The sequence below is a fragment of the Leptosomus discolor genome, chromosome 1, assembly GCF_034619465.1.
Source record: "Leptosomus discolor isolate bLepDis1 chromosome 1, bLepDis1.hap2, whole genome shotgun sequence".
In the NCBI taxonomy this organism is placed as follows: domain Eukaryota; kingdom Metazoa; phylum Chordata; class Aves; order Leptosomiformes; family Leptosomidae; genus Leptosomus; species Leptosomus discolor.
This window is the reverse complement of record NC_141391.1, coordinates 72,121,150-72,243,045: the sequence shown is the minus strand read 5'-3', so window position 1 is coordinate 72,243,045 and position 121,896 is coordinate 72,121,150. Positions and strand designations below refer to the sequence as shown.

General features: G+C 43.4%; 5 protein-coding genes across 5 annotated transcripts; 2 read left to right on the top strand and 3 right to left on the bottom strand.

The window, feature by feature from the left end:
* Positions 1-384: 384 nt before the first annotated feature.
* Positions 385-17,337, bottom strand: CHST10 (carbohydrate sulfotransferase 10). The gene is made up of 6 exons (XM_086482181.1): positions 17,321-17,337; positions 11,901-12,035; positions 8,974-9,071; positions 6,094-6,328; positions 3,366-3,471; positions 385-1,472 (listed from the first exon to the last, which is right to left on the bottom strand). Exons 2-6 carry the CDS (start codon positions 11,998-12,000, stop codon positions 935-937), a joined length of 1,077 nt encoding a protein of 358 aa, XP_086338307.1. The 5' UTR covers positions 12,001-12,035; positions 17,321-17,337; the 3' UTR covers positions 385-934.
* A 17,703-nt stretch (positions 17,338-35,040) lies between these two features.
* On the top strand, positions 35,041-50,749 carry NMS (neuromedin S). Its single transcript, XM_086481811.1, has 8 exons — positions 35,041-35,107; positions 35,271-35,326; positions 35,718-35,768; positions 36,876-36,935; positions 39,693-39,728; positions 40,171-40,212; positions 41,187-41,217; positions 50,607-50,749. Exons 1-8 carry the CDS (start codon positions 35,041-35,043, stop codon positions 50,747-50,749), a joined length of 486 nt encoding a protein of 161 aa, XP_086337937.1.
* A 5,878-nt stretch (positions 50,750-56,627) lies between these two features.
* On the bottom strand, positions 56,628-57,038 carry LOC104343984 (histone H2A type 2-B). The gene has a single exon (XM_009948013.1). The coding sequence runs from the start codon at positions 57,036-57,038 to the stop codon at positions 56,628-56,630; it is 411 nt and encodes a 136-aa protein (XP_009946315.1).
* Positions 57,039-60,839: 3,801 nt separating this feature from the next.
* On the bottom strand, positions 60,840-61,259 carry LOC104343985 (late histone H2A.1). The gene has a single exon (XM_009948014.2). It carries the CDS (start codon positions 61,257-61,259, stop codon positions 60,840-60,842), a length of 420 nt encoding a protein of 139 aa, XP_009946316.1.
* A 4,811-nt stretch (positions 61,260-66,070) lies between these two features.
* Positions 66,071-73,445, top strand: PDCL3 (phosducin like 3). Its single transcript, XM_086482180.1, has 6 exons — positions 66,071-66,091; positions 67,848-67,977; positions 68,649-68,739; positions 69,273-69,416; positions 70,255-70,463; positions 73,184-73,445. The coding sequence occupies exons 1-6, from the start codon at positions 66,086-66,088 to the stop codon at positions 73,324-73,326; spliced, it is 723 nt and encodes a 240-aa protein (XP_086338306.1). The 5' UTR covers positions 66,071-66,085; the 3' UTR covers positions 73,327-73,445.
* The last annotated feature ends 48,451 nt before the right edge of the window (positions 73,446-121,896 follow it).

Sequence of the window (121,896 nt, the reverse complement as noted above, 5' to 3'; positions counted from 1 at the left end):
TTTTGTGGCTTCTTTATTAACCTTAACTGTTAGAAGACAAAACAAGTTAAATTTTGTGATACTTAGAGAGCACCTCATGACTTCTGTATGTGCTCCTGCAAATACAATTAATACTTTGTTTTAAATTAATTTTCCTTAAAGTTTCCCTAGCTGTTTTGTATTTCTTCTATGCTCCACTTGCATCTGGTGTTCTTAGATAACCTACACAGCCAGGAGTTAAATAATATTTTGAAAATCAAAAGAATTATGAGGCTCAATAGACCAATAGTAAGTACAGTAAACACTTGACAAAAATACAAAGACAACTGGACTCTGAAACCAGTCCCTTTTTCAACACCTCTAAAGCTTCTGTCTAATTAGGTTCATTTTGTGACAAACAAAAATGGGATTAGATCAGCATTACTGTTATTATAGCAGCCTAGATGATTTTACTCGTCAAGCGTTTAATCAATTTTTAGTCCCGTACTGGCCTCTCATTTTCAAAGCTCATGGGAGACTACATGCCTTTCTCACGAGCATGAATCATGAAGTTCACCCACACGTCAGAGTTAACCTACAGTGAAATTGCCAGCTTTATAAATACTTCACAACATTTTAAAAATGGCATTCTGTCTGGGAGAGGGAGGGGAAGATCATAGCTCATTCGTTCTCCCTCTTTTTTCCTGGAGGGAAGAGGGGAGAAGCGGAATTCTGCCTTTCAGATAACAGAGGCTTCATTCCTAACAGATTGCAATGCTGCGTATTGAAAACATGGTCAGTAAACAACAACTATAAGCCCCTACTTGTTCATATGACAAATATTTCACTGAAAAATGGTGCAACATCAAAAAGCTAGAAAACAAATGGTCATTCTCAGCTCTGCCAGTGCTGCAGCTGGTATTCACACAGGTTTAGATTAATCCACAAGATACTTCTTCAGAGCTTACCCTAGGCGTCAGTTAAGCAGGAAATCTGGCTCCCGATAACCAAAGAGTTTAAAATCGCCTTCAAACCGCGCGTAGAGGCGTCTTATGTCTCTCTTGCTAATTCCCGAAAAATACCGCTCTACTTTTGTTTTGTTGTACACTGTTATGCCTGGTGGAATCGTTGGGTATGATACCAGATGGTCTATGCCAGCTGCTTTCAAGATATATGGAGCATCGTTCTCCAGGGTTTCATGGTGTCCGATCACACTATACGTGATTTCACAGGGGGCGCAGAGTTCCACGTACGTTACCCAATGAATGATGTGGTCACCAAACTGAACATCCAGCCATCGGTGATTAGGGTCACCCAGATAGCGCACAAAGTCCTCAAACTGCAGCCCTTTGGTCTCTGTGCGATTCTTTCTATATTTACGAATGATGCCAGGAGCAATTTCATGCCGGTACCAAGGTTCAAACCGAGGATTGTGCACAAACTTGTCTTTAAATGCAGAAATAAGTCTTTCAAATGGATCTCTAACAATAAAAAACTTGAAGTATAAATTCAGTCTAAACAGAGGAAGGAAAAAACAAGAAATTAAATAATTAAGGGAAGTGTTTAGCAAAGTGTTTAAAGCGTGTTTAGCAAAGACTTACAAAATGTACATAAACTGACCACAGACACAGCAATATGAATTTTACATCACTTGCACAGTCTGTCAATATTATAATCAATAGGACTAGAAATAGGATTTCTGTCTTTTCACTAACAGATTTTGTGTATAGTACAAAGCAGAAATAGTTCATTCTAGCTTTCACATTTTATTCAAACTGGAAGAGCTTAGTCTATCTCAATCCATATAAACAGGAGACAAAAGATGCTGAAAAGATGCTGAAAGCTCCGAGTCAAAGATATTTTTAATGCCATGTGATTAAGCTCAGGAAGCAAAATACACAAAGACACAGAAAAAGAGGCTTGGTGCAGCTAAAAGTACAGAAGGCTGCATTTTTCCCTGGCAGGTAGTTAGATAAATCACTGCTTAAGTGAAAAAAAAAAAAAAAAAAAAAAGAAAAAAATCTGCTATTTTATTTGATGTTTTGTCATGGTTTCAATAATGGCTGAGAACATGATTTTCATGAGACCACAGTTTTCAAAAGAGTTTCACATTTTTGTTGTGATACCACTGAGCCATAATATTCTGTAGTCAGAGATTATCTGTAGCAAATTGAAAACAAGTTTATTTCAGTAAATAGCTGAGAAAAGAGATTTAGAGCCCAATCCTCACTGAAATAAGTGGATGGACTCTCTCCAGCCTCAACAGGTACTTGTATCGGTCTTCAGGTTCTCCTGACTTACTCCTAACCAGACAGGGCTAGAAGTCAGCAAACTAGATCAACAGATCCACACCATCCTTCTCTCCACACCTAAACTCTCTGATATTTTATTTCAGAATTCCCAACCAAACCCATGCCATGCATCTCCAGCACAACTTCTGTGGTGGGCTGACTGCAACAACCCAAATCATAACGGCATTCAACTTCACATACGCTAGCTACGGCTCATCCCCCAGGTGAACAGTAACTTTCTATGCAGGACTGTTCACAGGGAGGGAGAACGGATCCACGTTCTCAAGAACATGGCGACAGTATCTTCTCTTGTATATTATCAACACAATCAAGTGACCCCATTTCCACAGGAACAGCTGTGATAAATGTATTTGTACTGCTGAATGCAACAAACCTTGGAGCTCTACTCATAGCTGACACCAAACGTATAAGGGGCTGACTCTTCAGCATGGCTTAGTATACACAAAACGCACGCAAGCACAAGCTTACAGGTGTCCACTATCACCTTATGTCCTGCTCTCTCCATGCTGCCACCCCTTACAGGGATTATATATGGCATGGGGTCTAGTAGACAGGAAAGCAGACACAGCCAAAAATCTAGCCTAAGTAATTTAGAAGGCTCTACTTTTTTCTGCTCTGAGAAGAACCAGAAGCATCCAAACAGGAAGATGGAAGTGGTTCAGCTGAACGGGCAATACTCTCAGGCTAAGGAGCACTAACGTTTTAAACCTATCCAGTTTAATCCCAGTAAGTAACTCTGCCTGCAATGACAATCTTAAGTGTAGGCAGTAAGATTTACTGTACCATACATCAGGGTGGACCTTCTCACTAAACCTTCTCTTCTGAAGGTCAACTATGCAACAACGAGGTATGCACTGAACTACAGATACCCTGTATCCAGAGGGAGTTGGTTGGCTCACCTAACTATATCGCCAATTACACTGGTGTTCTCCTTCAAAGACAGCAGGGAGGTAGTCACAGCAACATCTGTGAGGATAACAGAATAGTGCCATAAAACAAGTGGTGGAGCAGAAACTCCGCTGTCCTCAATTCCAGATGTAGACTTCAACTGTACTCTTGATTGTCCGTAACACCCTGACTCCAAACCCCTCTTACCGTTTTTTAATTTCAGAGTCACTGAAGGAGGACAAGCGTGGAAGGCCATTCTTCTCGTGATCATGTACGACATTTTCTGGGATCTCTTCTATGGAAGAAAATGCTCCTAGACAAATCAAAAAGAGAGAGCAAGTGAATCTTTCAAGGGGGGGGAAAAGCGAGCACAAGCAAGCATGTGTGCCTTTGGCTGACAGCTTTTTCTTTTATCTTTTTTTCCCTGTATTTTTAGCATTTAAGGTTACTATGTTTAAAACTGTTAAATTATGTGAGATTCTGACTGCAAAGCTGAAAGCTGTTAAAACTCTTTAGGGTATGTGACATCAGGATCCAAGACCAAACCGCCTCAAAACTCTCAGAAAAGCACATTAGGCGAATTTCATCAGCAATTATGTCCAAGTCTGTAACTCCTCACCTCAGTGTCTCCATTCTCTTTCCCTCTGCCTACACATACAAATGCAGGAAGATGTTCAGGATTAACTCCAAAGAAGGAACCAGCTTTTTGGCTGAGTTTCTACCACTAACAAAAAATAAATGCCGTGGGCTGCTTTTGGAACTGCTTCAACACAAAAGCACTTTGCTGTCAGGATCCATGAAGTTCCTTTAACGACTATGCTGTGCTGAAACAAAAATTCCAACCATACAGTACTACACCGATTAAAAAGCACTAAAATTAACAAGAGGAAGCCTCCAGATATTAATTTCTGCAAGCACATAAGCTGACAAGAAAAATAATGTCACTAAATTCTGTTGCATTTATTTTAAGATACTGAACCTGGAAGTTTTTATGACCTTAAGAAATATCTCATGTGGGCCCCGTGGCCTTTAGGCATAAGCCTTCACACAACAGCATCATTTCAGAGTACGAACCTGCAACAAGAACAGAGGGGTACAAAACAAACTCTTCAGACGAAAGCCTCTACAGCCTTCTCTGTTCCAGACCTGCAGTGGATAATCCACACCACTCAGCTTCATTTTTTCTGGGGTTGGTTTTTTTTTTTTTTTTTGGTGGTGTATTTTATTAATGTCAGTTTTCTAATTATATATTTTGGTAGTCTTTGTGGACAACAGATGTCAGACTAGATAGCCTCAGAAACTGAAACCTTCCATTCATCCAGAGCAGAGATTCAGTACAAGCAGTAGCAGAGTCAGCCCCTGCAGTGCCACAGCTGTTTCTCCATCCTGAACCTTCAAATACCACTTAGGTATTTGGACGTGAAGTATTCCCCCTTAAATATCAGTCCTGCCAGCTGAAACTATCCAAAGAGGAGAAAGTTAGGTCAACTGCAGCAATAGTCTTCAGCAGCAGACACTAGTACACTGGCAGCCCAAGGCAGAAGAGACCAGTGTTTATGTGGAAACAATTTTCTATCATTATCTAACACGCCAGAACTAGGAAGCTCAAGGTGAAAGGTTCCCTGCTGGTAAGACATGAGTTATCCTCCACTGAACACAGCCAATGCATCCTTACTTGTCCAGAGCTATTCTTTGCATGTTATCTCTGTTAAATTCTGATACGAGCAGGTACTTCTATATAGTTTCATACTCAGTACTTGGAGCGCGGCTTTCACAGGTAAGACACAGGCCCATACCTATATGCATACATATCTTTGCTGGATTTTCAGCTCCCATCTGTATATCAAAGTTGAAACTAATACGCAAGTTTTTAAGAGGCATTCTCTTTGCTACAAATGTTTTGCTGAGGGACACAGTTCCTTTGCCAATTTGGGGCTGTTTCCTTCTGGGTGTGCAAACTAGGTCAAACCAGGTAAAGAAAACATAAAACCACAAGTGCAGACCTGGCTGTTCGCAGGATGCTTTTAACAAGAAAGCTGGGTTTACAACGCTGAGGTTTTGCCCACATCTTGGTGAGCTGTGCCGCCAGCAAAACCACGGAAGGACCTCAACTGACCTGACTATATGTAGCAAATTCACAGTCCTGGTGCACAGAGAGGAAAGAGGGTCTCACGTCAAACAAGGTGTGTTATGTTAAATACCATTATGTTCAGTTTATGTGTGCAGGTAACGGTACAGTAGAAAACCTTGAGGAAATCAGTTATTTTTATTGGCATACCAGGCTACTAGAAGAGCATGGTAGGCTACATATAGACAGGCAGTGTTCACCTTGTAGATCATTTTTCAAACACATTAGCTCCTTTACTCCTTCTTTTACAGCCTTTTATAACATACCTTTGTTGACCATACTATTGCCTTAAGCACCTCAGAATCTTCCTAACTCCTATGATGGTTCACTGATAACACATACACAAGATTTCAGCAGCGCAGACCAACAGCTGCAAAGCTTTAACTAGCTTTCTTCATGGCTAAAAAACCCTAGTTAAGAGTCAGTGGCCTCAAGTCAGAAATTTTATGTTATTATTTCTCAGGGAATCGTGACACCTTATAATTTTCTTGTTTCAAATTCCATAAATTAGTGACACCTCTTCAAAGACAACAAATGTACCTACCACATGCATATGGGTACTCCATGACTCAAACAACTTTTGAGCCAAGTAATAACACTATTTATTTTCACAGAAAGAACAGATGTATTTTCTTTTAAAGAGATGTTTTGAAAGGACTAGGAGCAACTGTGAAGAACGAAAAGCTGAAATTAAGTTTCAGTGCACAGAAAAGCAGAAAGAATCCTTTTTTCTGTTGTCCCAGTTGGACCAATTCTGTTCCTTCCCCCTCCTCAAAGAAACCCACACACCCACAGCAGAGTAGATACCATTTAAAACGATCAAGACTTTTTTCCACTGAGTGTTGCCCACTTTTGGCGTCTGACAAAACAGGATCTTGTGCTTGTCACACACAAATATTCGGTCCAAGACGAATTTGGAAACTGCAGTGTGAGAGAGATTTCTCAACGCAGCGTCTCTGCAGACATTCCTGAGAAGCTCAAGTCTTTCCATATGAACCAGGGCCTGGCGGATCAGACTTCCAGAAAAGGCTTTTCCAGTTGGCTTTATGAAATGGAGAGGGCAAAGAAAAAACAGAAGTGCAAGAATTTAGTTTTCAGACCAAATTCTAAGAAAAATCCCCAAACTGTGCATCCTAGTGACTCCCAGACTTATGATTACAATATTGCTATGTATTAACTAAAGGAGCAGCACACAGTTTCCTTCCTGTGCTGCTGCTGTACACGTTGGATTGACTCTTAAGTGATTATGTAGTAGTAGACAGCAGTAAGAGCTTTTCCATAAAACAATTTAAGTCCACTGCAAAGCAGCAGGGTCTTCTCTGTGTAGATAAAACATGCCTTGACCAAATATTGGAACTCTCACAAAACTTCAACAGCCAGTAAGAAAGCTTCTGAGGCGTTGGGACAGGAATTTCAACAGAAATTAAGATTTAATCTCTGAGAAGATCGGGTTTAGGAATGCTGACCAATCTGTCTGGGAAAGAAGAATTTAGGATAAAAGTTCTGTGCTGTTTTCTAGTACCTGTAGGCATTCGGTGTTTCCATTTATCCAAGCTGCAACAAAATTAGGTGGACAAAAATTCACACAATGAGCATCAGTGCTTACTGCGGCAAACAAGAGAAGTAGGCAGGATTTCGCTCCCCAAAAATGGATGAACTGTTTGATATGTCTCATTTTTCTGAGACTAAAACAGGAACCATGATCACCTCTGCCTCACCTCACTCTGATTAGTGGGGAGAGAGGAAAAAGCAGCTTGTCTGATTAACAGGTGATGGAAAATTTTAAATTTCTACTGACAAATCTTCCCCCTTACACTAATTGACTTACACAGTTGGTAATTCCCAGTATCAATACAGACTAGGGGATGTACTGATTGAGAGCAGCCTGCAGAGAAGGACTCGGGGATATTGATGAATGAAAAATTGGATATGAGCCGGCAGTGTGTGCTCGCAGCCCAGAAAGCCAATTGTATCCTGGGCTGCATAAAAAAGCAGCGTGGCCAGCAGGTCAAGGGAGGTGACTCTGCCCCTCTACTCTGCTCTGGTGAGACCCCACCTGGAGTGCTGCATCCAGCTCTCAGGTCCCCAGTATGACACAGACATGGACCTACTGGAGCCAGTCCAGAGGGGGGCCACGAAAACGGTGAGAGGGCTGGAGCACCTCTCCTATGAAGAAAGGCTGAGAGTTGTTCAGCCTGGAGAAGAGAAGGCTCCGGAGAGACCTTACAGCGGCCTTCCAGTGCTTAAAGGGGGCCTACAAGGAAGGTGGGGAGGGACTCTTGATCAGGGAGGGTAGTGACAGTAATGGTTTTCAACTGAAAGAGGGTAGGTTTAGATTAAATATAAGGAAGAAATTCTTCACTGTGAGGGTGGTGAGACACTGGCACAGGTTGCCCAGAGCAGCTGTGGCTGCCCCCTCCCTGGCAGTGTTCAAGGCCAGGTTGGATGGGGCTTTGAGCAACCTGGTCTGGTGGAACGTGTCCCTGCCCATGGCAGGAAGGTTGGAACTAGATGATTATCAAAGGGTCCCTTACAAACCCAAACCACTCTGTGATTCTATAATTTTAGGTACAGTGTCCAAGATACATGAAAAAGGAATGATTTTACTTTTTGTCCCAATCCTCCATAAGGAAAAAAAGCTCTCTTCTACTTACCCTGTTTGTTACTCTTCTCCCGTATGCCCTGGTCAGAATGTAATCTGAACAGCCTAACAGACTGTTTATCTCTCAAAACAATTCCTTTTGCATGCAAACAGGATTAATACTCTTGTTCTGCATTTCATGCTGTCAGGAAGTCAAGTTTTAGATCCAGAAACCTTATTATCCTCTTCCACACAAGTAAAGACAGATACTAAAACTCACTACACAGGTCTGCCAGCTTTTCACTGAACAAAGTGCTTCTCCCAAGTATTTTGAGGATAACTTAAGTTTCAGGACCAGAAAGTGTCATGTTTATATAGAAACCTACCTTCCATGCTGCATCACAAAAACACTCTAAATATAAGATGGCCCATGTAACCAACGGAAAAAAAAATTGCCTTAGCCCACTGTGCAACTAGTCTCAAATTTACAATCGCATAAGGGATTTTCAGAGTTTTCTTGTAAATTAGCAAGTACCACCTTTGTTCTGCTTTATTGCTGAAAGCACAGAACTACGCATCTAAAGGATCAACTGGTATTGAATACTGTTGTGTTCATTTTCTACTTTGGAGAAACGCTGAGATGTGAAGCACAAAGAGCACAAAACATGAAAAAGAAATGGAGACTGATAAAAGAGTCAGAGAGATTGGGCAGAGAACTAAGAGAATAGACAAGACACAGGCCTGCCCTCAAGAACCATAATCCTGATGGCTATGGCAAGGCAGAATACAAATAATCCAAAATTGGGCCATTATATTAAAAAGGCTAGCAAAAATGACTGTCCTGACTTGATAAAGGAGTACTGTAATGATTTTCTCCTAGAAATGGAAACACATTAAGTTGAATCATTCAGATGAAACAAGACAGCAGGTTACTGTAACAAACTAGCTTTGTGAAGCTAAAATGAATTCTGTTGGCTCTATCTATATAGAACAGTCTGAATAAATAATTCCTGTCTAGCAATTCCTTTTACCAATAGGAAGCCCTTAATCTCTTATTTTTTCCACACTCTTTTAATACATGTAACCCTTATCTCAACAGTATGCACCTGGAATTCTTCAGGCCAGTGTTTTTCCGCTGGCACATGTACCTCCTCCACTTTTGTCACAGCTGTCAGTATCAATGGTTCTTGCTTGGCACCGTAGCCTAAAGAGGGGAGAGAGATAAGAGCATTACAGAAGGTGGGGGGGAAGGCAACTATTTCTGCTTTACAACTAACACAACTGAACATCACTTTCTGTATTAAGCTTACAAAACATGAGGATTTTTTACAAATAGGAGGGTAACAGACAAGACATGAGACAGACCATGAATATTGTAAGGGATGTACTCTGTGGGAATTTTGGATGCAACTTCAGTTGAGTTTTATCCAAGAAACATACCCATGACCTTTTATTTTGGTCTTTTTTAACAAACTGTGTGAAGAGAGATAGAAAACATAAAACCAAATATCACGATTGGTAGACAATTGAGTACAACTATATAGACTTGAAAGCAGGAGATTTTTATTTTTCAATAAATTTTCCCAAAGCATGTCCAAATAAAAAACTTAATCTACCAGGTTTCTCCCGCCCCTTACACTAGAGTAGATAGGTTTCTTCTGTTGTAAACTCTTAGACATTACCAGAAGGAAAGTGTCATTAAGGACCACCTTTTACTTCTTTGGTGCTCTAAGTAAACACCTCTAACCAGCAATAAATAGAAGAACCCCTCTTCCTTTATTACTGGACTGACAGCTTTCCTTAGAGACTTCCACAATGAAAGAACAAATTCAGCTGATACTCTTGTTCTTTTTTAATGATTTTATGGCAGCTAATAGTTTGAGACCAAACTGAAGTATGTAAGGGAAGAATCCTTTGTATCTTTTGCAATTGGTATGCCACAAGAAAACTGAAAAATAACACAAGGCTGTAGCTTTACTTTGCATGGTACGGAAAGATAAAAAATAATTTGAAGCAGCTTTGCCTAACCACAAAGGAAAAAGAACCTGATTTCTGCCTGAAAATTTATTTCCAACCATATTGGACTACTTTTCCCTTTGTATAGTTTCTTCTATGAATAACCTTTCTTCATCTGCATCCACAGTGACTTACTGTTTTATGGTCAAGAAAATGTGTTACTGCCTATGTCCATTTCTTAAGGGAGTACTCTACTCTGCCTACGCTGGATTTTAACAAAAGGCATGCATGGAAAAGCAAGTTAAAACTGAAAACAATGTAACCATCCAAGCAATCAGATACAGTACATATCGTTGTGCACAGGCTTACTTCACAGTATCCTTTTGTAATATCAAAGTAATCTGATTCAGTGAAAAAGCAGTTAAAGTATCTTTCATTATCACTGGATCAAAGCATGCCTGCAGATGCTACTAAAGATGATGGACAGAAACTTGCTCCTTCTCATTAAGAAGTTCCTATTGCTCATGAACCCAAGACATCAGTAAAAGGCTTAAACGAAGAATATTGACTCATTGAGCATCTGCTGGTTTTGCTCTAGATGCTAAATAGACACATCCAAATAAGGAAAATTTCTGACAAGCCATATTTTATTAAGTCTAGAAGGGTTCCTCCAGGATTGGCCATCCTGTTTGGACTTTCTCCAAAATTCTGTTGGTATATTCAAATTACTTCCCTTCATTAGTACCAGTACGAACACTGGTACCTCCAATACGCACATACACTTAACCACAGTCATGCCTTTGCAGGACTGCAGCTTAAGAAATTATACAATCTTGTGCTCAGAGAACTATTCAAACAGGAAGGAAGATTCAGCACAGACAAAAACAAAGAAACAAAAAAACCCCAGAAAAACTGGCAAGCCAAGATAATCAAAAGCAAGTAAATGCAAAGGGTGTACTCTAGGCATTTTTTTATACTACATTTTAATCTTCCAGACAAATTCTGATGGAAAGAACGACTCAAAGAATACCTAAGCTGAGAAACAAGAGTTGGCATGGAAGGAAACACTGGAAGATTTAACTACCTAACATAAGACCAGCTTATTTGCAGATGTACTAGAGCTCAAAACCAGCTGGGACCAAGGAAAGCTAAGTTAGCTTACAGTTCTCATCTATAAGACTTGCTGAATACATCTCCACACAGTGGTATGCTATTTAAAAAAGGTACACATAAGATATTCATCCACTGTCAAGTCACTGAAACAAATGGCACTAGTGATGTCAGTGTTTCAAAAGTTAAGAGATTTTTTGCATACCTTAGGAAGATGCAGAAATATAGAACTCTTAGGACTGTAAGTCACGTCATCATCACCTGCACCCTAAACTCTCTGTAGGATAGCCTTGTAACAATAGCTCCTCAGCAGACAGAAAACTGTAACATGCTGTGTGGTGTCATCAAATGGCTTAAATTCCTCATCGGCTTAATACCATCTGGGCTACTTAAGCTAAGCAAAAGCCTATAAGCTGTTTGTCAGTCAAACAGCAGAGGATAAAACTGAATGCAAGAAGCAGGGCAGAGGTGGCTAGGCTAAGTGCATTGCAAATGAAATAAAACTTTCCACAAGTTTTACATAATACTGCAGTCACAGGGCAAGCAGTCACAAGAGGACAGAAACTAGTATCATGTGAAACAAACTCTTTAATTCCTTGTGAATCTCTTTTGTCTTTAAAGAGGTAGTTGTGCTCTGTTGTTTTGTACGTGACTTCTACTCCTAGTAGATCGAGATACCGAAACTGAGTGTATTTGAAAAAGTGGACTTCACAAGACAGTTCTGCAAAATATGATCCCCTCTGTTCTTAACCACGACAAAAAAGACACGATGTTAGTTTTGCAGACTTCTACCAGGAAAAGCAGAAACTGAATATCAGCACTGTCACTTCTGAAATTTAGTTATTCTGTTCTCAATCCTACGGAAGAAGTGGTAACATACTGATAACGTTCTTTGCACAGAAAAGAGCATTTGTGTGAAGCACTGTTCAATTTTCTGTTTCACATCAAACATTAAAGTTGAACTCACCATCTGGGTCTTTAAAAGTCAACGTGATAAACTTGCTAGCAACCATGAACATGAATATCACCCAAAAGCATGCAGCTAGCAGCAGCCACTGGTGGTGCATGTTGTCAGACGTGAGCCATATAAAGGTGTTGCTTCCTGTTTGAAAGAGGAAAGATTGACACATTATTTTTGTTCCAGTTTAGAAAAACACTTTCCATAACCAAAATGATAAAAGCCCGATACGTAGGTGTCACAAAACATAGCAGTAGATTTCACTTCTGGCTTTTTGTCCTTTTTTTCCTGAGTTTTTAACCAATGTTAAGGCTGAGGCAATGTAACCACTGGCAGTGTTATCAAAGGGAAGCTTCACTCCTTCACCCGTACATACGCATTCCCTGCCCCTCCTTGTGCTGGCAATAGCACTGTCTGTCTGACTGCTCAGGGAGACAGACCAGCAAAGCCCCTGATTTTTTGAAGTGTAGTTTATTTTTCGATTTAGCTTTGCAAGGCAACTTACTGTAGGAAAGGAAGGGAGAATGAAGAAAGCTCCCCTCTCGGTGGTAGCTAGTCAGCAGATGAATCAAGCTGTAACATTAACAGTATTCTTAGTTATCCCAAATCAACTCATGACATGTAACATGGACTCCTCCCCCACCCAGCCTACATGAAGATACCAAGCCAGAACACTAAGCTTAACCTGATACAATACTTAAATATATTAATGTCTCTTTTTGTCTTGTCACTTTTACTGCCAGCAAAGTATCAACCACAGGTCCTGGAAGACACTTTTATTTCCATCATGCTAAGCACTATCCACATAAATACTAAAAAGGGTTTCCTTGCAGCAGTGCCCGCTACCTGTAGCTGCAGCCCTGCAAGTGAGCCTTAAAGACAGGACTTCCCCAGGAGTGCAGGAAGGGTTACCCAAACAATTGAGAGCTCAGATTTAACACACAAAGAAACCACAAGTACCGACCTATCCAAGCAGAGTGAAGATGAGGATACTGCACAATATTACAAACACATGGTGTCTGCCCTACCTCGCAGTTTGCTGGAACATTCTGAGCACTTCTTAGCTTGATTTTGGAAACTGTAATCCTAATAAATGATTTTTTATGATCAAAAGTTAAGAGGCAATCTAAGGAAAACAATTACAAAAAAATATTGAAGTCCCCAGCCATTAAGATAAATGTAAAATTTTAAGCTACGTCTTTTGCTGAATTTCCAACTTCTGATGGGCAATGCACTCAAGGAAGCACCGGGGCTGACATCGAGTATCTGTGAAAGCTCCACTGCAAAATTTAAGCTTCTGTAACTTTAAACACAAAGAAACCAAAAACCCAAGAGCAAACATCACTGCCTACTACCAAAACCTGAGACTCCTCAGGCTTGAATACTTCTCCCGCAAAAATAAAGCGCCATTGTCTCAGTTGCTGCTGGAGAGATGAGACCTGAGGGCCTGAACTCGGGTGCTAGAAAGTTCAAACGTAAGCGAATGCTTCCTTTTGAGGATACATACAACACAACTTCAGAACACTTAACCAAAGAGGATCTAACACAAAACTCTCATACAATGAGATCCTCTCAACAATCCTGTGAGGTTTGTGCATGTAGCCTTGGGAAGAATAAAACCACCCACGTAACTAGCAACAGGATCAAACTCAGTCCTAAAATAGCCAGGTGTGACTTTAATGAGAGTCACATCTGCATGGTTGTGCTCATACTTTCTACACAGCCACTTGAGTGAGTTCCCAGGGAGTTAAAGGGATGCCCTCATTCCCAACTAAGATTGTAAAACCATGCTAGTTAATACTTCTAAGCAAACTTTGTATTAAGTGTTTTGGTCACATACCACTATTCCGCCTTCTTCATTCCCACAAAGCTTAAATAACAGAAGTGAGCCTGGTTTTGTTTTCAGTGTTTCAGTATGTCTTCCTGCAACACCAGTACTACTGCTACAGGTGATGATGGCTTTTCCAACTAGCTTTTGCCTTCCAGTAACACAAATGTTTCCAGGAAGAGTTCTCACTGTAGCTGACAGAAGTGAAACACCTTCAGGGTATGTCGAAAGCCTATGCAGGCAGACAAGCAATTCAAAACAGATTTGGGACCCTAAGGATGCACATGAGACAGGTGAGAGGAGGAAAAGAATAGAGTATCTCCAAAAAAAAAAAAAAAAAATTTTTTTCTAGGATGGCAGCATTAGGACTAGTTTTATTTTCTCAGTGCAATATTTTCCAGTTTGGCTTCCGAGAGGTCCTTTTTTCCCTTCTTTTATGATTTCACCTTCTTCTCCTAAAACCACTACATGTAGGTAAAAAGATGCATCAACTATCTTTTGGACAACTACAGGTGCTGTGACCTCCATGAAGATGATGATTGTCATCTCCAATTTTCTGCTGTGATTCCCTAGCTGCTAACTGAGCACGCAATGTCCAAGACACGCTATTCTTCAACATTGAAGACTGTTGGCCAGGAACGGCAAATAACACTGCGTGAGTTCCAGAGCGCTGACCTCATTCCAGCTATGTAGTTCAAAAATTACCCTCATCCTACCATTGCATTAGTGCAAAACTTGCCCTAAGATTCATGCTGAACACCACCAGATCTCAAAGGTCCTCATTTTTCAGTCTGCCACAACATCCACCATCTCTCATTTAGAGCAATGAAATCTACCACCTTTGCTTTCAGACACCACAATAATTTGGAAAATTTTTCAACTCTCACAAATGAGAGAAAAGCAAAATAAAAGTCAGGACACAAAACACAGCAATGACATGTTTACTTTTTGGATAGCTCTGCTAAAACCACGAGAGCCATTCAACACAAACTACAATTTAAGCTGTCTTCAAGACAGCAGACTGGCAGAAGCCTGCAGAGAACATTCTGCAGGAGGAAAATCTCCTTCTAACCATCAGCTGCAGGCTTTTCAGAGACATGACAAATGGCCTAGACCAGACCCTTCTGTCTAACCCAGTACATTTGGTCTACATAAAGAATGGTAGAAATGGCTTCCAACCTTCGCAGCATCCCTGCTACTCTGCCCGCTTTTATACTGGTGATGAATGCACACCACTCAGTAAGGATTATTGATCTATATCCCCTTATGTAATTTATGTATTGGATTTTGAAGAAGTTGTGTTAAATGACGTGGGAAAAGCAGTTTCCATGTGCTCTGACCTGAAAAGCAGTTAGCACACACAGGACCCTGCTGCCAGATACTGTGCTCTAGGGATAGGAGAACAGCATTTCAGCTAAACACCTACGAGCAGTACACTACTTACCTCAAGGACTGGACTCGGAGACCAGAAAGGGGACAGAACTCCAGTCACATCCATAACAACCACCACTATCACCCTCCAATACATCAAAGCGGAGAGGAAAATATTAAGCAGCTTGTATACTCCTTTTTTTATGCACACAGTAAATCTGCAACTACACTCATCGATATAAGAGACTTGTCAGAGGATCTGTCATAACGTAACTACAATGGCTGGCACTGTTACTCACTTCTAGCATCCTAAACAAAACTACATCTATATCAGCAGCTCATTACTTATCTCAGGAAGCAGGACTGTTCAAAATTATACACAGGAGAAACTCAACCATTATGCTCACTTACATGCAATAACCAGCAAGGTTTTTAAAATAACATGTTTATAAAGCTTTCCTTTGTATAGCTTCTTCTTTAATATTTTTACCATTTTCATCCAGGGTAATTGCACTTCTTGTTATATCTCCAATCTTACTGCATTTCTGTTGCCTCTCATTTTCTAGTGAACACATGTACTATATTCTGTTTTTTCTCTTTAATAGTTTCCTTCAGCTTCCAAATGTGTCTTTTACTTCTTGCCTAAAACATCTTTTCTTTACAAGCAAAAAACCCAAGAAAGATGTTGAAGGTTTAGTCTATTTTCTTACAATGAAATATGCGGGGATTTTTCAGGTTACTCCTTCTACCTCTTATTGCAATTCTACACACTTTAGGAGCACAAGACCCCCCCAAACCCTTCTCTTCATCCATTCCTCTGTCCTTCCCTCCCTGGGCTACTTACCCCAAAGACAAACAGTCATATAACCCTTGGATCAGCCAGATGCCAGTTTTGCGTGAGAAAAAACGGAATTGCAAACACACACGCACAAACACGAAACAAAGATCACAACACAACACATGGCAGGCTTGACCCCTGGCCTACAAGTAACCTGTTACCCAGAAAAAACACTCGTCCTTTCTGGAAGACTGCTGTCTTCATGTGAATGACGGGACAAAGCTCAGAAGATTTAAACATTAAACCTCAGCGCACAGCCTCTGCTCTGTAGCTTACGCCACCTGGATAGGGGTTCCTTGGCAGGACAGACCCTGCACGCATCGTGAAGGACAGTAGCACATCAGTAGTCTCAAATAACCAACTGCTCGCCCATCAGCACACGACTAATGATGTAATTTGAAATGGAACTGGTAACGAAGGCCAAACAACAGCTAGTTGGCATACCTAATCCATTTTCATCAAGTCGTCCTTTGTGTTAACTTAAAGAGATCTGGAAAATTTATTGCACTTTGTAAAAACAACCTTTGGACTAAAATCTATCACACACTCCTTTGGTAAGTGGTGTGGTGCTACTAAATGTTGTAACATATCACAACAGGCATTTCTGAAAGCTGGTTCTTCCCTAAGGCTTTCCTCCACCCCAATGGCGCGCACGGGCCTACCGCCTCTGCTCCTCCCGATGCCGCTGCACAGCGCGACCCTCCCCGAGCACGGTGCCCCCCCCCCCGAGCACGGTCGTCCGCCCCCCGAGCACGCCCAATTCACCTGCCAGCGGGAAGAAAACCCAACTCCCGCAGCAGCAACGCCTGCCATAGCTGACCCCCCCGCCGCAGACCAGGGCAGGCCCTGCGTGCGCCCCCGCTGCCCACGGCCCCCGGGCTAGGAACGGGATCTGCGCCCCCCCCAGCACACCCCTGCCCTGCCTGACAGGCACCAGGTGCAGCTCCACCCCCGGGCACGCCATGCCCTCCACAGCTGGGAACGGCAGCGGCTCCTCCTTTCCCCGGCACCGGGGCTCCCTGGGGGCTACACTCGCTGTCCAAGGAGGGGGATAAAAACAGAGGGGTCCCCACCAGGACGACAGGACACGGCCGTCGTCCGACCGGCAGAGGATGAGCTGAGGAAAAGCCGAGCCCCAGCCCCACAAGCCGGGCTCCGGGCGCACGGACCTGGGCTGAACCGGTGTAAACTTTTCCCGTTACGGAGAAGGACGCAGGGCGCGCTTCCCCTCACCCCCGGCCGGTAGAGACAACAGGCGCCCGGAGGACCCTCTTCTCGGGGCTGCCGGCCGCCAGGCCTCCCCCCGCGGCCCTCCCCGGCTACGGACCCGGCCCGGCCCGGCCCCGCCCCGGGGTACCGGGCCTCCCTCGCAGTACCCCCTCCCCGGCTTACCGCCCCTCCAGCGCCGCTCCCCGCAGCCTTTGCCCCCAGCGGCGGGGCGCTGCTCCCTCCGGGGGCCCGCCTCACTCGGCGGCGCAGCCGGCCCGCTCAGGCGGCCCCGGCTGCTGCTGCATCCCCCCCCCCCCCCCGCCCGGCCGCGGGCGGCGGCGGCGGTGCCTCCCTGCCCCTGCTCAGCCCCTGCTGCTGCCGCCGCCGCCGCCCGGCCCTGCCGCCGCCGCCTCCATTTCCTCCCGCCGCGGGCAGGCCTCGGCCTCGGCCTCGGCCGCGCCCCCAGCCCCGCCGCCGGCAAGGAGAGGAAGGTGAAGGCCGCCGCGGGGACGGCGCGGCTCCGAGGAGACGCAGCGCCGCGCCCGGCCGCCCGGAGGCGGGAGGAAAGGAGGGAGGGAGGGAGGGAGGGAGGGAGGGATGGAGGGCGGGCTGCTCTCCCCCGCCTCGCCCCGGCGGGAGCGGGGAGTCTCAGCCCGCGGGCCGGGAGCGACCCCCGGCGAGGAGAGCGGCGCTGCCCTCAGCCGCCACCTCGTCGCCCGGTCCCGGCCCCCCCTCCCGCCCTTTCACCCCGGTGGCTTCCAGTTTTCGCAGTGTGGCTGGTGCTTCTAGGCGGGGCCCACAGCCAGCACTCAGCTGGTCTCATGCATGTACACGTGTATACGCGTGTTTGGGTTTTTTTTTTTTTACTGTTAAAAATATCTTTAGTAGGTCCTTAACGGTCGTGTTTCAAAAAAAAAGAAGGCTGAAAATGCGACTTTTGTGGACCTGCAGGACTCCAATACCCACAAATCCCATCAAAACCAAGCGCTGGTGATGGGTCTGTTTTTAACAGCTATTTAAAACTCCTTTTGGCGGCGTATCGCAGTCCGTGGCTGTGGGGATGTGTTACAGTGCTGAGGTGGCGTTTCCTGAACTCTGCAGAGGTAAAGCTCAAACAGTGGAGCAGGGCCCTTTGGACAATGCCTGGAGGAGGGGGTGACACTAGAATGAAGCCACCCCATTTTAAAGCTCATTGAACACTGAGATGCTAGGGACACATCTTCCAGTATGAAATCTGGTAACGCAACGCATAGGATGGGCTTTGTCACCTGCTCCTGTTACCTGACCCAGCACAAAACCATCATGTAGTATGTCCTCTTGTGTCTGGTCACCAAAATTGATTTGCCCACTGGGAACTGGTAAATTGAGTGGGGGGCACAGGGAAATCTCATCTTTTAGGTGAAGAACGAGAATAAACAGCATCCTACAGACTTGTTGATCAGCCCAAACTAGTCATACAGGCATGGTGCATGAGAAGCCCTTGCTTCCAGCCTTCATTTGTTCTTCCATCTCTCCCAAGTATGTTCTGTCCTTGGAAAGACACACACAAACAGGATAATTTTGAGCTCAGTGATGAGAGAGGTGGGAGTCCCAAAATCCACACAAGGAAGGCAACACTGAGAAATCTAAATGGATTTTTAGGCTTTAGGGAACGATCCCTGAATCCCAGGCCAGGTGGTCTGATGTCCATGCTATGCAGGGTTGGCCCCCTCTGCAGTAGACTACTGCAGTTCATGCTACACAGCACTTCACCCTAGTTTTCCTATGAGATCTTGTGTGAAGAATATAAAACAAAAGTGCCAGTTATGGGATTGCATGAATAACCAAGTACCTAAACAACGTCCAGTCCCTTGAAGCCGATTTGCCACAGAAGACTTGAACCCTAATAAAGTCTGTGAGGAGCACAGGGAAGCTTGCTGCAGGATCAGGGCCAACAGTTCAAGACAGGACAAATTCAGAAGAGACAGAATTGTAGCAGCAGTTTCTGTTTGCCTCTGTGTGTCCGGTTACCAGTTAATGAAAATAATCCAATGGAAGTAGAGTTTAAAATGCTTTCACAGGTAAAAAATGTATTGTAAATTTATTAGAGTCCAAATCAAAACCAATACAAGCAAGTTTAAACTAGTGCCTCTTCTAGAACAAGGGAGGAGAAACATAGGTTAGAACAGGCAACCTTAAATACTCAACCTCACGTACTTCCCAACCTCTCATTTTATAGTCTGCATCGCTGTGTGGAGCCTGAGTCCAAGACTCAGACACACACACGCACGTGTAACTTGCATGGTTTCCAATCCTAAACGGCAGGTAGTAGGATCCTGTGTGCTGCGTTAGATGCCTCACTGTGTGACCAAGAGGCATCACTCCTCCCTGCTAGAGGAGGATTTAGTCCCTCTGACCCATCCCTTTCCAGACTTGACTAGCATAGCGTGCTGTGCTGGAGCCTGACCAAGGAAGCCCAAGGACACGGTCATTGGTACGGATACAGTGGCCAGCCTATGGAGCAGAACAGTCTAATGCAGATGCATTAACAACCACCTATTCAGTGCTGGGCTAACGGCTGCTAGCTGCCAGTGAAGCAGCAGAGACTTAGGTCTCCCTAGGAACCAGTGGCCGAAAAACAGTAATCAGAAACCCAAGCTCTCTGCCTGATTCTATGTTTGTATGTACCAGCACCTTGGGACACTGCATCCTTGCGCCTCCCTTCCTCTACCTGTGAAGTAGAAATGGTGATCATGGTAGTTACCTTGTCAGCAAAGCACATTGGAAAGCTGTGGCTGTCACCAGTTTAAGTCTTGCACAGGCTAGAAAGTTGCTTCTTTCTTTGGGCTTCAGAGTGATGACTACAGTTGCAGCCACACACGATTTATTAATAAACGGTCTCCAGCTGTGGAACCAATTCCTGCCAGATTATCAGACTCAGCCTGAGTATTTTAACCTTTCAAGTGTGTTGTTACTGACATGTATAATAATTAATCCAGTATAAAAGGAACCAATTTTCCAAACTAAGCACAGTTAATAAGCTTTGTTGTCAGTAATTGGGCCTGAAAGTGTCTGATGAAGTTGAAAAATGTGTTGCATGGGCAACTGTACAGTTGGATTATACAGTTCCTAGTTCAGGCCAACAGGATTCTTGCTACTAATAATCAAAACTAACTAAAACTGTAGTGGGGTTTAGTGCTTTAAATAGGCAGCAAAATCAATGTTTAAGTCTGGGTTCTTTTTCATATGAGAGAATTTTTTCACTGCCAGAGCAATATAAAGGGCAATTGTGCTGATAAAAAGTCACCCTCCTCTCTCTGGGACATTCTAGAGTGACTGAGGCTTCCTCAGAGATGTGCTGCTGAAACCAATGGAAGTGATGCACTCATTTTTCTCTAAGGATGTGGGCCTAAACTGGAAAATTTCATCTTAATAACACGTTCAATGTTCCTGCCATTAAAAATGTTTTTATGTCCTAATATCTCTTGTATGTATCTTTATTCCAGGTTTGATGTTTCTCATAAAAAGTCTTTCTTGCAAAAGATCAACATTTGCAGCTTGGCCAGTCAGTAGGACCAGGTGTGGCACTGGACACCCAACTTGCAAAAGCACGTTCAAGCATATTAAGAAATTATCTGACAGCGGCAGGCTGTCTTGACTGCCCTCGGTATGAGTTAATTCTAAATAGCATTTAAGCATACCAAAATGTTTAAATGAGCCCCTGTCTTGGACAAGATAAGTAATCATCCATACCGCAGTTTACATTTGAACACGTCCAGCCTAGTCACACTGAAGGCACCTCGTTTTCCTTGATCTCCCAAGCTCATCCTGTTCAGCAGAAGCATAGGCTTGCCCATATTGCTAAACTTATGCTATGTTTATTTTTTACTCTTTCCTGTTATTTCAGGTTTTAATCCAATGTCAATTAGTAGGATTAGTCTCGATAGCTCTTTTAGTTGTGCTTTGCCTCCATAAGAGCTGACCTTAAGACCAGTCACCTGTTCAGCATCAAGTACTCGGGAAGAACAAATCTTATTTAAATCAGCAGGAGCACATGCTTTCCCTAGTGTAGTGCTGTTGTTAGTGAAAGCACCAATCTGCTTCATGGCTGCATTTCTGAGGCATGCTGATCACTGAAGGAGATCTCTTGTGTACAAGTACCTTGCTTTGCAGCTGGTCAGACCTGGCACTTCTGGCATGTAATACATTTATTAAGGTTTGATCTTCATGACCAGATTCTGTCTCTTTCTGGAACTTGAGGAAGCTGGTTTAAATGTGGATCTTGTTGATACAAGATAGAACATATAGAATTCCTTGTGGCCTCTACAGTCATTAAGAGACTCCAGCAATCAAAAAAGTCAGGCTGAGGAATACAAATCCTCGTACAGATGCAGGATTTACTAGTATGGTCTAAACATACATGAAGTATTGTCTATTTCCTGGATTATTTTTTTATATAAAATAACTTTAGCAAGGAGAGACCTAAAAAGTGTGTGTCTAAAATAGCTGGCGTATAGGAAAGACTGATGTGTGTGGAGGGACTCAGGGGGCTTAAGGCTGATATCTGCAGCAAAATCAGACTGCCTGTAGTAGGGGTAGATCAGATCCATAAGCAGCAAATGAGACTTGTTTTCACTTGAAGATTCAGTCTGCTTTTTATTTCAGGGTAGAAGCAAGTTTTATCTCATGATAAGTGCCTTGGAAATGGTCAAGTCTTTGTATTTCATCACAACATTTGACTGCCTTATGAGTAGGAGACAAAAAGTTTAAACTGAAGTAAGTAGGTCATTAGGTGAACCATCTAGTTTGCCTTATATTCTTAAGACACTTAGTCTGAACTGATAGTTTTAAAGGGAAAACAGCTTTGTTGGGTTTATTAACAGCAATGAGCTGAATATGTTGCCAGTACTGGGCTAGAATAGCTAAGACCTACGTTTAATTATCAAATCAATGTCAATTACAATTGAACCAAATAATTCAAAATTAATTATATAGGTCATAAAATGAGTGCAACCAAGAAGTAAATTATCATGTCAATGTAGCAAGAGAAGTCAATTTGTCAAACAAAAATCAGAAATAACAATTGAGTTTTAAGTCCCAGTTATGGGTGTTTTCCAAAGTAGGGAAATTAAGACAATTGACCAAATCAATTAGTATTCAAAACAAGTTACTTTACCTCAATGTAGCCTGCTACCCTCTTTTAACTCTCCTCTTTCCCCATAGCTTGAATCAAACAGCTGGATTCACCAACATTCATTCCTGTCTGTGGCTGACAGAATCAAACTGCAAAGGAGCTGAGTCTTAAATTGACCTGCTGCATGCACCAAGGGACAAATTAGTTCCAGCTATTTCCAGGTGACAAAGTTGCTGTGACACTGCAAGTACGGTGCTCGCCGTTGCGTCTGTGACTTAGGCTGCAATGAGGGCAAGCTGCACGTGCCCCTGCCGTGCCGTGCCTCACCGGGAGTTGCAAGATTGAGACACAGACACAGAGCACCAGAGTTGCTCAGGGCACAGATAAAGAAGCGAGGCAGGTTTTTAAGGGTTTTTTGTCGTTGTTTCTCAAAAGGAAGGATTGAGTGGAGGCAGCTGTCCTACTCTGAGCCAATACTTTACCTTGCCGGTGTTTGAGATCACACTCTCAAATGTTAAAGAAACACATAAGGACAGTGTGCTAAGCAGAAGACACAATTCCTGACTGATCTGATACTAGTAGTGCTGCCGTAGCAAGGGTTGGGACAGCCGTTGTCTTCTTCTTGATTATCACCCTGTCAAAAAACTCTTCTGTTTTGGGGCAAGCAGAAACACCTGAAGGAGGCTTGAGGGTGACTTGGATCATTGGGAGTGTGAGAAAAGAAAAAAGAGAGGTAGAGGGAGGCACAGAACCCAGGTCCCATTTCTCATGAATGCATGTAGGATCAGAGGTTTTACAGTAAATGGAACAGATTTCACAGGGACATTGAGTGCTTCAAATGATTTGTAACTTGCTGGTTGGGGCTGGCTCCTGGGAGGTGGCAGATGCAGTAGCTATCAGGAGGAATCTCAACATTCGTTTCCTATATCCCAGTAGTCCAATAATTAGCTAGGGACAGCACCGCTCTTGTGAAGACAAGAAAAAAATGTTCATGCCAGAAATTCTAGGGGATGTCTAAGTCTAGAAGGGTTATCCTAAAATGAGAGGCACTGCTCTACAATCCAAACTCAGGAAGGCAAGTCTGTGAGAGTTGGAACTTAACAGCTCTTGGCACGTCCTGCCTGCCAAGGCAGTGGAAAGGCAGTCTGTGCTCTGGACACGGAGCTGCGTCCTTCTGCACAGTGCAGCTCCTGTGCCTTACCTCGGTGCATGGTCCTCCAGGTGCACAGTCCTCAACCAAGAGTAATTTTGGAGTTAGTTATGTCTGACTGATTCAAATGGAAATTAAGAGCCTATTTTTTTTTTTCAGAACCTGGACCTTAGTCCACAGTTTCCTTGATTCTTTATTTAAAAAGAAAAAGAGAAACACACAAGGTGGAAATTCCTTGTGTTTTTAGGGGATTATTCTGCTGCCTTCCTGAATGTTAATGATGTTACCATACACCCTTGAACTCACTGTGCATGTTCACATGCTAAAATATTAAAAAGAGAAAAGGGGACAGGGAACTTCTCTAACCAACATGTAGACAGAAATAGGGATAGGAGAAAGAGTTAAGAGGGAGAATTTGAATTGTTTTGAAGAGCGTGGCCTTTGGAGTTGCAACACGGAGGTCAACAGAATTCTTCGGCCACTGAAACTTATGGTGAATTTTCTTGCCCTTGAAAAACAGAGACATCAGGCCCACAAGATCTTCTAGCTTTACCTTGATTTTCTGTGGCACATTTTTATTTCCTTCAGCTTAATGTTTTCCAAAATATTACTGCACAGCCAGTCTTGGGCTGCAATGATAAAATCTCGTTCTCACTAAGGCGAGAACACAGGGGAGATATTGTCTCTTTGAAAGGTCTCCTTTTAAAAATGAGTGTATTTTAACCAGTTATGGCAACCACCACCAAGGAGGCCCCTGAAAATATGAGAGGTTGGGTAAATATAGAAAGTTTTATGACACAGCTTTCAGCCTCACTAAAAGGAAAAGTCTTGAGAGTATAAGATGATTTCAACATTTAATATAAAGCTTTGACATCTTCTCAGGTATAACTGGTGGTCATCAACCAACTTCTCCATTTATTCAGCTCACCCTAAGTGTAGTTGATGTGTTGGAACTGTGTGACCACCAACAATTCATCAAACCTTGTGTCAGGACCAGCCATGATAGATCAACCGTGAGAAGCATCATGGCTTATCCCCAGGAATTTCTTCATCTAAAAAGAGGCAGAATGATTTTACATCTTCTTTACATCTTCTTATTCAACTTAAATGAATGAGGATTCTGTGTTCACAATAATGTCTCACAATACTTAGTTACAAAGCACATAGTTAAATGAAGAAGTCGCTGTTGCTATTGCAATTGGTATTTGATAAAAAACAATGTTGAAGGTGACAGTTTTATACTTCAAACAAAGAAAAAAGTCATTGTTGTTTAAGGTATTAGGCTATGCTTTATATCCATCACTGTAGTGTTCAAAAAAGTATCAGGATGTGTTTTTTCAGCTGACGTTGCTCTAAATTGCAACATCTACAGCTGAGCTCAAAATGATGAAATGAATTAAAAAATGACCAAGCCAAGCAAAGACGTGGTTTTCAAATGTGAACTAAGTATTACCAGAAAAAGTGGACTTTTTAGTGGTCCAGAATACCATCTTGGAGCACAGATCCTACTGACACAACTCTCTTCTCAGTTCCTTTATAAATATTGTGGCTATCCCAGATCAGCTCTATTAAGCATCCCTGCTCTTGCAACCTAGCATAATAAGTTCTTGTTGAATACAATCTTTTTTGACTATTCGGAACCAAACCTTTCTGTTTCTTAGGCTGTCAGCTCTTGCAGCAGGGCATTAGGTCTTCTGTTCATCTTCAGGCCCAGCTCACAAGAACCTTACAGAATCACAACTATTTCTTTTTTTTAGCATAAGGAACACCCCAGCCCTGCATTTGGAAGCATCACACCATTTAGGCATGTTTCCCCAGCAACACTGTCTTTATTTTAAGCTGTATCCCCAGAAAAGAAGGAGGCTGCCATCTATCCACCCACTTATGTTTCCCTCCAGACATTCTGTCCTTTTATTTTTGACATCATTTAACTAGTAGGCTTTCCCTGGTTTTAAAAAAGCACCAGAGTGGTTAGCATGTGCTTTATTGCGACATCCTTATTTCCTAATTTACATGCAGCTTCCTTGAGTGCTCACTTCATTAAGGAAACCATGTCACTGAGCAGTGACTTGTTGATCCAGCCAATGTAAAGAGGGCAGATTATTTTGTTCTCCAGGAGCAATAACAATAGCAACACACTGAGCCTTATTCTCCTGGATAACTCATGGTGCTAGATTGTGCCTGGCACTGTTGACTGAATGTGCTCCTGTTACAGGAGTTATTGGGTCATATAAATTTCTGCTGTTCTCTCAAGTGATGTTGCTGGAGTTAGAATAGGGAAAATTCATTTTAGCTATGTTTTCTCCGAACAGAAGGCAGGGAGCTCTGCTTGATTGCTTCTTTCTTTGTTTTCTTGTCACACCGCAGTCAGTTTGAGGTTAACCTTAAGCTGCCACACGCAGGTTTCATCTTATCCAACTCCTTCTTCCCCCAGAAAAAATCCATTTTCTTCACTAGGACTTTACAACTGGATAAGTGAAGCGCATTATTGATTCCATGGTGAAAATAAAGCTGCCTTAAAAAATGCTTGTTAATGGTAGTTTGATACTGATGTTACTTCAGCACTGCCTTTCAGAGTTGCAGGGTAGATCGTTGACCGTAGCGTCGTTGTTATGTGCCAAAACATCAGCAAATTACTAGAACCTGTCAGGATACACTGTAAAGTGAATGTGTAATTTTTTAAAATGTAAAACCAGCAGAAATGGTATACACAAATACGTTTCTCAGGTAGAACAGAGGACATTTACAAATGTTTTTCAACTGATAGCTTGGATTTTGGAAATATAACCAATATCCTTTCTAGAATTTGTTTTAGAAATTTTATTGTGCATCATGAAGCTTTAATATAGCCTTTACTGGCTTCTTTAATGCTGTACTTGTATATCTTACTGCATTTCATCTATGATGAAATGGTTTTTAATTTTACATCCCTCCTCACTCTTCCATTAAACACTATCTTTTTCAACAACTGTATTGCGGGCCAGGAATATGATAAGTTTGTCAACAGAAAGAAAATTTAAATTGCATGCAATTAATTCTCCTGTATCAGGGCTATTCATCCAAATAAATAAGCACAACATGATCTCCAGTTTCATATGACTTCATAAGAGTCACATACCTCTAGCAATTTCAGATCTCTGAGGTTAGCAGTGATAAACCAAACAGGATTCACCAGTTACTGCTCTGTGTCTTTTTTATATTAACAAGTGATGAGATGCAGTCCCAATGTATCACCTCTGCTAAAACCTCTCCCCAGTGAGATGTACTTAGGAGAAGGTGGCTGACATAACCATGTGGCTGCCTGTTTTCTTTCTGAGTTTTGGCTTTTCCTCCTTGTTTAGCAATTAAGTCTTTCCAGAAAAAAAAACCCAAACCAAACCTGAGTACTCTGCTTGGTTTTAACTGTGGTGCCTTACAGCAAATTATACTGTGGAGGAAAGTCTGTCTTCTCCATTTACACGCAGACAAGAATGCTACAGAGGCTCCAGTCTCTGCTTGTTTCTGGTAGCAGGGCTGAGACAGGCAGGTACTGCTTTTGACAGACTACGAGGGATAGAGTGCTCCTCTGCTGAATCTGAACTTAGTTTTCTCTGTGAATAGTCACTCTGAGACCTAGCTCTCTGCTCCATTCTTTGTCATTATTTCCCTCAAGTCATGCTTCTCTGAAATTTTCCCCCTTCTTTTTTGGCTTTGGAATAATTCCTTCCTTATTTCGGAGCCTTCAGAGCCAGCAGAAAGTGCAGCAGTTGCCATTTAAGACAGACAAGATGCATTCTCAAGACATCTTACTGTAAAAGGGAGGAGAAATCTCACCTTACTGCATTTCATGAACAATGTTGCCAGCATTGAGTGGCATTCAGGTGCTTAGTTATCACAGGGAAAAATGGCTCATAGTTTAAAACAAAATGAAGATTGAAGAGGTTTATCGATTTATTAAGAGCACATAATTAATCAGCAATTGGTGAATAAAATATTCAAGATCAATACTAACAGATACATCACAACGCTAGACACTCACAAACTGTTACTGAACTCCTACGCATTTTTGAACAGCCTTCTATAACTAATCCCCAAAAGTTCAAATCCTGTCGCAGTCGAGACGGACAAAGCGACAAGAAAACAAATCTTTTTGAAAGCCTGGTGGTACAAAAGCCTTTATTGCTCTCTTTCTCCGTTCATTTATACTCTCTTTTTCCTTAGCTTTTCCAAATGTGTCTCTTTCCAATTGGTTCAAAGTTGTTATGCAATCTTACCATTTGTTATATGCACAGTTCATTATAACTCAGCTCTTCTGCCAAAAGGACATGGATGCCTTGCCTTGTAGTCGACTCTTTCTCAGGACTTGCTTATCTTGCAGCTGCAGCTCTTCTTGCTCCTGTTTGTTCTCTCACGGGTAGACTGGAATCCTCTCAAGGCCAAAGTTGTCCTTTATAGATGTCTCGGTCCAGCTGAGATCCCCCACAAAATCCCACACAGGGAGTGACAAGTGCACACCCCCCTCCCCTGGGTGTGGGGTTACCCTCCTTGCCCACTTCTCCTTTGGGGCATGTGTCTGCTCTGGCTGTGTGTGACCACCCACTGCTCTCAACATGCCCTGAACCCCCATGCCACCAAGGAAGCCCCATTGGGCCACAGGCTCAGGGTCCCTCTGCGCTGCACCCGCTGGGTCATCTCTGCTGGGTGTTGGCTGTGTCCCCTGTTCCACTGTGCTGGGCAGGGGCCGTGGTGTTGTGGGGCTGAAATTTGTTACAGAGGGTAGCGCCCTGGCACTGCCAAACCCTGCTCTGTTCCCATCGCCAGGGCGCTACCCTCTGTTACAAATTCTGGTGCATCTTTTGTATTCCTTTTCAAGCTCACTCCTCCTTTGATTCAAAAGACTCCAACTCCCTGGTTACTGTTAAACCCTGCTGATGGTCGTCTTCATGTTTAGCAGCACCATTTTAGGCAAAAGTCCTTTGGGACAGCTTCTGGCACTTCGCTCATGCGTGCTGTTGACACTCAGGTTCCTGTCGTACCAGGCCATTTTGCCAAGGGTGGTTCACAAGAGCAATCCCACACACCACATTTTGCTGGCAAGAAATACTTTATAAAGAAGAAAAAGTAAATGCAACTGGGGGATAGGAGCTACAAAATGTCTGTATTCCTGACACCACACTATCCTTCTCCCTCATTTGTCTTGTCTGGCCGCTGCATCATATTAGGGTAACTCTTTTTCTAGACATTTATGTCTAATGCAGGGTCTGGATCTTTCACTGGAAACTTTGGTCCCTGCTGGGTTCAGTAGGGGCTCAGCAACATACAGTCTCCAGAGCAGAGACTGAATGGGCAGAAGGGCTTATTCATGGAGTCCTTCCCTGAGCAGGGAGAGCTCTCTTGATTCGAGGTTTGGCCTACATAGAACAACTAAACTCAAGAAGATAATATGTAAATAGGGTGTTAACGGAGACAAATTCTGTAAGACAGAGTCCTTAATTCTATGCCTATAACAACAGCCACTGTGCTTCTGCAAACAGACCTTTGGGAAAGGACAACAATTAAAAAAACCCACATTCAATTTTATTTGAGGAGGAGACTAAAAGCTTTAAAAAGACATTCAACTGAGAGTCCCCTCCAAAGGAAAGCCTGCCTTTTGTTTGCCAGTGACTTTTCTGGCCAGCTGCTTACAGGCAAACCAGGTAGATCTTTTGTGACTTGCCTTAGGGAAGGGGACGTATATGCTCTGTGCAGAAAAAGCTCTGGGACTCAGGTGTGGAGAAAACAGCTACTGGAGGGTGAAATGCACTTCTCAGTAGAGGCTATGGGGCTGCTACTGATAGGCAATTTTGGACCCTAATCCAAATAGTATAAACAGACTTAGTATGAACGGCTCTTAGTCTATTGTTGTTTGCCAGTCTGGTCTGATCACCCGATTTGGGAGTGGCCATTTCCATCAAACTTACAGTTCCAGTAATTTCAGGCCAATAAAATGCTTTAAAAAATGAAAAGCTTTTGCTTTTTGCTACAGTAAGGCTTTTGTGGAGTGATATAATCTAACAAGGTAAGAAAATACTCAGGCCAATGAAAGTCCAGGCATAACCACTTTGGCCAAAGGGCAGAGTAGAAGTTAGCTCGTCTTAGAGCTGTCAGGAGTCAGAAGACATACAGGAGTTCATGCTAATGAAATTTAACATGTCAGGGAAGAAATCAGTTCATTTTCAATGCTAGTAAAATTCTGTATAAATACATTTGACCTGAAACAGAGTGAGAAAATTAATTGCCTTCATATTAAATGAGTCAAATTACTTAACAAGAAAAATAGTTATCTTGAGCAATAATTGTAGGTGACAGTGTTTGAGTACTTAGTCAATTTGAATGGCACTCAACTCAGATCTCTGACAGGAGTAACTGCTGCTAAATAAGGCTAAGGGAAGCTTTGGGTTACACTTCTTGCTCCTCACTCAGTGATAGATGCCCAACTTCGCGTGTCTGGTGGCTGGAGCTCCCAGTTATTTACATGTTCAGCTTCCTAGATGGGTCATTTTTGTCTATGATCTTAAAGCCAGGCAGATAATGAGCAATATCACCAACATAGGGGTGGTGGGTCGTATCATACTGAAATGGATTAGCGTACTCTGGTGGTTTCAGAGTGAGTGGTGTTTGAGGAAACTTGGTCAGGTAGTAAAAATGATCTGTGATCAGTTCTCGCTGTAGCCAGCTCTTGGTGAGACAAACATTTATTTTAACATATTCTTTCACATATACTAATGGAGATTTTGGATTTGGGTGTTTGCCAGAAATCTGAGATGTATAGTATACATGTTAGCCTATATCCTTTACTTTAGTAATCAATGTAAGGTATCCATCACCCCACTAATGTGGTAATCCCTCTATAAACACAAAATTACTATTTGCATATACTTAAAGAAAATTAAAGCTACAAAGTAAATAATTCACATTTAGAAGGCATGGCTGAATGAGTGTCAGCATTATAATTCAGCTATTAAAGTCAGATCTGTTCAGCTGATGCTAAGTATGTCATCCACTCCAGTATTTGACTGTGAGACCACCTGGAAATTTCTGGTAGGGCACAAGCTAAGAAGCCAGGAACAAATCATTCTGGACAAATCCTTGATGAAAGATTATTCTTTCACAGACAGTGATTGAGTTATCCCACTGAATGCCTAAGCAGAACAGCATACTACTTCCCTGTCTGACTGGGGAAGCACCAAATAAAATTAAGCCAAGTGAAAGTTCCAGGTTGAAGATCTTTTCAAATGCCTCAAAGCGTACTCATTATAATGAACTTTCAGCCCAGCATAGCCCCATACAGCCCCATACGGAAACACAGTACTGTTTCCATACAGCACAACCTGGCTGTGGGGCATCTCAGCTGGATTGAGGCCCCTGGACAAGACGACTTTGACCTTGAGAGGATTCCAGTCTACCCATGAGAGAACAAACAGGAGCAAGAAGAGCTGCAGCTGCAAGATAAGCAAGTCCTGAGAAAGAGTCGACTACATGATAAGGCATCCATGTCCTTTTGGCAGAAGAGCTGAGTTATAATGAACTGTGCGTATAACAAATGATAAGATTGCATAACAATTCTGAACCAATTAGAAAGAGGCACATCTGGGAAAGTTAAGGGGAAAGAGAGTATAAATGAACAGGCAATAAAGGCTTTTGTACTACCAGGCTTTCAAAATATTTGTTTTCTTGTCTCTTTGTCCGTCTCAACTGCGACACCTGGCAGTGCAAATTGTGTCCTTTCAGAGGAATTTCCACTTCTGTGGCTGAACAGAGCCAGACATAAAACCATGTTTAGCCAAGAAATTAACCAAGAAACTATCCAAAAGAGTGCAAATGTTCAGATTCTTGGTCTAGTTTCCTAACTTCCCCATTAGCACCCATTTTGATGCTTTTGGTTAGCTTCTTGTCTCTGAACTCCTACGCTAAGGGGCATGCTTTTACTGATCCCCTTGAAATATTTACTTGCTGGCCTACTCAACTTGAAGATGATGGCTATATAGCTGTAAAGCATAGCAACCCAACTATAAACCAAAGCATAAAATTAACTATTCTGTACTTACTTGATATTCTGACAACCAAATCGACACCTATACTACATGTCAGTTTTACAAAAGCATGATGTGTGCTGGTAAAGCAAAGTTTGGGCCCACAGCCCTGAGCACTGAGTGAAGCCTTGCCTGTGTAAAAACAAAAATGAGACAATCTCTCACTGTTTGGACCACTTGTCTTTGCTGGAAAGGTAAATGAATGTTAACTAAACCCACATTAAACACAGCCTTGTGTTCAGCATAAGTAGGCACTGTCATATTTAATAGAAGACAAGTGCTGGGAGATGTCTGCAGGCTTTATGGCAGGTTTGCATAATAAAAACCCTCCAATTTCGGCAGCTTTTCTCATCTTTCCAAACAGGTTGTGGGTTAGGTATAGAAAGCCCTCAGAGCAGGATGAGGCTTTATACCAAGCACTGCTGGCCTGCAGAAGGTGAGGCGTGAGCGAGCAGAAGCAGCGACTCGGGATGTGCTCAGGAGCTGCACGATGGTGACGTTTTGCTGACTCTGTCCTCGCTGTCTGTGACAACCTGCTGATTTCATTGCAGAGATCATTTACAAAAAAAGAAGCCGTCCCTTCATCCTTATGCTTGTTGAAGCCAAATTTTCTTCTTATTCTTCATTTATCGATCACAGCATGTTTCATTCTAAAATTACAGGTGGCATAATATTGCTGTTGCTAAATATATGCCAAGCCTCCTGACTCATCATGAAAAAATCCTCTTGTTTCTTATTGACCCCCCACCAAAGCTTAATTTTTAACTCATTTGTGAATCACTGTGGGCACTGAAATTCTTAAGCTATTTCTCCCTCTGCACACAGGAAGCCCAGGACCTTAAAGCAGGAATTTCATTTGTGCAGTAAAAGTATGGCTCATTAAAGTGGCTTGGTGCTGATATATCCATTGGCAGAGCTGCACCTTAGCTAACACCTATGAAATGACATGTACAGCAGCAGAGAAGGTTCTGATTTAAGGAAGGTGAATGTGTTCGTAATATGACGCACTCATCTATTTGAAAAACTAGTTTTAAAGAGTTTTCACCATTCTTCCCTCATACTGCACAGTCACTGATAAAATACTATTTTCAGTTTGGCAATGAGTTGTACTGATTTTTTTTAATGGAACTTCTGTGACTTAGTTTTTATCTCATCTTTAAGTACAAGCCTCATTTGAAGCAAATGAGTAACTCCATAGGCTTGCCCAGACCAACATGTGGGCAAAATTTGCTGAAGAAAAGCACAGAGTACATTTCGGGTACTCACTGGGAAAGAGTGAGATAAAGTAGCAGATGCTTTATTGTGCATGAGAAGGAGGAAGGAAATGTTCAGGTAGCATCCAGTATTTTACATCAGGGAGCGTTGATTTTACCCACCCAACATGATCACACAGCCCTTTCCCTATGCTATTGCAAAAAATTCCCACACCTAAACTCAGACATGTTTAAATACTTTGAAAGGGGCTATTATTTAACAGGCTGTGTGGGACAGAAGTGGGAATTTAGGCAGATAATGAGTAGCATGAGAAAGAAAGCAGCAGACTCTGCCTTTCTTACAGACAGGGAAAGCCAGAGAACCTCATCCCATTACAGTGAATAATCACTAGCAACGTGGCTACCATTTAGTAGTATTCTACTAAAAATGTAGCAAATAATTAGGATTTTAAAGTATTAGTATCTAATAGGTGAGTATTCAAAAGGGTAGTAACAAACACTGAATCTGGAATGGATCTCTAAAAGCCCATGTTTCTGTAGCATGGAAGTGATTTGGGTGCAAAATCTGTGATAAGTATAGCAACAGAAACACTCGTGATGAACAATAGTTTTCAGTTTGGTTAAAGTAGTGTTAAAAGACAGAAAAAAAGTATTTAGTATGAAAATGTGCAATCCTTCAAAGTATCTTTACCTTCTGACATTTCACTGTCTACCTCTGATGGGCCCAGCTCACACTAGTGGGGCTCTACTTTCACGTTCCTGTGACCATGTTGGCTTAAATGAAATTACACCAAACAAGAACCTGATTCTTGCTGCCATCAAAAATAAAATGCCATCCTCCTTTTCTGAGAAAATTTAACAAACAGAGAGTCCTTTCCCCCCAGGATTACATGGGCTTCAACAGAAAGCAGGGTCGCTGCAGAAAAGGGGTATGGACTTCCTGGAACCCTACATCTCCTCATTACTGGAAGCCTGGAAGGATTTGCTACTGAGAAATCATTATCACAAAACTTGCTTCAATCTGCTGTAGCTCCCACAAAGGGTAAAAATTACACAGTCAGAGAGAATAAATCTCTTTGAATACTATCTGGTCTTGAAACTCCCATTTCCAGTCAAGGTGAGTGAGAAGCTGACAGCTGAGTGCCTGCTCTAGCAATGTCTGACCTCTCCTGACAGCACCTTACTCAGATTATTGAACCCAAAAGGCTGTGATGAGGCAAAGATGGCTGCCGCTCCCAGGGGAAGGAACAAAGGGTGAGCTAATGGTGCTGGGGTCAGTCAGCTGCTCCTGCGCCTCTTTACTCACTCAGGATACACAGAAGTGGAGCTGACGAAGTCACATGAAGTCTGGCTCCCTTTTTCTTCTCTGCAAGAAGGCAGGTGCATCTCCTCTCTGACTGCTCAGAAATCCTGAGGTGCTCCCACCAGGAGCAGCCCTGCTGTCATCCCTTTGGTGTGCAGCGCAGCCATTGAGGGACATTGTGAGATGAGTTGGGCTGCTGTGCCAATAACACCTTCTGTGGCCTTTTATGCCTTACATCCCACACGGAGCCATTGCCTCCCAGACATCTCAACTACATACGTTAGAAGCTGGACAACTGGACATGTATTTGCTTCAGCGGGCGCAAAGTCCATAAGAAGGAGGTTGGGAGGATTCTGCCTTTCTCAAGTCTCAGGTCTGATTAGAAAGCATTGTCCTTAGAACTAGCACAGAGAAAACCGGCAAGCATTTTCCAAAGTCAAGCCCAATGGTTAAATTAAACAGATACTCATCTTCCTGTTAGGAGCAGACCTATGTGTCGTCTACAACCATAGCTACCATGAAATGCGGTGAGAGGTGGATGGCTCTCCTTATTTCACGTGAAGGTAAATAAAATGGATCGGGGACTTGTTCGATACGAAAGTTTACACCCTTTCTAATTAGAAGGCAAACTTTATTTCCCAAGCTGCCACGAGGAGAAATATTTTCCAAAGGCTCGGTAAGCCCTACTACAACACTGAATTTTCCGTTTAAAACGAAAATCCCAGCAGCTCCGTCGCTTCTCCTTGCACAGCCTCTTCCCTCCCTCCTCTCCCTCCTTTCTGTCACCTCCTCCAGAAAACCAGCTCTGCCGGCGGTTTCCAAGGAGCGCGGGACGGTGTCCTTCACGCAGGACCCCCGGAGCCTCCCGCGGGCGGGGGTTTCGAGGTCCCAGCGGGCCGGGGAGGTGGCGGAGGGGGGCGGCGTGTGCGGCAGCGCCGTGCCCGGTAGCGGGACCGGTGCGCGGGGCCGCCCCGGCGCCCATTGGCTCGGCGGCGGCCCGGGCTCGGCGCGGCCCCATAAAGGCGGCCGGGCCGCCCGCCCTCCCGCCCGCCGCCGCCGCCGCCGCCCCGCTATGACCCCGCCCGCCCTGCCCTGGCTGCTCGCCGCCTGCTGCCTCTGCGCCCTCCCGCGGGGCTCAGGTACGTCCCGCCCCCTGCACGGGGAGAGACCGCCGTGAGGTTGGGCACACAGGAGAGCCCCCGAACCTCGGAAAGGGTCGTCGCCCCTCGGAAAGGGTCATCGCCGGGGCTGGGGCTCCGCGGCGTCCCCGCATAGCCGTGACACCCCCCCGTGTTCCCGCAGGGTTCCCCCAGCCTTTCTCGCCCTACAGGGATGGCGTGGACCTGCCTAAAAGCCAGGTACGTCCGTCCTTGCCTTCCCCGTCCGCAAGCGGTGCGGGGTGGAGGGGTGGGACAGTGCCGGGCTGGCCGGGGGAGGCGGGAAACGGGGTTCGGCCGTGGTAGGGAAATGGGGGGGGAAAACTGGTAACGGACTGGAAATACCTTACGAAACCGCTGGGGTGGGTGGTAGAGAGAGTAGCGAGGCTGAAGCCCTTCGCTGCCCGGGGAGGTCGGTGGGATAGGTATGGGCAGGGGTGCGATGTGCAGCTGGGTGCAGAATAGGGTCCCTGAATAGGGTCGGCAAAAGCTGGGCAGGCTGACAACCAGCTGGTCCTGATTCCCTGCGCCAAAATGCAGGTCACAAGGTACGATAGACCCACTGTTAATGTCTAATCTTTACTTTCTGAAGCAACTGGCACTGTGTTTCAGTCAGTGGATGGAACTGTCTAATCAACCCCAGGTAAATTGACTTTGGTAATGTGTTTGATCTGCTGGGACTCTCTCTTCCAGACATACTAATTGCCCCATGTAAACCTGAGCATCAATGTCTGCAGGTGGCAGAGCCTCCTCCAGAGAGCTGGTGGCTCTGGAAAGCAAGAGCGGGTTTGCTGGTGTATGTGCTCTCCTCCCTGCAGAGCTAACTCAGACCTAGAGAAAGAAAAAGTGCTTTTCTTCCAATCACAGTGGCAGCTAGCACTGAGACAAGCAGTGCCTGTCAGTGCTGTAGGAGTTACAGACACGGTCCTGCCTGGTCCCAGCTCTGTGGTGATGGGTGAACGGTTTTCTCTGGGGTGCTCAGAGGAGAGGGGAGCGAGGGAGAGTTTTCACAGCTCATTTCTGCTGTGGTGTCTCTGACCCAGAGCTTGCAAACAGTTTGAAAAAAACCTCAGTAGCTTTGAAAGGTCAGCCCCACTGCATTTGATACTGAGCCCAAGGGTTGTTTTAATTTTCAAAGGGCAGAGAAAAATCTTTTCAGGATCAGGGATTATCTGGACGTTTTGAACATTTTGTGCTGATCTTTTTGTTTCTGAAATCTTTCAGCTTTGTAAACCAAGACTTGTGGAAAATAGTTTCCAGAGCCAGTTGTACAGGCGTCTTTTCTTCCTTTGGAGCTGTAGTTATTTCTCATCTAATGTGATTGCATGCATCAGCAAATACCTGTCCTGTGGCAGTGAGTTTGGGACAGTATATTTCGCTATATGGTTAAAGATGGTAGTACTGACTGAAGTTCTTGTAGATGAGAATAAGTGTAGATTAAATGTGCCAAAACCCAATGCTATTTCTAAAACACTTAGCATAGGCAAATGTATTTTAAATCTGAGGCTGATTTAGATCTCTTTATAGCACGAGAGTGTGTTGGCAACATTAGCAGTATTATGTGTATTCTTTCATACAAAATACTAGTTTTTCAGCTCTTAATAGTTTAAGTCTTGCCCTGCTCTGAGTGGTTTTAGTGGAACAGTGTTCAATGTAAATTGTGCTGAGATCAGAATCAAGCCTGTCTCTATCAAACCATGTACACCACATCCCCTCAGTAAATGTATTAAAGTACTGTTTGGTTTTGCAGATCTCCAGCACTGTTTTGGATCTCTGTTATTCAATATTCAACAGCATGCATACAAACGAGGTAAGGTGTAATTGCTTCTTTTATTTCAAAGTACACCCACCTTAAATTTAAAAAGCAACCCTTCCAAAACCAACTTTTTGACACTTCTCTCCAAACAATAATGTATAATCTAATATTGTCATGGTTTAGGAGGTGTAGGACAGTATTTAAAAGATTATTTCTTCTCATTAGTAGTTTGCATGTAATTCTTAACTCCCTTAAATTATATATGAAATTGCTGGTTTTCACCAATTTGGAGCTCAAGAAGCAAAACACCCACTTACAGCCAGGGTCAGTATTTTAACCTGACCCTTACTTTTGAATAATACAGGGTTAAATATGCTAAAAAAAAATATGTAACGTTGGATCAACAGCAAACTTAAGATCATGCTGTACACAGAGGTGTAAGAGTTGCTTTACTGATTTTAATACTCTATTTGAGATTGGTTTTTTGTTTGACTCGGATCCAAAAGATTGAGGAGTTATTGAGTATAGCTCTTCCTTGTTGGTGCAGTCATATTAGTATGTAGCTCAATGTCTGTTCTTCTTTATATCACATTTTTATTATCACCAGTTTATTAAGAGCCTTTCCCATAAAATTCACTCAGCCCCTGGGTATGTTAAAAAGGCCAATTTACTTGTGGAGTTTGAGTTCTCTGTTTCAAATCATGAGTAGAGCCTTCAAGACAGTAATAGAAAGTGTTTTGACATGTATTTCAAGATCTCTTCTTGACAGTGTCTTTAGCTTGTTATAATATAATTATAATTCTAAGTGTGCTTTCCTGAAGTAGCCATAAAACTCTACAATGCTGAAGTTGATTGTATAAAAAATTCTAGCATTTCAGTCTTAAATGTCTAACAAGTGTTTTTGAGTTCAGTATTAACTTCTGTGCTTCTGCAGCTTAGCTAAGGAGGGGACATCCAGAACTGGCTGGTAACTTTGAATGAAGCCTGATTCCTAGTTACTATTTTAGTTACTGACTCTGCAAAAAATTCATGCTCTGTTACACATCCTCAGGATTGGGAACTGAATCTTGTACAGTATCTTTTCAAGAGATATGTAGCTGATATTAGTCATATCTGCAATATGATTTCTACATGTGGCCTGATTAAGTGGCAGATCAAATATAAATGTGAAATATGGGAAAATTGCAAAGTTTTACCCAGCTGGTCAAACCTCTTATTACATGAAGTACTTTCTCAGCCCACAAGGAATCTTGAGAATACACTGCAAACATGAGTGTTTATGTAGTACACCCAGTGAAACAGTTATGAAATCCTACTGCTTTCAGCTGGACTTCAATTTTCTGTATGATCCTATGTTTCTGTGGATTTTTATAAAAAAACTTGATTCAGAGTTACAGATTATGTAGAGAAGGTAGATGGCATTTCAAGAGGAGGCATGAAGCCTCAGCAGTATGAAAGGCAAAGTCAATGGCAATTTGGGCATTAATCGGACTTGAACTCATCTGAGGAACTTACAAACTTTTGGGAGAACTAATAGACTATTTAACTTCAATGTCTTATCTTTGTGTAAATCTTACAGATGGCACTTTCAAAGGAATCAAAAATAGCTATCTAAACCCAGCTACATCAGTCACCTCCATGAGAATTTGAATCTTCCATCCTAAAGTCAAGCCAACGCATTGTTTAGAAGCTCAGTTTTTACTGTTTCTTCCACACTGTAAACTCTCACCTGTTACAAATTAACTAGAATATCTGAAACTGCAGGCTGTCATGAATCAGTCTCTCATTGCTTGGTGTGTAATAATCATGCTGGAACAAAACTAGCATTCACACTCTCTCTGTTGTTTCCTTCTTTGCATCCTTTAAAGCACCTTGATCGAGCAAGCACTTTTTTCCACCTAGTATTTCATAGCCCTGTAAGTGGATGTCAGTTACTGTATAAATTGTTGTTTCGAGGCTTAAATGAAGGAAATCCTCATCTCGTACCCAGAATTGTGATTCCCTTGTTGCTTGTGATTTTCTCTTTTTAAATTCCTCCTTTCCAGTTTCCCATTCACATGCTTTTCCTGTGTTCTCATTCCCTGTCTTCCATATCCTTGCTCATTGTATGTACTTGTTTTTCAAGCCCACCCCAGGTCCAAACCCATTCAGTGCTATAACTGTGGCTGTAGCACACAGAGCTATCCTGTTCCTGGCCAGCTGGGAGCATTCAGCCTGGCAGCTGTGCCATGGGCAGGAGGGCTCCCAAACCTGGCCATTGTACCAGGTTACAGGTTCAGGGCTTTGTTAGACACCAAGCTTAGTCTCCTGCCATGAAGTCATGGGGAAAGTTTCTATTCCTTGATGTAAGGCTGAGTAGAAAAATGAGAAATTTTCTGAAGAGTGAAGGGTGCAGGGGAAGGCTAAAAACCAGCAATCATGCCTGGGTTAAAACCAAGGGCAGTCTGAAAGGTGAAGGGCAGCCACATTTTAAGAAGGTAAGAACTAACAGTATAACTCAAGCCTGAGGAATGGAGCTCTTGTGTTTGCTTTAGGTTGAGCTCTGCTTCACCCTCCAGAGCATGGCTGTGCTTTGCTGTACAGTAAGGGAAGCATGTCAAATGGTGGTAACTAATGGGGTAACATTGGGCAAGGCAAGGTTTAAAATCAATCTTTAAAAAGATCCATTTGCTGCTGTTGTTGTATGTGTGATAGGTGTAAGATTATCTCTCTTTTCACACAGAGTGCAGCAACCTCATCAGTGATGGAGGATTATTGTAACAAACCAAATAAATTACAGCATCTTGATTAACTTACACTGTCTGCTTGCAGGAATCAGAGATTGCTGCTGCAAAGTTTATGAAGAAGGTATGTAAATGTGAAGACAAGTGAGTAGCAATGGACAGGGAAGTATGGCCCTTTCCCTGTCTTTTTTGCTGTTTTTTTTACGTCAGCTTGTTTTCAATGGTTGGGAAGAGACCTGTGCTGACCTTGCTTCTGCAAAGTAATCTGTTATGTGTAAACCTTTCTTTTACACGTTTTCTAAAGCCTTTGAATCTTTAATTATGGTAATTTAGTATATTTACACTAGACAGAATGGATAGTACTTGACAATGCCCTTTGGGTATTAATTTTTAATCAGCATTCCAGCTGAATGGGCATTGGGGACTATCAACATTTTGTTGTTTGTATGCTGCTGAAAAAGGCCTTGAATTATTGATATTCTGATGGATTCACACCGAAACTTGTCAACAGATCCATGGAACTGAGTTTAAAGTATTTTGTTAATGGTTTGTGTTTTATTTTACAGGATAGCCATGGGACTCTGGGACGGCCTTTTTTCCTTTTCAGGGTATCTGAATCTCTTACTTTTTAAAGATTCTGAATCACAGACCATGTTATGTCCATAGATAAGCACCTGTTTGCCTTCAAGTTCTTGCTGCACTTATTTTGAGTAAAGGCCAAATATCCCTTGCTTGAAAGCTTAGGGAGCTATTTGCTTAAAAAGCTCTGGTTCAACTAAAAGATCACAAGATAATGAGATCTGGTGTAGTAATGGATTAAACACTTTTTATTTGAAGAGGTGACTCTGCAAATGTTTTTTATCTTGAGTCAAATCATCTGAAGACAGAAGTAGTATGTGGCTTGTATCTCTGAGACTGCCAAGGTGCACTGATGCTAAATTTGATAAAATGTGTGTGAGCTGAATGTCCACTTGGTCTGGAAGGTCTGACCAGTAAGCGATGGCACATTGCATAACAGGGTGAAAAGCCAAAGCAAAATTATGGGCATAGTTGTCATCATAATTTCTCAACCATTGGTTTGCTGAACTGTGGCATGGTCTAATGCAGAATATACTAGTTTAGACACACTGTATGATTAACACAAAACTAGTTTTTAGGAATATCTCCAACACATTAAAAAAAGTTATAAGGTAGGTCATAGCAGGTAACCAGAGTCCCAATTCAGCAGTCAGTTCCATTTTAGCTTACTTCAAGTGTGTCTGGCCAGGTACTTTCAGTGCTGGTATTTCTATGCTGTTTCTTAGGCATCTGCATATAGTACCCCAATCAATTGGTACCAAGACCCTTAATGAGAATAATTAAAGCTAGACTGTTCATCTGTTTGGACAGAAGCTGAATGAGTATTTCTCAGATTCAAAGGCAAAACCCACCCTGCATCTATCCCCTACTATTTGACATGTTGTCCCTTCAAAGGAAATCTTACTGCAGGCTTATGTCTGCAAGATGGGAGATGTATTTTGGTGGGCTTATAAGGCTGGCATCTAATACTTCTACACAACCATCTAATTATTATATTTTTCAGCCTCGAAATGGAAGAACTATTGAAGGCAGTGGTAAGTAGGCATCCAAAAGTGACAAGAATTTGTTCTGTTTTGTCGATAATGATGATCCTTATGACAGAAGGAGTTACTGAGAAGCATTACAAACCTGTACAAACCTAGATACCCATGTTTCATATGGTCACTAGGAAGTGTCTGGGCAGAAATGCATTTTTTTCATGCTCAGACTTACAGTGTATGCTCTTGATAAAAGGATTATTTTATTCTCTCCTTAAGGTTCAGTAAGGAGGCGCTTTCCTTCTCTGCAAAATGATAGAAATGGTATAGGAATTGCAAAGTTTAAAAACAGAGTCTAGATTGTACTTGGAACATGAAAGCTAGACTCCTATCTCTTCCAAGAGACCTTTAGTCACCTAATCCTACATGAGAGCCCACTGATAGATATCTCTGCATGGAGGTGGAAGTCATCCTCACATCAGAATTAGGACCTGTTTTGGGGTAAACTTTAATTAGAAAGAGCAGGGGTGGTGATGTAAGGAAGAAAACAGTGAGACCTAATAATACCACCTAGCACTTGCATATCTATCTTTGAAAGTGTCTCTTAAAGTCATAGTGAGCTTTAGTGGGAAATGGACAAGACAGTCAATATACATGTGTCCCCTCCTTCAGTCTTTTCTGATCTTTTACCCCGCAATAAAAGATCACCATTTTCTGTTTGCAATGTAATAATTACTTTCAGCTGTTGACTTGAAAGGATTGGGGCTCTTTTGGGACATGACAGAAGGGTAGGAAAGAAAAACTGCCAAGAAAACACAAGTAAAGAATACCTCTGCTGTATATTCAGGATTAAACTGTTTCGGAAAGAAAGGAACCAAAGTCTTGGGTGAGTGTTGTATAGCAGCATCACTGCTTGCTTACTGTGGTCTTAGGTACTGCCCTGGACATCCATTGCTTCTCATGGATGAAAGGAGGATAAGAGCTAGATGGATCTCTGTCTTCAGCCAGTTCTTGTGGTGTTAGGTCCATGTGTGTGGGAAATGTTTCATAGCTATGAAACCTGTAGGGGCAGGTAGTGCTGGCCATATCAGTTTAGAGTAACTGCAAGCATGAGCTGACAAACACTAAAATAAGCCAAACAGGTGGAGAGTCCCTATAGATTTTGGGCAGAACAGTTCAAAAGCAATTAGAGGAAACTTGCATGAAGTGTGGTTGTTTCAATTCTAACTTTGAGAAGGACCAGACATACAGAACTGAATACTAAGTCATATTCAGATCAACATCTCAACATAAAATATGATACTGTGTTAATTTGTTTCAGAATACCGTGGAATATGAAGTTCATGGGTTGATTTACCAGCTTGATGACTTGGTTTACATAAAGAAAAGAGACTTCCCAATGCAGTGGTTGCCTATTGTGACTCAGTTGTCTGGAATTTGTTGTTCCATGTAATAAATTTGCAATCATTACTTTTCCTCGTTGTCCTTTTTTTATTGAAGCAAGTACTAGACTTTTGTGGGCTATAGTGTAGCATTGCCTGGTTCCGACTATGTTCAAAGGAAATCAATCATCTAAATACTGAAAATTTTCAAATCCAACAGTGCATTTTATATTTGTAACATCTTTAATAGGATTATGAATTATAGGCTTGTCCTTTTGACTAGGTAATGTGTTTCCCCAGCATTTCAGAATGTGTCCCAAATTGCATGATAAGATATTAAAATGATCATGGACATTTTAATGATTTAATTCTTATTTTGAATAACTAAGGGCTTGAGTGTGATAACTGGTGAACCCAAAGCACTTTGAAAGAAGTTACACACAGGAACTATTTGATCAGATGGTGTGTTTTTCTTCAGCCTTCCCTTCCTGGCTATCATAAAGCACAAATGAGTCAGATATTCTGAACATCTGCCCTTTTCACTGAAATTATGCATTTAAATCTATGATGCAGCTGGTTGTGCTGGCATTGTATGCAGTGGGGTGTATGTTTTGGTAGGTGGAGACATTTATGGGCAGAAAACTTTAAAGTACTAAGCAGTTACTTCCTTAGGAAGAAAAGGGCATAGTAAAAGCAAGGCTCTGGGGATACACACCAGGCTGGGATTCCTCAGCACAGTGTCCCACAACATTTGCTTCCTCAAGCCCTTTATTATCCCCCCTTCTTCAGCTACTCAGTCCTAGTACCATGGCATGGTACCATCTTGGTTACAGTGGCACATGGGCACATGAACTGGATTTGGGAACTCCTCTACCTTGAAAAAAAAAAAAAAAAGCCCTGAGAAACCAGGGGTGAGGGGCTAGGGGGTTTTGACTGGATAAGTTCCCGATTTGGGCTGTGTTAACAGAAGTTTGGCTGTTAGATAGAGGGAAGTGATGAGTTATTTGACAATTGTTATGCCAGATCTAGGGTAGAATGTCCAGTTTTGGGCCCCACAATACAGGATGGGCAAACTGGAGGGAGCTTATTGAGAGCTTCCAAGGTGGTGGGCACTGGAGCACTTGCCCTGGGAAGAGATGCAGGGGCAACTGGGCTGGTTCAGCCTGGAGGAGGGATGCCTTCAGGGGCACCTAACAGCCTCTTCAGTGCATACAAGGGGTCATCAAGGAGACAGGCTCCTCACAGTGTGGGGTGGGAAATCAAGTAGAAACAGATATGAGTTGAAACAAGAGAGGTTGAGACATCCAGGCAGTGCAATGGGTTGTCCAGAGAGGCTGTGCTGTCCGGTGCTTGGAGGTTTTCAAGACCAGGGAAGGCAAAACCTGGTCTGAATTCTTGCCTGGGATCAGACTAGAGACCTCCTGAGGTCCCTGACAGCTTCAATTGTTCTGTGACGTGAATACAATTTTATGCTATGTATTTCAGCCTCTAACAAGATCAAGGCCTGGCTGAATTGTAGCTCCTGTGCCTCCACCTAGGCAGAGAGTGCTGTTGGGATTGGGGGTCCCCAGGGAGGTTGCTCAGGGAAATTAAGGCCTATTTGTGCCCTTATGGAATGCTGTTGCTGTTGTTCACTGTGTTGTCAAATCCTGTTGGAAATCATTAGCCCATAGAAATAGGATGCTGGCTCTTCAAGTATTTGGAGCCAGCCGGGGTGCCCCTCTGGCAGAAACAGTTAAGCCAAATGCAAGTGGTGGAGAAGCACCGTGGTAATGCAAATAAATAAGAGATAATGATACAAAACCACAGCAATGGTGCTTCTGGCCTGTTTCATCTCAGAGGTCAAAGCTGAACAGTATCAAGTTTTGCTCAGTTCTGCATAAATAATTGTACTGGATTTGGCTGGGATACAGTTGATTTTCTTCACAGTATTGTGTATGGGGCTGTGTTTTGGATCTGTGACCGAAACAGCGCTGATAACAGAGGGGTGTTTTAGTCACTGCTGAGCAGGTCTCGCACAGAGTCAAGGGCTTTTCTGCTTTTCACCCCACCCCACCAGCGATCAGGCTGGGGATGCACAAGGAGTTGGGAGGAGACACAGCCAGGACAGTTGACCTCAACTGACCAGAGGGATAGCCTATACCATGCGACATCTTGCTCAGCATATAAAGGTGTGGGAAGAAGAAGGCAGGGGGGACTTTCAGCATGATTGTGTTTGTCTTCCCAAGTCACTGTTACACATGATGGAGCCCTGCTGTCCTGGGGATGGCTGAACTCCTCCCTACCAATGGGAAGTGGTGAATGAATTCCTTCTTTTGCTTTGCTTTGTGAGCGCAGGTTTTGCTTTACCTGTTAAACTGTCTTTATCTCCACCCACGAGTTTTCTCACTTTTACTGTTCCACTTCTCCCCCCCATCTTGGGGGGGCTGGGGTGGGGGGTGGGAGTGGTGAGTGAGTGGCTGCATAGGCTGAGCTGCCAGTTGGGGTTAGCCCACAGCAATGCTGCACCATAGGCAACTCATGCTGTGCTTTCATGATCAGCAGTGGCTTCCTCCACCCACAACAGGTTTGAAGAATAACATCTGTTTGGGCCTTGAAACTGGTTAAATAAGACTGACAAATAGGTGGTAATTTGCAGGTGAGGACCTGGGTTAGGTTCCTCAGCCATATTTCTGTTGTGACTGTGGCTCCCCTGTAAAATGTACAGGAGAGCTCTTCTTCACGGCTCAGTGGAAACCTTTGCTCCCTGGAGCAGCACAATCGTCACCTGTGGAATAGGAGAGATTAGTAATATTGAAATGTAAAAGTCATTCCTGGCCTGAAACTGTTTCTGAACCTCCCACTGCAAAACCCATGGCAGAGATTGAGGCATGCAGACACGGATGACAACAATTAGAAACACGGAAAAATTTCTCCAAGAAAAAGAAGTGAAAGCTCAGTTCCCATTTTCAGCAAGAGAAGAGACAAATAGAGAATGACATGACAAGGTATACAAAGTAATGAGTGTGTTTAGAGGAGTAAATCGGATGCTTATCCATCCTCTTGTAATAAAAAGGAGCAAGGAGGGAGACTCAATTACACTGAGAGGCAATACATTTAAGCTGCAAAGGGGAATTTTTTTCTAACACTTAATCAAGTCCTGAAATCCGTTGCCACAGCTTAGAGCATGTGGTTAGAGACAGCTCTGCAGGCTCTTGGGAGCGCAGGGACATTCAGAAGCGCACAGCTTCATGCCACCTCACTTGCCTCAAAAATCTCTTTAGGCTGGCCCAAGACCTCCTGCTTTTAATAAAGCCTGGCCTGCTCCAGCTAGGCTTAGCCAGGCATTGCTTAGCAGAGTGCACAGTGAGGGATCTGGAAATGCACAGCCAGTGGGGGAGTGAGTGCTGCCCAGCCTCACGGCGTACTGCTCACAAAAGAGCCAGAGCACAAAGCATGAGAGGAAAACCTTCTTGGTACTTTAGTTCACTCCCTCTGGTCATTCCACGCTGCAGTGCCTCAGCCAGCCTCACTCCATTCTTGGCTCCCATGGGGAAAAGCCCACTTATTAAATTCTCCAGGTGATGGTGAGATGTGAGGGACGTCAGGTTCTGGAGGACAGGGTCAGCATTACGAGTAGTCTTGGCAGAGATACATCTGGAAAAAATATGTACAGCTCGCTGAGGATGAAAGGAAGGTATTACATGTACTGAAGAATAATCAGTTGACTTATTGAGAGACTATGACATGGGAGGTGTCACACTGCAGGTTATAGGGAAGACTTTACATCCAGAGTAGCACTGGAGAAGAAAGAGGGGGACAAACAGGAGAGAGCTGAGCAGAGAGGAGAGGCAGAGGTCAAGGAAAGTTGGTACCCTGATTGAAGTGGGGTTTGTTTGCAAGAAGGAAAGTTTGAGGAGACTAATGATAAAATACTTCATTTTAAGCTCACCACTCCTGGCAGTATCCACCATGCCCATGGATGGATACTGCCAGGAGAAGTAAGTTTAAAATGAAGAAAGATTCACATTAAATCTGACAATCAATCAGGAGAATGAAACACTGACTGAAAGGCAGAGTTTCCTTTTCTTGGTCATAAAAATTCTCCAAGGGGACCAACACCTAACTTGGACTTTAAATTACAAAAGATCCAGCTCTGAAATAACTGCAAGCAGCATTTTCTCTCTTCAGTGTCACATCATGGTGCAAAGTTTCTTCCTAACTATGTTTCATTTAATGAAAGATTAGTACCGTTGTTTTGTTGAATATCTAGCATACTTCAGATAGAAGTTGCTCTGGCTGCTTCTGGAGAAGTGGAAGATTGAATCTTAGAAAGCCCAGCATTTATACACATACTTTTATCTCATGATAACACTTGTCACACTAACATCTGTGACAAGTGGCACCTGAATCCTAGAGCTGCAGGGCAGCCCTGAGAAGGGCATTGTCTTTGCTCCTAGAACACTTGTGTAAAATGAGAGAAAACATCCAGCATGAAAAAGGAAGCATATGGATTACAGAAGAAATGGAAAAGACCATTCGTGACCTGCAAACTCAAACTGCACATGAACTGGATTCCTTTGAAAATGCAGTGAGAGGATTCAGATGACAGGCAATGAGGGCTGACCAACAGCCAATGAGGTAACTGCCATCTATGCATGATATGAAATACCATTTAGGAACTAAAAAGACATCCGCTGGCTGCATGTCTTATCTCCACAATTCTAAACACAGCAACAAAATGTTTATTTCTTTGTTGGCATCTTAAGAGTTGAGCAGTGATCACAGGATCTCTACTGGCAGCCAACATAGATAGATGCTTATTGTGGGGGTTGCTCTGAAGACTTTTCTTACTTATCTGTCCCAGACAACTCACACATTGCAATTGCCACCCCTCTACCATATTAAACAGGGTAAAACCGTATGTTTGACTGGGCTGGACTGCATAAACTGTCTTAATCTGTACATCTATCATCCTGATAGATTTCTGCACTGAACAACTAGAAGTAGCTGCCAAGTCTCCTTCTCCAGTCATTTCTGGATCTACTTTTCCCACAATGCAGAAACAAAAATGTGACTGGCCTTATAGCTTGTTATGATTCACCATCTAAAATTTTGACATTTTTCTGGGGCAAAGAGCCTCGTACATGAAACACCATCTATCTATTAGCCCTAAACCTGCTGAGAGTTCAATAGAGAAAGTCTGAAGGAGAACATATGGCAAACTTGAAAGAAAAAAGTTTTTAATATCTTTTTACCACAAAGCTTCTGCACCCAGGGGTTTCTACACTGCAGTTCAGATAGTGCCTGCTGAATTACAGCATAGGGGAGAAGTGTGCACATAAATACGTGCTTCTGGAGTACAGCTATCCAAATATCAACCAGCGAAAGACCTAAATATGCACTAAAACTTCCAGTAGAAAAAGCAAAAATGCAGAACACATATGAGCTGACCTCAGGCCACAAAGGACCAGCAATCATGTGTGACCCATCAGAAAAGTAGCAAAATCCAGGAGCCTCATCCAGGTAGGATCAAGCTCACGTTTCCTCTCATAACGCTGAAGTGAAAGGACATGCCGCAGCCATCCACCCTGCTGGGCACCGTGGCCTCTCTTGGGACCACGTCAGAGACTGTACTATGTAAATAAACACCAAAAATAGCCTTTGATTACAACTCAGTAGTCTTATATCACGTCTTTTCCTTCATTTCCACAGCTGTGTATAGTCTGTATGGTTCCACAGACTATGTATAATCTAAGATAACTTAAAGTGACTATTCTGTGACTTGCAATAGAGCACGCGCTTGACTTCCAATCGGACAAGCATGTTTAGAATTGCGATATTGGGACCGGTCAGCAGAGGGCAACGCCAACATCCAATTTGTGATGCTCAAAGCAGAGGCACGCCGGGCCGTACAGTGGCTGCTGGTGCGCTGTGCTTGATCCGCTCCTAACTCGGGTAACGAACGAGTTCAGACATCACACATCCCTTGCGCTCACTGGGACAAGGCTCTTCGAGGCCGCAACTTGGGATGTTTCCTCTCCTAACAAAGAAAACGAAGGCGACAGAAGACGGCAAGCTTGTAAACACACAAATCTCAGCACAGAGTGAACTGCGAGCACGCCACACAACCGAGGCATCCATCAGCAGCATCAGTCCTCCAGACAGATGAAAGAAGAGCTTTTCCAGGCGTCATTTCATCTCCATGTTTACATCTGTCCACAGCTTCATTGGATTGTGGAGCACCATGTACACACATTTTTCTAATGAGTGTTATTGAAAACATCCATTTTCCTTGACAGACAATTGCACCATGTCACAATTGAGTTAGGAAAGTAACGCTACATCAAGATAAATGTGTTTTGCAGCATCGGTAACAAGAGAGCTGCCAGAGGAGCTGCTTTTTGAAATTTTTCATTGCTTTGCTTTACAACTGAGTCACATACCATCTTCAGCTACAGGTGACTAGACCTAAGCTGAAATCTGTAGCATGGGATAGGAGAGAACTAGTCATGTGCAAAATTACTGTGCAATTAATGTCTTGTTTTGCCAAAGTAAATGAGCACTTCTGTGATCAACAGAACTAGCAAGGTTATTTCTATTAGATTTGTACTTCAAGGAGGATCTCCTATGTTGTATTTAATGAAAATTTTTATTACCGTTTCATTAGAATAATTTCATGCTGTGGCACTTATTTCAGTCATGGCATACATTGGAGCTCTTTCTTTCACAGAGCTACCTATTTCCATGTAACTGGTAGGAATCAGCTTGTGGTTTCAGCTCTCCATCATATTTGCCTAGAACTGCTCAGCAGATTCAGAATTTGATAGATGAGGACAGATGAATAAGCAAGCAAATGGTGTGCTGCCATAAATGTTGTTTTCTTAAGAGGAAGGCAAAAAAGTGAAGGGAGTAAGGCAGCTGAATAGGCAGAGTGCATAAAATAGGAAATCAGATGTCTGAGCTCTAGTTCTGGCTCTCTTGATGTATGATACACCTACACTTCAGTGGACCACCCAAGGGCATGATTTCCATACTTACCGAGCACTCTGTTGAACAGGGGCTTACCTGTGGGTATGAAGTTAAGCATGTACACTACCAAGATGGCAACTTTCCACCTGACTCATCTTCCCCCTTTGTAAAACAAGGGTATGGCTACTTAGCCTCAGAGTTTTGCCAGTTCATTTCTGTTCAGAAATAGCTTCAAAATCCTCAAGAGTGTCTATTAATCAACCTGGATAAAACCCCAACCTTCCAAGGAAGCCAAATGTTGGTGATCTGGACGTTTGTCTGAATATGTTCCCAATCCATATGTCTAGAAAAAATAATGACATTAATTACTGTGATAGACTAGTAATATTTGTTCGCAGAGTTTACCTTATAATCCAGTGAGATAATTTATCTGTAAATTAAACTTATCCTCAAACAAAAGCTGTTATCTTATTACCTTAATGCATCATCATTTATCAGTGTAATTAGCCCTACTCCAGTAAATGTTTAAGTACTCCTCAGTGTATATTTTGCAAAACCCAGTTCTACATTCGTCCTGTTCAGACTGGTAACACCTCTAACGAAAAAAAAACTTTTCTCGTTGTTCTACTCCCAGGTTTCTGAGTATATTATAATTTCTCTGCTGATGTGTTGTAAGGCAGCAGTGGAGTGTCATAACTGTGTTTATTTCCTCTTCAGCAGAAGACGTTTGATCTGCTGGTGGCCCCTGCCAGGGCTGGTAAGAAGCTTAATGAGCTGCATTCACTTTTAACAAGTGCTGGGGAAGGAAGAGTATGTCTGGAAAATACCAGTGGTCCCATTGAGTAGGTGTAAATGCACAGCCAGAATGGCCAGCTAGTACCCTGACATTCATCTTGCTTAATAACCTCTATAGCATAAACAAAAGTACGTCACCCAGTAGTTCCTGCCATGAAGGGAATTATTCTTTGGTTTGCTTTATTCTATCATGAAATGCTACTTCACACAATAAATTTTACCCTCACTTCCTGCTGATATTTACGCTGCTCTTCCCTTCACCGTCTATGTCACTCCTTCTATTTTTACAGCATTTTCATCTCCGTTCTCCCGTTTCAGTTTCTCACCACTTCAGCACCGTTTCTCCAAACAACAACTTCTACTTTAGCCCTTCCTCCTCTGGTTGCCCTGGCACAGATTGTCCTGGTATGCCTCCAGATGAAGGAGGCAATGGATATGCTCTGAGGAGGAACATGCTTTGAAGCAGGCATCAGAGGAAGGCACTTTAGATTGTTAATGTAGTGAAACTAAGTTAAAAACCCCTGGATGTGGATTACCCATTTTACTTTTTTACTATTAAAAAAAAAAAAAAGTATGGATCCATGGTATGGATCCATGGAGGCAAAGAGATAGATTACAGGGGGGTAGAAGGGCAAGCAGACTCCTTAAGTTCTAAATAACCTGCATACTCATTTCTACCATGGACCAGTACTGAATTTGTAGTCTGTGTTAAAAGAGAAAACATGGCTTCACCAGTTTCTGGATCTTTTGGCATGATTTCAGACGAAAGAAGACTAGGTCTATCTGAAGAGAGAGAGATCTTCAAAAAGAAACAGCTTAGGGACATGAGGAGTCCCAACGCACACATCTTTGAATTTTTCAGAAGAATGCTTCAATCATATTAAGTGATGGTGAAGCACTCAGTTGTTTACAAGGATATTATTTTACCAGGATTTAGTATTGCTGCCATTGTCTTGTTGTGGAAGACGGCCCCTCACACCCATCAGGAAGGCACAAGGGAAGTGCCTAGCCAGAAGCAGGCCATGAGCCACATCTTAAAAAAGTTTCACACCAGTGTACCATCTCCACCAATCTGAACAGATTTAAGCCTAAGTCACAGTGAGAATTGGGCCTGTGTGATAACATGTAGAAAGAAGGTCCCAGAATGGTAAATAGGAAGGACATTGAGGCAAGCTTCCCAGGTCTACTGAATGGCATCCCAGTGAGCAGGGTACATGCATAGGGTACCCTGGGCAAGTTGGGTCCCAGGTACATTGCCCAATGTGTTACAACAATCCTGATAGGAGAGATGAATAAAGTCTCTGAAATAAGTAAGGATGTTGAAACTTGGGAAGGGAGAGGGACTGGGATATGCAACAGATGCTTAATGTTTCCTTGACAGATGCATGGTCTATGTTTGAGTTCCCTTTACAGCAGTGAGCACCTTCCTTGGTGAATTCAGTTAGCGAAGTATGATTTAAGCCTCATCAAGCAACTGTGTGATGTTTGAATGAATAGCGAAGCTCATAAAAAAATCTGTTTCCTAGTTCAAGCAGCAATCTTCACTGTTTTCTGGGCATGTTTGACACACAACACTATCTGAGTTTCAAAAGAAAATATTGGCCAAGAGCTGTGACAGCTTGACACAGACCCTCACTGTTTTGCCATTAATTCCAGCTTAACCAATGCCCTGGATTCAGTGCATGCTGCAAGGAGAAAGAGCAAGGTTTCTCCTCTGACCTGGATGAAGGACAGCTGTCTTCAGTTAGTAACTTGCACTTCTCTTGAATTCTACATTACTCAAGGTAGGTTTGTTGAATCTGCCCTTTAACGCTATGTGGCTTGATACCTGGAAACGAATGTACTCGTGGGCTGAGATCACATCTAGACTCAACATTGAAGAAAAAAAAAAAAAGGAAAAAAGAAATGCGCTATCCCTGCTGATTTACCTAACCATTGAGCAACAGAGTCAGACTCCCTCTTTCTGTTGCTGTGCTGGCTCTGTGTGGTATCTTCGCTTATCATGAGTCCTCGGTGGCAGTTCAGAGCCCTAGATTCAACATGCAGTGCAAAGCAAGGTGCTGGGATAAAGCAGCTCCAGGGCAAGCTGTTAGCAACAGAGCTTGCTAATGCCTTGGGCTGACAGCAACAAGCCCAGAAGAAATTACAGGGGCCGAATCGAGCCTTAGGCAGCTTTATGAAAAACCTTCTGGACCAGGGGCATGTGTAGAAAGATGCCTAAATTCTGGTGCTTAGGAAAAGGAGAGGTACACCCAGGCCAGGCAATGCCTGAGAACACATGTACCTTCCTTGCCTTGGCAGGTAGAGTTTGCACCCTCACAAAGGTTGCAGCTGGTGAGTTGATGCAGTGAATGCTTTTTCTGTGTCTGACACTTTGAAAAATGCATTTAAAAATCTGACTGAGCATAGTGACCATTCCTTGCTTTCAAGGGAGATCAGAGCACAGAGATAACATAGGGTTGTGTTATTTTGCTGGCTCATTGGTCACAAATTTCTAAATTTCTTCCTCTCCCCAGTTATTGCAGGCATAATAAATGTTAAAATGGTTACTAGCTGACTTTAAGTAAACTTGGCTTTTTTTGGGTAGAATGATTAAGAAACCCCATAGTGACACTGCTGGCAAAAATATTCTCACAGATGCTACACACAGCACTGCAAAGAAACCTGCACAGGTAGTTGGAGCAAGCTAGAAAGAATACACTTTTCATTGCAATGCTAGAAATGGTTGTGCTGTTCTCTCCCACACATTCGCTTCATATAACCCCTCATTTGGGAGCCTGATGAGCCACTTGTATAAACAAAACAGTAATTTACAGAGGTTCTAACACTCAACAGCCTCAAAATAGTCAATGAACATTAGCTACTTAATAAGCAATTTGCTCCCTGAAGTCAAGGAAGTACCTAAGCTGTGGCACAAAGAACAGCTGAGGAAGAGAGACTGAGTAAGAAGCGAAGCTGGCAATGGTGGTGGAAACAAGCAGTTTGACCCAGCTGCTAGGATACCCTTCACAAACCATATGCTTCACATATTATCAAGGTGTTTATTTGGGGCAGAGTGGTGCACAACCTGGTAATGAACAATGCTGAGGATAAGCTGGAAGACCAAATGTATGTTTTATTGTGTATTTAAACTGAGACTGGACTTTTTCAATTAAAGATTAAAAAGTACCCCATTGAAGTATGCACAATGTATCTTCAAAAGAAAGACAAAATAGGCTTCACAGCTGCAGGAGAGAAATAGAACTGGGAGAACTAACAAGTTCCCCAAAATTACTATCTTATCATTGGGCATTATCTTTTCAGGTGTCTTGAGACTTCACAAAAAAAAGCAGGAATGAATGCACTGGTTGTTCTACATTTACAAGTGCAACAGAAAAGCTGTAGCCATGAGCACAGAAAGCCACAGCAAGGCATATTTCAGGAACCAGTATGTCTATAGGTCAGCTCTAACTACTAAAGACATAGCAGAGCTGTATGATAGCTGCTAGCACTCCTGCATGCTCCAGGGGTGTTTCTCCCTGTGGCTCTCCCTGGACCTGTCAGTGCCCTCTGCTTGTTCCAGTATTCCTTCAGTTTGTTCTCATCTGTTGAGTTTTGCCAAGAAAATGAGGGTGAGCCACTGTTGAAGGTGATGCCTCTCCCCACATTGCAGTTTAGAAGTGAGCTGCAGACCCCAGATCACCTGTTGGGCACTCAGCTGCAACAGACCACATCTTCCCAAGCTTGCTGCTTCTACAGCAGCAGGATGCCTTGAGCTTGCCAGCCACCCTGCAGTCACACTTAAGCCTACATAAACTTTCCTGGTAAAGCTAGATGAGTTTAATGTAAGATATACTGAATCGGTTGTTTGGCAACAGAGACAGAGAGATCAGCACCACCCCAGATGACTGCTTTCCCTCTGACCAGGTTTCAGGCTGAGTCCTATAGCCTGGGAGGCAGCAGTGCCTCTTGGCTAGCTTGGCCCAGCACAAGCCATACAGCTCTTTGAGATGGTGGCATTCCCTTACACAAGCCAGGGTCAAGCTTGGCTTCCTCTGCAGAAGAGCTGAGACTTGGAATAAGGTCTCCCTTAATTTCCCCCACCCCCTTTTTTTTTTTTTTTTTTGGTAGGATTTCTATAGGCACAGGAGTTGAAACTGTTCCAAACTCCTGCTCCATGGGTCATGTCTCATCTCATGTACCTGGTGTGATACAGCTTCACTCCAGACATAGACCTTTGAAATTCCCATGGGTCTTCACAGTCACAGCCCACATCACGGAGGCATCAAAACCAGCCTCTCCCTTAGCAGCTCCGTCCATCATCCCTCACTCAGTTTCTCCTTCCTGCCCCCATGGAAACTTTCAAGTTGTGCCAGCACTACTGTGAAGGGTGGAGTTTTGGTTTAAGAAGAAAGAGAAAAGAAAATGTTTAACACATGAGCCCAGCAGCCTGGTTCACAGTAGATGCCGTGAGCAGCTATGTTGGTACAGCAGCAGGAGCAGTGCAGTGTGGCAGGAGCTGCACAAGCCCATGCTGTCGCAGGGGCACTCATGGTGTGGGCAGCTGGCTTGGACAGGCCAGGAACAAGCCTCTGAGCCAACCCAGCATGAAACATAACCATCAGCCTAATGGGGGAACAGGGGACTGTTTTTCTCCAAAACCAGCTCATACAGTCAATGTTGATTGAAACTGCTGTAGAAAAACATCCAGCAGCCCCCTAAGGAGCCACTGTTGCTTTCCAAGACAGAGGGTTTGTTTTGTAGTATGGGTCAGCAGCATTTCACCCTCTAGAATTTTAGCCAAAGGTCACTATGTTTACACAGATAGCAATGGCTGATCTTATGGCTGCCCTCAAAACAACATTTGTCTACTATCCACACTACAAACCACTTATCTCCAGTGCTCATAGCAGCTAGTTATTCAGGGATTGACCTGATACCTATAGACTCGCCTCCATTTGTCTTCTCATAGACTAGCCTCTAGTGGGTGTTCGCAGCTTACACGCATGCTACAAATTTCATATATAGAAAGTCCTTTGGCTGTGGTCCCACAGTACATCATTACCGGTTTCTTGACCTTCATTTACATTCCCTAGGCTACCTATAAAAAGAGATGAGCTCTCTGCAGCCTGTTCTTGAATAGGTCTCAATTCTCACAAGACCAGAAAACCACATAGATATTTGAGTTACACTTGAAAAAGCAGCAGCAGGTGTGCAAAACAGAGGCTCCCAAAGCTTTGGGCTGATAGTGTCAGTCTTCAGCAAGTTCTCTAAATAGCCTTTTTACCTGACTGGATTGATATATCTGAAGCTGGTGGATGCTGGGCCTTTCCTGTGTTATGAATTATTCTAATTCAAACACCAAAAAATACAGTTATAAGGCTCTTAAATTTGAGTGGCATCCTGCTGGTGAAGCTGTTAAATGAAATCTTCTGCAGCACAGCAAACAGGTTAATACTAGTGTGTCCCCACCATAAAGTTGCAATCCAGAGTGCAAATTTAATAGTGCTTAGGTAGCCTTTCAAGCTCCATAGGTAGAGACAAAAGTTTTGGAAGGTCCTGGAAAAGGCCACTTCTGGATTGCCTGTTAACACACAGGTTTCCTTGATCTGGATCCAAACAGAACAAGCCTCAAAGCAGCTAAGGAGATACTCAGTAACAGAGAAGTAGAAATTATATTTGGATTAATTCTTATGAAGAGTTTCTAGAACATCTTTAAGGCTCAAGCATGGACAAGGTTTATATACTGTCTGTAGAAAACTCCTTGAATTGCACTCCATCAGTGCAGAAACTCCAACACCATCTTTGGAACAAGGTCTGTGCAGTGATGCTAAAGTTACATCACAGCCCTACCTCCATATCCAAATGATAGAGAAGATAATTCATCAGTTTTACCATCATTATAAGGCAGTCCAGTTTAAGTTTCTCAGGTGCATCTACTTACACTGATTATGTGCCATGATGAGGTCTGAAGTGGCCAGATGAAGCGGACTTCGACACATACCGAATAATGAGATTCCAGCCATGCACATGGAGATACAAGCTTTAAAGACCATAAAGCAGGTTTCCTTAGATAACTGCATTGCCAAAGAAAATCTGCTGATGGGTGCAACAAATATTTTATTCTATAAAATGTACATGAGTCCTTTGCATACTTTTATTAATAAAAGTAGACTTCTTTCTTTTGAAGGATGTAGCTAGGGAAACTTAACTAGCAAGTCTGTCTTTAGCAGCTTTTCAGACATGGGTACAGGAAGACACACACACAAATTTAGACCAAAAATGCCAACAAGCACAAAAAACTGAGCTGTAGAGAAAGCCAGCACTAGCACCACCACAGTGTCAGGAGCCTGGTGGCAGCTAGAACTCCTGTGACTGGACATATTTGTGGGGTGGTTTATGTGAAGTGGTCTTCTTAGGAAGTAGTTCAGGAAGAACATTAGGTAACACCCCGCCTTGGGCAATGGTCACACAGGCAAAGAGCCTGTTTAGCTCATCATCATTTCTCACAGCCAGCTGGATGTGCCTGGGCAGGATTCTGGCTTTCTTGTTTTCCCGTGCAGCATTCCCTGCCAGCTCCAGGATCTCCACATTCAGGTACTCCAGCACCGCAGCCAGGTAGATGGCAGCAGCAAGACTGATCCTGTGAGCGTAGTTCCCTCTTTTAAGGAGCCTGTAGACACGACCCACAGGGAACTGCAGACCAGCCTTAGCTGATTTGGTCTTCCTTGGCACATGGAGATTTGTGGTTTTCTTCCCACGTTCAGACATTCTAATATCAATCTCCTATGAGAAGAGAGTTAAAAAGAGACAAAATAGACACAGAAAATCAGCTTTTAAGTCCTTTCTTCCTCTTCATTTCATTGCCTTTCTAGTTCCCTTACAAGTCAGTTCTCCCCCTCAGAAAGTTCACTAGTTGTTTAGTCTGAAGAAGCAGATGGGTCAGGCTGCTGCTTTAGGACAGGCTGACAAGTTTCCAGCCAAGGGGCATCTACAAGCTCAGTCAGAGCAGCAGGTCAGCCACCCGCTAGATTTTCAAAACTTTTAAAGAGGGTAAGGTAGAACTTAGGAGCAAGGTCTTCTGACCCAGTATCAAAGGAGAACTGCTGTTAAGGAGAGAGGTTAAGCAAACTAGGCTTCAAAGTACTTACAAATGTTCAGAAACCCTGCAGAGTTAATTGAACTTACCCCTGGTAGGAACCTAAGCAGTTTCTGCAACAATAACTTTGTGAGAACCAGATCTAGAAATTCTTATCTTTGTCTGAATTAAGAAGAACAGAAGAGAACTTCACCTACTGGAAACCACTTCAAACAGATCTTGTCTTCCAGAAGCGAGGGGACCTATTGCTGCAAGATAACAGACCACAATCAAGAACAAGACTTAGGGGAAAAGAAGCTTTGTTTTACATCAGACACTGAAATTCCTCTGCCTAGCACACTGTGCATCAGGCTACCACAAATGCACAAGTATCATCTTCTTGTATGATATTGCATCCATCCTAACAAGCCCCATCACTTACCACTGACATAAAGTCTCTGGTACTGAACAGTACTTATTAGTCTTCAATGCGTAACACAAAGTAACTGGAAAACAAACATAGGAAAATTCTGCTCTTGTACATAGATTTATTCTCAAGTTTTAATCATTAGTTGTTTTTAAGTAATGAGAAGCTCTACTCAAATGTGGGGAAGAACTGAGTTAGATACAAATTGAAGTGCTTAAAAAGTTCCTGTAGGAGATTTTTGTGGGCCTTAGGAAAAAAGGCTTTTAAAAATAGCCTACGGAAGTAAATAAATTAAAAAAAAAAAATAAAAGCCCTCTTAAGCAGCCCTATACCAAATACAGAACTTACAAAACCATTTCACTCAGGAATTTACCTAACACAAAGAAAGCACACTGTCATTTCTTAAGAACAAACTCTCACCTGAAGAAGTTATTGACTTGGTCTCTCTTCCACTAATACCACTACCCATATCACAACTTCTGGTAAGAGCTTCCCCCTTTTAAACTCCACGGTGGTAGCCATATCATTACTGGCTCTTGCATTATTTAATGCCACCTGGGTGGGCAATGATTCAGCTACTCAAAATAAAAAACAATCAAGATCCCAACACAAGAGCAACTCAGTATGGACCCTGAGAGCATAAGAATTTGTCACTACTCCTTATAGAGCTGCTTAGCACCTTATTAGCTGATACCCTCTGGAAACAAGCCTAATATTTAACATCTCAGAGAACTGTAGCATCTCTGATTGACAGTTCATTTGTTACAGCTGGAAGGGGACACACCTCACCTTGCTGCAGCCATCAAGAATTAAACCCAGCAACCTATACCGCTGTTCTTTGTGCTGCTAGAAGTGTCCAAGCTGCTTTGTGACCATATTGCAGAGCCTGGGAAAGCTTAGGACCTCTGGCATTGGGTTGTCTCTCTTCTAGGACTTGCCTCCATCTGTCACACCGTCCAGTTTTTTTTCCAAAGTCATGCATAGCTGTGTTGCAAGGCATAATACATCCTTTCTAGGGTCAAGGGCATGGTGACAGCTGAATACTTGTTTTCTTCAATACATGAGTGCTGGGAAGTTGAGCCCTGGCCCAACAGGAACTTTTGCTGAGCAGCTGGGTTAGGAGACATCTATCCTCTGTTACTGTGAAGAGGGGTGAGTTTTCAGATCACTGTGCTATCTGGTTAATTTACAAATGGGTTGAACTATTGGTTAGAAGAAAGCAAACAAGATTGTTCTTGATCAAAGAAATACTTAAAAAATTGACTTTTGAATTAGACCAGTACTTCACCACAAACTCTGTCTTTGGGTGTAAGTAAAGGTAGGGCCACACAGCTCACTGTCTTTTATCACAGAAAAAATGGCAGGCGAAGGCATTTCTAGAAGCTACTTAAGCACTGGCCATGCCTTGCAGGGTCTGTTTGGTGTGGTGCAGAGCAGGCTCACAGGACTAGCTTGCATCCAGGAGTAGCACGATAACTGACACACAGTTCTCCAGATTAGCAAAGACTACTGTACGTGCCACACTTAAAACTGCATAAAACCAGTACCTTGCTTGAGTTTTCTACTATTACTGCAAACCTTTAGATTTTTGCTTCATCCAGAGAAACAATCATTCCTGATCTGCTTTCCCTTGCCATGGTCAAATGGAGGAAATAATTTGAGTTTCATGTGTTAATTTCTCATGTACCTCCTTTAAAGCTGCTTTTTTTTTTTTTTTTTCCATTTACAGGTGTAAACACAGTGCAAGGCTACATACATATAGCACATATACTGTATGCACAAAGCTTAAGATCTACTCTCAGACATTTTTACTTCTTATTGCTATAAGATGCTATTGCTTATAGCATCCTTCACTTTTTCTCACTTCACTGGATTAATTGCAGGCCAGCCAAGATCTTATCAAATTGCTCTTGAAAACTAGGCAGAATATAACTACTGTTCCAGCTTCCCACCACCCTGACATCAGTGTCCTCTTGGTCAGATATCCTCTTTTCTCATTTCTGTGTAAGCACAGCTTGGAATAAGTCATTAACTCAGCTGCACACAGCTCTGATGTCGGTCAGCATCACAAAACCTGGGCAGTAGGCTCTGACACCCTCATGCCTTAAGGGGACAAAGGAGGTAGGTCAAACTCAACAGGAAGGCAGATCCTTTTCAAATAATAAGTTCATGCTCCAGCTACAGTTTAGGAAGCTGGTCCTAACCAGCTCTTCTCTGAGTGAGATGCTGTGAAATCTGTGACATACTGCCTCAGAGGCAGACTGATCCTAACGCAGCTGCAGCAGAGCCCTGGTTTCCAGTCCAACAGCAAGCCTCAGCACCCTGTATGAGCAGAGAAAGTCGTAGGCACTTTCCTGGGGGAATACTTTCAGTTACTTGGTCAGCAAAGGCCTGGGGGCTTGTTTGGATGTGGAGACTTTTGGTTTTCTGCACGGACAGATAGAAGCAAGACAGTCACCTCTATCAACAGCACTAATATCATGCCAGATATTGAATAAACTACCTACGGTTTTTACCACAAGATAGAGGGGGACAGAAGTTTAGTGTCCTATTGGAGCAGCCTGAAGAGAGGTAGTTGTTCACTACAGTGTTACAAGCAATAAGTTTTAAAACCACAGGGTTACTAACTTCCAAAGCATAGTTAAACAACCTCCCAGGAACTGAGTTAATTGTACTATGAATCTGTGATGGAGGAAAAGTTAACATGAATGTCAGTGTGCATCTCAACTCCTCTGCCTGCTCCACAACAGTTAATTTCAACACATTTTCAAAAGTAAATATGTACTTGACTTTTTAAAGAGAGTTGTTTGGGTGGTATGCTAGACTTTTTTTGACATTTTCTGTGTTTCTCCATCCCAGAAGGAGAGCTAAGAAAAAAAAAAACCCACCAAAAGAGTGTTGCATTCCAGGAACTTTATTACAAGCTTTAAAAATTCAATAAAATTAGCAGGAAAAACGGACAAATTGACAAAGACAATTGACAAAGAAATATGACAAACACATACAAGTTAGTGCTACTGAGTCCCATCATCTGTAAGTGCACAGACCAGACCAGGAAAACCAAGTTTCACTGGCTACCACCTTGCTCCTGAGAAGGACCAGCATCTCTGACAGTTTTCTTGGGAAGAAGCTGGGAATTGATGTTTGGCATAACCCCTCCTTGAGCAATGGTCACACGGGCAAAGAGCCTGTTTAGCTCATCATCATTTCTCACAGCCAGCTGGATGTGCCTGGGCAGGATTCTGGCTTTCTTGTTTTCCCGTGCAGCATCCCCTGCCAGCTCCAGGATCTCCACAGTCAGGTACTCCAGCACCGCAGCCAGGTAGATGGCAGCGCCAAGACCGATCTTGTTAGCGTAGTTCCCTCTTTTAAGGAGCCTGTAGACACGACCCACAGGGAACTGCAGACCAGCCTTGGCTGATCTGGTTTGCCTTTTTGTAGCTCCAGATTTGCCAGCCACTGCTTGTTTCTTTCCACGTCCAGACATTCTGATGGGTGAGGAGACACAAAAGGCTGGAGATCTTCAAATTACCCAGGTTCTTGGGCTACAGCTGACTGATAGGAAGGGGAGACAACAGCAAGGTGAGTTACACTTTCTGCTTTTCCACATCAAGAAAAAAAGCTTATTCTTTTCTTGAGGGGAAAAAAAAAGCCCAAACAACAAAACTAAGAGAGCCACAGACCACAGTTCATTAATAGCAGAGCTAACATTTAACTACTACTACCCTTTTAAAGCATACCTTTTAGGAGAGAGACATTGTAAAACCAGAGTAGTCTGACAACCTGTCAGGAGAGGCTTATTGAAGTAAATACAAAGAACTCAAAAGAACGCAGGCTTTTCCCTGCTACTTGGAACACATTTGGGATTGAGGCACAGTGGGTCTTCCTCAATAACGCTTTCTTAAACAGCACAACTGTTACCTCAAAGCTAATTTGAGGCCAAGCCTGTCTCTTCTTACTGGAGGAATCTGTATTCTAACTTCTTCCATTATCAAGTTAGATCTTTCTTTCATTTTAAATCTAACAGTTAAATTCCTGCAGCCCACAGCATCTTATACTCAAATACTTCAGGAAGTTTTCATACAAAGTTCTAAATTAATTCCCCAAGGGATACTCTGTGGTTACTATGAGAGTACTGGAGATGTTCTGCACCAGGAAAAGGAAGAACTGACTTGAGCAGCACAACACAGACTGAAGAATAGGACTTACTATCTATTTACTCAAGATTAAGGAAATTCAGTCCAGTTAGAGTACTCTTACAATTGGAACAGCAAAAATACGATAATATTTCTAATCTATGAGTAAATAGGATAGTTAGCTTCCAGCACAGCTGTTTGCAATATGCAAGAATATCCACCACTAGATTAACATGTGGGGCCTTTGTGTAGTTTTTTTATGGAGTTATTGAAATATTTAAGAGAAATCAGAATAAGGTTTGAGAGGGAGGAACAAAAAACCCAGCCCATAACAAAATCCAAGCAAACTAAACCATAATTCCTTATCCTGGTAATGAGACAATAATTTTCATATTCTGATTACTCACATTACAAATATACTGTACTACAAACACAGCTATAAATACTACAAAATAATATAAAGCCCACAACAACCCCAAATCTTTTACCCATTACCTTCAAAAATTCTTGTTTTCACTTAGCCTGTGCTTTTCTACAGCCTGCACTCAAAGGCAAACAAGCCACATAACACCATTCCCCTACCTCTGGGGCAGAACCTTTTTATTAACAACTTTTTCTCCTCATCAGTGGGTCACCTGGATAATTAATGAGTCATTCTCACATGCTGTTCATCTTCCTTCTAACTCCTGATTTGGGAGAAAGTGAAGAAGTAAGTTATAGATGCTCAGAAGCAAATTCTTGGGGGTAGGGGGGAGAAGTCAGGCTGTCTCCGAGGGCTGAGCCAAAGCTATATTTCAGTCTCACTGTGATACTCCCAGCTCTTACTCACTCTGGCTGGAGTATTTCTGTCTGTATACTGTGTGTATAAACAGTCCTCTCTTTCCTGCTGAAGCTTGACTAAAAAAACATACATAGGGGAAATGTGCTTTATAAAGATGACGTATTTTTAGTTGGGTGGGAGGGGGGAAACTGTGTATTGCTTTATGGGTGTCCTGGACAGAGAGAGTTATGCTTCCTTCACCTTGTGTCAGAGCCTCACCAAGTGATGTGATGGGGCTGCTCCTAAGATTTGGGCTTTTGCCCCCTCTTCTGGTAACTCTGTGCCCCAAATGGGGCTTGGGGTTTACTGTGAGAACAGAGGGGTTCTGGTGCCAAGGGTCCTTGGCTAGTTCCTCTCAGTTCACCTGGGCAAAAATTTCACCTAACACAAATGAGTATTTTGGAGCACCTTTTAAAAAAATGAGCACACAGTCTCTGCTCATGCTATTTCTGTGTTTGTTTTCCGGTGTTCAAAAGAGGTTCCAGCCAGTGACATACAAGAGCCATGGGTGTGAATGGTATTTCAGCCACAGAAGATGACTTTAGCCAGCAGGTCCTCCTGAAAGCCCAGGCTCTGACAAAAGATTTGTACAGCAAAACTGTCACCAACAGCTAAGCCTTCGTTTCTGCATGCCAGGTACTCACTGCGTGTCAGAGCAAAAATGCATTGGAATGCCTGCAGGAGACTCCAAAACCGTGATCCTGAAAACTTTAGCTCACGTGCTGCCCTGCTGGAAGCCTCTGTAGCTCTTTACTTTCCGATTTAAAGTTCTCACATCAGGTATATTTGTGGCCACTCAGACAGCCACTTTTCCCCCAAGGATGAGCATTTAGTCCAAGCTGGGTGAGGTTGAGTCTTCCTCCACCTGAAGGCTCTGGGAGATGGGTATGGGGTACCCTCTGCATGTCCAAATACTCACCATAAGGACTGACGTCCTCTCAAAGTGCAGCTACCCATTTCTTTCAATTCAGAGGCAGAAGAGGTGGCTGTGCCTTCCCTTCGGTACACCAGACTGAGCACAGGGTGACAACCCCAGCATGCTTCAGGATACATGGGTGCTAACGAGGTGCCATGACGTTATAACATGTTACAACGGGGCTTCTGAATTTCTATTTCTGGCCCTTGGCGGAGCGGAGACACCATCGTTTCTCCGCACGCCCAGAACAAACATGCTCTTAAGGCCTGCTGGCAGGTTGCATGGGGGTGTTTTTCTGGGGACTCAGAGCTAGGCTCTCCCTTTCTGGGTGATCTAGGGCATAAAAGGAGGGGGAGGAGGGAAGGCCTCTTCCCGCTTCCCCTCTGCTGCATGTCTTCATGAAGAAATTGCAAGGTCTGCTCAATTCTTTGAAAGAGCAGAGGTGCCCATTTTTAGGGAATGGGGTATTGATCCCAAACGGATTGGAGCCACCACACTCAACCTGCTCCTCAGTGTTTGCTGAGTGATTCTTTAATACAGACTCAAAAATAAAATAAAAGTAACTACCTAGACACAATTTTTTTGTAATGTTAATTGGCTGTGACTCAATCCTAACAATATCTGAAGTACTGATAATGATATCTGATATGAATAGATAATACAGATTTGATTTATTTTTTTTTTTTTAACAGAACAGGAAAATAAAAATGAGGAGACAAACCAGTGGAGAAATAAAGCAAGATATGAAAAGCAAACTGATAAAAAGAGTCTCAATGAAGTGGAAAGAAAAGAGTTACAGACAAAAGCTATGGCAGAGGAGAGCCCCAAGACTCACCGACAGTATTTGGATGCTCCTACGGAAGTGTTCCCTGTGGCTGACAATTTATTTGGGGTGTTTCTATGATGGTGCCCAGTTTGGTTTATGCATTCAGGTGTACGGTAGCTCCAGGAAGCTGGCTGGTGAGCGTGAGGAGCTGAGGCCATGCCCAGCTCAGCATGCTGCCTGATTGGGATCCCACATCTCATGGCCACGCTGCTTCCCCTGTGTACCCTACAGAGCCACACCATCCAACAAGGACAAACCAGCCGGGACTGGGCAGGAGGAGCGAGCCTCATAGCTCTGCTGCCACACTGCAAGGGTGCCTGTGAACTCATTTTAGCAGGGCTGACCCAAAGAAGATGCGCTTTCTCTTCCTGCCTGATTGCTTCACAGATGAGAAAGGAGTGTAGGAAGGTGCTAGGAATAGCTCACTGTTTCTTTTTAACTTCTGAAACAAGAGGTTTTGAATATTTTACATGGTTTTCAATCTGATATCAGATTCCTTGTTTTGCTCTCCAGTGTGTAACTCTTTTCCAGGGTGTGTTTAGCAGGCGACTTTTAGAGGTTGTGATTTTGTATCCCTGGCTGTGCTGCTGAAACAATGATAAAAAAGGGCAAGGCGAGAGCAGGGCTGCAGGGCAAACCTGGCTGACTGTGACGGTGAGGAAGGGTTCCTTCGGTTGTGCCGGCTGCGGGGCTGTGCCACCTGGAAGCTGGGCAGGAATTCCTCTGCCCTCCATGGCTTACATCCTACACCATTCCCGAGCTGACATTGGTTCGAGGGGTGTGAGGAGAAGGTAGGAGCATCTCTCCAGGTGAATAACACCGGGGTTAAAGCCGAGATGGGCTTTGGGCAGGGCTGCAGCTCACACACAGCCCTGTTGGGGTCTTGCAGACTCCTGATTTACGTGAACCACCTTTGTACAAGCCCCACCTCAGGACCACTCGCGGGGTGATACGCAGGGACAGCTGCTGGCAGGCCCGGGGACGAGTGTTTGCCCACCGCGGCTGCTGGAGGGGCTGGTGCCCGCCAGCCCCGGGCCGCCCCATGGCGCGCCCGCACCTTTCTGCCTGTGGGAAGGGGACGGGGAGCACCCAGGCCCCTGGCGGGGGAGGAGGGGGGAGGACTGACGAGGAGGGAAGGCTCCCAAATCACGCTGCGCGTCAGGGTGTGCACGCCGGGGCTCCCCGCCCGGGAAATGAAGCGGGAGCCCCGTCAGGTGCAGGAGTCGAACCCCTGCAGGTGCAGTGGGGGGACCCGGACCCTTTAAAAACCGGCACTGCGTCGGCCGGGGATAACGCCAGCGGTGAGGCAGAAGACGAAGGGGGGGGACTCAACCCCCAGAGCAAGAGTTAGAAACCCCTGAACTCATCCAGCCAGGGCGCCCCGGCCCTGCTGCTTTCAAACAGGCTCCTCCCCGGGGTCCGCCCACCGGCAGCTCCCACAGCCCCAGGCCGCCGGCACCGGCCTTATTAGGCGGTACGGGAAGAGGTGGCGGTGCTGGGGCCCGCCCCGCCGGGGAGCGCCGCCTCCTCCGGCCGCGCCGCGCACGCCGGGACCGGCCGGGCCCAGTCCCGCTGCTGCCGCTGACACCGATCGGGCCCCGGCCCCGCCGGCAGGATGCAGGTGAGCAGCGAGGGGGGGGGGGTTCCGTGTGCGAGGGGAGCCCGCCCGGGCGAGGAGCTGGGGCCGGCACCGTGCCTGGTCACGGCTGCCGGGGCGGGAGGGAGGAAGGGGAGGGCGGGCTGGGGCCCCGCCGGCAGCCATGGGCCGCCCTCGCCGGCGGAGCCCCCCGGGGCAGGCGGGGGGTGAGGGAGAGCCCGGTGTCATCCCACTTTTCTGGGGGCGGGGGTGTCTGTCGTGTGGCGGTCTTGTTCTGAAGCTCCGTGGCTTGGTTAGGTGGTGGTTGGGTGGTTTGGGTTGGTTGGGTTTTTTTTCCAAGTGCGGTGTTGGTCTCGTTACTGTAGTAAGCAGATGGGTGGGTGGGCGTTTTAGGCGCTTCATCAGTTATGTTGATAAACGACAGTAGATGCTGTGAAGTGTTGTGTCGAGGGAAAAATGACCACAGTCAGACACACACACATTAAAAAAAAAAAAAGACCCAAAATCTGGTGTGTTATTTGTTGTGCTACTTTATTGTCTTTATTTTTTTTTTTTCCCCCTCTGGTAGTCCAGAAGTACTGTTTTGATCTAGAGAAGAGATACGGTCTTGAAAAGGCTTAATGTAAGCTACATTGATGCAAGCTGTACCAAAACAGTAGATGTATTTGGTTTTCAAAGTGAACTTAAGACAGTAAAGAACGGAAGTCAGCCTGTGAGTGCCTATCACAGAGTTTTCAAGTATTTAAAAAAATAAAATTACTATCTAACTTGGAAAAACTTCTACTGAGCTTCTCAACATCACGTGGGTGCCTGTTGGCCTTGTTTTGTAGGATTATTGCAACTATTTCACAGGAAATTCTCTTTTTAACTTTCAGGAACAGTCTAGGCATAGATTTAGATCCGATTCCCTAGCAATGGGTTTCTCTAGCCTAGCAGAGGCTGTGCTTGTTTTTCTCTAAGCACTTGTGTAGTCACATTGATTTGAATCTACCAAGGAGGCTACATCCAGAGTTAGGTTTGTGAGGCTGGTGCCGGTGTGTCTTCTCGCGAGTGCTTCCCAGTGCAGTGACAACTGATTTGGTGGCCTGTTGTTCTGCTGAGGCTCTGTATGTGAGCACTGTGGCCAGCATGCTTCCCTGTCACCTAGCTGATTTCCTCTTCTTTCCTTTCACCTTGAGAGCTGCAGTGATGGTTGCATTGCTTCAAACTTTTGTATCCTACCAAGACTAACTGAAAGGAGGCTGTAGGGAGGTGGGTGTCGGTCGTTTCTCCCAGGTAACTAGCAATAGGACAAGAGGAGATGGCCTCAAGTTGTGGCAGGGGAGGCTTAGATTGGACATTGGGAAAAATTTCTTTATTGAAAGAGTGGTCGAGCATTGTGGTGTGGAAGTGGTGGAGTCACCGTCCCTGGAGATGTTCAAAAATTGTGTAGATATGGCACTTTGGGACATGGTTCACTGAGCATGGTGGTGTTGGGTTGACAGTTGGACTTGATGATCTTAGAGGTCTTTTCCAACCTAATGACTCTATGATTCTATAAGACTTCCTATATGTGCTGTGAGTGGGACAGAATAAAATGAAGTCAGTCTTCAGGGTGCTGCTCTGGGGCTGCAAAGAAGCCTCAGCATCAGGAGGATGTACACTGTGACTTTCTGGCACCATCCAGACAGTTACCAGTTTAGTGATGCGTTGTGTCTCTCTAAAACCTTGTCTGTGTTAAGTCCTGGAAATGGTAAAGTTCACCTTGAATGGACATCATCCATTTCTTGTTCTTTTCTAGGACCCAAATAAAGACACGGAGTGGAATGACATCCTGCGCAAGAAAGGTATCCTTCCTCCAAAGGAAAACCTGGAGGAACAGGAGCGTGCAAAGGAAGAGGAGCAGCTTGCCATCCTTCAGAAGTCTCTTGGTGCGTGACCAGCCAACTTGGGCAGCAGGAGGATGAATCTTGGAATGGCTCCTGGGGGAAGCTTGTACAAAGAAATGGCCAGCAGTAATGTTTATATGCCTGTAAAGCAACGTGTCCTTTCCCAAGTCTGTAAGAGATACTAAAGCTTCTTCTCGTGCTGGGTGATCATCTGTTAACAGTATCAAACAAATGCTTTCCTGAACATACGGATTCTTCCAGCATGGGAAAGCTTTGTCCTTGATGTCAGCTCAATGTATTTATAGAGAAAAAATACAGAAAACAGAAATAAGAACAGTGTGAAGGGAGTCTGCCACGTGAATGTGCAAGTAAAAGTATCTCATGACGTTACGTGTTGTATGCTTCCTTCTTCCTGCTGTGTTGTGTGTGTGTTAGGTATGACTTTGCAGCCAACAAACTTGAAAGCTAGTGCAGGTACTCGTTTGCTAGTCTAGGCAGCCTTCAGTTTGGAGTCCTTTGCATCATTCTCTTTCCATCTGTATATCTACAATGCATAATATTTTCTAAAAATCCAGTAACAATAATACTTCAAAAATAACCATATTTCTCATAGTCAGTCCTTAAAGTAAATAAATTTTGTTGGACTGATAAAAGCCGATGAGTTTTAATCCTGGAACAAGGCTTTTGCTGATTTGATGTTTCTTCTGCTCTAGTGAAAACTTATGAGGACATGACTCTGGAAGAGCTAGAAGAGAATGAAGATGAATTTAACGAGGAAGATGAGAAAGCTATTGAAATGTACAGGTGAGAGCAGCATGTGGAATTTGGCTTCTAAATGTCTTTAATAGGATAGCTGGGGTTAAATTCAGTGTCCTTTATCTACAGCCTAGTTTTACAGCGATAATGTGCACCTGCTGAGTGGTGGCTGGGGATTCTGAGAGCTTTGAAAATAGCCTCCAAGATTGCTCAGCTTTTGTATGAATGAGATTAAGGTGCTGCAGGTTTACATAATTACAGCCTTGGTTTTCCATTATCTCTTTAGTCCTACCACCTGTTGTGGTTTTTGCTATTTAGTTTGGTGTGTAGTGTCTGCAGAAGAAATGTCTGCTAAGGACAGAAATGGGAAAAATAATTTGTGAAAAGTGGTGTACTTTTTGCATGTTGTCTGTTTTAACTTGTGATGCAGATATAAGAGCATCTATTGACTATGTCAACTTGCTTTTGTTGCTCTGGGGTTTGAAGAAGTTTGCCTCTGAAGTGTAGCTTTCAACTGGCTCCGTTGTTCTGTCAAAAATATATCTATCCTCAAGATCTCTTTCCCATTTCTTGCTGGTCAGGCAGCAACGGTTAGCAGAAATGAAAGCAGCACAGCTGAAGAATAAATTTGGGGAAGTGTTGGAGATTTCGGGAAAAGATTATGTTCAAGAGGTTACAAAGGCTGGAAAAGGTATATGGGTAGTCCTGCACCTCTACAAACAAGGGTAAGAATTTGTTTTTAACCTTTAAACCTTTCACTGTCAATAGCTGAAAATACTCTAGGCAAATGTGTAGTTATTGTGGAAATTAAGGAACTGATTCTGGAGTTCTAAGAAATAAAAAATTGATTAGGAATTTCATTACTATTGACTTAAGACTGCTGAACTTTGCTCTAAAATGATGTTACCATGAAGTGGCTTTTTTATACATCGTACAGCTGCCATAGAGGTAGTTGCTGCTGCTGAAATATCCAGCCTTTGGAAATTATTGTGAATAAAGTGTGAGGGCCTGTGTGTTAGAAGGATCACCATGTGTCATTAGCCTGGTTTCTAGAGGCATAAGAATAGAGTGAACAAGGCTTCCAGTCCAGCCAGCATGATGGAAAAACTTGTCAAAAAGGTCTAAGTTGCTAGAATTTTCTGGAAAGGGTTAGAAATACTTATTGTTCATTGTCTCCGATTGCCTCGCAGGTGTTCATCATCATTTGCATGCTACTTCCATGAGCTCTGCTTTTCTTTTTCTTTTTGCCCTTGTTCATGCCATTTCTAAATACCTTATCTTCATAAACCAATTTCTCTGTATGATAGAGGGGGACGTTGTATTGCTATATCTTAAAACAAAAAACCCCGCACCCGCCAAAACCTACAGTGATGCTGGTTTCCTTTGAATGCTGGAATACTGGACAACAAAAGTACTCAGAAGTTGCTTCTGGTATATTTGTCTTTCTGTAAATGCTACTCATTGAGCTGATATTTCTGACCTTTTTTTCTGGAGCAGATTAGTGTCTAATTTGTCTGTGGTGTTTTTTTTTCCCTTATCTGTGTCTGTTACTGTTCTTCACAGAATTCCACTCTGTGCCTTAATAAATCAACATATGAGTGGGCTTGCAAGAAAGTTCAGAGATGTGAAGTTCATCAAAGCGATCTCTACCACCTGCATTCCCAACTACCCTGATAAGAACCTGCCTACAATATTCGTCTACCTGGAGGGAGACATCAAAGCTCAGTTCATTGGGCCTTTGGTGTTTGGTGGCATGAACCTCACAAGGGATGGTGAGTGTCTGCATGTCCAGGTTTCTAAAGGAAAAACAAAACTGCTTTGCTGGGAATGAGAGAAGTGAGGCTTAGGAGGAGAAGGGAGGTACTAAATCTCAGATTTATGTTGATTTTTTTTTTCCACCCCTATGGCTCAGCAACATGTGACTAAGGCTATCTTGTAAAAGCAGTGAGTGGCTGAGTAGGCCAACATACAGGTATTCATCTGCTGTCTGTGCAAGTGTTCACACCCTGGGCTGGATGAAACAAATTTTCCTGAATATATTAAAGGGTCAGTGGTACCCACATGCGTTTTTTGGGGCTCTTGTGCCTGAATGACTGACCTTGCCCCCAGTTACTTGATAATCTGTGCACTTGATAACTGGTGCTTGCCTATTGCATTGTAGGGCTGCTTGTTTCATTTTCAAGCTGATGGCATTTATTTGTCTGTTGTACCTTCCTGACGTGCAGGCTCTGTTCCTCATGAACCTTTGAAGTGAGCCTGGCATGAGGCTGCTAGCCTGAAGTTGGGATGCTTCCTTTTCCTCTTGCCGTCTCCAGGAGATGGCAGCACGTTAAGCTCCTGCCTTAGTGGTTCAGGGAACGCAGGGCTCCACGGGGAGAGGCTGTTACCTTTCCTGGAGGTCACAGTTTTCCCTAGACTTATTTCTCCTTGCCCATCTCAGTGGCTTAGGGGCAGGCAGGGTCATGCAGCCTCATCAGCATGACATGCTTCAGGAGATGAGGGTGGTGATGCAGGTCTCGCAGAGCAGTGTGCCTCTTCAGTGAAAGCTGCTGCTTAAAGGAGGTTGGTCAGGGATGGTATCCTACAGCAGTGCTTGAAGACAGAGGTCAGCAGTGAAAAAGGCTCTTCTTGGAAAGCAAATGCAACTCAAATGTAAACTAGTGGATTTTACTTCAGTTAAAAGGATACTCATCAGCTTTCTGAGCAGGCATATTGGTCCAGATGCCTTCAAGCTTTTTCAAGGTCAGGCTTTTAAGGACATCTTTATCTGAAGTAAACCACAATTAAGCAGCATTTCAATGTCCCTGCTGAATGATGTCACTGCCTATACTGGGTTAGGATGCGAAGAGTTTTTTCACTAAGCCTCTGAAGTTTACAGGATATCTTGAGTGTGTGCTGTAGAAAATGCTTCCCTGCTTTGAACTGTCAGAAGGGGAGAAGCTCACCAATGAGTCTGCTGATTTGAGAACAGCTAACTCTAACTGCAGCGGTTGCCTAATTATGCACTGAAATGAGTAGTGGTAGCGGAACCTACACTTAGCTTTCTCCATTTTTAGCACGTAAATAATTGAATTTGGGGTGATCCAAATGTGACTAAGCTGTCTTGATTCAGTCATCACAGAAAGCTGGGCACTGAAATTCTGCACTTTTATGTCTTCCTTCTGCCCTAAGCCCAGGTGACTACCACTCAAGATTAAAGAAAGTGTGAGATTGTATTCATTACTCTGCAAGGTCTGAAGGAAATTAGATTTAATGATGGGCTTGCCAGCAGGACCTACTTGAAAGGTTTCAGCTGAATGTGTTGTATTAACTTTCTACCACTTCTGGGAAGCAATCCAATTTGGGTCTATGTAGTAATAGGCCTACTACTGGTGGTGGGATCTCCCTTACTGTCTTGCTAAGGAACTAATAATCAGTGCATGGTGTAGTGGGAAAGGGGTGAATTGCATTTACAGAGTACATCCCTGAAAAATACCTATAATTCAGATGTGCAAATGGAATTGCTATGAATTTTTTTTTGCCCCTCAGCACATCTATTTCCTGCCCTGATTGGGGTGCGCTTGGTATATGATGGAAACAGCTGTAGTAATTGAGCAATATTCCTTTACCAGTGGTAGATGTGCAAACCTGTCCTGTGCCCTTAACATGGTTAGAAGGAGGTAGAATTCATCTTCACTGGGAGAGTTGCCCCTAAAGCTGCTGATCTGTATCAATCACCTCTTTTGTAGTCCTGGTCCTAAAGGGAGCAGGGAGGCACTGGGGATGCCACTGGTGGGCTGCAGGGCAGTACCCTGAGCTATGTGCACTGGGCTGAAACCTGTGCCAGCATGTCCTGGTTTGGCTGGGACAGACTCACGGCCCAGCCATGCCGGGCAGCCCGTTAGCAGTTTCGAGTCAGCCAGGGCAGCTGCCCTGAGTGAGCTGCAGGTGTAGCCCGTCCCGTAGTGTCATGGTCGTTATAAAGGGGGAAGGTTTGCTGAGGAAGGGGAGCTGCTGTGGAATTCTGGCTAGGGTCCTCCTGGGGTTCATCCTGCTCCTCCTCTGGCTTCTCCCTGCTCCTGAGGACCGCTCTCCTGTTAATTGTGACAGCTACATATTCATTTGTCTGAGTATAACTTTGCATACCTTTGTTGGTATTAGCACTGTTCCATTTTTGCTTTAACTCTTTAAGGGTCTCCCCTCCTTTTCCCAATTTCCCCTTCCTGGCTGGTGAGGGGTTGTCAGGTGATAGAGCAACTGTTATAGTTTAGCCCCATATATAGGCTAAACATAGACACAGCACTAGTGACCGTGAAGGGAGGGCTCAGCGGGTGCAGGAGGCAGGGCAGGGGCTGGGACCTGGGGGTGGAGGAGGAGGAATAGAGCAAGGCCCTGGTTTTGGTGCTGGTGGTGGCAGGGTGATAAGAGAAGTCAGCTGGGGAATCAAGGGTGGGCTTTTTTTTTTTTAGTTTGCTCCCCTGCATTCATGGCTCTTCTGGTTTGCTCTGCGCAGAATTGGAGTGGAAGATTTCGGAGTCCGGTGCCATCAAGACAGACCTTGAGGAGAACCCCAGGAAGCAGATCCAGGACCAGCTCATGTCTTCAATCAGGGCGTGTGTCCCAGACAGGGCAGAGAGTGACTCAGAGGATGACTAACTCCTGTGATGGCATCAAGATTGAAACAGTACACTTGCAGCCAGTGTTCCCACCTAGAGCACTGGAGATGCTCATCAAGATCTCACTGAGCCCCAGAAGGGTAGTATTTCAAGACAGCCATTTATCTAGAAACTTCTAGAAACTGAAAAAGTGTCTTTTTTAAAAAAAAAAACAAACTTATTGCAGCTTCACTTAAGATCCTGAAAGACATTTTATATTATGAAGCCTGAGTAAATCTTACTCAAAGTTTTAAAATATAGACATCAGTAGAAACAGAGGTTTCTTGTTGTTATTTTCTCAGTAAATTGCTGACTTTGTTTAAAAAATCTGAAATACGAAGTGGCCTTAAGCTTGTCAAAAACAGTGCACTTGTGTAAATGAAATCTAAACATCTGGTCTTAAACAATTGGTTATATATAGCACTTAGTTGGGCCTTCTCTTAGCCTATCATGCATAGGTGTCCAACAGCCTGTACTGTGTGGAGAGCCAGGGGAGGTGACAGGCTGTGGGTGCTGCTGATGGTGGTCTGTGGTCCTTGGCAGAGGTGTCCTGGCACAGTGGCAAGCAGGAGGCCGTGAGCTGGGACCCCAGACATCTTGAGAGAGGCCTTGGTGATGGCCAGCATCTCCTGGGACCTGCTGAGTCCAGAACCCCCTTTCATTTAGCAGCAGTATTTTGCCCTTTCGCAGGGGCTGAACTTCCTGCACCATCTTAGCTGCTAATGGGGAAAGAAAATTCAAGATGGTAGCGCTTGAGCATGAAACTGCTGACTTCTTCCACAAAATCAGAAGTCTGATGTGTTGCTACAGTATTGCCATTGCCAAATGGGAGGGAAAATGATGTTTGAAGACATGACATCTTTTTATATTAAAGCCTTCCATCTTCTAGGTGCGGTAACAATAATTGAGGCCTTAGAAGAGAATGAACTGAAATACCACCTTAATTATAGATCTGCTGACACTTGGAGCTGCTTGCTTATTTTGGGTTGCATTTAATGTCCACCTACACTTCCAGTTTGTCTACACTTGGGCTAACAAGCTCCGAGAGCTTTTGCTAACAAGGCTACCCCAAGGACATTTTGTTATATTGCTGATGGATTCTGTGGGTGGATGGTACAGAACGCAACACTTGATAAGCATTTTTTTAGTTTTGCATTAGTTCATAGCGACTTTTAAGCATGTTTCCTGCACTCTATCTCCCCAGTCAAACCAGTGTGTTGTTCAAACAACAAATAACTGTTCCTTAAGCTTCAAGTAAAGTTGTAAGATCCTGATGGAGAGCTTCCTCTCTGAGATCTGAATGGTGATTTTGAATGTCACTTAAGTCTCCTTTCTTTTCTCTTCCGTGTTTCTTGGTGAAACAGCCAAAACATTAACATAGTGCAAATGAGCCAAATGCAGCAGAATACAAGCTGACAAATCCTGAATATTATTATTGTACATAGCACCACACATCTCTTTACACTGGACTACCCAAAATGCTATTAGACCTGATGCTTTTCTGTACTTACCTGTAACTTCTTACAGCCTAGGAAGAGGGCGACTCTTTCTCCCCATAACTTGCACTGCATATTTGGCTTCTCTTTGGCTTGTCCTCAGTTAACTGTGCTTTGGAGTGACCTCCAAGCACGTGGACTGGGTTCCTTTTGGAAGGAACTATCTAGAGGAGCAGCCCCCAAAGGGAAAGTTGGTCAAAAGATCTAGGCTAAAGCTAGCCTGAAGTAAGGCCCTCTGAAATGTGTGTAGAGTGGATGTCACACCCTCAGCCTCTCCTTCCAGATCTGCTGCAGTTGTCGTCTGGATTGCTGATGCAGACACAGCTGCCATACTGTTCTCCACATGTTTTTTATTTAAAGCTTATCAAAGCTTCTAGGAAGGGGAGGTGGAATCTGTAATCCATCTTGTATCGTTGCTGTGACAACTTCAATTTGAAATCTAATTTAAAAAGTAGGTGATGCTTTGGATAGTTCTTCTGTTATTCCCTCTTTTATTGTGTCCCGCTTCAGCACCTCTACGGAGGCAGAGTAGCATAACGTTGCAGCTGCCCTTTCACTGTCTTCTAGATTATTGATGGTTCATGGACCGCAGCAGGAGAGGAGCTCAAAGCAGCATGACCACTGCATTTAGATGGGGTTGCTGAGGGCTCTGTCCTGTGGGATCTTGGAAATATCTAGGGATGAAGACTCTTCAAATTGTCTCAGTGCTTGACTGGCTCCAGGGCAGCCCTTTGTTCTTTGCATCCTGCATGGCACAGCACAGGCAGCAAGACATTGAGCCAGAATAACTGCAGACAGGGAAGTCTGTTGTCCAGAGCTTGATCCAAAACTGCTTGTTCAGTCAGAAGAACTGGTGTTTCAAAGACAGACAGACATCCCTAGGGTGCTAACCATAGACCTGCTAGAGCTAATCAATGGAGAAAGCTGAAGGACAGAGTGCATCTTGTGACCAGACCATACCAGCTTACAAGGACCTTAGCCAGTGGCTTCCAGCTTAGAGTATGTGGCTTGAACCCCTTTCTGGAAGGGGGATGTTCAGGCCCTCTACTCCAGAAACTCTGCAAGTCTTCCTCAAAAGCTTCCTGCTTGCTCCTACCCACACTGGCACAGTGATTCTTCTTCCCAAAGTAAGCCATCTTAGATGGGATGGTGTCCTCTCACCAGAAGGGCTCATGCCTGCTGAATGAGGCACTGCCTTGGTGCAGGTTTGAGCCCCTCAGGCAGAAGTGAGAATTGAACTGAACTGCTGATGGCGTGTGATGTGATTAAACCCTTGGATAAATAAAAGGGGGAGGTTGGACTTTGGGCTCTTTCCACCACAGTGTTTTCTTCCAGCAGCGTCTTAAAAGAAAACCACAGCTGCCTTCCCCTTTTGTATGGAGTCTAATGAGTTTTGTGGGCTCTGGGACCACCAAGAGGACTGAGCTCCTGAAGAGGACCAGGGCTGTGTATGGGCATCTGGTTGTGCCAAGCTGCTCAGCTGTGGTGAGTCAGATACCACGTGCCCATGAATGACACTTAGGGCACCCCCAGGTAGTAGTTCTGTCTTTCTGCTCCAAGAAGTGAACCAGGCCTGCCTGGGAGACTTATCCAGGAGACTAGGTAGGGGAAGGGGGAAATTGCTGCTGCTTCTAGCCTGCTCCATGCCGCCAGGGCTACAGCAGGGGCTGCTTTGCCATCTAATAGGCAGCACTGAGCAACATATAACAATTCAGAAGAAATGGATACAGTTTGGCTTGTACCGTCTTATCCTGAGCTGCTTAATGTGTTAATATGTTGGGGGATGCCATTCAAGGCTGCCATGCTGAAAGGGGCAGATGCAAGAATAATCACAAACCAGAAGAGGCTGGGTGTTCTGCCCAGCTGCTGAGACCCATGCAGAGCATAATTTCAAATGGTGCCTGTGCTTCTCGGTATTTGGCTAAGTGTGAAAACAGCTTCTTGTAATCTTATTCTCTTTCTTGCCAATCATATCGCCCTGCTCAAGGCCTTTTGTAGAAATTAGGTCTCTGCAGGAAATGGATAACGAGATCTGTTTAACCTTTCGGCAGAGCAGAAGCTATGGAAGCACACAGTTAAGGGGAATGAGCTTTAGCTTAAAAGGAAGCCAGCTGCTAAATAGCAAACCAAAACAGCCAATTAATATACATAGCAGAATGAGGCAATATAATGGGAGAAAATAATTGGAGAGCGTGAACTCCCATTTGCCAAGATTTGGGGCGCTGTTGCTAAATGCGCTATCAGTATTTTTGCAGCCTGTCAACAGTTAGTGTCAGATCAATGCTCGCTTCTCGCTGGTGTTAGAAGGGTCTTTCTGTCAGCTATCATGGGAGAAGTTGGAGGCAGTGACCCAGTAAACAGTGCTAACCTTGTACGAGTTACTGCCCTGCGTACTGCTGTGAAAGCATCCCTGACTCATCCCACACTGCAGCTGCGCCGGCAGGTGGGGTGGGGAAAAAGGTAACCCTGGGCCATAGACAGAGGCAGATGATTTGCTGTTAGTGGACAGTCACTCTGGAGTTTTTTGTGTGAAATTTAAGTGACCCATAAGTAATAAAAAGGGTTTTCTTCATAGTATGGGTCTGAAGTCTACTGCTTACCCATGTGAGCAGCCATATTAGGTTCGTGGTAAGCTTCCCTGATCCAGATAAGTCACCACTCTGATTTTCCTTCAGCTGGAGCTGCTTGCATTCACAATCTGTGCTCACCAAACCCTTCCAAACCTGGAGGGTAATGTTTTACACCCACTTCACATGCAGAGGGAGAGACAGGTGTTGTGCAAGCAGGGCAAGGCCATGGAGGGGCAAGTTGAGCTGCCAGTTCTCCAGGTACTCAATCCATGATGGTGAGGGACCTGCACATAGGCAGGAGTGTCTGCAGGACTGCAATTGCAGGAGGTGAAATGAAAGTGTGTCCTTTGAATACCTGTGCTGTGCTGTACCAGTTTTGGTCAGGTCCTTCTTTCCCAGTGCTCAACTCAGCCTCGCCTGCCTCCTCTTTAGGTCTGGCCCTTCACCTCCCTTCCCTAATATGCCTAAATGGATATTTGGTCAGCCTTGCTGCCAGGAGTAGTTTAACGTAGGTGAGACGATTCACTATGAGAAAGCTGGGTGTGTGCTTACAGTTCTGCTGGATCAGGGTACAGAATAAGCACACGATGTTAAGCTGTAAATTAGCATGACATCTGAAGACAAATATGTCTTTATAGAGTTCATGAAGAAAGTAGTTCTGATCTACAGCAATTCCCCTGAAAGTTAAGGTGTACTTTTAATTCCTGTATTATAAATTCAAGCTCCCAATAATTTGTCATTATTCTCTGGAAGTCTAGGGAAGTTTCCTGTTTCATAGGCTGTGTAGCAATGGGAAGTGAGATTTCTAATAGAAACCTCAGTAACTTAGTTTGGACTAGCTGTTGTTTTGTGAAGGGGGTAAAAAAAAAAAAAAGCACCATTAGATGAACCTTTTGCTGCATGTTTGTTGGGATCGGCTCATGTCTAAAGAAACTTTGCTCTCGCTGAGATCAAAGGGGAATGCCTTCCCTTCTCCATTCTTTTAAATCACTATATTGCTAAAACTAATCTATTTCCTGTCAATTATTTGGAAGGCAGTTGAACTCATTTCTCATTACAGCCCATTATAAATCACTCCTCATTTCAATCTCATTTAGCTAATTCAGTCATCAAAGGATTGCAGGAGGCATAGAGTATTTTATTGATGCACTTAGCTCTTCACAGAGTTATGAAAAGTATTGAACTACTTAGGTCTATCTATTTGCAGATGGCTCTTGTGATGCAGGGAAAGGCTTCATTGCCTCCTGTGGAAGGCAGAACCATTAAAAATCCAAGCAGCGAGAGACTCTCTAGGCTTGTGTGGGAGTTTGATGAACGGTCTGACTTGTTTTAATATAATGTGTTAAAATTTCATCTCTTGACACCACACCGAATTTTTCAGGACTTTACCACATTAGTTTTAATTTACAGAGCTGGCTGAAGGAATTGAGGTCTGATAAAAAATGGCAGAAAAAATATCAAGTAATTCAGAGGTTGTTTCTGTTTAACACTTCAAATGTTAAATAAGCAAGCATTTATATAATCTAAGGCAGAACAGTCCGTGTAACAGATGTTAATGGACAATTAATGAGATGAATGTAATTATGCATATTTGTAAGCCTCTGGTTCAATATATCTACCGTAAGAAGTCGTATTTCTGCCAGTATATTGAACAGCTTAAACACAAAGATGCTTCTTGTGGAGGCAAAAGTTACAGCGTTTACTAGCAAGAGCAAGTCTTGGTTTTTCCAGACAGCTGTTGCCTACCCCCAAAGTGACACTTGACTGCTGCTATGGCATGTGTCATCCTGATCCCACTCGCCTAAATATCCATGGGAATACTTTCATTTACACGGAGGGCAGCAGAGCCAGCTACGGAACTTTTCTTCTTGCCTGATTACAGTTTATCCTTCTGTGATATAGTACAGACTGTCTGGGGGTGTTGGGAAACTTCATTAATTATCTGCCCATATGCAGATGATTTGTTATGTAAAGCTGAAAGTAGGCATGTCCTGGATCCTTCAAGTTGACTATCACTTTCTGTGGTTTAGTTGTTCCTGTCCTCAGGTGATTAGAGGAGCGATTGTGAGGGCCACCTCCATGGCAGGAGAAGACCAGCAACAGGCGCTCGCAAAGATTGATCTCTGCCACAGCACCAAGGCATTGACTTATTTTCTGTAGCAAGAAAGTGCAGGTGGTAAAAGGGTGCAAAGTTTGGTGGAATGAACGAAAACCAGGAGAATATGTGAAATGTGGTTTGGTTTCTTGTCTGGTAACATCCCCAAACTTCTTCAGCTGAGGTGCGTTCCCTTTGATTACATCTTAGCTAGCAAATTTAATAGTACTGGGGAATGGGACATGGACTGGATCCTGCAGGATAAACCAAGTCCAGATCAAAGGGCTGATCTTGGAAGTACTTGAAGAAGTTTTTTCTTGTCTTCCTTCTCCCCCTGAGAAGAGAGGGACGGGGAGAGCCCTCAAGACTCACACAAGCGGAAGAGATGAAGGGCAACAGGCAGGTAAAAACGGGAGTCTTCAATAAGAAGTCTGTTCATTGCTAGAGAAGAAGGGTAGAAGTGAGGAAGATAATAAAATACTTGAGAACTCATATTATGATGAAGATTCAGAGATATTTGGTGTTGGGATACACTAGGAGAAGCACTGTTCTCAAAGGATGGGCTTCATGTGTGTAGCTGGAGACTGTGCACTGAGGCTAGCAGAGTGGATGACAGCATTAAATCACAGACCAAGGGGAGAATTTTGGTGCAGACCTATGAAAGCTTCATCCCTGACTTCAGTGTATAGGAAGAAAGAAGTCAGATAAGCATGGATGCTGTGATCCATAGAGAAATGTTAAGGGGTGGACTGCAAGTAAGTGCCGCTATTAATGAGAGCAGTAAACAGGCAGGTTTTCAATAAGTAAAATCAATCAGTACAAAAATCATGCATAATTCAAGCCAGGAACAGATACTGCTGTACTATTTGCATAGTAATGAGCTGTCTTTAGCATAAGCTCAGCAAAAGCTATGAATCTTTCAGGTGAGAAGAGCTGTTTATATCCAGCATTACAAGACACATTAAACACTAGTGGCATCGTGTCATCTGGCATATGTTACAGATCTAGCCCAGCAGATCAGATGGGCTTTGTCTCTATGTTAAGATATTAAATGGTGCTTTCAGTTTAACAGCACTACACTGTCATTTTCAAACTTAGCTACTACCCTGTACATTTGTGTTGTATTATAAAAGAGATATCAAGGCAATTTTAAAAACAGTTCAGTAGCAGTGTCATCACTGGCTTATTGGTAGCGGTCCCACTTCGAATGCAGATGTAGAAAAGGGAGGAAGAGAGAAAACATTCTTTGTCCTTTTGTGGACTAGTAGCTGATACTTCAGCCCTCACTACTTCAGGGTGCTCCTGATGAGAAAATGGTGACCAAGAACTTTGGTGGCACTTCTACAAAACACGCATACCAGCAAGCACATGGACATCCTCATGGCTAAAACACAGGTATTGCTCTGGGCTTCAACCACGGGAAAATCTTTAACATCAAACCCACATCAGCTGTACCTGTCACTCTGAACATGTGGTGTGAAGCACATGGGATTTCCTTAGGAAGTTGTGCAAGAAACTGAGCCCTGCCGTATCCCCTGGGTTGTGCCCTCTGCACCTTGTTCTGAAATGCATAGTGCCCTGGAGATTTAGGCGTTCAGCTGGATATAGACATTACCTTGCTTGGAAAGCAGGCAGAACGAATTTGAGAGTTTTCTGCGCCCATAAAGGCTTCCTCAAAAGGCCAAGCAATTTCCCCCCTGGTGCAAAGGACCCCTTGGAGCAGGGCACCTCTGTACAGCAACACAGAAGTCACACGCTCCCTGTCAGTGCCGGTGGTTTCTACTCCATTACCCCATCAAACGGGGAACATGTGCAAACCCGAGTGCACCGTGCCCTGGTGATGGCGTGGCGGTCAGTGCAGATGGGATCCTGGCTGATGGCGAGCAGTTGGTGGGGCTATGCAGGATGGGTGCTTAGGCCTACCAAGGTCCAGGGAGTGCTTGGAGCCACCGGCTCACCCCTGCAGCTTTGCTGGCAGCGAGACAAAAAACTTACCTGGAGCAGAGCTGCCCATCTGCAGGTGATGATTAAAAAAGCATGGAAGGAGGCAGCATATGTAGAAGCCCTGGGAATGGTCTGGATTTCATGGGGGATGGACTGCCAGATCTTTCACATACCCCCACGAGAAGACTCCCAGGCTGCTGTGGTATACATTGCTCTGTGTTTTAGGGAGGACGTGCTTATGGAAAAGATGTGGAAGTGGGATCAGCTGCTCACTCTACGGCTTTGGCAACTTTTCCTTCCATAAACAATGTGACTTTGCTGGGCCTCATAAAAATTCCTATTTGTGTTTACTGACCATATATGGGTGTTTCAAAGTTTTTGTAATCTGTATCTGCAGCGGGCTATGAGTCACTGAGGGCAATTGGTACACTAGGGTAGTTGTTTTGTCTGTCCATCTATGCCAAATTTTCCTGTACAGGAGTTCTCTGCTGTTGCTGTACCTACTGTGCGTCTGCATGGCTGCCAGCGCTGCAGAGTCTGTGAGCAGATGCAGCTATTCTACTTGTTAAAGAATAACACACTTTGTAGAACTTTGTTATCCCTGATTTTCCACTATTTTATTCATTTTATTGCCATACAGCTGTTTTTTTTTTTTCATTAAATATACTTAATGAAGCGCTTTGCAAGATAAAAATGAAAAATTTCCTAGCCTGGAAAGCAGTTCAGATCTTGTTATCATTGCTTGAGGACTGGAACAAGCTGATGCTATTTAGGGAGACTTCTCCATTCAAGGGCTTGAACGTTGCTTCAGGCGTCCTGGAGTTTTCAAGAGAGGTGGGAAGGAGAAAATTCTGCAGTATCACCTCTGACAAGCATGCCAGGCACAAAGTAAATGCATTTGTGCACAAGATGGCAATGTTCTCCACAAAAAGGACCTTTCCTGCCTTCTTTTATACGGTCTGCCTGTGTACTTTTAGACATAATGCTGGTTTCAGTGGAATATCAATGGCAGCACTTAAGAAGCTCAGTTCTTCTGTGTGCAGGATTGAAGTCTCTGTGAATCCATTCAATGAGAGATGCACACCAGCTGTACGTTCAAATACGTCTCACTGCAGGCATGTGTAAATCTGTCCCACAGGTTTCTAACAGCTTTAGCTAACGCACCAGACAACAGCTTGTTTTTCCTGCAATCTGACCTATTATTATGCATAAACAGGGTGTCTATAGCATTAACTTTGCAAGACTGTTTTTCAGGAAGAATAAATCTGTGACCATGTTGGTCATGATAGCTGGCCATACACACTTCTGATTCACCCATCACCACGGCTCCAGGCATCTTGTCCACAAAAACATCACATCTAAATCAGTCTCCAGAAAGAAGTTGGATCCAAATCCAGAAAAGGCTGAGGAATGGGCTTAGCCTGTTTGTAGCAGAGCAGTCCCATCCCATGCATGAGATATGTGGAAGTCTTCATAGGACTGAAGTGTGCCCATTCCTCGTTGTCGTCCCTGTCTGAGGTAAGATCATTTCCATGACTTTCTCTAGGATGGTCTACTTCTTTTTTGGAGAAATGCCTATGTAAATAGATGGCTTTTACTGAGTGAGCTACATAGGTTAAGCACTAAGACTCTCCTGATTTAGAGAGCAGAGAGCACCCAGGACCAGAAGCAGACACTTCTAGACTGAGAAAACTGTATTGAGTGAAGAAGCTCAGGGCTAATATCTGTCAGCGGTGTTAAAAAAGACCTAGATACTTAAAACCCAAAAAGTTTGTATTGGATGCTGTATTGGTTTGAAAGAAGAATCTTGATAAAATATTAATCCGAATTGATTATGCAAATATGCGAGAGTCCCTTCACAGATCTTCGATATTCTGATCAGCCTCAGGAAAGTCCCTGGCTTGGCGTTGCAGGTACAAGTCAGGGTGGGTGACTGCCAAACCAGCAGGCAGACAGCCTGGGAAGAGGCATGAGAGGCTCTTCCCCACCCCTGCGGACGTCTGACCCCTCGGTAGCCACTACTGTGGAGCAGCAGCACTCAGTCAGTCTCCTCATAGCTGAGCCACATGTGAGGACGCTGCCACACAGCTGCCACCGCTGCCTCTCCCTGATACAGCCCTGTTCCCTTGTTTAGCCGTGAGGAGGCACCGGAGAGGGCTCTTCAGAAGAGCGGCAGAACTTGCCATCTCCAACAGCAAAAACTAGTATCTAGACTTGGCGAAGGCACATCTAGGTGCAGCCCTGCGTGTTGTTTGGTAACTGAGAGTCAAGCATCACCCACCTGAATGAACAGTGGTGCACGATCAATTGAGGAGCTTTTCAGTGTCTGTCACTCATTGAGCAGACCAGGAGGGATTTTAGCCCTAATGTGATACTTATAAGGCTTTTGTCCCAACTCTCTGCTACAGATGGTAATCCAGCTCATCTTCATGGGTTCACCTTCCTCTATTCTTCCTGAAGACACATTTGTGGATGACAGGATTGCTTTGATACTTTGTTTACAGAGGAGGAAACTGTCCGGATTGACCCCCAGTTTTTTATGGCCAAAACCCCTTCAACCTCACCATCAAATATGATGCAAACAGTATCAATCTGGACAGTTTACAAATCAGAGCTGGAGTCTGGATGGGCACACTGAGAAATGGCCAAGGAGGACCTGCCTAGAACTGCTGGAGCACACAGCGTTCGACATACTCGTTAATAGTGAGAGTGGCAGGGTGGACATCTCTCCTTACATTCAAGGAGGATGTGTGGTCTCTCAAGTCTTGGGATCTAACGCTGTGCTTTGCAAAGCTGTAGTGCAGTTCTGTGAGATTTCAGGATCTTGGTGGTCTTGGTGGTCTGCTTATTGCTTGGAACGTGGATAGACACTCAGAACACAACAAAAAAATACTTTAGCAAGCAATAAGAGAAGTGCCTTGAGACGGGCTGGCCATTGGGCACTTTGCCCTCTCCTTCAGAGCACTGCTCAGATGGGATTCTGCAGTTTAGTTTTCTAAGCTTAGTTTTCTAATCTGCAGCAGGCACAATCCACAAATAATGCTTTTCTTCACATGGAGCAGAAGGGCTTTCCAAGGGCACACGCACAGCATGGGTGTGCACGGTGGGCCAGGAAGTATCTGGGTTTGGGTACAGGCAGTGCCCAGATGAGCTTACTGCCCGTGCCCGTGGGCAGAGCACCCCATACATCTCTATTCCTGTACATGACTGACATTCTGTTATTAGAACCTCCATAGAGCTTTTCAAACCTTAAATAACCCAGCCTCGTAATCACTCTGGGAGGTAATTAAGCTGCCTGGTTATTGACAGTGGAACTGAATTGCGGAGTTGGGATCTAGATTTTGGATGAGATATCCTTCTCTTTTGCAGGCCAGGTCACAAAACATTAATACAAGTGGTGTGGACCAGGATTTTCTGCTTCTGCCATGGCTCAATGTCAATACTTGAGTTAGATGTTTAGGAAGCTCCAATTTCCCAGCCCTGTTCTTAGAACATCTTCCCTCAAGACAGAATCCCAGTGTAATTTGTTAGAAAAATGAACAGAACAGGATGTTTTAAAAAAACTAAACTGTACCAAGATCATGGTAATTTTGAGAACATCACAGGCATGTTTCTGTGTCTCGATATAATGCTAGTGTCTCTCATTGTATCAGGTTTTAGCCTACTCTGTGATGGACTGAACTTTTTTTTTTTTTTTTCGTTTTTACCATGGCAACCTCACTATGGTGATTTCAGGGCTAGGGAGCTTTATATTTGTCTTGACCAGCATGAAGAAGTCTGAGCCTCATTAACTGAGGAGGGTGGATGGATAGCATATGGAACACACTGCACACGAGATGGCACTTCCCTTCCCAGGGCAAGTGGGTCACTCGTGTTATCTACAGGAGCTGCAAGTTTCCTTTTGGAAATACTGACTTACTAACTGTTCTCTCTGTCCCAAGGGAAGAAAATCCAGACAGATGGCTTCAGAGAAACCTTGCCTTTTTAAGGGAAGATACCCTCCTTGAACAATAATTAATGCTGGTGGGATCTTTTTTTTTATAAATTTTTTTTTTTTTTTTTGAGAAGCTTGGAAAGAATTCAGTATCACCAGAGGGCATTAACACAGAGCCTGGCAGAGGACAGAGAGAGATAAAGAGGGGAAAAAATAGCTATCACAAAACAGTGATCCTATTAAAATGACATTGAAGAATTCTATTAGTGCTCTTTGCCCCCTCGCCTGCCTGCCTTCGAAGATTCGAGGCAAAACACAAGTGCTTGTCAGTCAGACAAAGCCTAGTAATCTCTGCTAAAAGGTGACATTCACACATTGCAGAGGGGACGCATGGGGCTCTGGGCTGACCACGTCTGCCGGCAGAAAAGCTGCAACTGGCTGTGGGTGCCAGCAGTCCACGCTGCATGGAAGGAGATGGTGGGGCAGACATGAGCTTGGGCCACTCACCCACCTGGAGGCTCAGCAGCTCTGCCTGTAGGAGTGGGGCTGGGCTACTGGAAGAGCAGCAGCGATACTGTGGCAGTGTTGCCACCACAGGAAAGGTGTCTGATGTTATGCAGGCTTTATGTGAGGACCCCTTGAGCACTGGGTAAGTGGGGTGGACTTCATCCTCAATATACCCCAAATGAAACACCTTGCTATGCTGCTATCCAAGAGTCTCTGGTAAAACCTCATCCATATTTAAATACTATTCTTTGAGCTTTGGATATGTTGAGTCTTATTGTTGTTGAGGATCATTAGAACCACACAAGTATAGGGGAAGAAAACCAGATCCTAAACTAGTCTTTTCAAAAAAAAAAAAATTAACTACAACCCTAAATGTGCTGTTTAGTTTGGTACTCTGTGCTATATCCCAGAGTTCTCACAAAACGGTGGTGATTTTAGGAGCCATGAGAACTAAGACTAAAGACTGTTCTTTACCAAAGAACACTGAGAAAATGCAAGACCTCTTTCCCCACTAGCAGCTAAACTTTCTTATTTTCACTTCCTGAACTTGTTCTGCCAGTACGTTCCAGCAAGTGCCTGTTTATGCAGGAGTATCTAGCGCACCATGCACAGGATTAAGAATGTATTCTTTTCTTAGACACTTCAAAATAAGTTTTGAATTCTATTAATTTCTCTCTCTCCCAGTTTTTTTTAGCAAGAAAACCTATTTGGATCAGGATCAAAGGGATAGTTTATTGCTCTTTGTAGAAAAGCAGATTCTCTTTTACCTTTGGAAATTACTAAATGTAGCACAGAAAACTCATACACCATCTTGTCTGCTTGACTCAGTAGAGGTAAGGTCTCAGCTGGAGTACTTTGTGTAGTGTTGGGCGCTGCATTCCCAGGGAGATACAGACCAGCCCAGCTGCAGTGAATCCAGAAGGAAGCTGCAGGAAGGATCAGAGGGCTGAAAATCACGACCTACCAGGAAGAATGACTGCATTGGGGTTGCTTTGCTTTAAGGAAAGAAGATTAAGGATGGAGGAAGGGAGAGTGATAATATTCCTCAAATATGCAAAAGACTGCTGCTGAGAGAAGAGGAAAAATTTCTTCTCCCTGGTGGAAAGCAAAAGAAATAATGGGTTCAAATTGCAGCAAGAATAACTTAAGTTAGGCATAATGAAAAAGCTTTCTAACAGGAAGAAAAATGAAGCACTGGACAGGATTGTCTGAAAAGACACATTACAGACCCCATTGGGAGTCTCTAAAACCAAATTAAGCAACTGTTCCTCTTGGGTAAAGGAAAGGAACAGATGACCTTGGGAGTTAAAGGGACTATTACGACATTTTAGAGGAAAGTAATTCACCTGGAAATTCAGCTGCTCGTAAAGAAGCAAGTTGAAAAAAAAAAAAGAAGGAAGTATTTATTCATGCTTTTCTACATCTTATAAACTTTTAGAATCATCCTTTCAAGGTTCCTAAGATTTACTAGGTATGTCAGTATTAAAACATTAGAAGATGACATGAAAATAATAAAATGTAAAGGGGAGATGCTTATAGGTTTCAGTACTGGACTGCACTTGGCAGCTCTGAGCCACTAACTTACCCAGGGGCACTTGGAGCGGTATCGCTTTCTGGAAAGCTCATCTCTTTCCAGATCGTTCAAGTGAGGAAGGCAGATTTCCCTCCTGCCTTCTTCAGGGGGCCTGGTGCTGCCAAAGGTGGTTCAGAGAGTCTTATCAGGGCAATCCAGGACAGAAAATTACACCTGCTCTAAATGGTGGCTGAGCACCGAGCTGGGTATGTAAGAGGCTGGAAATGGGGAAAGACGATAAGAAGATTGCCAAGTTGGCTACTGCAGCTGAATACACACTGGCAAGCTTCCTCCCCTGCCTCTCTGCTGCGACCTCTCAGTCACCCTTGGTACAGCCCTTGTAATGTTCTGCCAAATAGGATTACACTCCAGCAGTGGGAGAATTTACACATTCCATAGGACTTGATGAAACAGCAATTGATAAGGACAAGCCACAGCGTTATCTGGAAAAAATCCATATATATTAGATGCTGAGGGGGAGGGGCGGGGGTGCACAGCTGGGCGGGAAAAGGAGAGTTACACCCCCTGTTTGGTTGGTTTTAAACCCAAACAACCTGTGCCTGCATGCAGGGAGTTCTCTCGCAAGCCTTGTGCTTGTTAGAATTTAATTGCTTGCTGGTCGTGCTGCTGGTGAACTGGTGCAAATAGAGATGATCCCCATTAATGCAGAAGCTTACATGAGACCAGCTCCAAGGAATAATTTCAGTAGTGTCTAAATACTCTCTGGTCCAAGTTTCCTTACACCAGAATGCCATTTTATTAACATATCTGTCAGAAAAAAATCAGCAAGAAGTCTGTCTGGGAACTGTCTCCTTGCCCTCCAGATATTTTTAAAAGTAGGTCTGTGAGTTTGTCTTAGAGGGTATTTATGGCCTGGAACTGCGTGGAAATGCATTTGGAGACACATCACCAGTCAAGAGGTCAGAAGGCCAACAGCCGCTATTAATTGCCTTGCAGCTAGGCAGGAGCTGAAACGCTACCCTTCGGCCTCGCTCAGCCAGAGAGAGCGCAGCACAGCTGTAAAGAGCTGTCAGGGAAGCAGAAAGCTACACCTACCTTTTGCTTTTTGCCTTGTGTGGGGAAAAAAAAAAAAAAAAAAAAGGAAATGAAAAACTGAATTCGTAGGAAGCTGCACGCGGATTACTTCTCTTCCTCTTCTAAGGCCGAAGACATCAGTCTTCTTTTGCACAACACATGAGCCACATGTTGAGACACCTTGTGATTATAAACTCTCCTCAGCAACATTACTGAGGGTCAAAGAAATCGAGGACTCACGGGATGATCTGATTGGCAGGACAATTGGGTATGGGCCATGTTCTTTCATTTCTGTTGGAAACTTGGTGTAATTACAGCCCCAGACTCTGGCCTGTGTGATGCCAGAGGTCGGATGAGGTGATCAGGGTACTCCCTCTGGCCGTGAAAATCTATTAACCTCGCTTTGCACTGCGCATGGCTCAGGCGTGCAGAAATTCAATACCTGTCCACCATCTGAAAGCTCTCTTGTCAAGGAAGAAGAAATAGAAGTACTGAGGTGAGCTGGGGTTTCTCTCCAATTTTTCCATTGAAATTGCTGTCGAGAAGCTCCCAGGTGAAGAGTTCAACTCCAAGGTGCGGCTGGGTTTCGGAGGCTCTGCGACAGGCATAGCTGAGCTGGGAGCCTTGGGAGAAGCAGCCCTGCAGCTGGGGTGCACTGCAGAGCTGCTCAGCAAGTGATGGCCTGGGGTGAGAGGGGCGGGCCGCAGGGATTCCCCTGCTCACTGAAGGTGGTGCTTTCCTTATTTAAAGGGGATAGAAAAGGAAAATCTGGTGGAGGCTTGCTACCCTTTCTTATAAAAGGAGAGCTCTTGAGCACAGGAAATTAGGCTGCCCCAGAAACAGGCCAGAAAATCACTGTACTCCAGAGACTGTAATCTTTATTTTCGCACATATAGGGCAGAAGGATTTTTTGAGTGAGGATCCTACTTATTTATCAGCTTTCTTAGGGGGTAGGTTTTGGAGAAAGGGGCTGGTGAGAGTTTCTAGTTAATTTGGTAATCTGCCTTACTGAGTGGGAGATTCATCTGCCTTAAGTTGGGTACCTTTAGGTAAAAATGTCCAAGCCTAAGCCAGCCAGCCTTTTACTCCCTTTGTAATTGGTAGGAAAACCAGAAGAGATGGCGAAGGCAGAACAGACTACCCACCCTCCAGAGATGCCTATTTCCCTGCATCATCTGTACAAGGAGTCTCAGTTGACCACTTCAGGCTTCAACACCTGACTTACAGGAATCCAAATTCAGGTGAGATTCTGAGCAGCTATTAGAGTAAAACTGCAACACTTTTTACAGATGATGTAAATGGCATTAGCGGGGGAAAAAAAAGCGCCATCTAATAATCAATCATTAGCTTAATTAGCTCCAAGCTATGAAGTCAGACAGTTCCAACTGGAGGCCAAATCCAGCCTGTGGGCTGATTCCATCTGGCTTAGCTCTGCTCCTGCCGTGGCTACATGGTGGGATGGGAGGTGATGGGGAGCAGCTGTTAGTGCCCTGGGTGAAGTCCAGCAGTTCCTGATACCTCCTACTGTGCTTGTACACAGCCAAAACCCTCAGCCCGGGAGGTGCTGCATCCACATGACTCTCAAGGGGAGTCTCCAACCCGGCATCTGGGCTCCAGGAACACAAGACAAAGCTTGGACCACTCCATGAATTAAGTCATTCTTCTTGGCCAGAAAGAGACTTAGGAAAGTAAACATCTTGAAGCTTGTATTGCACAGCCCTGCTTTTGAAAGCCCAAATTGAGTGCTTGGACGTGCAGCCTGTGCTGAGAGGTAGCATTTGTGCAGTTGGGGTTCATGCAATTCCCTTTGGAGGAATTTTCACAAAGAAAACAGGATTTTGTGTTTTCTGACATTTGCTTTAACTGAAAGGCATTGTGAGGACTTTTACAGAATACCAATTAGGCTGACAGGTTAGCAAATGAGAGCTATGTACTTCATGTTGGCCGAGGTCACTGCACAGAAGAAGAAAAAATCAGAGCTATTCACAAACAGCCTCCACCAGAGATGCAAATCTGATTTCTCCACTTTAGCCAGATGAGGGTTGTTAGCAGAAGTAACATCTTTCTTTACACCAGCTGATCCAGTTAGGAAAGAGTAGACTAGCTGTTGGGCTTCGAGCAAGGTCTGAAACAGAGCCTGGCAACCAGAAGAAGGCCTTCTGCTCCCAGGGGCTCATCTGGGCTTTTTTTTTTTCAGCTACATCAGCCAGTCTGGGAAGAAAGATCATGACTTGCTTCTATCCTTGACAACCACAGCTACTGCAATGTTGCTCTTAATTTCTATTGCTATTCAACAATTGCATAGCTTAAGTCCCTCTTAAAATATCCTCGTGAAGTTCAGTGCTTTTTTGTTTGTAAACAGCTTTGTTTTAAGTTTTATGAGTGCTGCCTGTTAACATTAGGGCCACTGGTGCCATGGGATGCGTTGTGCTCTTGGGTTATCAGGGAAAGCCCAGCTGCCCTGTGTTGGGCTCAGGGAGACCTGGGCACTCCAACAGGTCCTGGTGTGGCCTGTAGGTGACATATTATGCAGGCAAAGCAATCCTATATCCCAGAGAACACTTTCCCTATCATTCCTCTGTCTTGAGAAAGCTGTGGAGCAAAGTGTACCCTGTGTGCTGAAACTCCTTTCCTCCATGGTTACCACACAGCAAACACACCTGCCTGCTGGGGGATTGACACTAACAGCACAAAGCAGGAGGACAACAGGGATACCCTGAGGCAGAGCCAGAACTCACTGAGAGAGAGACACCACAACTTTGAGTTACAGAAGGGACAGACCATCCCCTAATGTTCCTGTTCCTGCCTGTATACAGCTTCTCCATCACCTAACCACTCCAAAGGACACCCCTTTCTGGCCAAATGCAGGGTTAATCCTCTGAAGCAGGAGGCTTGCTTGGGCCACCTAGTCTCACAGCAGTCAGGGTGGGAGGAGAGAGAGAAGTGTGTGGTGGCCTGCTCTCATTTCCCTTGAAGCACAGCTAGAATCCTTTCATGAACAGCCCCAGAGGCATGTCCTCCTGGTGTCTAATGACTGTTTTCAGAATGGGCCAGTGAAAATATGCACGAGGAGGAGCACATTGTAATGTTATAGCACATCTTCCCAGTGGTGTGGAGCATGAAAAACCTACTTTTCATATGGCAGTAATGCGCAGTGTTTAACAAAGATATATAAAGTAAAGCCAAGGTAAATTGGAACTATTTACTCTCAATTTTTACTCATGTTACCTCTAATTCAGCGGACAGGTTTGCTTGCTGTCTCTCTCCGGTGTGAAACAAAGGGAATATCTCAAATAGCGATACAGCCATACACAACAGAATTTAGCCACCTACACAGCTATCATCTGAACATCTTCCACTGCTCGTGAGGGAAATTTAGCCAAGTAACAGCTTTTAAATTGACCACGCTAGTGTTTCTGGTATAATATCTCCATCATTTCTCAGTATTTGTCTCCATCTGTCACATTAACCTTCCTCTGATTTGTCTCTTCTACATGCCAGCTAACCAGGGTCAGAGGCAGCCACAACGTGGCCAGGAGGGCCTTGAGGTAGTGCAGCTCTTTCCTCATTACCTGGCTTGGCACATGTGCATCAGGCAATGCTTATTTGGCAGCTGAGTCTGAAGTCCCTGAGAGTCCCCCAATTAATCTGCCTCTTGAACAGAAGAACTGTGAGAAATGTCATTCTTTATAGATATAGTCCTCTCACAGCTGATGTAAGTCCCAGTCCTGTAACTCCTCACCAGTGTGTATCATCACTCTCTTTAACATTTCTATTGCTCTACACTATGATCATGTTGGCAATGTCTATGCTGGAAACAAAAGAGGATTAGGTACCAATGACTGGTCCTAAATCCAAGTGGCTTGTTGGGTACAGCTCCTATACAGTTCCTCTCCTGAAAGTCTACTCGCCTTCAGTTCACACAAGCTGAGGGAGAGGGTAGCTGCTGTAGTTTCTGAATTTCAGTCCACATGGTCCTCAGCCTAAGTAAGTTGTTTGAAGAAATAGTTGCTCTACTCAGGTTGATATGAGGCATAGCGTATAGGTGTAGCCTACAGTATCAAACTTCTCGTTGAATTCATTATTAAAACACAGCTTTCAATGCTAGGAGGGGGTCATTGATGATTAATGATTGTGTTGTCTCAGAACAATTTTTGGAAAATATACACAGACACACGCAAGTGCGTGCATACACTGCCTGGTTCATGACACGCTCTTTCTTAAGTTCTCTGGGCACTACATGCAAAGTGGAATCCTTATTTCTTTAAATAACTCATTTCTTCCTCTTTCAATGAACTTACTCATGCTCTTTGAACTTCAAGGTAGAAAAATCAAAGGCAGTCACTGTGTCTCTTAGGAGTTCTTGACCTACTTTGTACTGATCAGTTCTCATCTTCTACAGAAATGTGGAAACTGTGTCAGAAGGATTTACACAATAAGCTGTCAAGAATGTTTCTTCTTTTAACTTTATGCATTTCAAGGAAAGCAACCTGAAAGGAATATGCACAAACTTCAGGTACAATTGTAGGAAAAGTGTCTGTGCCAACAGATAATGTAAAAGATACCTCTGTGGGCTCAAGAGGCTACTTGAATGAGTTGTCAAGTATAATTCAGAAAAGCGTCTCTAAATTCTTTCATGTTGGCAGTAAAATCAGAACTATTGCAGAATGATTTTGTTGGCAGAGAAAGGGGAAATTTGAGAACTTGGGGAGGGGAGGAAAAGAAAAATATTCTTCCACTTGAAGAAAAAGTTCCACTAATCAGTCATTGCTCATTGGCATGAGATGAAGGCTCAGAATAAGAAGTAATGATACGTTATGAACATAGGCCTTAATATTTTAAAAACTTCGGCAAATAATCAGAGGTCTGATTAGGTACTGGTTAGACCACCTGTCAAACTGGCAAATGCCCATTAAATCAGCAGTCCAGGACACTGCTTTGCAGAGACCAGGACAAATTAGGTTTCTTTGTGAGATAGCCTTTGAATTCTTCCCAGAACAATGAAGGAAAAATAGCTACCTTTACAGCCTTGTTCTGTTCACTCTCCTCATCCTTCTCCCTGGGACTTCCTTACCAATGGGGATTTATCCCTCCTGGCTGGATCTGAGGATCATATCTAGGAATGCAACAAGATATGAAAGGACAGTCTTACAGCTTGGGCATGGTGAATAAACAACCTTCTGAAGAAGTGGCACCTTACAAGAATATGAAAGGGGTTTGCTTGTTCATTAGGGGTCAGCCTCCTGGTTGCCAGTGTGCACCTAGGCACAAGTTGGTCACATCAGGCAGTGCTGGTCACACTTGTAAGGCTTACACCGTTCTGTAAATGTATAACAAACGACACACACTGCATTTGTCTCTTGGAAATGCCCTTGCTTCTGCTAGCAAGCACCTCTCTACATGGGTAGCTATGTAAGTGTGTTGAAAACCACCATTAAAATATGGCCAGCTTTTTTTTGAATACAAAGAATTGCATTTTTCCCATGTCCATTAAGAGGCTCAGTATCCTTTTGTGCCAGTATCTCTGTGGTGACATGTGTGTCTGTGTATTCATATAAGCGTATGCATGTGTCTGCTTTTTCACAAGCCTTTACTGTGGAAACTGGACACCTGTATTTCTATGTCTCACTTAAGCACTTTGTGGGGACAAAAGCAAGGCAAACCTGCATCATTACTCTAATCCATCCAGTACTTTTCCATTGAGCGCTGCTAGAAAAATGACTCCAGTTCAAGAGCAGAGCTTTTCCTAGACTATATGGGAGAAAGCCTGCCTGTAAGAGAAAAACTGATTTAAAGGATGTCGGATCCTTCAGTGACAAAACAATCAACTTAAAGCTACAGTGGCAGTGGCATTGTCAGATGAGTAAGCAACACCAAATGGAACTCTGATCTCATATTGCGTCTTTAAAAGAAGAGTGACCTGAGCACAGAGGGATTTATTTGCCCCACGTTCCCTGCACCGTGTGGGAATTTGTCAGTGGATTCTCTGAACAGCTCGGTTTAGCACCACTGTACAGCAGTTTCCCCATGAGATAGCATGGATTTGCTGTGTCCAGGGCTCATAGAACCTTTGCTCCAGGCCACCTTCTCATTCTCTCCTCAACCTCACATATCCTGCCCCCATAGCCACTACTGGGGCTCAGTTTGGATCTTGCTCTTTTCTGCAATAGTTTTCTGCAATATTTTTCTCCAATTTGGAGGCGATGTGCAGGGACTAGAAGGACTATGCCGTGCCTCCCAAGGCTGTTTGCTGTGAGCTCCTTCAGACCGTTGGAGCTGGACCCCATGTTAGGAAAGGAGGTGTGTGACCCAGGCTGACCTTCCTCCCAGCTGGCGTGATGCCCTCTCCTGCCCTGCAGCCAGTCTGCTCTGCCACCTCCCAGAAAGACCACGAGCTGCTTCTCTGGGAGAAAAATGGATGTGATAGGCAACTTCCATTTAAAGCCTGCTTATGAGAGTGCTTCTCATCAGCATGATGTTGTAAATACAGGTGGACACGTTCCCATGCATGCAGACGAATGCATCACACTGCTGCGCTGTTCTAAGCGCAGCTATTAAAATAAGGGGAATCTGATAGATATTCACCACCACACATCAAACCTACGGCCGGTTAGAGCCATCTCCTCTCCATTTTGTGTGTGTACCAGCAGTAACCAGGTAACAGTAAACTGATTTACATTCTGGGGCGATTATCTGCAGTGATACACTCCATTAAATGGGTGGATGGTGGCTTACTTTTCATAATCCATGTTGACATACTGGAAATAAAAGTGACAAAAATTATAGATAGCTCTTTGGCTGAAGATGCAAAAGAAAAGACATGGAGGAAAGAGAGAGTCCCAGGGGCTTGCTCTTGCAAAATGCCAAGCCAGGCTGTGATGTGCTGAATGCCCCCATTTCCACTCAAGAGCTGTGAAAGGAGGGTACTGAGCACCTCAGAGGAGTGCAGAATGGAGCTCCCATTTGGGAAGTAAACATTCATTTCTTTGCAAATGTCATTTTCTGCGGTTCAAGGAACATTAAACCAAGTGCAACCTTTGAATTTGCTACTTTTCAAGTACTTTTATATTTTTTATGAAGGAACATCTACGGACGTGTGTATGCCAGCGTGCATTTGAGGATTTAGCTCAACACAGGCTTAGTTTGAAAAACAAGCCATTACTGACCCGAAGATCATGAAGGCAAGTAATGAAGACTGAGATGGATGGAACGAATAGAAATTGCTGAAAAGAATCTCAGATGCCTGAAATTTGCATTAGGCTGCAATTTTTTAAGCCATGGGACACTTGAATAGAGATAAACACTCGAACTGGGTCAGCTCACAAGCATTCAACAATTCCGCATCTTTCCTCGACAGCTGGTTCTTGGGTCACAGAGTCTAATGCTGCACAGTTAAATAAATAAATGGGGCCATCATTTGTGTCTGCATGTTTTTGAGGTCAATTGTGGGCTCTCTCTGGGGCCTTTGGGGTTTCTGGAAGAGCCATGGTTGAATCCAGGGATACCTGAAAAAATGTTTTGCTCAAAATTAGCATCCTCTAAACAGACTTAAACCAGCCACATGTCAAGACAGCCTTTAAAATCAGAAGCATAAAAATAAACCCCTACAGACTTGCCTTAAAAGATAGCTCCAAACTCAACATCTCTGAAGTCTAATAAATGCAACACAAACATCTTTTGAGCAAAACATACTGGTGAAAAGAATGTTTATTGTGTTACAAAAATCAATGCAATCTGCAGGGACTGAATCAAATAGCTGTACAGTCTACCCTGTGATTCATTTTGCTTTCATGAGTAAGGGATGCTAGGATGAAATAGAATATACATGTAGCTGGGGTGGTTGGAATATACATGGTAAGAAAATATAATCACTTTTTTCCAGTGTGGAATCTGACAGTGACATATGTTTTTCATTGCTTTCATTAGTATATCCAAATGTTTCTGTCACGTGGTGAAAAACACTAATTCATGAAAATGCACACGAGATGCCACAACCCCTAAACTCACAGAGAACCTTTCATTAAGGTATAATTCTGAAATACAACCATCAGCTAGTCTTCTACTGGCAGGGAGGATTTGGTGTCATCATTCACACATATATTTTTGTGTGAGTTAGACTTGCAGCTCATATTTTCAAAGTATTTGTGTCAGTCTCTGGCTCCTTTGCTTTAAATTAAATATATAACTGCATGAAAAATTGGCGGTGTCACCAGCAGCATCTCTTTACTCTAAAGTGGAGATGAGTCAAGCAGAAATTAAATTATAATCAAGTAATACCTATCTTACATGCAACTATCAGTCCCTTACTTGCCAAGACTGAAGCAGGTAACTACTTTTTTGCCGTGTTTTGAACGTTAACTGTTTGAGCTGGCAATATGGGAAATGAGCTCACTGTGTTTTGTAAGGCCAGTCTTTGCCCCTCGAGCTATAATCCTGCTAAGGATATGTCTATAGGAGAAAGCAAGCAAGTCCTGGTGTCCTCCAAATCCTTGGAGCTGCATGAGTTTAGTGCTTAATTCGATATACCCCAAGACACAGCAGAGCAGAATGGTTCATATTTGGTGCCAGGCTGGGCCTGGCCACGCCGATTTTGATTCATGACACCACACATCTGGCTGCATGGTCGAAGCAAGGCTGCTTTGGCCTACAAAGTGCTGTGGACATATCCTGGTCAGCACCTGTCAGCTCTTAAATAAAGCGCACATGCATGGAGATGAGGGGGCATGAGGGTCATGGTCACGGTTCTGGACTGAATCTGCATTTTTCTGTGCAGCCTTGGGCTAGTCATTCCTTTTACTCCCACCTTAACTCCTCATCTGAAAAACTGGGATAAAGGTACTGGCTTTTATCTAGAAGAAGGATGACTTTCTAAATGGTCACGATGGGTTTGTGTGCTAGGGTGGTGAGGGGCCACACAAGCACTGAGCCAGAGGAAGCGAACCAGAAAGTTTGAAGTATTAAATAATATGTTGCAATAACAGTGTTATTTATTTATTTTTTCTAACTAGGAGAATTTCTAAAAGGACAGTAAAGTGATGGTAATCAGCTCGTCACATCACAGCCCATCACAGCCCTCCTTCTCTCCTGTGCTGTCACTGTGCATCCACTGAATGAATAGGCAAACCCAACCTCATTTCAGCTTGGGACACGGGCTGTCAGTCACTTCTGACAACAAGCATTTGGTGCCCATTTTTAGCAAGACTTTAGCAGATCAATCTTGATCTGGTGGTTCAAAGAAGCAGTTCCATCTGCATGCAGCTTTGTACTCGCAAACGCTGCGCTTGTTCTTTAAACGTATCATTGTTCTGAGTCACCGGCTGCTTCTGTTTTAATGTAGGTGATCTGATTCACCAAAGTGAGTTAATAATATAACTCGGGAAAATTAAGTTCCTATTTCTATGAAAGCATAAATGTTATCTGAGACGGTGACATTTACGATTCACTGAAAAATATGATTTGTTTTATATGCAGTTGTTGAGCTGCCAAGGAGCTTTTTTTATTTCTAGCAATTTAAGTTTCTCTGTAAAGTAGATGATTTAAGAGAGGCAGAAGATGCTTTTTCCTCACTGATCCATTATGTCTGCTTTTTCGCTTTACTCCTGGTCTGAAGCAGGCGAAGAAGCAGCACTGGTTAGAAACCACGGATAAATGTACACAGCTCATTTTTCTTTATAAGATGAAGGAGGGAGGAGAAAACCTTATAAAACACAGAGCCATTAAAAAAAAAAAAAACAAACAACAAACCAGACAATTCTATCATGATGGATAACACTTACACAATTAAATAAAAATACACTTGCAATACCAAAGAGCAGAATGCATTTCATTTTTATGTGCAGTGTCACTCTCCTAATGGTTTCTGTCACAAAACCTAAACAAAACAAATCTGTGAAGCAGACAAAGTCTCAGGTTTCGGGTTGCAGAGTTCTGCCAGGTGGATCAGAAAAGTAGGTCAGTGGGTCATTAATGCAAACCTGATGGGAAATAAACCCTGACCCGCTGAAAAGGAAGAGGTTTAGCACATTCATCCATTCGACACACTCCGTGCATATAATTTCCTCTAAATAGGCATTGCAGTTTGAGCGCTGCAAGCCAAAACGCAGATCTGAGGACATCTCGGGGTCTGAAATACCTTCATCCTCTCATATTGTGCAGCCCTTACAAATCGCATTACAGAGATGGTGGGGTTTTCACACTCAAAGAGCAACATATATTACAATTTCTGTGTGCCTAAGTATGCTGCAAATCATTTTCAGAAACCTATACGGCCTTATTTCTATTACTGACCAAGTCACTTAACCCTTAAAATGTTTGTCGTGGTTCTATGTCCTCCTAAAAGCCCAAAGTATTTTTGACATTTCATTTTCCAAGAAGATGTGGTAGATGCAATGTTGGGAATTTCTACCCGCAGCCTTGTCCTTTTAGCTGCTTTGCAGCTTTCCCCTTATACATGGTGAGGAATATGTGATGGGGAGGGAAAATGAGCCCTATTCCCTTGGGCACAGGGGGAGGGCACCATTCCGAGCTCCCCTGCATAAGGGTGCTCTTGCAGCATAGCTCCCTCTGCAGCCCTGCATCACTGCCCGCTGCTCGGTGGGTCCTCTCTGCTCTCACACCTGCCTCATCCAGGTCACACCAACAGAGAGCCATGAATGGCAACTTTCACCTTCTGGCTTTTTGAATCTTTTTCTTTTTGCTTCATTTACCTCTCTTGGTATAGATCTGCTTAGGTTTCTTTGTTGTGGTAAGACCAAGTCAAGCAAACCTGGGGTTTATACATGTTTTTCTCTTCTGATCAAGGAATCAAGCACTTGGGTGGGTTTTCTTTTTTTTTTCCTCATTGTTAACTTAATCAGAGTTTGTTGTTTTGTACTGTTTTAGTAGTTTGGCACCAAGTTTTTCCATCTTTCTTATTTTTTTTTTTTTCATCAGAGTTTGGATTTCCGCCTTTGAAATGTCCCTTTCAGGAAATCCAGAGGCAGTGGTTAAGAAATCTTCTGCAGCTTGGAAATCCTTCATGATACATTATTTCTAGGAAACATCTGACAAACAAAATAGTCCTTTGGTGGGTAGAGGCATTAAAAAAATACGTGTAAGAAAGCACAGTAATTTGGAGTTAAGATTTCTTATTTCTCTTCCATACAATAATTTCCTTGCACTTGTTTGACTTTTCATTTGACTGGCGTTATATCTTTTCTGGGCCACTTGGAAAACCTGAATGCAGAGGTAGCATCATAAACCCACAAGACAGGCACATCCCATATACTATCCTGCCTGGTTTAGCTCAAACTTTTCTGAAATGACAAGTAAGATAATCAACCAAATGGTGTGTGCAGCAACAGCAGATACCTGCATACATTAAAGCACTGTAGCACATCTCTACTTAATACCAAGGTGGTTCTGGGTGTCTACTAAGATCATGGACCCGAATGTCTTGTCCTGGCCAGAACAGCTTGTGATCCTTCGAAGGGTGAAATAATTCACCTGGAACAGACAGTGGGTCTGCAGCAGGAGGAGGAATGGATGCTGAGACTCCTGGTTCCCCTGCATGGTCCTCACTGCTGGATTGCATAGCGAGTAATTATTTTTGTGTGTCTTGGAAGAGGTGTATAATAAACTAGTGGATACCTTCAGGTTGTAGATACTGATTTAAATCAAAGACATTTAAGCAATTGTTTCCAATTATGATTTCAACCATTAACAGAGAATGGCTAATCCTTGTTTGCCACTTGTTTTAAATTTTTACTTCTAGAATAGTTGTGCACACAAAGACCTGTGCTCAATAATCGATGTGAATTTATATTTCTTTTTGCAAGAATCGTAGAATGGTTTGGGTTGGAAGGGACCTCAAAGATTATCTAGTTCCAACCCCCCTGCCATGGCAGGGACACCTCCCACTAGACCAGGTTACTCAAGGCTCCATCCAACCTGGCCTGGAACACTCCCAGGGATAGAGCATCCACAGCTTCCTTAGGCAATCTGTTCCAGTGTCTCACCATGCACACAGTAAAGAACTTCTTCCTAGTATCTAGTCTAAACCTGCCCTCTCCCAGCTTCCAACCATTATGTCTCACCCTGTCACTGAAGGCCCTTGTAAAAAGTCCCTCCCCAACCTTCTTGTAGGACTTCTTCAGGTACTGGAAGGCCGCTATAAGGTCTCCCCGGAGCCTTCTCTTTTCCAGGCTGAACAAGCCCAGCTATCTCAGCCTGTCCTCGTGGGAAAGGTGTTCCGACCCTCTGACCATTTTGGTAGCCCTCCTCTGGACTTGCTCAAGATCTCCATGTCTTTCTTGTGTTGGAGGCTCCAGAGCTGGCTGCAGTACTCCGGGTGGGGTATCACGAGGGCAGAGTAGAGGGGGAGAATCACCTCCCTTGACCTGCTGGCCACAAGACTAGAAGGTAAAGAAAACCCACATGAATTTAGCTATGGAGTTATGGTTTATAAACATTTGTTCAGATCCTTAATATGTAAGTTACTTAATTTTCAAATGCCAGACAAAGCATCTCTTATTTATTAGATGATGCTTCCTTCTTACTTACAATTTGAATGAAAATGGAATTAATTAAAATATGTGAAATCAACACTTTGTTATTGTTTGAATTATCTCAGTAATGCTGACTTAGATGTGCTGTATGCATGGGGCAAAGTGAATGTGCCATAGCTCTTTAAGCAACTAAAGAGTTTTATTAAACAGTGGAGGTAACGTTTCTGTTTGTCTAATTAAATTGACTATTTACTCTCACCTGCCCTTCTATTATCTTAGAACTAGTAGTTTACATCCTCAAATGATTTTTTACTCACCACTTCTTTTGGTTTTTTGAGTACTTGGCTTTCAATTTAAATGATCTAGTCCTTGACCATCACTACTTGAGACAAACATAAAGCAGAAAATGTTCCATTTGTACCTACAGTAGAAGTTACCTCTGATTAAAAACAATGATTTGTCACTGTACCAAACCCTACTTCCAAGTGTTCACTGAATAACTTCCCCTAGTTGTAGAATGGCTTTCTTTAAAACTGTGGTTGCAAACATATACTGCTTGTTACTTTTAATGTAATTTATATTATTCTAATATAAGACAATAAATGTACACCTTCCCTTATGTTGTCATATTTTAAACAACTATTCTTTTAAAGAAAAAAAAAAGGTTTAATTTTAACTGTAGTATCCAGATTTTTAATGAAAAGATTAATAGACTTTCCTCTAATCAGTAGAGCAAGGTGATTACACCAACAAAACAAATGTAGCAGCATTAATGTTGCCATATATGTCAACTTATTTTATGCAATAATAATTTGAAAGCATAATTTTATTAATTACCTCTCTAGGAGTTGAAAGCGCTTCAGACATATTCTGTTGATGAAGGGACATACTACAAGTGCAGTCTAATTTCTACAGTCTAATTTCTACTGTGTTTAAGTCCTTGTGGAAATCAAATAAAATGAAGCATTTGCTGAGTGTTTTGTTAAATTGAGAGCCAGAAGAGGGATGCCCACCAATTTAAAGAGATTAAGGATCACTCCAGAAAGTCTAAGTATTTATTTGACATCTCCAAGTAACATGAAAATAAAAGTAGTGGGAGCAGTCAAACAGAAATTAAGGCTTCATTTTAACTAATGGTCTGCGATGCAAATGAATACTGATGGAAGAATAATTTGCACTGAGGTGCAGTTGTCATCTCATCTTTAAAGGTCATCCCAGACTGCAGATGCCAATCCACTCTTTCAGTGCCATGCACAGATGACAGATAGTCAGGGGCTGTGAGAGATTTTTCCAGTAGCCAAAGTCCAGGTTGTCATCCTGCCTCCAGTTACCCACCCAGGGACCATCTCCTCTATTGCTCCCCGTTTAGGGGCTCTTGAGGACAGATCCTCATGGGGTGAAAATGGGCCAGTCCTGATGGAGCCAACAGTGATTTACACCAGCTGAGTACCTGTCGCTTAGTGCATACCCTACTGGGGAGCCAGCAAGCCTGGGTTATACAGGGGGAATTATCTTTGAAATGGATTTCTAAAACAATGCGTTTAACATATGAAAGCCTGGGAATCTGAAATGAAAGTTTTTACATACTTGGCATTCATTTGTAAGTTGGCAGTGACAGCTTTCATCCTACAGAAAACATTTTTTATCTCATGAAAGTTGAAAATAGCTTTGTGCAATACTGGTGCCTCTCACTAAGATGGGGCTTTTCATCCGTGACCTACTTTGCTTTCTGCACAATATACCTAATGAGTAATAATGACTTCGGAAAGGGCAGCACTAGAGAAGAAGTCGAAGTAATGCCTTAAGATGCTGTCTGTGGAAACATCAAACAGAATATTTTTCATCAGGCTGAATAAAAGAATCTGGTAAAAGTACACATAAGTTTAAGAATTAAACAACACTCAGCTGGTGGGTGAAGGCTCTTCGCACAAAGCGGCTGTCACGGCATGGGGCCGGTGGTCATGCTGTGACAGCACGGTGGTGGTGCTGTCAAGCACCCTGGGGGCCATGCAGCACACAAGCACCCTGCGAGCACCCGTGGCACCCGCTGGCACAGCAGCATGGGAATCCGCTGCCACTGATGTGCCTTGGTGGCAAGTGGGGCACCCGTGAGACTCTGTGTCCCGCAGCCCTTCGGATGGGGGAGAGACCTAGAGGGAGTGAGCACCAGGGCTCAGCAGGTGGGAGTAGGGTCCGGGAGCCACAGAAGATAGGGGTACAAAGCTCCATGCCCACTTGCAGAGCTGCTCTGCCTTTTACTTGCCAGTGACCCATCAGCACACCCCAGTCCCCATCTGAATTTGCCTAATCTGCTCCGCTGCAGCCCTCCTTTACCCTCCACCACCCTCCAGCTCAGAGCCAGAGCTGTGTGACCCACCTCCCTCTTTCCTCAGCAGTGGAGCCGATGCACAGGTCCCACTTCTCCAGCCCTCGTCAGGTCCCTGGGTCTTCTTCCTTTCACAACCCCTCCCCAGCCCACAATCCACCCCCTCTCACTTGTGGAGGGTGAAGCTTTACCCCTTCTAACTCTTCCTGTCTCATTTGTCCTCCAGCACCCTAGACAATGTTTAGTTTCACTGCAGAAATCTTGGTTAGACAAAAAATATTTACTTTTATTATTGCTATTATAATTCTACTTGTCTTTTTTAGACTGGAATACTTTGATTTTGCCGGAGTGGAAAAAATATGATTTTTTTCTTCTTGGGAAACTGAAACTTTCTTAGAACGCAAAGTTAATTTATTTTGTTCTCAGGTAAGCTGAGAATACTCTTGGCAGCAAGAGTAGTCTATGTGAAACTGCGTAGAAGAAAAAGGATTTTATATATCAAAAAATGTATGCAAGTTTCTATTTCAAAAATCCATGCAAGCCACAACATTGCATCATTTTTCTTTCTTTTTGTCAGCAGATACCTGTGAGTTTTCACAGCAGGCCAACTTTGAATTGTATTTTGCTTCTTTGCCCATGCAGCATAATTGGAAACCTGGGGAGATTTCATGAAAAGCACAAAATGCCTCCCTGAACAATGAGGAGTAAATAAAGCCGGCCAAATGTCAGGCAACTGAGAGGAGAGATGAGCTGCAGAAGGGAGATGAGTTGCAAGTTTGCTGTTGGCAGGTGGGGACAGGACATGGAGAGGAGTTGTAGCCTCCTCAGCCTCTGACCCTGCCTTCGGAAAGAGCTTCTCATTTCAGGCGCAGCTCAAGGTGAAGGCTGAGCTGGATGGGTAAACGTGCAGGTGATCAGCAGCTATGGATTTGAGAATAAATTCAATCCTATACCAAAATTCAATCCTATATCAATTAGTATAAATGAGTCCTGAGGAAAACTGAAAGCCATGAAAGCCGTGTGAAGCAGAGAACAACAGCTGACTTCCCTCACAACATGTCTAGTAGTATAAAGGAGTATTAAGATACTGATATTCTCAACGTTCACAGTAGCTGCAAGGCCCCATTATAATACTGACGTGATCTGAAGGGGTGTTTGTTTAAGTGAAAACCATATCCAGTGTTTAAAGTAGGTCAAGTTCAAAGCCTAGTCAATATTTGAAAAATCTGTGCAAGTTAAAGAGGCAATAAGAAAAATTAGCATGTGAGCCCACTAGAGCTTTTCTTCCCAACTACGCTTTGCATGGGGAAAATGAGGACAGTACACAACGAATCGGTATTTGTGTCCCAAATCCTTCTCTGATTTTCCATAGGAAAAAAAAGAAAGCATTCAGAAACTCTTTTTCTGAAGTCTGACTTGATCGTCCTTTTTTCTAAATTGGGAAATGGAAAGTTTGATTTCCCATCATAACTTTGCCAGAAAAATCAAGAGCTAAAAGTGAGTTTTATTTAACCTATTCCCAAACTTTTACCATACATCCTGATTACAATATATTGCTGTGACTTGGAAAAGCTGGATACCAGATATATGCACCACAAAATATGGTCTATGGATGATAGGAGAAACCTTTCAAACCAGAAGCTTTTTCTTCGTTTACAAAAAGCTGAAATGGAAGAATTATCTAAAAGTGATGTGGGGGATAGCATGGCCAGGAAGGAAGGGAAGACAGGAAGGACAGCTCATACCAGCTCAGGCCGGTGACACTTAGGCATAGTTTCCCTTCTTACGTTCCTCTTTAGCCAGTGGACTTCCAGAGAGCAGCTCAGAGCAGATGCTGTGAGTAATTTTTTGGCAGAGCCTCTGGATGAGCTACATTGGTATTTCAGCTCAGGAGTGCACATTAGGAGGGGCTATCCTGATTGCCCCCACATACAACACTGATTTTCACAGCAGAGCAGCTCTTGGCTTCCTTCCAGGTGAAACCAAGCTGGGAGAGGCACTCCAGAGAGGCACCCAAAATCCCACAGCCACGGACCATGCGTGCTCGACATGCAGGACTGACCAGGCCTCGTCTAAAATGTGTATAATGTGGCGATGCGGGCCTCAGCACTGACTGCTCTGCTCTGTAGACCCACGTCTGTGGGTCCACACTACTTTTTACCCTAGGTGCAGCTTCTGTCTCTCGACATGCAGAGAGCCTGTGGAGCACCTACCTTAAGCAGGTGAGTTCAATAGCCAAAGCTAGGTGGTGGCTGGTGTAAATATCCCTCAGTGCAACTTCCAGCTGAAGCTGCTCTAAAAGCCAACACCATCCCTGTGATGCCCACCGGCATGTTCTCAGAAGGATATCCTGCTGCATGTGAGACCATGTCCCAGCATACAAGCTGAGACTGCTTGTGAGATCTGCCATGTTCAAGAGGTTCATCAGGAGCCACAAACACTTTCACATCTTTGTCAACATTTAAAGTTTGATTTGATGTACAGTTAGAGCTGCAGGCTGTCTTTAAGACTCTATTTGCTGGAAATTAATTTAAGGAATCTGTGCAAGAACTTGTGGGTCAGTCTCCTGATCACAGCCAAGCATGTTTCCATGATTCATGCAGGTGCAAAACTCTTGCTGAGAGAGAGTAATCAAGGGCCTTGGTCAGGAAGGTTTTCTGAAGCAGGTTCATTATTTTCAGAACAGCTGATGGAGAGGAAGATGGAAAGGATGTAAGATATCAGGTGGAAAGACAGCATAGTTATTGCTTGAGTGCTGTTTTGCAAGGCTACATGAAATCTGGATTCTGTGAGGCTAAATGACAATTTTCCCACTGATTTTATTTGGGCCAGACTCTGATCCTTGTGAGTCTGGGATTGTTAGCCTGGAGCTTTTCATCAGTATTTCATCAGCCTCAAGTAAACCAGTGGGCTGAAAACTGAAATCAGACTGCAGTAAAATTCTACATTTCTGCAAGCAGAGAGTCAATAAAATTAACATAAAAGTCAAACAATATTTATTTATTTCAGATTTTCTTTGTTTTATACTTACAAGAACATAGTAGGGCTTGGATACGCATTTCTGTGCTCATTTGTAATTCTAGCTGTGGTACCAGCTTCATACCTGAGTTTAGCCAAGAAAATGAACAAACCACAAATTGGAACAGCAGTTTTAAGCTAATGCTATTGGTTATATTTCTAAAAATACTTTGGATATGAGACATGCAAAATAATACTTTGTTAAGTTAAACACTCACAACTCTAAAGAGAGAGTAATACAGAGATGTACATTATTTTTCTTATATTTTATATAAATTTTAGAGACATAAGGATTTTGCCAGTGCCACAGCACAAACAAGTTATAGTGAAAGCAGGGATAGTCTTTATATAAGTTGGAGATACATTTCCTTCTTTCAAAAGAAAAACATGTTGTCAGCACAGTTAAATAATTGCACTGTTTTGAAAAGTTCACTGTAGTTTTCCATACACAAATTCGTGCATGTTCTCTAAGAGAAGTGAATACTAACAAATTGTCTTAGCTGCCTCATACTAATTCCTAGGCAACACTGATGTGCTTCAGTTTTACACTTCACTGAGGATAAGCGATGTGGCAAAACATTAAAAGCTATGCAAACATGGTTTCAGGATCTCATCTATGAGATCCTTTTGAAAACAATATTTTTTTCATACCTAATGCCCTCACAAGAGTAAATTTCTCATTACATTTCTGCCAAGTGGAGAATTCCAGTCAAGTGAGAAGAAATAATGAGCAACATTACAGCGACCAGAGAAAAGAATATATGCAAAATCCAAAGTATTCCTCGCTACCCCTGCTGCATAAATATACAACTTCCAGGAAGAAGTGAGAAAAGGTAGCAAGGATATTACTTTGCACACACCTACCCTGACCTCACAACCAAGATGTAAAGACTCGTTTATATATCCAGCTGCCTGTGGCTTGTAAGACACTCTGGGATTGTGACGGTAACCTCATGTCTCTTCACTGCTTGTTAAATGAAAAAGGGGGACTGAAGACAACAAGAATCCTTTGGCCTCATGAGGACATGAGTGTTTGAGTCATCTGTTTCCTTCCCTGGAAGTGTCCCGTGAGCTATCCTTACCTTTGGAGGACCTATACACCAACCCCAAACACCTCAGAGCTGTGGAGCACCAGCAGGGTATCACCTCTTATGCTATTTTCCCTAGCAGGTAAAACTTCTGTATTTATTTTTGTCCTTGAAATAAGTCTACAGATCACTTGGTCTTTACCATGTCATAGAAAAGGAGTATCCTACCTGCCTCCAGACATACACTTTCAGTGCCCCAGTCTGAAAAGCTTCTGCGTCTGAACTATTTAGGGTCCAAAACTTTGGGTAAATGCTGAATCAGACATGAATTTGACACTGTTGAACCTGTTTAAGTTATCCATACAGTATAAGCAGTGTGTACCTTTCATTGCAAAATTCCTTGATTCTTTAGTGTCATTACCAAATATGGATTTTTGGCCTAGGTTTACTAAACAAGCCCTTGAGTCCAGAGAAACTTTCACATTTGTCTGAGTTTTGTCCTCAGGCTGAAATGTACTATATCTCAGGTAGTTTTGACTAAAGAATGACCCAAGAAACCAGTCTGATCATGACTTTGTTTCAGATTTGGACGGTTCAGAGAAGGACTTAAAAGACAGGCACATTAAGCAGTATCAATTGGACTCAGATTGGCAAAGTCAGGTCAATTTCAACTGCTGCTGTAAGATTTTGGTTTCAAAACTCACATGTGGGAAAAGAGGACATTAAAATGGAGTTGAACAGACACATAAAAAAAAAAAATCAGGATTATTTTATTTCACTTAACAGATTTTTTTTTTCCACAATACTTCTTGCATCCAGTTCGACAGTGTGCCAGTGCAGAACTAATGCTGTCAGAGCCCACTACATGTACTGCAGTGTACAACAAAGTAAGGCACCACTGTGAGAAAGTTTGTCTCAAGGCTGTATTTCTAATAGACATTAAGGCCATAAGATGGAAACAAAAATCTATGAAACACGCATTAAAGAGATGCATTCACACAAGGAAAAAAATTAAACTGAGGGCAACATTTTTGGTGCAAGCAAGGGAGGATACCAAATATACTGCACTGAATCAAGTTTCTGGTGACTGTTAGCTTTAGCTACTAGTCTGAGTTAGCTCTGAAATCTTTCTGCGAGTTCATTTTTCTAAAGCCACCCTTCTTTCCTCTCCCCATTGAGGAGCAGAGTTAAGAGCTTCTTATTTGCTCTTCCTTCCCTTCTCAGCCTTCCCCTCATGCCCATAGAAGAGCAGGCTTCACCACTTTGCTGCTTGCAGAATGGCTAGTTTATAGTGGTGACATTACACTTTTTGGGATATAGGATGAAGTCCCTGCCCCAGGGAGCTGCCAGAATATGGAAACATGATGTGGGTAGTCACTGGAGAGAGAAGGAAAGCTGTGTGAGTGTGCGAAAAGGAGAAGGGAGAAAAAGAAAGCTCCCCAGGGCCCCGCTAATAGGGCTGTATATCAGTAGCACAGATGTTTAGTTCTTTCCTCTTCTCTTCTTTCTCTCATATGCACACAAACATGCTCATTTAATGATTGCAGGCAAACACAAGAGTAGACTTTCTTGAGGACCAAATAGAAAGAAGAGGCTGATTATGAGGATGCTATTGCTATACCTTCGGCTATAGCAAAGCGAATACTGAAAGCTGCTGGAAAAATAAATTGCTTTTTTACATCAAAGTTCCCTTATATAAAAAATGTCCCACTGTGCAAATTCCTCTGTGAAAAGAAAGCAAGAAGGACTGAGGTTGGAATTAGCTCTGGTAAACTATAAAGAACTGAGGCTTTCCAGAATTCAAGTGCTGAGGTGGATGGCAGAGTGAGAAGGATTACATTTTAGAAAAAAAACCCACCAAAAACCAAACAGGCAAAGAAACCCACTTTCAATCTAACACATTTCAATTACTGAAATTATTTAATATTGGACCTTAATTTATTTAATCTTCTTACTTTGACAAAGAGTTGCTTCACACCGAAGGATTTACAGCATATAGTGTTTCTCCTGCAATGACTTTGTGTTTGTTGGTGTGTAATATGGGGAGTTTTTCATGTTCCCTTACCACTGGGAAATCCACTGGAAAAGGATTATTTTCCAGATGTAACCCTCCACAGCAGAAGTGAGATCAGACTCTATGTACATATTTTGAGGCTGTAGTTAACAAGCAGAATTAATTGCATTAGTCTTTTAAAGGTCTCATCTTTCCCAGCCTTGAATTCACACTTTAATGATGTTTTATGACGTGGAGTCTTCTGATCTTGAATAGCAATGTAGTAAAAAAAAAAAAAAAAAAATCCTCCTATTATCACTAGCTGTCAGAGAATAACTAGGTGCTCAAGACAGTTTTGCTAGGGAGAAAAAATTCAGGAAATGATGATAGAAATAAATTATCTGTATGGGTGTCACTTTGCTTTCTTGATTAGGTCCCTGTAATGAAAGAGATGTTGGGATTCTTGCTCATAAAAACTCACGCAACTTAACGCTTCCTTAGGAAGCAGAGCTGAATACCAAGGACCAGGATAAACTGTATGGGTTCAAGACATGAGCCAGGCAAGGAGGCTACTCACCCATGGCTGGCCCCGCAGCTGTGAGGATTTTCCCTGTGACAGCGCGCTGGGGCTGAGCAGCAGGCTGGTGTTCGACTGGTGGGATCCTCCTTTCACATAAGCCTCTGCTCGGCCCTTTCCCTCATCCTGCTTACAAGCAGACAGCAAAACCGCCATGCTCTGCAGAAACAACTGGCAGGGCAGATTCATATTGATTGCTCCCAGATTTCTGCCTAAGAGGAAGATGTTTTCTATTATCGTACAATAATTCAGTCTTTTGAAATTCCAGTTCTTGGAGGGTAAAGTACTTCCAGCTCAGACTCTTTCTCTGTGGCCATTTTTGGAGGTTACCCATCTAAGGAGCCCTGTCAGGCTGGATGGATATTAGACCAAAGTTCAGTGCAGTATTTTTAGAATTCAGCATGCGTGTAGCTCTATGTGTGTAAGTGCTGTGCTAAATCGGGGTACCTTTGCATGGCTCTCACGTTCAGGGAAAGCTGAGCCCCAGAGCTCCAGGTGAAACCCCAGAAAGAAAAGGCATTGGTGACAAAGCGGGATTCCTTACTTTCCCTGGTGACCTTGCAGGACTGCTAAACACTGTTTTTTCCACAGAAATGGTGTGCAGCCTTTTCAGCCAGCTGGCAATTCATCAGAGGATGGCTGCATGTGGCAGCCCTCTGCCTCACATCATGAGGAGGGCAAAGAAGGTGCGGGGCAGTCATTCTGCCTACACCCAGCTGAAGGACAGAAGAAGATGGCTGTGGAAAGCAGGCTGCTGCTGCTGCCCTGTATGATGCCAGGTCACCTGCAAGCCACCTGGGAAGGAGTATAGATGCAGATGCATATCTCAGCAGGCTCCTGTCCTCATGGCTGCCTAGTGCTCTGCGCTGCTTAGCAGGTCTCCTCAGCATCTGTACACTGCAGATGGGGGAATTCCCTTATCCTTTTGCTTATTAGCTGCTAATTTTCTTCTGTAAAGGGATATTTCAGGCTTGGGCTGCAGTCAAGGCAAACCCTGATTTGCTGGACATTATCGTTTAAGATCAAGAATACTCAGAGCATAGAAGAACAGATGATGGTCAGGGATGCAGTGAAAGAGGAATGCTGGCAGGGAGTGACGAGGACAGTCCAACTGAAGCTTGGGCAAAAGCAGAATGAAAAAGCATGTCAGGCTGCTGCTGTCCAGCCCTGCAGAGCTCCCACTTCTTGAAGAGCCAGCAAGAAGTCGACCATGTTTCACAACTGTGAAAAACACAAGTCTCTTCTGTCTGGAAATATCAGTGCATCTCCTGGCTGCAGCAGAGAGATTGCTTTCAGAGAGATATCCCAACATCTCACAGTATCAAGATTAATTTTGTTGGGTTTTGTGGTTGGTTTTTTTTTTAATTTTTTATGGATTATTGATTGGAGCAGTTAAGAGCTTCAGCTGAGCTCAGAACTCTCTGGAAACAGAGGGAAAAAACAAGCACAGTTCTAGCTGCATTTTATTCTGTATCTGTAAGCAAAGTGTTCCAAGGAAAATGAAGGTGTGTGGAAAGCTCATCCCACTATTGACAGTGGAAGCCCCTGAGGCATTTCAGGTACTTTATAGTTTTCAGTTAACTCAAGCAGGGAAAGTTAACAATAAAAGTGTAGCATGGAAGTGTTAAAAGTGCCAAACTCCATACAAAAATTGGATCATCCATCAACATAACAGCGCATATGAGGAGCTGATATGAGCTTGCTGTTCCTGCTGCAATGCTTGCTCTAACCAGATGAAGATGACACACAAACATTCCTTGAAACTGTGAACTGGAGAGGTGAAATTTATTCATAATTAATCGCTTAAATCAGTAATCTTCTTAAAGATGTCCAATGAGTACAGAGCACGTTGTTAAAAAGAATTCAAGATACCAAAGGTGTCAATGGCAGCGTTGACTGCTCTGAGATAGCAATGGGAGCAAAGCTGGGACTCTCAGGGCTGGGCTGTGGCCACACTCCTGTATGACAACATGATACAGGGTGGAGCACGACTTCGCATGGAGTGAGGGACAAGATGTCAGCATGCACTGCTGTACCGCCTGGCTCCTTTGGTCACAGGGACAGTGATGAAGTGGTAATGTGTCTTTCGGCTCTATCTGTGCCATTTCTCAGGAAAAACAGTAAAGGTGGTAATTTGGTGAATACTCAGCTTACAGTCCACTGGGGTGCCAAGGATAGGGAGATCTTTGGTCTCTGTAGGCATCTACTTCTCTCAGGAGTCTTGACAGGGCACTTGCACAGTTCAGAAGTGCTTCACTAGGCATATAAAATAAAGCAGTGACTGAGGTGCCTCTGACAGGTGGATCAAACTCTTCCCCAAAAGACAATACATTCAGTATAGGAAGGAGAAATAGGAGTACAAAACAATTCCTGCCTGTATTGGTGGGATAAGTTAGCTGAAAATGGGTACAGGCCTTTAATGGATACCATGCAAAACCAGGTCCAGAAAGTAGAGAATATTTTTTCCAGCACTAACACAGAATTTGGAAATTGAATGCAAACCTGGAAGAAACACATTGCCTTTCTTGCCCACCTAGAAACAACCCTTGAGAACCTTGAAGATACACCTTGACCAAGTCCAGGGACAGAAGCTATGGAGTGTTTGATGAAGTTGCTGTAGAACAGAGTCCAGAATTAAAATTGCAAATCTGAAAAATAACATAAGAAGTCTCAGAAAAGCCAGAGGCGAACCCTATTTTAAGGAAGCAAAAAGTGATAAAGTGTTTGCCCATCCTGCCAGGAAAACAGGTATCTGTGGGATTCCTCTGCCATCCAAAGGAGAGCTCTCAGCTCTAGACAAAGCTTTGCTTAGAGACACCAGGATGCTCACCACCTAGGTAACACAGGAAATTATATTTTAAAAAATGTTAGGAGGTAATATAGAGACTTAAAAACCCAAGATAAAGGTCCTGTGGATATTAACACTTATGAAATCCACTGCACCCTTGTAAAAAAAGTAAGCATGGATTATTTTTTAATTGCCTGGGAAAAGCATATAGTTTATTATTATTAGAAAAGCATATATTCTAAGCTATTTTATTCATTCCCATGAGATAATTTTACTAGTGGATATTAGAGTCCAAAAGACTTGTGTTCATGTCATGTTCATTATCAGTTGATATGTTGTTTAACAATTTAATGGCATGAGTTCAAGTGGTTTGCAGTGAAGCAGAGGTTCAGATGTGAAACCTGCAGTCTGTATCACACCAGCCCAGGGGGCTGGTGGAAAGGGAGTAAGAATAAAGCACCATGTAAAACAAGGCAGACTCAAACATAGATCCATATTTCATGTAGTAGAATTGGAGGATATTGCCAGCAAAACACACACAACTACAAGCTGGTGGTTTAATTAACAGAAAACTGAGGATCAGGATATCTATAGTGTCAGAAATTTGTGTCAGAGGAAGTGGGATATGCAAGCATATAAAGGAGCAGATAAGACCAATCAAGGGAAATCATGATTTAAGGTCAAAGGAAGGGGGGACAACAGCCCAGGTGCAACTGGGGATGGAAACTAACGCTTGCAAAGAGATTTGGCTGTTTGGAGAAGTTGCCTAGCCTCCTGGGACACGCAGCAATGGTCAAGACTTCTCCTGCTGGAGAGGATCTCTTGAGAGGGCATAGGGTCTGCTCCTCTACCCGATGGCTCACGTGAGCCCTGTTGGGGCAGGCTAAGGACAAGGTGCTGGGTTGCCTGACTTCAGCCCCTCGTGTCTGAAGGGAGGCCCAAAGGTTCATGTGGTTATGGAAAACACCTCAACGGTTGATGGGAGACTGTCAGTGAGCTTGGCAAGGACCCTGTCTCAAAGAGCTTGGCAGGAGGGGGGGTATGGCAGATATGAGTTGGGAACAGTAACTCCAGGGGACAGAAATTTGGGGGTGAGAAGGTAAAGGCATAAGATGCCTGGTGTATACACCCACCATGGCACCCTTCAGCACAGCCATGGTGCAGTGGGCCTGGGGGGGTCCTCATGGGGCTCAGAATAGGGTCTGGTAGCCGGGGCCTGTCCCAGCCCCAGCCAGGAACAGGGCAGCCAGGGGGTGCTGGGGCAGCACTAGCCCCAGGCATTGGGGACCTCCCTGGGAACAGGAATGGGCCAAGGGTGTGCTGAGACATAGGCCTGAGGGTGGGCCCATGGCGGGGCCCATGGCGGGGCCAGGCAGGGCTGTGGGGAGCTGTGGGATTGCTGTGCAGCCTGACAGCCCTGGGGGGCTGACATGGAGTCCTGAGCCCTGGGCAGGGTAGGAGGAGCCTCAGGGAGGTGGGTAGGACTCCAGGAAGGGCTGGTGGTGCCCACAGGGCCTGGCACCATGTGGTCCAAGAGACCTCTTCAGTGGAGCACCTAAGTGACTCCTTTTCTTCTCCCCATGTAATATTATGCTGCTGTATGTAAAATTATGCCGGAGAAAGTACAGTCTAGCCAAATTTTTATTGACTTTTTATTTGGCATGAGATCAAATGGGTTGAACAAAATCTGGAGGGAATCCCAAGATTGCTGGTCCTTCTTCTCCCCAGGACTGGTGTTGCCAGCGCCACTGTTCCAGGCGTACTAGTACAAGTCAGAAGGCTGTCTGTGCTTTCAGACCTTTGAAATCTTTACAACAGTATTAATTTCTTGTGGGTTTCCCAATAAGATAAAATGCCAAGGACAAGTCAAACAGCAAAGCATGAACTATTTTATATCTCCCCACTTTCTATTACTAAAAGAGCATGAGAAGCACTTGAGGGCAGTTTGCGGAGTGCATCTACCATCCAATATGACAACTAGGTTAATTGGAATGAAGGAAAATGTGACCCTTGACTACAACTGCCCCTTAAGGGTATTGAGTTTAATGTTGTTGTTATTGTGTTCTGCAACATTGTGAAGCAAAACACAGCGACAGGCTCTTCTCAGCACAGGAGCTGTTCTTAACAAATGGAGCTGCACCGAGTGACTTGGATTAAATTTGACTAAATCTTGCCCCAAGAAATCTTTCCCTAGAAAATCCTGTAGCACTCACAAATATTTTTGGAGTGACAATGCTGGGTGTCCAGCTCAGCGGAAAAGCGCATGGGCTATAAGGGAGCAATACGATATGCATCTTGCAGGCAGGAGAATGTGCGGATCACCTGCCATTTCTGTTGCTGGCTGTGAGTGCAAAGGAATCAGCTTGGTGACTTTGTGTGAATATTGAGGGGGAAAATAGTCATCTTTTTTCTCTTTTTCAGAGGGAGAAGGCATTGCAAGAAAATGTGTGCAAATTAATGTCATGGAATGGTGATTTTTAGTCTAATTCTCTTGAATGTTCTGGTCTGTTGAATGCAAGACAGTCTCTATGGAAATTCAGACAGTAAGAGTTGGGCTACACAGATTCAAATTTGAGTTGACCTCATTACAGCTCCATGTTAAAAGCTGTTACTAACATGACTAGAGCTTATTCTTGTAAATTGGCCCTTCAGTTTCTATGGGACTGCTCCATGGAATCAGATTTTGAAGAAAGAAATTTGTTGTACTCATAGCACTAGATTTCCTGCATGCCTAACTGGGAAGCACGTGGAGATGCCAGCAAGCGCGAGGCAGATTATTCTCCCTGGCTGATGTCCCTGCAGGCTGATGACTCCTTGACTCCATGCAGCACCATGATCCCTCTTGACTCTATGCAGCACCAACCCGACAAGGGCTGTGCTGGCAGAGGAGGATGGTGGATGGTGGGATCCCACTGCTGGTGCCCAAGACCTGAGCAAGACCCACTTGGTCTTGTCACTGAGACCTGTTCTTGGCACTGCATTGAAGACCACCAGGAACCAGGTCCCAGCTCCAGCAGGAGCTCCTGCCTGGAAATGCCTTCCTGAGGCAAAGGGTCTGGGCAAGGGAACAGCTCTGGACAGAAGGGCCACATGCAAGGTTCTAATACTCCCAGGAAAAGCCCAAACTGTTGGAAATGGTAAGAAACACAGTGTTAGTGAGAGGAAGAGAGAAAAACGTAATCTGCACAGATCCTAAAATCAGCTAGGATGTGTACACCAGCTAGATCTGGAAGTGCTAGTGGGATTTTTTTCTAGGCAAAGACTATTTTTAGTTGGGGGATGTGAACAGTAGTAGGATATAAAAGTAAAAAATAAGGTCTCAAGAGTAAGCCGTGGGCAAAGCTGAAAAATATCTTTGTAAATAGAAATCAATCTACCTTACCGTGATTTTCTATATTGTACCTGCTACAGTAAATCTTAACTGAAACTGGAAAAAAAGATTGCTCACCTCTGCACAGGAGGTACCAGGAAAAAAGGCACAAAGGAATTCTTTCTGAAATAAGCATACCCACAAGGACCTGAGGGCTGGACTTAGAAAGGGAAAAACATTGTTCTTGTTCCCACTCCTTGTCACAAAACAAGGATTGACCCAAACCACAAGGTTTTCTACATCCATTTGCATATTAGCTGTATTATTTCACCTTAACGTGGAATCTGTTCCATAGCTTCAATCATACATGTGTCACTGGATTCACTGGGAGCAGGATTGGTACCCTGCCTCTGACTATCTGAACAATAAGCAATAAAACCGTGTTAAGACTTAGACCCAAATCTGTTCTCTGGCAGCAGAGAAAGGTTTCAAAAGTCTCCAAAAGGTGAATTACTAAACCAAGATGAAAATATTTTTCAAACTGTGGTAGAGGTTGAACTGTGGTGAATGGCGATTTGAATATTTTGAATTATCTAAACGTTTTTTACATCCTTCTTGGATCCTGTCCTTGGGATTCAAAAACCACTTTGCTGAAGAGTGCAATTGCAGAGGAATATTATTTGCAGCCTTTCAGTACTTAAAGGGGACATATAAGAAGAATGGGGGCAGGGCCTGCTGTGATAGGACAAGGAGCAATGGTTTTAAGCTAAAAGAGGGCAGACTTAGGCTAGGTATAAGGAAGACATTTTTTACAATGAAAGTGGTGAAACACTGGCACAGGCTGCCCAAAGGAGCAATAGAAGCCCCATCCCTGGAAACATTCAAGGTCAGGTTGGACAGGGCTTGGAGCAACCTCCTCTAGCTAAAGATGTCCTTGCTCACTGCAGGGAGATTGGACTAGATGGCCTCTATAAAGGCCCCTTCGAACCCAAACCATTCTATGATTCTATTAGCAAAAGCAGCAAGGGCACCTAGGCACTTACTGCCTCTTGAAATCTTACTGGAGATGCCTGTGCCTGAGGGAAACAGACCAGTGGTGGTTATTTTTGGCACCTCCATAGATGTGGGCAAGTGAGTTTAAAAGCACAGTCTGATAAGCTGTTCCTGTTGCTGGTGTGGGTTATCTGTCCTGCCTTTCTGTACCTGTTTGCTGCTCCTTTACTCTCCCAGCCGCTTGTCACCCCTGAGGCGCGCTGCCTCAGCTCTGCTGGTGTGGCTTTGCCTGGTCACTCTCTGTTGAATGATCCCTTTTGCCTTTATCAAGAACAAACACAAAAAAACCCCCAAACCCTTTATAGTAGGAGTGGGCTTTTAAACCTAAGGGTTAATGATATCAGAGGAATGATTAAACCAGAAGAACTAATTCAGCAGCAATATTGGTTGGTGACTAGAGTAAAATAATGACTGAACTCAGATTCCCAGTACTCCACTCTATCTGTCTGGGATCCTACATATTGTGGATACTACTAATGAACTAGTTCTTGAACCAGTTTCTGCATGTGCCTTAGCATAATTTTGTGAATACATCTCTGGGAACTTTCCTACCTCAGTGTTCCAAGAAACGCTTTTTTTTGGTTTGATATTTGCAGCATACAAAGTGGAAAAAACAGAGCAAAATAAACTGACTTTTTGCTGGTACATGAAGAAAGCAGAAGGGAAAGAAATGTTATTGTTCTTAGATAGACCTGAAAGTAATAGCATTGTACAGATAAAGAAATATTTGGAAACACATTAGCACTGTGATATTCCAGCTGGGACATGGAAATAACTTGTCTTGTTGGTGCTCATTTTCAGACAACAGAAATGAAATCATGTCTCCAGCACAGAAAGGTCAGCCAACAAGATTTTGCTAAATTCATCAAACTGTCCTCCCTACTGAGTAGCTATCACTGGTGTGCACTAAAGTAACATTGAGGCTAATGGTGTTTTCACCCAAACAGCACAATGTGGCCAGAATAGAAGCTGGAAAAAAATGCATTGATCTTTTCATTTCCTGTGTACTGGGGAGTAGGATTCCCTAGATGAAACTTAGCACATATCTTTCTTTCCTCCCCCATCTTTTATCTGGCAAAAAACACTTAATGGCTTTAAAGAGAAACCACTGTTCCAGCCAGCATCACCTGGCAGTAACAAGATGCAAAAAAGTTCTCCAAGATTTCAGTTCAATATTTTTATTGAGCAATAAAATATAAATCCAACCTGACTCTTGTCCTGAAACCAAGAAAAAAAAAAACACATTCGGTACGGAATTGTGTAAGGAGATCCTCACACAATTTGAAACTGGTTCAAAGCTACAACCGTAATTGTCACAGCATCTACAGATTAGATGACATTTACAACAGTTTTTAATTAAATTTACTTAATTTAGATATTTATCAGCCAGAATCCATTGGCACACTTTCTTCCAGCTTTTTGAAAGGTTAAATGAGCAATATGTGTAATGAGGTCTTTAAAAGAATACAAATTGTGTCAGCCTTGAATTATCCTGAAAGGCAGTACTGTGCTGGAGGATTTGTAGAGCACTGGCAGAAGGGAAGGTGCCTCCTGCTCACTCTGCTGACACCAGAGTGCAGTGTCCGACCTTCACACTGGCTGCTGCTGCCCTGGACGGAGCCTATGGTGTGATCACAGCCCAGAGTTATCTGGCTCCAGGATAATCGCACGTTCATAGCTCCAGCCTCTCAAGAACGCCGCTTGTACTGCTGCTTCCAGGGGTCTTGAAGATGCCGTGAGGTAGTGGCTGAGGAAGATTTTTTTAAAGACTCCTCAGGAGGCACCAAGCTGGGACAAGACCTTCTGAAGTGTGGCAGAGTGGCACTAACGAAGAGTAGTGCAAGCCCAGCTGGCTAAGTAGACCCTTTGCATCTCTGGAATAGCTGAAATGCTTTGCTGAAGTCAGGCTCAGGGGGAGGAGAGCAAGGAAAGTAACATGCTCTTTTCATCCCTAAGCTGAACACCAATCCCTCTTCTTCCTTTACACCATGGGTGCGCTCTGTGTACACACCTACTGTGCCGTTCAGCGTGGCATTCCTGCACTTTTTGAAAAGTATGTGGTGAAGCATGTCTTGGAAAGAACATTATCACAAGCAAGCACAAAGCAGAATGAAATGCACTACTCTGAAAAGGGCAATTACAGTGAAACTACATACGAGAGTTGCAGATGGACGCAATATGTAGTTGCATGACTAACAAGGAAACACAGTAGATGGCCTCCTAACAGCACATGGAGCATATGGTATAGCAAAACTTTGGGAACCGTTCTCATCAACGTGGCAGTTTTATAAACGCCAAGGTAAAAAACCACATAAGCTCTTTTGAAAATCCCACTGAGTATCTCATCTCAAGCTGACAGATTTGTTCAAAGTTAGACTTATGGGCTCAGCTATTACAGAGCTGAATATGGTGAGAATAAGATAGGATAGAATAGAAGACTCCAGTGAATGTCCACACAAAATGGTAGAACTCTGCCAAGTTCAGCATCACCGAATTCACTAAATCCGGCATCATCACGGGTTAGATGTTGGTCAAGTTATTTTCACATTAGTTTTTACTTCTTCACACAATTTGGTAGTAATAAATTGCACAAAATACTTAATTACCCTACATGCTAGAAATAATCAGCCCTGATTCTTCTGTCCAACTAGTATTGCAATTGTGCAGGAATGGCCTTCACCATAGATAACTCACACATGTTTAAGTGTACCAGCTGTTGAAAACAAATACCCAGATGATCTATGCTGCCAGATACTGGGGAAGATGGAACTAACCATGGGGGAATTAGTGGCAAAGAATAACTGGGGCAAAGCAGCTCAGTGGTGAACTCCCTTTTGTATTACCCATTCCCAGGTAAAATCAGCATTATTATTGTTATTTCACAGAGATTCTCAGAAGTGGTGGTTGATCTGGGTCCTCCAGCACAAAATGTCTAAAGGGATGCTTGGTTGCCAGTCTGATTTAGATGCCTCTACTTGGGCATGCAAGCTAATTACTTTTGGTCCTGACCATATGTCTGCCACAGTCTTTAAGTGTTGCTGTCTGACAGCGGAGTTCTCAGGTTGTATTGGTAGCTTCTTGTCAAAAGCTGTGGCTAAAAGATAAAAACCATATCCTTGTGATGGGTTCAGCAAGAGTACCAGGCATTTAGTCTTTGCTCAGTTTGTCACTTGTCTTTGACAGTGTCAAAACCACTGCTCTGAAGTCTGAGGTCCTGAGCTCATTGTGCTTGTCTTATTTGATCCTGATTATCTTAAACAATCTGACAAGACACTGGGAAATGGAAACATGACATTTATTATTCTGCGGAATGAAGGATTTTGTGTTCTAGCATATTTTTGGCAAAATGCAGTAAGAGAGTCACATTTAAGGATATAGCAGACAGCTCTTAAGCAATATGCTAACTTATTTCTTTCTGTCCAAACCGTAAGCTATATGACAGCTGCCTTGCTAATGAGAAAAATGCAGTAATCATTACTTATATGTAGTTGTTGGCAACAGTTGTTTGAATTTCTGGTGAGCATAACTGCCTGATCTGTTTTTCTTGTGGTAGTTTACATACAGTTTCTAAAGTTTGCATTGTTAGTCATACCTATATTTAGAACTTTCATTACTGATGACTCAAGACAAGCAGAAAAAAATAAAGAGAAAAGATATGACTGTAAAACTCAGTCCTGATGAGAAAGAATTGGTATCCTGAATTTCACTCTGTGGTGGTGTGTGTCTTGAATTCAAATTGGAATCAATTTAAGCAGTCAAAAATGTTTTTAAAATAATTGACAGTGCAGAGAAACTAATTTATAAGCTGATTTTTATACACTGATTTTTGCTTTAATTGCTGTAAGTGCTTTCTTTCCCTGATTAAAAGAGAAGCTAGGGTAGCTTAAGGCAAATATATTCAGTTATTTATTTTAAGTAAAGAACTCTGACTTCATTTGCCAGGTAGAAGGGGCAGATGGGATGTTGGTTCAATTTTACATCAGAGAAGGGACAGCAAGTCAAGTCAGGTTCTGCTGAATCGGTGGGGTTTTTTAGACTATACAGCATGTATATATAAAAACACGTATATTCTTCTCCCCTGATTTCCTGAGTGCTTCTGACTGTAGCTTTTTCATATTGGCATAGGAAGACCAAGAAGCTTCGTGCCAGTTGGGGCCTTTGCCATTGCAGTCCCGAATAACACAGCAATGTTCGACTTGAACAAGCTGATGCTTATGGATTCCTATGGTGACAGTAAAGAAACTGCAGGCAGCATGGCATGGCCATGATGGGTTGGCCTGAGCCCCAGTTCATCGGGTGAAATCGCATACCTCTTCCAGAAAACTGCTTGTGCTCATTTTTGCCAGAGTGATGGTCTCCCTGTGGTTGCATTGGCTCTCCTGTCAAGAGCTGTGACCCTGCACAAATAAACAAAACACGAGTGGCTTAAGAAAATGTTGCGAAGATCTCCCTTACGGCCTCATAGTCTTTATGTAGCCACCTGGATCTTACGTATTCTGTGGTATTTCATATTAATAATAATTAAAGTATACAGAGTGGAGTTTTTTACAGAAATAACCAACTTTGAAGAGAATAAAAAAGTTACTGTGAAAAGAAGCAAGCAAGGAGAGGAAAGAAAGATATTGTGAAAAATACTGTGTTTTTGTGATCTGTCATCAGGAGCATCATGGATAAATTGTGGTTAGTATGTGGATTACGCAAGACATTTGCCTAATTCTGTCTTCATCTTTATTCCAGTACTGCCCTTTGACTTACTCTGCAAAGGTGAAAATGCAAGGTTTCAGCCATTTTCCTAAAAAAGGATTTCTCCCATTTCTGCATTATTTCCAGGGTGAGATG

Bases quoted from the DNA above. Each gene is read 5' to 3' on its own strand.
- CHST10 (XM_086482181.1), bottom strand. From the start codon at position 12,000: ATGCACCACCAGTGGCTGCTGCTAGCTGCATGCTTTTGGGTGATATTC. The intron at 9,072-11,900 runs GTGAGTTCAACT...TCCCCTCTTTAG, and splicing joins GACTTTTAAAGACCCAGATG to GCTACGGTGCCAAGCAAGAA. The intron at 6,329-8,973 runs GTGCATACTGTT...CATTTCATAAAG, and splicing joins ACTGGCCTGAAGAATTCCAG to CCAACTGGAAAAGCCTTTTC.
- NMS (XM_086481811.1), top strand. From the start codon at position 35,041: ATGACCCCGCCCGCCCTGCCCTGGCTGCTCGCCGCCTGCTGCCTCTGC. The intron at 39,729-40,170 runs GTATGTAAATGT...TTTATTTTACAG, and splicing joins CTGCAAAGTTTATGAAGAAG to GATAGCCATGGGACTCTGGG. The intron at 41,218-50,606 runs GTAAGTAGGCAT...CTCCCGTTTCAG, and splicing joins AAGAACTATTGAAGGCAGTG to TTTCTCACCACTTCAGCACC.
- LOC104343984 (XM_009948013.1), bottom strand. From the start codon at position 57,038: ATGTCTGAACGTGGGAAGAAAACCACAAATCTCCATGTGCCAAGGAAG.
- LOC104343985 (XM_009948014.2), bottom strand. From the start codon at position 61,259: ATGTCTGGACGTGGAAAGAAACAAGCAGTGGCTGGCAAATCTGGAGCT.
- PDCL3 (XM_086482180.1), top strand. The intron at 68,740-69,272 runs GTGAGAGCAGCA...CTTGCTGGTCAG, and splicing joins AAAGCTATTGAAATGTACAG to GCAGCAACGGTTAGCAGAAA. The intron at 69,417-70,254 runs GTAAGAATTTGT...TGTTCTTCACAG, and splicing joins CTGCACCTCTACAAACAAGG to AATTCCACTCTGTGCCTTAA.